Source organism: Carassius gibelio, chromosome B11 (genome assembly GCF_023724105.1).
Source record: "Carassius gibelio isolate Cgi1373 ecotype wild population from Czech Republic chromosome B11, carGib1.2-hapl.c, whole genome shotgun sequence".
In the NCBI taxonomy this organism is placed as follows: Eukaryota; Metazoa; Chordata; class Actinopteri; order Cypriniformes; family Cyprinidae; genus Carassius; species Carassius gibelio.
Genome location: NC_068406.1, coordinates 3,376,330 through 3,520,508, shown reverse-complemented (window position 1 = coordinate 3,520,508; position 144,179 = coordinate 3,376,330). Strand labels below are relative to the sequence as shown.

General features: G+C 38.6%; 2 protein-coding genes across 18 annotated transcripts; both read left to right on the top strand.

The window, feature by feature from the left end:
• Positions 1–30,323: 30,323 nt before the first annotated feature.
• Positions 30,324–33,998, top strand: LOC127967844 (CD27 antigen-like). Its single transcript, XM_052568576.1, has 7 exons — positions 30,324–30,468; positions 30,951–31,050; positions 31,129–31,209; positions 31,305–31,370; positions 32,176–32,191; positions 32,282–32,391; positions 32,552–33,998. The coding sequence occupies exons 1-7, from the start codon at positions 30,427–30,429 to the stop codon at positions 32,575–32,577; spliced, it is 441 nt and encodes a 146-aa protein (XP_052424536.1). The 5' UTR covers positions 30,324–30,426; the 3' UTR covers positions 32,578–33,998.
• Positions 33,999–89,098: 55,100 nt separating this feature from the next.
• Positions 89,099–140,713, top strand: lima1b (LIM domain and actin binding 1b). 17 transcript variants are annotated; one of them, XM_052569357.1, is made up of 21 exons: positions 89,099–89,278; positions 102,308–102,431; positions 106,154–106,199; positions 107,935–108,261; positions 113,107–113,164; positions 113,313–113,410; positions 119,662–119,745; positions 119,955–119,991; positions 120,499–120,575; positions 123,448–123,505; positions 123,650–123,747; positions 129,546–129,629; positions 129,831–129,867; positions 130,418–130,494; positions 133,749–133,806; positions 134,015–134,112; positions 136,176–136,259; positions 136,467–136,503; positions 137,023–137,099; positions 138,550–138,683; positions 139,109–140,713. In XM_052569357.1, the coding sequence occupies exons 2-21, from the start codon at positions 102,310–102,312 to the stop codon at positions 140,271–140,273; spliced, it is 2,856 nt and encodes a 951-aa protein (XP_052425317.1). In that variant the 5' UTR covers positions 89,099–89,278; positions 102,308–102,309; the 3' UTR covers positions 140,274–140,713. The 17 variants fall into 17 exon arrangements, with proteins under 17 accessions (XP_052425317.1, XP_052425319.1, XP_052425318.1 ...); XM_052569359.1 differs by having other exon boundaries at positions 89,126–89,278; positions 120,499–120,566; XM_052569358.1 differs by having other exon boundaries at positions 89,126–89,278; positions 137,023–137,090.
• The last annotated feature ends 3,466 nt before the right edge of the window (positions 140,714–144,179 follow it).

The window sequence follows — 144,179 nt, the reverse complement described above, 5'->3', positions numbered from 1 at the left end:
GCAATCACTCCGAGACCATCTCCTTTCACATCCTTGACTCTCCCCTGGCACCCATTGTCCTCGGACACCCTTGGCTCCTCCTCCATAACCCCAAAATAGACTGGTCCTCTAATTCCATTCTGTCCTGGTGTAAAAAGTGTCATGAGTCTTGTTTGGTGTCTGCCTGTCCGTCTGTGCCTGTGTCTGTGTTACAGGAGGAGGCGGTGGATTTGTCTAACGTGCCCGCTGAGTACCTCCATCTGAAGGAAGTGTTCAGTAAGTCTCGTGCTGCTTCTCTTCCTCCGCATCGTCCCTATGACTGTGCCATAGAATTACTGTCAGGTAAGTCTCCGCCTAAGGGCAAACTTTATTCACTTTCTGTTCCAGAGAGGGAGGCTATGGAGAAATATATTTCTGATTCTCTAGCTTCTAAATTCATCCGCCCTTCCTCCTCTCCTGCGGGGGCGGGGTTCTTTTTTGTGGGAAAGAAGGACGGATCACTGCGACCTTGCATTGATTACCGGGGACTGAACAACATCACGGTTAAGAATACTTATCCTTTTCCGTTGATGTCTTCAGCCTTCGAGAGGTTGCAGGGAGCGTCAATGTTCACAAAACTGGACTTATGCAATGAGTATCATTTGGTTCGGATCAGGGAGTGGGATGAATGGAAGACCGCTTTTAACACCCCCAGAGGGCACTTTGAATATTTGGTTATGCCCTTCGGGCTATCCAACTCCCCAGCGGTCTTCCAGGCACTCGTCAACGACGTGCTGCGAGATATGATTGATCAGTTAATTTATGTCTACCTGGACGACATATTGATTTTTTCTTCCTCTCTCCAGGAACATGTGCAGCACGTCCGACGAGTGCTTCAGAGGTTGCTAGAGAATGGGCTTTTTGTCAAGGCGGAGAAATGCGAGTTTCATGCACAGTCAATTCCATTTTTGGGGTATATCGTGTCGACTGAGGGAATACGCATGGATCCCGAGAAAGTTAAGGCTGTGGTAGAATGGCCAAGCCCAGATTCCCGTAAGGCCCTACAGAGGTTTCTGGGGTTCGCTAACTTCTACCGGCGTTTCATTCGCAACTTCAGCCAACTAGCCGCACCTCTGACCGCCTTGACCTCCGCCAAGACTGTGTTCGGGTGGTCAGACACAGCTGAGGCTATGTTTGCCAAACTGAAGAGCCGTTTCATTTCAGCCCCTATTCTGATTACCCCTGACCCTACACGTCAGTTCGTGGTGGAGGTCGATGCGTCAGAGGTGGGGGTAGGAGCGGTGTTATCTCAACGTTCTCCCTTAGACGACAAGGTCCACCCTTGCGCGTATTTTTCACATCGTTTATCTCCTGCAGAACGAAATTACGATATTGGTAACCGAGAATTGTTGGCAGTTAAGATGGCATTGGAGGAATGGCGACACTGGTTAGAAGGATCGGGGGTTCTTTTTATAGTATGGACTGACCACAAGAATTTAGAGTACATTAGCACCGCCAAAAGGTTGAACTCCAGGCAGGCTCGATGGGCACTTTTTTTCAGACGTTTTGACTTTACTATTTCGTACTGCCCGGGTTCCAAAAATATCAAACCCGATTCTTTATCACGTATTTTTGACCATTCCGAACGCCCGTCTACTCCCGAGTGTATTTTTCCTGAGACATTAGTGGTCTCCACTCTCACATGGGAGATCAAATCGAAGGTCAGAACGGCCTTAGAAGGGGTAACGCCTCCGCCCGGGTGCCCACCGAACCGCTTATTTGTGCCGGAGGGATTAAGGTCCAACGTTATCTAGTGGGGACATTGCTCTAATGTAGCTTGCCATCCAGGGGTTAACCGTACTAGATTTTTAGTCAAGCAACGATTCTGGTGGCCACTTATGGCTCGCGACATTCACAGTTTTGTTTTGGCTTGCTCGGTTTGTGCCACTGGTAAGGCTTCCAATCGGCCTCCTGATGGGTTACTCCAACCGCTGCCGGTTCCTTCGAGACCCTGGTCCCACATCGCTCTAGATTTTATTACCGCCCTCCCGCCCTCCCAGGGCAACACGGCCCACTTTATTCCCTTGGCCAAGTTGCCCTCAGCCAAGGAGACAGCGTTGACCGTCATAGACCACGTCTTTCGTTTACATGGCCTCCCGATAGACGTGGTTTCTGACAGGGGACCCCAATTTGTGTCTAAATTTTGGCGAGAATTCTGTAAATTACTGGGAGCGACTGTAAGTCTGTCCTCAGGGTTTCACCCCCAGAGCAAGGGTCAAACCGAGAGAGCCAACCAAGATTTGGAAAGGGTGTTGCGATGTTTGGTCTCCAAGAATCCTTCCTCCTGGAGCCAACAACTGTCAATGGTGGAGTACGCCCACAATACCTTACCAGTATCAGCTACGGGCCTATCTCCTTTTGAGTGTAGTGTAGGTTACCAGCCACCTATTTTTCCCAGTATGGAATCTGAGGTTGCGGTCCCCTCCGTTCACGCCTTCGTCCAGAGGTGCCACCGCACTTGGACCAGAGCCAAGTGGGGGCGCGCACCAAGGCCAAGGCCAATCGCCACCGGTCTAGGCCTCCCGTATACGTCGTGGGTCAAAAGGTGTGGCTTTCTACCAAGAACATTCCTCTCCGTTCCGTATCTAATAAATTGGCCCGTTTACTGTCACCAAGATCATTAGTCCGGTGACAGTCCGCCTTGAACTCCCTACTACGTACAGGAGAATTCATCCCGCCTTTCATGTATCCAAAATCAAGCCCGTATTTCATTCTCCCATTAATCCGCCTACCCCGGTCCCTCCCCCACCGCGTCTCATAGATGGGAAAACCACCTATTTGGTTAATCGCATTCTGGACTCTAGAAGGAGGGGACGCGGATTTCAGTACTTGGTGGACTGGGAGGGTTACGGTCCGGAGGAGAGAAGTTGGGTACCTGCTAGGGACATCCTGGATCATTCCCTTATCGATGATTACAATCGACAGGTAAGAGATTCTGGGGACGCCAGGAGGCATCCTTAGGAGGAGGGGTACTGTCACGGTTCGTGAATGCACCGTCTCCAGCTGTATTCATGTTACGTCATGTTGATTGTTTCATGTGGGTGTTGCCACTGATCGTCTGATCAGCGGCAGGTGCTACTCATTCCAACAGCCTATTTAACACCCTGTCTTTCGTCTCCTGTTTGTCAGATCGTTGTTTGTAGATCCGTGGCTGATGTCTTGTTCGTGTGTTCCTGCCTTGATTTGTTTCCTGTCTGGTTTCTGTTGGACCTTTGCCTTCACCCACGGATTATATTCACCGCACTTGGATTTACCACCACTGTCATCGTCATCAGCGCACTCAACCCATCTACTCACCAGTCTGTGCTGCCATCAATGTTCCTGCGTCACTCTCCAACCTTCCATCATCACATCTTGTACAATAAACTCTGTTTACTCGCTTTTGCCTCCTGTCTCATTTACCGAACGTCACAATTACCCCCTCCTCCACGAAGCAGCAACCAGATGCTCCACCCGAACACATGAACAGACCAAGGAACACAGAGACCAGGAGGGAGGTGGAGTGGCGGAGGACCAGGGGGAGGGACGGAGGGCCAGGTAATATAAGGAAACAGAGAGAAAACAAAAAATATATAAAACAAAACAACAACAAGGCACAAGTCCCGGAGAGAACACAAAGTTCAGTGGCCCAGGGCCGAACCGACAGGGCAGGACTCCAGGGTGGAGCAAGGTGGAATTGGAGCCATGCGATCGAGACAGAAGCCCACCAGGGTGGCGCAGAAGACCACCACATCCATGCGGTCGAGACAGAAGCCAACCAGGGCAGCACCGAAGACCATCACGCCCGTGCGGTCAAGACAGAAGCCACCAGGGTGGCGCAGAAGACCACCACAGCCGTGCAGTCGAGACAGGAGCCCACCAGGGTGGCACCGAAGACCACCACAGTGGGATAGATGACACAGGAGAGCAAGTCTGGTTAGGCAATTCTGAAACAGAGAACATGAACAAGTTAAGGGTGGCCTCTGTGGCCACGACAGGATCAGTCAAGCACTCAGAGAGTTTGGCTGAGACGTGACGAGGCTCTGGAAGATCCACAGAGATGTGGAGAGGCTCTGGTAGTTCAGCAGAGACGTGGAGAGACTCTGGTAGTTCAGCAGAGGTGTGGAGAGGCTCTGGTAGTTCAGCAGAGGTGTGGAGAGGCTCTGGTAGTTCAGCAGAGATGTGGAGAGGCTCTGGTAGTTCAGCAGAGACGTGGAGAGGCTCTGGTAGTTCAGCAGAGGCGTGGAGAGGCTCTGGTAGTTCAGCAGAGACGTGGAGAGGCTCTGGTAGTTCGGCAGAGACGTGGAGAGACTCTGGTAGTTCCGCAGAGACGTTTAGAGACTCTGGTATTTCTGTGGTGTTTAGACTGGATTCAGGAAGATCAATGATGACTTGACTCTGCTCATGAAGATCATTGGTGACTTGAACCTGCTCATGAAGATCATTGGTGACCTGACTCTGCTCATGAAGATCAATGGTGACTTGCCTTTGCCCATGAAGATAGTCGGTGACTTGACTTTACCCATGAAGAACACTGGTGTCTTGACTTTGCCTATGAAGATCATTATTGACTTGCCCTTGCCCATGAAGATCAATGGTGACTTGCTTTAAGGTTCTATAATTTTGGAGTTTCGTTTACTTGCCGCTGTCGCCTCAGGCTTGCTTAGTTGGGGTCACTTCATCTACAGCGATATCGTTGACTTGATTGCAAATAAATGCACAGACACCATTTTAACTGTACAGAGATGACATCACTGAATTCAATGATGAACTGCCTTTAACTGCCATTTTGCATTATTGACACACTGTTTTGCTAATGAACGTTGTTCAGCTGCTTTGACGCAATGTATTTTGTTTAAAGACCCAAAGTCTGTACTCTCTATATTGAACCCCCTCTTTTTTGTCCTTATCCTGTTTCTTGGGATGATATTAAACCCATTCCTTACAATCCCTCAAAAGCCCTATTTGGACGGGACTAGTTTTCTAAAGTACATTTGAGTTTCGATTCTTACCACCTGACGTCTGCGATTTTCATGTACCAATTCAGATGGGACAAACATTTCCATGTTTAGTACAGAGGTGGGAGGGTCTGATTTGTGCATCTGGGCATCACAGAGATCATGCGCTCCGTATGCATGCATTGCATTCATTCAGAATGATTGCCATTAGTATTATTACACAATAAATACTAAATGGCTAGTATAGCAAAACCATGTTAATGTGTGGTTCCTTTAGTTTAACTTGTTTTCCTTTTTTGTGTGTGTGTATTGTAGGCTAAACCTACCGTATGTTTAATTTTCATGAAGGTACATATGTAATTAAAACATTGTAACTGAGTGCATAAATGAACGTGAGTAATCTTACCTAATGCTGATATTACAATAGCCGGTATTAACAGTTTATGTGATTTTGCTCTTGATTTTATTATTATTATTATTATTATTATTTTTAATTAATATTTCTTTGCCGGTAAGCAAATATATCAAACATGCGCACGGTAAGAGCATCTACGGTAATTCACGTTGGCCAAAACACACAAGGAAACGCGTTGTGAAATAAAATATCACGGGCAATCACAGACATTCTTATTCGGACGAGATTAATTTCCTCACAGGATCACTGAGTTTACTGATAGACAGTAGGTAATTTGCTCTGGAATAATCACAGAGGTTGTCGTGTGAGAAAAACACAAAAAAACAGATGTGGAAGATTCGGATGGGATTAAAATTACACGTCTGTGAAACACATATTTCTCTAACGACCCCCTGTAAAACTAGTCCCGTCCGAATAGGGCTAAAGACATCATTGCTTATATTAAATCATATTTTTTGTCCTCATGAAATTATTTACATATTTAGCTATGGCTTGATCAGGTTATAATGACTATAATGAGTATAATGAGTCGAGCGGGATGTTAAAGGCTAAGGAGTTTGTCCGTTTCTTTTGATGATTATTTTCGGGTTAAATCAGTGCTTTAAGTGGCCCAAAAGAGGTGCCAGTACTCTATTATAGCCAAAAAATATATATATTTTCTGTTTGTTTGTTTTTTGTTGTTTTTTTTATGACTCCCCTCATCCCCTGAGGTAACAACAACTATACTGAAGGGGTTTTATATACAGCAGTCAACAGGCGACCTTAATAATAAATCCTTTTATTAGTTTGTGGATTTGCTTGAGCTATAAAGAACTACTGAACATAAATAAAATGTGCAAAAGGATTTTGAAAAAATACCCTTAGAAAGAGCTACTGCATTCAAACTGACTCAAATGATTCGCGAACCCGCTACGAACTCCCGAACTGATTCAAATGATTCACGATCCCCAAACTGACTCAAATGATTCGCGAACCCGCTACGAACTCTCGAATTGATTCAAATGATCCGCGAAGCCGCTCCGAACTCCCGAACTGATTCAAATGATTTGCGATCCCCAAATTGACTCAATGATTCGCGAACCCGCTCCGAACTCCCGAACTGACTCAAATGATTCGCGATCCCGCTCCGAACTCCCAAACTGACTCAAATGATTCGCGATCCCCAAACTTACTCAAATGATTCGCGAACCCGCTCCGAACTCTCCCGAACTGGTTCAAATGATTCACGCTCCATACTCCGAACTAGGTAGAATTAGGAAGCGTGCATAGTGAAGGGTGTTCTGTAAAGCGGCAGCGCAGGCAAAGGATTAAAACCTCTATTAAAGCAGATGTCCAAATAAGCGTACAGGTATGTTCGCTAAAAGCACGTTCTGGGCGACTGGAGAGGTGGTGGTACGCTCAAGAGCTATATTTGGAAGTGCTGGTACTGAGTACCAGTGCGTACTGGCCCACATAAAGCACTGGGTTAAATAATGATGTAAACAGGTGTAGACACATACAGTGTCTGCTCTATTTACAAATAAGTTATATAAGAAAAAAAAAGAGAAAAAAACAACCTAAACCAGCGGCATAATGAGATGGAAATATAGACTAGAAAATTTATTTCCACTTGCTCTGTCCTCCATCCATGACCCTGACTCACTGCGGAGCTGCAGTTTGAATCTGAACAGCTCTTAACGCTGAGTGGATGGTTAGATGCATGATCGGCTAGTATAAACAAAGAAAAAAATAATAATAATAAAATAAAGGTCTTTCCAGCATTAAGGTAATAACATTACTGTTTTTTATCATCTTGTCTCAGTTATAAATTTATAAATATATTAAAACTTGTTTTGAAAAATTTCTTTGTCATTTGAATAGTGATTTTAAAATCGATTTAAATCATAAATCAGATTTTATTTTTTTAGGCCATATGCTTTCGCCCAGCACTAAAAGTAAGTAAAGAAGGCTCCCTTTTAAATCACTTAAGTTGTCAGTTAATAAAGCTCTTTTTTACATTGTGTGCATTTGGTTGATTATAATGAGATAACTTGAGTTTAACCATGAGGATGGTTTATTAATCCGTCCATTCTTTAGAGTTTCAAAGATTTAGCCAAATCATGAAGGTTTAATTTATTTGTTTCTTGTTTTAGATTAGTTAGGCATAAATAATGAGAACGAAATTGTACAGTGCTTAACGTTTAAGCTTGCAACAATTTCTTAATCAGTTTACAGACAAATGTCTTTTTCCCAAGAAGTTATCTGCAAAATAAAAGGCATGTAACGAATAACAAAAATGCATGTTGTTTTATTAAAGGAATTTTAAAATATAAATTAAAATATAGGCATTGTCACGTACGGTGATACAAGAAGCACGGGAGAGATCCAAATGCAGGTAAAATGTTTATTGAGGGGCAATCCAAAGAGTAAACAGTCCAGGCAGGGTCAAAACCAGAAAATCCAAAAACATTAAAAAAAAAAAAAAAAAAAAAACACGGGAAGAGCAGACTCTGGAAAGTATCATACATACTACAAGGACTCTGTGACAAAGACTCAGACAGACCGGGTATTTATACACAGAAGGATAATGGGGAAACAGGAGACAGGTGGGGGAACAATCAATTAACTAAAACAAGGAGGAAGGTGACCAAATAAGGGAACAGGAAGTTATAAGATGACAGACACCGTGGGAACGGAGGACACCTAGTGGACACCCAGGGAACACAACCCAGATACTGTGACAGGCATAATATATGAAAATAATGACATTGCATATTCATCCATGTAGCCTACCACCCTGAAATAGGCTACCGCTTTTAATGCTCCGATGCAAAGTAAACCACAATTTCTTTTGAATAATATAACACATAATTCATATAATATAAATAATACTGCACACCTTTTAAATATATCAAATCTAAAATATGGTTTTATACCATGTAGCTTAGAGAAAATATAGGCACAGGCTCAGGCACAGGCTTGACATTTATCCTGCCTGAATTCGTTCTAAGAAATGCACATAACTTCATAAGTACCAAACTTTCATCTGTAAATATTACATATTAAATATGTTAAATATTTTAACTATAGTGTTTTTCTTTCATTTTCCGTGAGTGTAGCCGTCAAATGTAACACATCAGCAAAGCAAAACTGACATCTATTTGCGAAAATGTGATTTGATGCGCTTGTTTGATAACTTGTGATTAAAGCGCCACTCAGCAGTCAAAAGCTGCAAATGCACTTTACAAACGCTGCGGCGGTACGTGCGGTGGTAAAATAGGTGTTTTCGATGTCTACCTACTGTACATCCTATTTTTTTTCATTCATTGTTGACTCTGTTGTTCCAGGTTTGGTGTTTTTTTTTTAAATAAGTGCCTTTTAACTGGCTCTGTTCCTGCTTCTCTTCAAAGTCAAAGTCTGCTTTTTTGTCAATTCTGCCACATGTACAGCACATATATACAGAGAATTGAAATTGCATTACTCTCAGACTGTTGGTGGTGTTGGAAACTCAGAAACGAAGACCAGGAGACTCTTGGGTAATCTTTAGAATAATTCTAATAACAGTCATCAAAAGTCTAACTAGTCATTAATACATTGTAGTTTATATACATTTAAAGAAGGTGGGATACACAGAACCTAAACAAAGCATGCAAATGCAATACAGGGATAGGCTCAACATTGGAAAACTCCCAGCTTTGATCTCATCAGCATAACAGTGTCATTCAAATAGAGAAGCCCCTTTCACACTGCACGTCGGACCCGGCAAATTGCCGGAACATTGCCGGGTCGCCTTCTGTGTGAAAGCAAATACGTCCCAGGATTGATTCTGGCATTGACCTAGTAACATTGCCGGGTTCAATCCTGGGACAAGCGCTGTGTGAACAAAGCCAGATATAATGCCGTGTCGTAGTGAAGGAAGGAAGGAAGATCAACGTTCGCGCCAAAAAAATATGTGCAAATTATAATAAAGCGAAGATCAGTTAGTTATTCACTTTCAGCGCTGTTGCCGAGATCGTTCGCCAGCTTCAGTGAAAGTATAACGTGCCTAACGTTTTCGACTCGTACATTAGACATCACGCCCTGATGTCACGTGTCATTACGGGACCCTTACGGGTTGTGTGTGAAACCATGCACATATCCCGGGTAATCACTTGCAGTGTGAAAGTGCAAAATCTAGTGACCCGGAAACAATTGCTGGTGTCAAATATGGAAATTACATGGCATTGCACACATACCTGCAACACAAGAAAACAAAGAAACAGCAGACCAGCAGTATTCATGCATTTTTAGACTTCTGTCAATTGTATAGTGGTTTTAAGTCTGGTGATCGTATAGTGTTTTTCTCAATCTAGTTTTAAGTAATTTGAAACCTATGGACCAGTGAGGTGGGGATAAAACTACGGATAGGAGAAACCTATCAGGAAGTCTTCGCCACAGGGTTGGCCCCCAAGGCCTGTGGCACTTCGGTTCTTCCCTGGGCTCCTCACTGGTCTGTGTGTGTCCTAGTCTGTCCCCATAGTTGGTGTGCAAACTTTACTGTACAACATCTCCATCCTCTAATGGAACATCAGTCATGACAAACATCATTACCCAAAAAGAATAGGTTAGTGACTGTAGTATAGCTTTGAAGGCTGTGAGTGTACTTAACTTTCTCTCAATGAAAGGAAGTGATAGTCACCTTCCTGTAGTTTTATTTACAAATGATATTTCATCTTTGTTGTACATTACTGAGGTCGTTAAGCACTCACAGCCCTTACAGTTAACACCTGAGCAGCTTCAGAGTGGTAATTAGACTGAGTAGGAGAATTACAGAACCATCACTAGTCCCATAACCAATCTCCTCCGTAACTAACCCAAATCTCTGTCCAGCCATCATCGAAGCCTTCGCAACCCTGAAACATGCTTTCACCACTGCTCCCCTCCTAGTACATCCGGATCCCGAACTCCACTTCGTGGTTGAAGTGGATGCCTCCACCACCGGAGTGGGAGCGGTCCTCTCCCAGCGGCAGGGCTCTCCTCCTCGACTCCATCCATGTGCCTTCTTCTCTAAGAAGCTCTGCCCAGCAGAGAGAAACTACTACATTGGAAACCGTGAGGTACTGGCCATCAAATTAGCACTAGAAGAGTGGTGACACTGGCTAGAGGGCGCGGCTCATCCATTCACTGTCCTCAAAGACCATAAGAATTTACAATACCTTAGAGAAGCCAAATCTAAATCCCTGCCGAGTTAGATGGGTACTTCTCTTCACCCTATTCAATTTCTCGATTTCTCGAGAGGGAGACCACCACATTGTCGGGGTGTTGGGCCCTCAGAAGCAGGCCCTGGAGGAAGGGGTATTGTCACAAGTTGGTCAGGCTCATCAATCAGCCAATTACCGTGCTCACCTATATACAACTGTCAATAAATCTAACCCATTCTTACCTCTGTCTCAGAGTCCATTTCTTACATATATAAATAAGGACATTGTTTAAAAAATAAAAAAGTTAAAGTGGTTTACTTGCTTCTCAAAAAAACCTTCACTAGATTATTTTATTCTGAATAACTTCCATCCCATTCATGTTTTTAAAATTTATTTCAAAGGTTTTAGAAAGAAATGTGTTTGACCAGCTGCAGCTCTTTCTAAATCTCAACTGTATTACTGAATTTTCAATCTGGTTTTAAAACTGCTCATAGAACTGAAGCGGTCCTTCTCTGAGTGTTAAAAAATATTCTTTCAGCTACCGGTGAATCTGTGGTCCTCGTTCTCTTAGATTTATCAGCAACATTTGACACTCTATCTTGATATGTAGATTAGAGTCGTAAGTGGCCCTAATATGGTCCTTAAGTGGTTTCAGTCATTTTTATCAGACAGAATTTTTATTTGTCAAACAAGGTGACTTCTCTTCCTCTGTTGCTCCCTGTACGTTTAAGATCTAACATAAGATTCTCTACATAGAGCTTCTAAAACATTAAAAACTGTCTTAATAAGACAGAACCATCTTTCAAGTTGGCAAGTTTGCACTCAACATTGTATAAAGCAACTTTCTTTCTCTGAGAGAGTACCTTTTTAGCATATTTGGGCCTGTTTCCACTCCATTTGACCAGAAGCACTAACTGAGCATTAGTTTTCTCATAGCTCTAAACTGAACAGCCTGTGTGTTTAAGCTCTAACATTAGATTCTGTGCATAGCGCTTCTAAAACATAAAAAAAAAAATTCATGGGTCAGAAACATATTTCATGTTGGCAAGCAGCAAGCTGCTGCATTTTTATATTCCCACTAGAAGTCTAAGATCCAGTGACCAGAATCTCCTTTTAGTTCCTCAGTCCAGACTAAAACAAGCTTTTTTTGTGATTGGCCCCTTAATTATGGAACAATCTGCCATTTGAGATTAGAGTGGCACCTTCTGATCTGGCCTATTATTATCACAATCCTATTACATTGTATTATGGTCTTGTTTATCTGTCATCCCTTGGGTTTTAAATGCATATGTTTTATATGTATATGGTTTGATTTTAATGTTCAGCACTTTGGTCAGTCTTGTGGCTGTTTTTAAATGTGCTTTATAAATAAATGTACTTCAACTTGAATTTATTTTTGTTTTCTTTGTGCACAAAATGCCTACTTTTATTTTTGTACACTCACAATATCAGAAAACGTGCTTTTGTAAAATAAATAAAATAAATAGGGTGTACTTTCAGTTATCTTGCTCTCTGTGAATATCTATTTGAAATGCATAACAAAAAAGAACCAAAATTCAGCAATTACTTGACACACAGACAGGATAAATATATCTATAGAAAGTTTGAAGTGTCTACTTTTAGATGCAGTAAGCCTTATCGAAAGCAAATATTCTCTGGTAAATTAATTAGTATGAAACCAACACAATGTCCTATATTTCCCATCTGACCTCATTATCTCTAATGTGATCATTAGCCGAGCGTGGCTCTTTATATTATTATTAGCAACGTGAGATGCACAAACATGTCCAGTCTGGATCACGACCCACCTTTTTTTCGTATTTCAAGAGTATTAATTATGTGTAAGTGATTAAAAGTGTGGATTTCCTACTTTAATAAAAGCATGTTAAACCTGTAAATCATTTGTTTAGGTTTTGATATGTCATTTTGGAGATGGTCTGAAACGATTAAAAAGTTTCCTGCATGACATTTTTTTCATGACATCCAGTTAGCGTATGACATTTGACTTAATCAGGCTAAGAAATCAGGTGGCACTTAAGCTTGACCACAGTAAGCGTTTGGTTGCATGAGCATGTCAGTTTAAAAGAAAAGGAAAGTTGATGAAGAAAATTGTTTTCATAGATGATTGGACTGAGAGGTATACATTAATTTTGCCCAAGCCATTATTTTTGATTTGTAACAAATAGAGTTGGAGTCGAAATGTCAAACACCACTATGAAACAAGACACAGAAATTTTGAATGGCAGCATCCAAAAAATACAGAGGTAAGGACAGAAAAACTACTCAAATATGGTTAAAAAAGGCTTCATGAGTAAATTTTTTCCACATTGGAAAGTACCATGTATGGTTTACTTGTTTCAAAAGTTGAACATGATCTGTTTCAGCAAGGTCATAAAAGTGTGTTACTGTTCAAGTATCAGTGTGTAGATCAGTGTGGTTAATACGGTGTCTTTTTCCTTCACTGTCTATATATATATATATATATATATATATATATATATATATATATATATATATATATATATATATATGTATATATATATATATATATATATATATATGAAGAGTTCAGATGCAAATGCCTCTAAGTACCATCAGAAATTGTCATCTAAAATTTGGATTTTTATCAAGCTTCTTAGGTTGAGTCATTTTACTTTAATTGCAATGTGCAAGTCCTTTTCCAGTCTATTAAAGTGAAATAACTGAACATACATATAGGGGCCTGATAAAAATACTAATTTTAGATGAAAATTACAATATGCCTTACAAAAGTTAAATCAATATATTGTTTTCTGTGAATGAGTGAACAGGATGATTTTCACATCATTTTGTAGTCTACCACATCCTGTTATCAAAAGTCTCATGAAAACATTTTCTGTATATGTTTTATGGCCCTATTTCATTCACTTTCAGTGAAGAAGAAAAAAAAGAACATTCATGCAGCGTACATATTATTGTAGCCCAGTTCGTGCTGATTATAGTGTAATCTGACTTTATCCATTAATATGTTTTAAGATAATTAAAAAGCACAACTGTCTGGGCATGTCAAAACTTTTCCAGCCCCACCCCCCCCCACCAGAAAAAAACCCCTCAGACACTATAGGGTTAAAAATGTTCTGCCTCTTCCAAGCTTTATATTGGTAGTGAATAGTGCTTGACATTTTTAAGAAAAATAAATTGTATAAATGCATCATAAAAAGTACTCCACACTGCTCCATGAAATGAATAAAGGCCTTCAAAAGTGAATCGGTGCATTTGTGTAAGAATAATATCTATATTTAACACTATTTAAAACTTTTAACAATCACACGTGAATACACAAAAGTGGGCATAGGCTTATCATTTTTGTTGTTTCGTTATTTTGGCCTTGTTTGCTCCCAAAGCCAAAACTATTATGTTCATTATAACATTGATCATTTGCCTTTTTAAAAGAACTCTACCATGACGTACTCTCTTCCATGAAAAGCCTTTACTCAAGAAGTGGGGTGTAACAATATGCTAATCTCGATAGAACCAAGTTCCAAGCGAAGGAAAACCAGTCTCCTCTTGGCTTTTAAAGTTAGGTCCATATATATTTGGACACAAACACAATTTTCATAATTTTGGCTTTGTATTCCACCAGAATATAATTTAAATAAAACAATCTTTAGTTTTGTCTTCAGCAAGTGAAATGTACACTTTAAAACATGTACTGTAGAATTTACAGGATTTTACTGGCAAAAAAGTTGCCAATAAAATCCCTTAAAAATGATGTTAAATGCTGTAAAATGGATTACAGGACATTACTGCAAAGCAAATTACAGTTAATTGCTGTATGTGAAATACAGTAGTTTGTAGTATTTTTTACAGTAACATTGAATTTTACTTGTATTTTAATTTACAGCAATATATTGTAAATTCACTAAAATACAGTATTTACCTGGCAAAAAAGTTGCCAATAAAGTCCTGTAAATATATTTTACAGCATTTTTTTTGTAATTTCATTAAATTACAGTATTTATCTGGCAACAAAAGTTGCCAATAAAATCATGTAAATACCCCTAAATACAATATGATGTTGTAAAAATGTAACAATGAAACTGCTTTAAAGAATAATTTTACCAGTAAACTATAAAATACTGATATTAATGCATTATCATGAGCTCTATCTTAATACATTTACAAATAAATAAAAACCAAGTCAATGATTTTGCAAATAAGTATTTATTAAAACTGGCAGAAAGACATTGCAAGGCTTTTACTGGTAAAAATACAATTTTCAGTCTTTCAATAGTTAAACCTTATCATAAAAATAGCATAGCTGAGCATAGCATCACAAATAACTGTTTAAAAAAAAGCCATATTCTGAGTAGAACATTAATTTTCTATAAAAAATGAAGGTCAATCAACAGAATTTGTATAATTTTGGTAAAACAAATATGTTTTAAAGAAAAGGATTAAAATAAAATGCTGGAATCAACATTAAATCACAAATTCTGTTGTTTGACCTTATGTTCTATAAAATTAAGAATATTCCTGCAAAAGACAATTTAATACATACTGAAAGTCCATCAACTTTCTGAGATGAGCACACACATGAGGTTTGTCCCTCTTCTCTGAGACTTTTCCACTTGTTTTGCCTCCATGTGTCCCTCTTGTATCCAGTGAGTGTTGTGATTCCAAGAAAACATCTGCACATAAAAACAAGCAAAAGCATCAGGATAAAGTTAAGTATTGAATGAAACTAGCTCAATAAAATAAATGTCAAAATGCCACTTATACAATACAATCAGCATTTACCAGTACTTAAAAGGTTACTCCACCCCAAAATGAAAATCTTACCCTCATGTCGATCCAAACCCGTAAAAGCTTTGTTCGTCTTCGGAACACAATTTAAGATATTTTGGATGCAAACGGGAAGATTGTGACCGTCCCATAGACTCTCCAGTAAATACCACTGTCAAGGCCCAGAAAAGTATGAAAGACATCATCAGAATAGTCCATCTGTGGTTCAACAGTAACGTTATGAAGCGACGATAATACTTTTTGTATGCAAAGAAAACAAAAATAAGGATTTATTCAACAATTAGTCTCCTCTGAGACAGTGAAGTGCCATTTTTGGAGAATATCTGTTGGCCACACACTACATACGCTGTTCTGTGTCAGCTGGGTCACATGGACACGCTTTCTTTGTTTATTTACGCTTTGATTTGAACAAAAACAGTGTATCCGTGTGGTGCGGCTGACATAAAAAATAAATAAATAATGACTTTATTAAATAAAGTTGTTCTTTTTGTTTTCTTTGCATACAAAAAGTATTCCTGTAGCTTCGTAAAATTATATTTTAAATTGTGTTCAGAAGACGAACAAATCTTTTACGGGTTTGGAACGACATTAAGAACTGTTAACAGTTAACAGTGATGAATGACTACATTTTCATTATGGGGTGGAGTAACCCTTTAAATAAGTAACCTTTTTCACAAATGAAATTACTTAAGTAAAACTTGTTACCTTTGAAAAAATGTATGTGTACAAAAGATGCCTGCTCCCGGGACGCACAATGTTGTGGTATGAATTCACAACCATCTGACCCTCAAATAGTCAAAAGCCACTGGGTGGACCTGAAATGAATAAATATAAGCAATAATGTAACCTACTATGCAGCATTTCAATATAAAATGTAATCTAAATTACAAGTTTATCAAATTATTTAAATAATTAATACATTACCTAATAAAATCAGCTTCAGAGTCTTGAAGCATCGAACATTTCTCCACATCAGCTGCTATTCTTTGCACCTACAAGACATAAAGAAAATAATCTTGTGATTTCTTTAAAGCATTATGTACTGTAAATGAGACCAAAATTAACACTGAGAAAGGCATATATTTTAGAATAAATAAACTATTACAAATTATATAATTTATAATTATAAATTGTAATATTAAATTGTAGAACTGTACCACCAATCAAATTAAATAATTAACAGTGCAAAATTACAACTGTGTAATGACATGAAATTTGAAAATACAATTAATAAATGTTGGAAAAATGCAATCCTACTTATTAAACCTGAAACTAATCCGGCATAGATACAGACGGTTGGTCTGGGAACGCCCCCGGGAACGCCCCGTCACGTGATGTGAATTTAGCCCGTGGGGGAAAACATTGCCTTGGCGACAATTGAAATAAACAGGACAATCACGCCGAAGAGTTGCTGTGTCGTTTTCTGTACCTCCAATAAACTAACAAATTATGAATTGAAGTTCTACATCCTTCCTAATAAACATACAGAGCCGGAAAGAATTACAAAATGGCTACAAGCAATAATTTGTGAGGATGATCAAGGGAAGTTATGGAATCCCAAGACTAAGCATGTGTGTGTGCAGTCGGCATTTCATCACAGGCAGGATATATTAACATCGTGTTCATTATTAACGTTATCAAAACTGTGTAAGGTTGTTTCAGAAAGTGGAATGCATATATAATTAGCCTTATCATTCTACCTGAAGCAAAAATTTAACGTTAGCCTAGTGTCGAACATAAACCCAAGCATGTGGACACGTAACAACTTAGTTTTGTGTCAGAACTTTTACACTTTCATTCATAAATTCACCCCGTCTGTGTTTGCGAAGCGATTGAATCGCGGAATCCAGTCAAAAAGAGAGTTTGCTGTATAAAGCAGAACGTCACGGGACTTGGCTATTTTTGAATGAATAGATCTATATTAGGGCTGTAAAATGACTAGATGCCGACTGTATCTATTAGGTGGCAGTAAATAACTTAATGAGGGAATAAACTGAGTCATTCACCGATGACCGATCACCGGTGAACCGATCCGTTCAAAAAGATGAATCATTCAGCAAAAACACCGCTTAGTTTTGTCATGGTTCATGAATGCACCATCTCCAGCTGTATTCATGTTACGTCATGTTGATTGTTTCATGTGGGTGTTGCCGCTGATCACCTGATCAGCGGCAGGTGCATCTCATTCCAACTGCCTATTAAACACACTGTCTTTCGTCTCTTGTTTGTCAGATCGTTGTCTGAGGTCCTCCGTGTTAGATGTCTGTCCTGATTCTCATGTTCCTGCTCTTGCTTGTCTCTTGTTCGGTCGTCTCTGGATTGTTCCTCTCTCACACGGATTATCTTCACCTCTCACGGATTTACCACCACCGTCATCTCTACCAGCGCACTCAACCCACCTACTCACCAGTCTGTGTTGTCATCGAGATCCCTGCGTCACTCTCCAACCTTCATCCACCTCATCTCATTACAATAAACCTTGTCAACTTGCATTTGCCTCCTGTCTTCCATACCAAACCGTTACAGAATGATCTGACCATTATGGAGCGAGTATTCACCATTCCACCCCCGAGGAGTTTCTCAGCGCCAGTGCTCAGAGGATGGATTCCCAGGAGAGGAGTCTCTTAACGACACTGGTCGCGCGGTTCAAGCACTGGTGACGCAGGTGTCCGAGCTCACCCAACAATTCCATCTTCTTCGAGCTCCCACTGCGCCACCCACACCGCCTGTTCTCCCAATACCACCAGTGGCCGCCTCCCAGCCAGAACCACGCCTTCCTATCCCGGAGACGTATTCGGGTGAGCCTAACTTCTGTAGAGCATTTACTAAACCATTGTGACATGCACTTTTCCCTTCAGCCCAGAACATTTTCCAATGAAAGAACCAAGGTGGCCTTCGTACTGACGCTGCTCTCTGGGAGGGCGGTACAGTGGGGTACAGCGGTGTGGGAGAACCAGGACCCATGCTGCGCCTCGTTTCAGGCACTCTCCACCGAGATGAGGCGGGTCATTGATTGGGCCGTCGCAGGACGGGAGGCGGCCAGGATGCTGGCGGAGTTACGCCAGCACGAGAGATCCGTCTCTGACTTCTCTATCGAGTTCCGGACCCTGGCGGCGTAGTGCCATTGGAACGAGGAGGCCCAGTGGGACATGTTCCTGCATGGGCTGGCTGAGGGAAATCTACGCCCTGGATCTTCCCCCCTCCCTCAATGGACTTATTGAGCTGGCGTTATGGGTCAATGCACGTCTGACATGGATGGAGAGGAGGGGTCTACTCAGCATCCCATCCAGGGGACCGGCAGACGTGCGATTCAGCGGCGGGGACGCGGCCAGCCCCGTCTACGATCACGAGCCCATGCAGGTAGGGCGAGCTCGGCTTTCCCGGGAGGAGAAGGAGAGACGGAGTTCCCTTGGCCTGTGCCTCTACTGCAGGGGAGCTGGACATCAAGCTCACTCCTGTCCGGTAAAAGGGCCAGGCCCGGTAGTACGTATGGGGCTACTATCAGGTGGGATCTCCGCCGAGAAGACCTCATCACCATCATCATCATCCTCTACGCTCCTCCCGGTAAGACTGAGGTGGTCAGCACAGACCCACCACTGTCAAGCACTACTGGACTCAGGGGCAGAGGGTAATTTCATGGACAGCACATTGGCACATAAGCTCCACATTCCCCTCAGACCCCTTCCGCACCACATCACGGTTCACGCCCTCTCTGGACAGCAACTCCCTACCATCTCATACACCACTGAAGACATCACACTCATCACATCTGGCAATCACTCCGAGACCATCTCCTTTCACATCCTTGACTCTCCCCTGGCACCCATTGTCCTCGGGCACCCTTGGCTCCTCCTCCATAACCGCAAAATAGACTGGTCCTCTAATTCCATTCTGTCCTGGTGTAAATAGTGTCATGAGTCTTGTTTAGTGTCTGCCTGTCCGTCTGTGTCTGTATCTGTGTTACAGGAGGAGGCGGTGGATTTGTCTAACGTGCGCGCTGAGTACCTCCATCTGAAGGAAGTGTTCAGTAAGTCTCGTGCTGCTTCTCTTCCTCCACATCGTCCCTACGACTGTGCCATAGATTTACTGTCAGGTAAGTCTCCGCCTAAGGGCAAACTTTATTCACTTTCTGTTCCGGAGAGGGAGGCTATGGAGAAATATATTTCTGATTCTCTAGCTTCCAAATTCATCCGCCCTTCCTCTTCTCCTGCGGGGGCGGGGTTCTTTTTTGTGGGAAAGAAGGACGGATCTCTGCGACCTTGCATTGATTACCGGGGACTGAACAACATCATGGTTAAGAGTACTTATCCTTTGCCGTTGATGTCTTCAGCCTTCGAGAGGTTGCAGGGAGCGTCAATTTTCACAAAACTGGACTTACGCAATGCGTATCATTTGGTTCGGATCAGGGAGGGGGATGAATGGAAGACCACTTTTAACACCCCCAGAGGGCACTTTTTTCAATATTTGGTTATGCCCTTCGGGCTTTCCAACTCCCCAGCGGTCTTCCAGGCACTCGTCAACGACGTGCTGCGAGATATGATTGATCAGTTAATTTATGTCTACCTGGACGACATATTGATTTTTTCTTCCTCTCTCCAGGAACATGTGCAGCACGTCCGGCGAGTGCTTCAGAGGTTGCTAGAGAATGGGCTTTCTGTCAAGGCGGAGAAATGCTAGTTTCATGCACAGTCAATTCCATTTTTGGGGTATATCGTGTCGACTGAGGGAATATTCATGGATCCCGAGAAAGTTAAGGCTGTGGTAGAGTGGCCAAGCCCAGATTCCCGCAAGGCCCTACAGAGGTTTCTGGGGTTCGCTAACTTCTACCGGCGTTTCATTCGCAACTTCAGCCACCTCTGACCGCCTTGACCTCAGTCAAGACTGCGTTCAGGTGGTCAGACACAGCTGAGGCTGTGTTTGCCAAACTGAAGAGCCGATTCATTTCAGCCCCTATTCTGATTACCCCTGACCCTACACGTCAGTTCGTGGTGGAGGTCGATGCGTCAGAGGTGGGGGTAGGAGCGGTGTTATCACAACGTTCTCCCTTAGACGACAAGGTCCATCCTTGCGCATATTTTTCATATCATTTATCTCCTGCAGAACGAAATTACGATATTGGTAACCGAGAATTGTTGGCAGTTAAGATGGCATTGGAGGAATGGCGACACTGGTTAGAAGGATCGGGGGTTCCTTTTATAGTATGGACTGACCACAAGAATTTAGAGTACATTAGCACCGACAAAAGGTTGATCTCCAGGCAGGCTCAATGGGCACTTTTTTTCAGACGTTTTGACTTTACTATCTCGTACCGCCCGGGTTCCAAAAATATCAAACCCGATTCTTTGTCACAAATTTTTGACCATTCCGAACGCCCCTCCACTCCGGAGTGTATTTTTCCTGAGACATTAGTGGTCTCCACTCTCACATGGGAGATCGAATCGAAGTTCAGAACGGCTATAGAAGGGGTAACGCCTCCGCCCGGGTGCCCACCGAACCGCTTATTTGTGCCGGAGGGATTAAGGTCCAACGTTATCCAGTGGGGACATTGCTCTAATGTAGCTTGCCATCCAGGGGTTAACCGTACTAGATTTTTAGTCAAGCAACGATTCTGGTGGCCACTTATGGCTCGCGACATTCACAGTTTTGTTTTGGCTTGCTCGGTTTGTGCCACTGGTAAGACTTCCAATGGGCCCCCTGATGGGTTAATACAACCGCTGCCGGTCCCTTCGAGACCCTGGTCCCACATCGCACTAGATTTTATTACCGCCCTCCCAGGACAACACGGTAGTTTTAACCGTGGTGGACCGGTTGTCAAAGGCAGCCCACTTTATTCCCTTGCCCAAATTACCCTCAGCCAAGGAGACAGCGTTGACCGTCGTAGACCATGTCTTTCGTTTACATGGCCTCCAGATAGACGTGGTTTCCGACAGGGGACCCCAATTTGTGTCTAAATTTTGGTGAGAATTCTGTAAATTAGAGAATTCTGGGAGCTACTGTAAGTCTGTCCTCAGGGCTTCACCCCCAGAGCAATGGTCAAACCAAGAGAGCCAACCAAGATTTGGAAAGGGTGTTGCGATATTTGGTCTCCAAGAATCCTTCCTCCTGGAGCCAACAATTGTCTATGGTGGAGTACGCCCACAATACCTTACCAGTATCAGCTATGGGCCTATCTCCTTTTGAGTGTAGTGTAGGTTACCAGCCACCTATTTTTCCCAGTATGGAATCCGAAGTTGCGGTCCCCTCCGTTCACGCCTTCGTCCAGAGGTGTCACCGCACTTGGACCAGAGCCCGCGAGACTCTAATCCAAGTGGGGCCGTGCACCAAGGCCAAAGCCGATCGCCACCGGTCTAGGCCTCCCATATACGTCGTGGGTCAAAAAGTGTGGCTTTTTACCAAGAATATTCCTCTCCGTTCCATATCTAATAAATTGGCTCCCAAATTTATTGGCCCGTTTACTGTCACCAAGATCATTAGTCCGGTGGCAGTCCGCCTTAAACTCCCTCCTGCGTACAGGAGAATTCATCCCGCCTTTCACGTATCCAAGATCAAGCCCGTATTTCATTCTCCCATTAATCCGCCTACCCCGGTTCCTCCCCCGCCGCGACTCGTAGATGGGGAGACCACCTATTCGGTCAATCGCATTCTGGACTCTAGATGGAGGGGATGCGGATTTCAGTGCTTGGTGGACTGGGAGGGTTATGGTCCGGAGGAGAGAAGTTGGGTACCTGCTAGGGACATACTGGATCACTCCCTTATCGATGATTACAATCGACAGGTAAGAGATTCTGGGGACGCCAGGAGGCGTCCTTAGGAGGAGGGGTACTGTCACGGTTCATGAATGCACCGTCTCCAGTTGTATTCATGTTACGTCATGTTGATTGTTTCATGTGGGTGTTGCCACTGATCGCCTGATTTAACACCCTGTCTTTCGTCTCTTGTTTGTCAGATCGTTGTCTTTTTACAATCAACTGTGCTACATTTGGCTGAATCTGGGCAGAGAGTATATCCCTATACACTTCAGAATTCATCTGGCTGCTTCTGTCTTCTGTCTTGTCCTCACTAAACACTAGTAACCCAGTACCACTGGAAGCCATGCATGCTCATGCCATCACACGGCTCCACAATGTTTCAGAGATGATGCTGAATGTTCTGCCCTCTTATCAAATGCCCTGCTTGATTTGGCAGACAGATAAAGCCTTCAAATAACAACAGAAGAAAGGAATCTTTTAAAACTGTAAAACTGTAAACATACAAAAATTAAATGTCCTTGTAGAGCAGCACATTGTATGCTTTGGAAAATGAGCCCTTCCAAGCCTTCTCCCTACTTTTTTTCTTCCTATCATTTTGGTACAGTGTGTGTGCGTGTGTGTTTGTGTGTGTGTGTATATATATATATATATATATATATATATATATATATATATATATATATATATATATATATATATATATATATTGTGGCGAGGTGGGCGTGGGAAGCCGAAAATACTACAGCGGGAGAAAGAATGTGGGGACGAGCGGTAATAAGGAGGTCAAATGATTAATGATTAACACCTGTTTGTAATTCCAGTGATTGGGGAGAGAGGATTTATAAGCGCCGAGCAGACCGGCGAGGGGAGGCTGGATCTATGAGAGAGCAGAGCTGAGCAGTGTGTGTGTGCGCGGAAATATATGTTTAAAGGCAGAGAGCCGAGCCGCAGTTTACTTTTGTTTATCCTGTTTTATTTTGATTTAATAAAGAGCATTTTTCGCCACCCCTGTCTTCCTTGTCCATTATCTAACGAACTGTTTTACACTGGTGCCGAAACCCGGGACAAGGAAGCCGGCATGCCGCCATGCAGCCAGTGACAGCAACGCCACTTGCGGAGCTGGTGAAGTCACTCGCCAGTCTTCACCAAACCCAACATCAGGCGCTGATGGACCTCAAGTTGGAGCAGGAGGATCGCTTCCGGCTGTTGGTCCAAGCCCAGGATGAAGACCGGCGAGTCCTTCGGAGCTTCCTGGGCCGGGAGGGTGCCCCAGCAGCAGTCTCCTCCTTAGCGCACGTCCCGCTGATGAAGATGGGTCCACAAGACGATCCGGAGGCGTTTGTGGATCTCTTTGAGAGAACAGCGGAGGCGTGTGGCTGGGAGCGCAACCAATGGCCGGTGCGCCTCATCCCGCTGCTGACTGGGGAGGCACAGGTGGCGGCCCAACAGTTGCCTGTACTTTGGTGGATTCAGGCTGTAACCAAACCTCCATTCATCAAAGCCTGATGCAACAGAGGGCATTGGATACAAGCCGCAAGGTTAAAGTGAGGTGTGTGCACGGGGATGTGGTGGACTACCCTCTAGTGCCGATTAGTATTCAGTTTCGGGGGAAAACGCATAGAATGATGGGTGGCGGTTAATTCCCACCTTAGGCATCCGCTGATTTTGGGGACAGATTGGCCAGCTTTTACACAATTATTGGGGGTTTTGTGTGCGGATGCTTCTTGGGGGACAGGGCAGGGAAATGGAGAAGCGGTGGCGCAGGCTGGCGATGCAGTTGCGGGACCTTCACAGGCTGACTCAGAGGAAACGAGAGCGAGGGCGGACTTCATGTCCCCTGAGCTAGATGACTTTCCACTGGAGCAGTCTTGTGATGAGACGCTTAAAAACGCGTATGACCGGGTCCACACCATCGACGGACGGCTTCTCCAGCCTGATAAGCCGCTCTCTTTTCCTTATTTTTCCATAATAAAAGATAGGTTGTATCGGGTGACCCAAGATACCCAGTCAAAAAGGAATATAACCCAATTATTAGTCCCAAAAAGCCGTCGGGAAATGCTTTTCCAGGCGGCTCACTGTAGTCCCATGGCCGGCCACTTGGGGGAAGCAAAGAAACGTGAGTGGCTCATGGCCCGTTTTTTTTGGCCGGGCATTCACGAGCACATCCGCCGGTGGTGTGCGGGGTGTCGGGAATGTCAGCTGGTAAATCCGCCGGCCACTTCTAAAGCGCCATTGCGTCCCTTACCACTGATGGAGGTCCCCTTCGAGAGAATTGGTATGGACCTCATCGGGCCATTAGAACTCTCAGCACGCGGGCATCGTTTTGCATTAGTTCTCGTGGACTATGCAACACGATACCCAGAAGCAGTGCCGCTACGCACAATCTCCGCAAAGAGTGTGGCGGACGCACTGTTTCGGGTGATCTCCCGAGTGGGGATCCCCAAAGAGATCCTCACAGACCAGGGCACGGCGTTTATGTCATGTACGGTAAGCGAGCTATACGAACTACTGGGCATTAAATCGTTTCGCACCAGCGTCTATCACCCACAAACAGATGGCTTGGTGGAACGATTTAATCGCACATTGAAATCCATGGTTCGTAAGTTCGTTAAGGAGGACGCCAAAAATTGGGATAAATGGCTCGAGCCCCTGTTGTTCGCAGTGCGGGAGTTTCCACAAGCCTCCACAGGGTTTTCCCCATTCAAGCTTCTCTATGGCCGTCAGCCCCGCGGGGTGCTTGACGTCATTAGGGAGGCTTGGGAGGAGGGGCCGTCAAACAGCCGTAGTGAAATTCAGTATGTCATGGACCTTAGAGCAAAACTTCACACTCTGGGGCGGCTGTCTATGGAGAATTTGCTCCAGGCTCAAGACAAACAGAGTCGGCTGTACAACAGGGGTACGCGAGCGCGTCAATTTACACCGGGAGAGAAAGTGCTTGTGTTACTTCCAACATCCAGTTCTAAATTACTCGCGAAGTGGCAAGGACCGTTTGTGGTTACACGGCGAGTGGGGGATCTCGATTATGAGGTGGTGCGTTCGGATAGAGGGAATTCACGTCAAATTTATCTTCTCAACCTCCTAAAACGGTGGAATGAGGTGACCTCGGTTGAGTAAGCCGTGACAATTTCAGCAGAGGATGATCTCGGACCAGAAGCAGCTGTCAAAACCAACCCGCTCGCTCTGGTCCCGGGGGGAGATCACCTCTCGCCACGGCAGCTTGCCGAGGTAGCCAAGTTGTAAGCAGATTTTGCGGACGTGTTTTCACCCCTGCCGGGTCGCACGAATCTCATACAGCACCATATCGAAACGGTCCCCGGGGAAGTGGCGCGCAGCCGTCCCTATCGTTAACCGGAACACAAAAAAAAGGTGGTTCAAGATGAATTAACGGCCATGCTAGAGTTGGGAGTAATAGAAGAATCGCATAGCGACTGGGCGAGCCCGATAGTTTTAGTCCCTAAAACAGACGGCTCGGTCCGTTTCTGTGTTGATTACCGAAAGGTGAATGCAGTGTCGAAATTCGACGCTTATCCAATGCCCCGAGTTGACGAGCTGCTTGATCGGTTAGGTTCGGCTCGCTTTTATTCGACACTGGATTTAACAAAAGGGTATTGGCAGATCCCCTTGTCGCCATTATCCAAAGAAAAAACGGCCTTCACCACGCCGTTTGGGTTGCACCAATTTGTCACCCTTCCGTTTGGGTTATTCGGGGCTCCCGCCACCTTTCAGCGTCTTATGGACAAGATTCTCCGGCCCCATTGCGCGTACGCCACTGCCTATCTCGACGACATCATTATACACAGTAATGATAGGCAGCGGCATATGGAACATCTGCGTGCGGTCCTGAGATCTTTAAGGGTGGCTGGACTCACGGCGAACCCACGGAAGTGTGCAATTGGGCGGGTGGAGGTACGGTATCTGGGCTTCCACTTGGGTCATGGGCAGGTGCGTCCCCAAATTGACAAGACCGCAGCAATTGCAGCTTGCCCAAGCCCCAAGACCAAAAAGGAGGTGAGACAGTTCCTGGGGCTGGCGGGATATTATAGAAGGTTTATTCCTAATTATTCGGACCTCACCAGCCCGCTGACTGATCTCACCAAAAAGGAAGCACCAGATCCGGTCCAGTGGACGGAGCCGTGCCAACAGGCCCTAACCAAGGTAAAAGTTGCCCTGTGCGGCGGGCCGCTCTTGCACTCTCCTAACTTTAATCTCCCGTTTTTGTTGCAGACGGACGCGTCGGACAGGGGGTTGGGTGCGGTCCTGTCTCAGGTGGTCGCAGGAGAGGAGCGGCCGGTGCTGTATCTAAGTCGAAAGCTCTCAAAGAGAGAGACTAGATACAGCACCATTGAAAAAGAATGTTTAGCCATTCGATGGGCTGTCCTCACTCTGCGCTATTACCTTCTGGGACGGGAATTCACTCTCTGTTCGGACCACACGCCCCTCCAGTGGCTCCACCGCATGAAGGATACCAACGCGCGGATCACCCGTTGGTATCTCGCTTTACAGCCTTTTAAATTCAAGGTGATCCACAGGCCGGGGGCCCAGATGGCGGTGGCCGACTTCCTCTCCAGGAGTGGGGGGGGGGGCTGCTGCAGGCCGGAGTGCTTCCCGGCCTGAGTCGGGCGGTGGGGGTATGTGGCGAGGTGGGCGTGGGAAGCCGAAAATACTGCAGCGGGAGAAAGAATGTGGGGACGAGCGGTAATAAGGAGGTCAAATGATCAATGATTAACACCTGTTTGTAATTCCAGTGATTGGGGAGAGAGGATTTATAAGCGCAGAGCAGACCGGCGAGGGGAGGCTGGATCTATGAGAGAGCAGAGCTGAGCAGTGTGTGTGTACGTGGAAATATATGTTTAAAGGCAGAGAGCCGAGCCGCAGTTTACTTTTGTTTATCCTGTTTTATTTTGATTTAATAAAGAGCATTTTTCGCCACCCCTGTCTTCCTTGTCCATTATCTAACGAGCTGTTTTACATATATATATTATTATTATTATTATTATTATTATTATTATTATTGTTAGTAGTATGGTTGAATTTAATCATTTAATTTCAGAAAAATATACATTGGTTAATAAAATGGGATTAAATAAAATATATTCGTCTCATTTAACATATTTCATTATTGCAGGTTTGTATAATATTCTGAGTTTGCATTTGACTGTTTTTATTCATTTTAAAGAATACTGACTCTGTTTTAGGTGAGATGAGTAAATGCATGTTGACATTTAGAGCCCTATTTTAATGATTCTAAGCGCATGGTCTAAAGCGCAAGGCGCAGGTGAACTTAGGGTGTGTCCGAATCTACTTTTGCTAGTTTAACAACAGGAAAAATGGAGCTGCTTATTCTGATACATGCGATAACTATCCATTATGACATGTAGGGATTTTTATAGTTATATACAGTAGCCTAGACAATAATAATATTTTACCTTGTAATCCTTTAATTTTTAACATTTGGCATGTTTGTGTGCTGCTGTGCAACCCTGTGTATGTAATAAGAGTGTAATCGCATTGTGGAACTGCCAATATTACTGATGCACTCTTTAAATAGCAAAAAATACTGTGCCATTGACTTCAGACCAGGTTTTAGTTGGTCAATGACACAGTCTATTTCAGCTGCCTCAAAAAATGCACCTGAATACACCTCGTTTTCACACCAGCATGCCCATGGGTGCACAGACAAGCGCAAATGCATTTGATAGTTAAAAAATTTACCACGGGACGTGAAAATGAGAACTGCATCGGGCTGAAATCAAAAAAACTTGCAGCTCACCTGCCGCCGCATAGCGTAAGCATCATGTTCACACAGAACACACAACGCCTCTGCACTTACTCTCGATTTCTTTTCTTTTCTTGATTTTTTCCCTTCTTACATTAACAGTTACTCAAAAAAGTGATCTGATTTCCAATCTGACCCCAAACATTGAACTTGAACTACTGAAGGGCCACCCCTTGGACTCCAACATGGTGTTCAAGATGAGACAGAAGCACAATGTTTTCTCTTCATTGTGAGTTTACACAAATAATAGCAAATAATTTCTCCTTTTTTTCCAAACCGCAATAAATGCCAGTCTTCCTTCTTTGCAGAATGCAATATATCCACTCACTAATCAGAGTGCACCATTCCACTTTGAATTAAAGCTGCAGTAGGTAACTTTTGTAAAAATATGTTTTTTACATATTTGTTAAACCTGTCATTATGCCCTGACAGCAGATTATGAGACAAATAATCTGTGGAAAAATCAAGCTCCAAGCTTTAAACTGGCATTCCTGGTTTTCCTCATCTACTTTGTATTTTGTGATCAACAAACAAGGTCTGCACAATAAATCACATGCGATAGCCATGCACATCTCATCAGTAAAGCTGATTCTGTGATTAATAGTAGCCTACTGGTAAATCTACAGCATTTAATACACAAAGCTGTAGATCACCAACAAGCTACGCAATTTTGCGTTTATTAAATGAATCACATTCGATTATTAACACCATATATTGCGTAGCTGGTTGGTGTTAGTGTTTTTATTAATGCCATTGAATGTAAGGGAAATGTAATTTTAGAATTTCTGTGGTCAAATGTGATATTGTTCATGTTCTTGTTTATGATCAAATTTTATTTTATTGTTGTAATTCACAGCAAACAAGATTCATTTTGGGAGTGATGGCTGATGAATGTATTTTTAGTCCAGTGCCTAAAAACTACCTTCTCTAGAGAGTAAAGGCAGCAAATCTGTCTAAATCTCTAAGTCTGTATGATCCAAATTAGATCACTGAATTAGAGGCTGCACTATAGCATGTTTAAAATAAGATGGCACAGAGCCTGAAACCAAGCATCAGTTTATTAAAATCAAAATGCTAGCACCAATAAAATCAAAAACCTGTTTAAAAATACGAGTTGGAATAATGTTGTGGCTTCTAGTAGAAGTCTTCAAGTGTTCAACAATCTCTGCTGGGGTGGTAATAGAAAACAGATGAAAGACAGCAAAGAACGTTGATGGAGGAACCGATGGATCATGACCAAGTAAGAAGATCTGGTAGCAGCGATTTTGTCAATAAAATGTTTAAGAAAAAGTTTGCACAGAAATATCAATACAGTTAAAGACAGGAGGATTTATAGTAGCATTCAGTCTACTAAATGAAATTTAATGAAACTCTGGGATTAAAGCATTTTTTATTATTATTATTATTATTATTATTATTTTTTTTTTTTTAAATAAGTCCCAATTATCCATTTTTCTTATGAGTTTATTTAATAAAAAGGTTTTCATTGTCTACCCAGGTAAGTACAAGTTTAGTTTGATCAGACACTGGTTTTTCAGGTTTAAGAAAATGGCTTTAAGAGTTCATTGCCATGGTAAATGATAGGTTTTCATTTCATGTTTGAGAAACAGTTTGTTTTTTGTTTTTTGTTTTATCAATGGCTCTGATTCTACGTAAGTGATTACAAGCTGAAACTGGTCCATTCAGCCAATCAGGGCAAAGTGATATGTCATTCATCCATGATCAAATCACTCCCCAATATCTTGATTCATATCAAAGCAGTTCACAGTGAAAGCTTTTTAGAGATAAAATAACTTTCATTAAAGCATTTCACATCAAGGTGGATTCATGTAAATTGGGACAGTTTTTTATCCTAAATAAATGGATTAAATTTAATGTGATAGTTTTTTTTTGTTTGTTTTTTTTGTTCTCAGATGTTATGCTTTCAGTGCACTGGCTTCAAAGTTACATTTTAAACAAGCTTTAAACACTCTGCTAATATGTAACTTCAAATGGTGATAGTAACAGTCAAACCAGTATTAGTGCTGCTGCAACATATTTTATTGCTATGCAACTATCAACAAAAAGCTTGTCAAACAGGAATTATGTTGAAAGGCAATTGACCCTTCGCAAAACCCCACACTCCTTAGATACTGTTGCTATGTCCAAAAAGCAGTAAAAAAAAAAAAAATCCTTGTGGAGTGAAGAGGAAACTGATAACACACAGACAAACAGACAGACATTATATTTATTTAATTAGATATAGTTCACACACAAGACATAGCTACCTTTTAGTTAAAGACAATCAATCTCTGACTGCCTGAAATTATGAGAGATTTACATTTACATTTAGTCATTTAGCAGACGCTTTTATGCAAAGCGACTTACAAATGAGGACAATGGAAGCGATCAAAAACAACAAAAGAGCAATGATATACAAGTGGTATAGCAAGTCTCAGTTAGCTTAACCGCAGTACATGTAGTGAGGGCTTTTAATAAACATAACATGAGACAACATGAATATTTTACAGGATCTCCAGGAGGCCACTCCTTAAACACGTCAGTGCTCCATTTTAAAGCGGAGAGTTGAGGATTGTCAGTAAACAGAATGAAACCTACAATGAACCAGTCAGACACCAGACGTGTTTTGGTAAGAATACTTTGTTCTACTTTTTTCTTTCTCATTTTTTAAAAAATGTAATTGTCAACTATTTTGTGAATTTACAAATACTAAACTGTAAGTTTTAAAGATTCTTAAAAAAATATGATGCATTTATTAACTAGCATGTAAATACAACCTTTTCACATTGGAATGATTTTAAAGGATTTTGTTCCTGTTTTTGGTTTCCAAAGTGTTTTTCTTCTTCTTCTTCTTCTTCTTCTTCTTCTTCTTCTTCTTCTTCTTATTATTATTATTATTATATTTTCTTGTACTGTTCCAAATCCCTGAATTAGGCATATGTAATTTGAGATTTACACTGAAAAAAAAAAAAAAAAAAAAAAAAAAAAAAAAATATATATATATATATATATATATATATATATATATATATATATATATATATATATATATATATATATATATATATTTATATATATATATATATATATATATTCTCTTTAAATCTCCAGGCAATATTTGTGGCTGCATCGAGTACTCTATATGCAGCAGCATGTCCAGAGAACCATTTCCAAGTTCAAGAAACCCTGTGCTGCTTGAACTGCCAAAATGGTAAATTCTACAGAGATAACCTGAAAATGAAGGATACCGATGTGAATCAATAAATAATCATACATTTCAAATCTACAGGTGAGTATGTTGCTCGCAACTGCTCTGAAGGACCCAGAGGCCACATTGCTGTATTATGTAATCTATGCCGCAGATGTGAAGGTATGCAACAATTAATTTCATGAATGTTTACACAACTAATTTTAAAATAAGATATATTGCTCTAACAATAATAATCCCCCCTCCACTAACTATAGAAATTGGAGAGATTACTGTTTCCAATTGCACACGGTTTTCAGACACACAGTGTGCCCCCATACACAGTAAGTATTGCACTTACCTTGCAATTTTGTCAGTTTTTCAAACATTATATGACTGTGTTGAGTGGGGTGGGGTCAAGAGCCATGGGAATGGAGCGAGGCCGGGGGAGTAATGAGAATGTGCGATATCTGCCGCACTATTTTGTGTTTCTTTTATTATTAAAGTTTTATTTGAAAGTTCGCCGGTTCCTGCATCCTACTTCCTGTGACTATAAACTGTGTTACACTGGTGCCGAAATCCAGGAAGAACGAGGTAGAAACTGGCGAACATTTAAATAAAGTGTAATAATAAAATAAACACAAAAGAGCTCCATCGCACGATTCTTGGCCCTGCCCCACATTGACATGTATTGCCTTGTAACTTCTCTTGAAATGTTTCTTTAGTAGAAATTGTTATATTATTGTGTCTGCTCGCACAATATTTGCATTCATTCTAAAAACATTTGTCACTATTGTGTTACTCCAAGAAACTTTGAAATATATTTAATATAATAAGGTTTGCCCACTGTAGGCAACTAAAGTGAAAATAATTATTGCATGCCTTTCAATCAGCTTCCTGTAAACTGGTTTGCGGTGGGCTTATAAAATCATAAACCCTGATAATTTTTTTCATGGCAGCTATACACATCTCCTGATAGTAATTTTGGCAGAAATATGTTTGTCACTAGACCAATCTTTTAGAACTGAATTTCATAATCCTTAAAATCCCTGTAGATGAGGTTTCTTGACTATTTGTTAAATTGCATGTATTTGTGTACTATATACATTCTTTCTAATCATCACCCTCTCTCTTCTCCCTTATGAAAAGTGAAAGAGATAACCTTGTAAGTTTCTTTTTTATTATCATCTTTGCTTTGCATAAACTAAATTGATGGCAAGTTTAATTTCTAATAAAATATTAAACAAATCCTCAGGTATGGTTGCTCACCTGTGATAGCCGCTGTTGTCCTTCTGGCTGTGTTTCTGGCAGCCTGCTTATTTAGCAGAATCAGTAAATCAGGTGAATCTAATGGAGGCTCTGCAGGTAAACGAATAAATTACTCTTCATTCTGTACTTCTGTTTTTGTTACATTAAACAAACACTATTTAAACATTAATGAAATATTGAATGAATGAGTGTTGATGGTCTTTTTCTTTTCTTTTCTATTCTTTTCTTTTCCTCCATGTTCCACGTATCCTCCAAGGAGAGCCATTGAATATTTCCATATAAAAGATTCAGAGAGTCTGAAGAAAATTTTAAATCAGGAAAAAGGCCATCATCAAAAACTGTATATCATCATTCAAAGATTAATTAAAATGAGAAATACTGCAGTAATTTTTTTTATAATATACAATATTTGTAATATTTTATTTTAAGTATATATATATATATATATATATATATATATATATATATATATATATATATATATATATATTAAAGACCAATTCTAGCTGTTAACTAACTATTCAAGTCAAATTACCTTTTATTTATTTAGTGCTTTATACAACACAGATCTTGTCAAAATATCTTTACAGTTAAACAAGAAAATAGTGTAATGCAAACAAGATTCAATACTGCTATAAAGCAGTTCTAAAAAGAGGACAATAGTAAACAGTAAAAAACTATTGACTATTATTATTATTATTTTGTATTTTTATTTTGTTTTATTTATTTATTTATTTCTTTTGCCTCAATGTATTCCTAATTTGCTAGTTTAATAGTTAATAGTGTGAATTGGTCCTTAAATATATAGGTGTGTGCACATCTGTTTATTTCATATTTAGAAATGTATCTATGTTCAAAAATACCTGCTGCATGATGCTGCTCTTTTATTTTATATTATTTCTTTAAGAAGAAAAGGAGGGAAAAAAATGGAACATATCTATAGTATCTATAGTATTTTTGTATCAGATATTTTTAGTTTAACAACTTATATGTGACCCTGGACCATAAAACCAGTCTTAAGACGCTGGGGTATATTTGTACCAATAGCCAAAAAATACATTGTATGGGTCAAAATGATAGATTTTTCTTTTATGCCAAAACATAATTCGGATATTAAGTAAAGATCATGTCCCATGAAGATATTTTGTAAATTCCCTACCATAAATATATCAAAACTTAGTTTTTAATAAGTAATATGCATATCTAAGAACTTAATTTGGACAATTTTAAAGGTGATTTTCTCAGTATTTCGATTTTTTTTTTTTTTTGCACCCTTAGATTCCAGATATTCAAACAGTTCAAAAGAAATTCAAAACATACATCAATGGAAAGCTTATTTATTCAGCTTTTATGTGATGTATAAATCTCACTTTTGGAAAATTTACACTTAAAACTTTCTCTTGTAGCACTCTATATGTAAATTTTATTTGTACTAATTGGATGTTGGAAATTGCTCCTTGTATTAATTGTTGTCTCGAAATTACTAAAAGTTTTACCAGACTGTCTTTTGTTTAATTTGAACTTTTAATACAAGTGACTGTGAATCTACAATTGTTTAGCCCAACATCTTATGAACAAAATTTGTTCTGATGCAGTGTCATGTTTCTGACAATAGAATACCTTATCCAAATTGCCTTTTAAATGTTGATGACTGAATTTGATGACTGCCTAGACAAAAAATAAAATTGTACCGTTTTATGTCAGTCCTTGTGTGTTCATGTGTCTTTAATTGTATTGTTGAGTAAATACTGTAGTTAATAGTGCTATAGGGGACCTTAAATGCACATATGATAGCTCTATAGAAAGCATATATACACATAGAGGCAGGAAAAACAGGATGTACAGTTGTTTTCATTCCTGGTCCTGGAGACCCACCACACTGGACATTTTGCATCTCTCTCTCTGTGACACATTTAATTAACAGAGTTCTCTGCTAATGTTAAACACGTTTTAATTATGGATGACATACAAAATGTTCAGTGCTGTAGGTTCCCTGACAAGAATTGAAAAGTTCTGGTTTATTGTAGACAGAGACAGGTAGATGAGGAGGAATGAAGATCACTGGCAAAGGTGATTGACAAAAACAATAAGCACTGGCAGTCACAATTTAATCAAATATGATGATGATGATGATGATGTACTGACTAAGTATTCAACAGCCAATAGAGGAAGGCGTTTTGCAGCAAATCAAGGTATTGAAGGAATTATTAAATATTTACAGCCTTGAATGCATTAATGCAATACAAATTGCTATGACAAAAAGTGTCTGCTAAGTGTAAATTTCAAAGGTTAGAAATGATTTAAAATGTATGTAGCTGAATCAAATTTGTTTTATTTGATTTATTTATCTATTTAACCCTGAACAAGTAAATTACATATTAATTTTTTTAAGGTTACAATGAAATTAGAATGATCAAGCATTTCATTCCAGCAAGTCATGAACTGAAACCTAAATAGCACGTAGGTTATCATGTAGAGCTTGTACGAACATGTTGAGAGTATTCCTAGTAAACAGAAAAGGAATGAATATGTGTATATGTACTTTGCATAAATCACTTTGAATAGAATGTGTCATTGGATAGAATGTGTTCTTTTTTTAGACATTTTAGACAAAATACTTTTTATATTTTAACACCATTTTTACCTCCCACACCCCAAAGCATCCAAAATTTATATTACACAGATAAATAAATTATTATACAAAGGCTAAGACAGACATATCCTCATTATTTTCAAATACAAAAGCACAACATATATAAACATATCTATCAGCAGAGTGAGAGGCATTTAACATTGCCTATGCCAATATTTAGTTATTTTCCAGAAATTGTATAACCAGATGCCAAATGTTATGGTAGTCCTTTCGTTTACCCTTTATACTGCAGATTATTTTGTGCAAGATCTTTCGACCAATGATCAATGAATGGGGAATAGAATGTGTTCTACTATAAACAGCAGATATACTTGTAATATGCATGCTGGTATGCAAACAGTTAATAGTGCAAACTCGTCCCTACGCTGTAAAATCTAATTAGTTGGACTTACTTAAAGTCAAGTCAAATCAAGTCACCTTTATTTATATAGCGCTTTAAACAAAATACATTGCGTCAAAGCAACTGAACAACATTTATTAGGAAAACAGTGTGTCAATAATGCAAAATGATAGTTTTGCTTTAAATAAAGGGCACCTATTATGCAAAGTCCACTTTTAAATGGTATTTGGACATAAATGTGTGTTAGCAGTGTGTGAACATAACCACCCTAACAATGATAAACCGAACACCGGTTCTCTCGCTCTCAGTTAAGTTACTTTTACTGGCTGTTTATGTCAGGAGAAACAGGCTGGATTCAGATGCGGGTTTACACAGAGCTTTATTTAAGCAGAGGAGGCAGAGCAGATAAGTCACGTCCCATAGTTTCACTCGTAGTGAGAGGATGAGAAGTCGATGAGTCAAAGCAGATGAGTAACGTTCCACAGTAGTTCGTATGACTGCCGAGACCAGAGGGATGACAGCTGGAAGCTTCTAGGAGCTCTGCGCTCGTAAGAACAGGGGGCAGAGAAATCAGCTAAACACACTGGAGCCTGAGGACAAGACACGACAAGGTGAGCACAAAGACCAACTAGGAGATCGGAGCTATTGGCACGAGCAACAACAGTCTGACAATAGACAGAGAAACACAGTGAATAATAAAGGGAAAAAATAAGAAGAACATAGAGAACAGGTGGCGAGAAATTAAGGTTAACAACGGGGAAACAAGGAAGGCGGGGGAAACTCAAACAGGCAGACGCGGTGAGCTGTCAAACCATCCAAACAAACACAAATACACACACACACACCAAAAAGGCAGGTGATTAGCCCCGAGACCCGACAGTTTATTGCTGTAGATATGCACTGCAGAGAGACATGTACACGATGCCCTCTTCTGGAGACAGGGTGGGAATATTCAGTTTATTTGCATTTAAATCTATACACTCCAAAACAGCTCTTTTTTTTAGACAATACCCAAAAATTACATTTTCCAGCTGTTATAATGATTTATCTCTTGGTTATTCTGGGTTGAAACTTCAGACACATTCTGGGGACACTCAATACCAATATTATAAAAAGGGGCATTATAGGTGTCCTTTTAAAAAGCATGCAAACTGCCTTAAACAAAAATAAAAAATAAATTTAAAATAATAATTAAGTGAAATAGGAATAGTATTTTGTACTGACAAATGCTTAGTATAGTTTACTTACACAAGAGTTCTAGTTACTAAAAATAAATAAATGTAGGGGTACTTGGGGCATGAATAAATTATGCAATTGCTTTGTTTTACTGTTGCCTTTAATTTGTTTATTTAACTTATAAAATAAAATAATAAATACAATTGAATTATTAAATTTTTTGTGATTTACATGCTGAATGTTGAAGTCTGATTATCATATTTTATTTAGGGCCGGGACTCGATTAAAAAAAATGAATCTAATTAATTAGAGGCTTTGTAATTAATTAATCGAAATTAATCGCATTTTAATCGCAAATAAATATTTGACCTGAGAACAGTGAGAAGTAATTTTTTTTCACATGGATTTATAGTATACCATTGAATAATGACTGAATACATAAGCTTAAGCAACAAAATATTGTTTATTTTTGTTCAACCGAGTCTAGCAGACCAGTGCAATTTTTGCCATGAAGTGTAGCAATAGAATATTTAGAAACAATTTAGAAATAGTACATTTCAGAAATTCAGGAAGCTTATGGGTGCTGGAACCTTCTGTAAAGAGTTTTTTAAGTAAAACACAATACTGTCAATTACATTCAGAACATTGGAAACACTGACTATTAGAAAACATCTCTCTGTTGCTTCAGAGGCCATAACATACTAAGTCCAACTCTCAATAACCTTGGCCAAAACAATAAAGAGTTCAACATAAACTGTTGCCCCAACAAAATAATACATAGTTCAACATAACATGTAAAGTCCACGCTAGTTGCTATATGTTTTGCGTTGAGGTGATACTTGAGGCTCGATGTGCTGCATGTGATGGTGCTCCAGTATAATCGGTCCGGCGAAACAAATCCAGTGAGAAACGTTCCGCGGAGCAAAAATAAGTTATAAAAAATGCGGGAATTTTTTTTTTCTGTAATTAATTAATCTTAGTTAACACGTTATTTTTTGTGTAATTAATTAATCTCAATTAACACGTTAAAGTCCCGGCCCTAATTTTATTATATATTATATTCCACTACTTAAGAAACCCACCCTCAACCCATCTCTTTTAGAGAACTACAGACCAGTTTCCCTTATTCCTTTCATTGTAAAAACACTTGAACGAGCTGTGTTAAACCAAGTCTCTACATTTCTCACACACAACAACCTCCTTGACAGCAACCAATCTGGCTTCAGATGTGGACATTCAACTGACACTGCCTTGCTCTCAGTTGTTGAAGCTCTAAGACTGGCAAGAGCGGAATCCAAATCTTCAGTACTTATCCTGCTTAATCTGTCCGCTGCTTTTGAACCATACTAGCAAAAGGCATCTCAGGAACCACATTTCAATGGTTTCAGTCTTACCTATCAGATAGGTCCTTTAAAGTATCTTGGAGAGGTGAAGTGTCCAAGTCACAACATCTAACTACTGGGTTGCCTCAGGGGTCAGTTCTTGGAACACTTCTCTTCTCCATCTACATGGCATCATTAGGTTGTGTCATTCAGAAACATGGCTTTTCATACCACTGCTATGCTGATGACACTCAACTCTAACTCTCATTCCATCTTGATGATCCGACGGTAGCTATTCGCATCTCAGCTTGTCTAACAGACATTTCTTGCTGGATGATGGACTGTGACGATCGGAGACCCAGGGAAATACAGGAGACGAAAGATCCAATCGCAGTGTGGTTTATTAAGGATAATCCAAATCGTAATCCAACAAGCCGGGGCCAAAACCAGAATACATTCCAAACAAACAAACAAAGAAGGAACAGGAAAGGGAACAGGCACGGGAACATTAACTCGGTAGTGCCTATGGTGAGGTGCCTAAGGGGAAGTGAGACCACCAGTGGACACACAGGGAAACAGAGACCAGACAGCATGACATTACCCCCGCCTCCACGGAGCAGATGGCAGATGATCCACCCAAACCCAAGAAGAGACCAAGGAACACAGAGACCAGGAGGGAGGTGGAGCGGTAGAGGACCAGGGGGATGGACGGAGAGCCAGGTAAAATGGGGAAACAGAGACAAGAGGACCAGGTAAAATGGGGAAACAGAAACAAGAAGTGCAAACACAAAAACAAGGAGCCCAGGAGGGAGGTGGACAAAACAAAAACAAAACAACAACAAAACACAAGTCCCAGAAGGACATAACGTTCAGTCCCCAGGGCTGAACCGACAGGGCAGGAATCCAGAGAGGTGCAAGGTGGAATTGGAGCCCTGCGGTCGAGAAAGAAGCCCACCAGGGCAGCGCAGAAGACCACCGCATCCGTGCGGTCGAGACAGAAGCCCACCAGGGTGGCGCAGAAGACCACCACATCCATGTGGTCGAGACAGAATCCCACCAGGGTGGCGCAGAAGACCACCGCATTCATGCGGTCAAGACAGAAGCCCACCAGGGTGGTGCATAAGACCACCACATCCGTGCGGTCAAGACAGAAGCCCACCAAGGTGGCGCAGAAGACCACCACATCCATGCAGTCGAGACAGAAGCCCACCAAGGCAGCGCAGAAGACCACCACCTCCGTGCACTCGAGACAGAAGCCCACCAGGGCAGCGCAGAAGACCACCACATCCGTGCGGTCGAGACAGAAGCCCACCAGGGCAGTGCAGAAGACCACCGCATCCGTGCGGTCGAGACAGAAGCCCACCAGGGTGGCGCATAAGACCACCACATCCGTGCGGTCAAGACAGAAGCCTACCCGGGCGGTGTAGAAGACCACCACATCTGTGCGGTCGAGACAGAAGCCCACCCAGGTAGCACAGAAGACCACCACATCCATGCGGTCGAGACAGAAGCCCACCAAGGTGGTGCAGAAGACCACCACATCCGTGCGGTCGAGACAGAAGCCCACAAGGGCGGCGCAGAAGACCACCACATCCGTGCAGTGGAGGAAGAGGGCCACCTCTGCAGCGCAGAAGACCACCCTAGTGGAATCGATGACACAGAAGAGCAAGTCTGGTTAGGCAAGTCTGAAACAGCGAACATGAACAAGTTAAGGGTGGCCTCCGTGGCCACGACAGGATCAGTCGAGTGCTCAGAGAGTTCAGCTGAGACGTGACGAGGCTCTGGAAGTTCCGCAGAGGCGAGGAGAGACTCTGGTAGTTCAGCCGAGACAAGGAGAGGCTCTGGTAGTTCCACAGAGATGTGGAGAGACTCAGGTAATCCCATGGTGTTTAGACTGGATTCCAGAAGATCAATGCTGACTTGACTCAGCTCATGAAGATCATTGGTGGACTTGCATTTGTTCATGAAGATCAATGGTGACTTGCCCTTGCCCGTGAAGAACACTGGTGACTTGACTTTGCCCACGAAGATCAATGGTGACTTGACTTTGTTCATGAAGATCAATGGTGACTTGTCTTTGCCCATGAAAATAGTCGGTGACTTGACCTTGCTCATGAAGAATACTGGTGACTGGACTTTGCCCATGAAGATCATTGGTGACTTGCCCTTATCCATGAATTTCACCGGTGACTTGACTTGACTGGAGTGTCAACGGTAACTAGCCCTGACTCTGGAAGGTCAACGGTGATAGCCCTGACTCTGGAAGGTCAACGGTGACTAGCCTTGACTCTGGAAGGTCACTGAGCACCTGACTCGACTCTGGAGGGTCCACGAGCACCTGACTCGACTGTGGAGGGTCAATGGGAACCTGACTTGACTCTGCAGGGTCAACAGGAACCTGACTTGACTCTGGAGGGTCAATGGGAACCTGACTCGACTCTGGAGGGTCAACGGGAACCTGATTCGACTCTGGAGGGTCAACGGGAACTGGCTTGTGCTGGGCTGGCGGCCATCTTGCAACGTGGTACTGGACTGACGACCACCTTGTGCTGTGATGCTGGGCTGGCAGACATCTTGTGCAGTGGCGCCTGGCCGGCGGCCAACTTGTGCTGTGGCACTGTGCTGGCGACCATACTGTGCAGTGGTGCTGGGCTGGCGGTCCTCCTGTTTGCAGACCCCGGTTCAGAATCGGCCATCCCACCGGGAGAGACAGGAGTGGCTGGGGCATCCCACCGAAGCCGATGCTGCAAGTAGCACACGAATTCCCAGAAATCAAATGTGTCCAACTGATCCATTTCTATTTGAGGAACCGGGTCATCCAGCCCGGTATTGAAATAGTCCTTTAGGGCCGCATCATTATATCCCAAACCATATGCTAGGGTCCAGAACATTTGTGCCATGGCACCCACCTCATTGCCCTCTTGGTGCAGGGTGGTTAATTTTAAATAGTTTGCTCTCCGCTTCACCATACTGGGTGGGGAATGGAAATGAAGTCCCACACCGCTGGATCTCAACATGATGGAGTCCTTCTGTGACGATCGGAGACCCAGGGAAATACAGGAGATGGAAGATCCAATCGCAGTGTGGTTTAAGGATAATCCAAATCGTAATCCAACAAGCCAGGGTCAAAACCAGAATACAATCCAAACAAACAAACGAAGAAGGAACAGGAAAGGGAACAGGAATGGGAACAGGAACTCGGAGACAAGGAACTCAGAAGACAAGAAAACTGGGTAACGGAAGGAAAGGACTCCATGAAGACAAACAGGAAAAGACTGGTAAATATAGTGAGGATAATGACTAATAAGTGAAGACACCTGGTGCAATTAACAGGAGTGCAATAACTGTGATGAAGGGACAAAGCATTGTGGGAATTGTAGTGCCTACGGTGAGGTGCCTAAGGGGAAGTGAGACCACTAGTGGACACCCAGGGAAACAGAGACCAGACAGCGTGACACCATCACCTTCATCTCAACCTTGCCAAGACACGACTGCTTGTGATTCCAGCAAACCCATCATTTCATCACAATTTCACCATCAAGTTAGGCACATCAACCATAACTCCTTAAAAAACACCTAGAAGCTTTGGAGTTATGATTGATGATCTGCTGACTTTCTCAGACCACATTGCTAAAACTGTCCGATTGTCTTTAACACACAATTCTAATTCTTAAAAGAAAATCTAACTACACTGAAAAAAACGATTCGTTGTCTGAACAACCATTACTTATAAAAGTAAATATATTAAACTCAAAAAACTAAACGAGTAATGTTATACGCTTACCTCTTTTCAGCATCTACATCATGTTGCGTTTCAGAATGCGTTTCTTCACCCATTAACACACACACACATAAAAAACAGGGGTTCATTGATGGTAAATCAACAAAATCTAATATCATACTTAGTTTTCAAAAAATTTTAGTTTATCCCTTCTCACTGTCTTCACGTGTGCTTCACAAAATGGCTCCCTGGCAGGAAACAGCATATGACGTGGCTCACAGTCAAATACTTAAAATTTTATGCTAGATTTACTTAATTTTAACATAATCAGTTCACTTTGTAACTTATATTTTTGCATTACATTAACTATATATGTTAAGTAGACATTGAAAAGTTATAATGATCTAAAAAGGAACTTTTAAAGAGAATTTCTGAATTGCTTAAAATAATGCTTCAGTAGAAATGTGTTATGAATACTTATGAAAACATTGAGTTTGTACGTGTAAACCCATTCCAGAATAATAATAAAAGTTTGGTCACAATGTTCTCTATAAGTGGCAGTCCAGGCCTGGGCGCAGGTTAATTTTGAGGTTTGGTTTATATTACATTCTAAAATATATGCAACATGTCAATATGTATGCATGATAATTAAGTAATGGTGATCTCTATTTAGACACACACAAACTTATTTCTAAATGACAATGATTCCTCTGTCTAGTAAACCTTCGAATTTATGATCACAACTGTAAATTTAAACCTGCGTTCCCTCTGCCACTGATCCGAAGAGAACACTGTTAACGGATAAGATTGATACAAAATGTGCATAGCTGTGGCTCTTCAGGACCAGGATTGAAAATAACTTTCTGTTTATCTAAAGAAAGTCACTGATCAGGCACATTGTGAGGATGAGTAAATGATGAAAACATTTTGGGTAGATCAGCTGACTGACTTGGCCATTCTCCAATTAGCTTAAAAAAAAAAAAAAATTGTTGTGGTGTATAGAGTTTTATTTTCTCTTTCAAAATTAAATTTTCTTTCAACTTCATTTTCCATCAGCAGTTTCACTGTCATTATAGATGAGTTGGTCAAAAAATGTCTTCATTCACAAACTCTATGGAGTCACTGTATAGTTGTGATTTTGTCTATTTAAAAAAAAAAAAAAAAGTCTATTTCTAAATCTTTTTTGTTTGTGTGTGTGTGTGTTATTTCATTGCAATGTGTTTTTTTGCACTGAGATACAATCATAAAAAATATCAAGTGGTGTTGTAAGTAAACAATGCTTTTGTTTTGTTTTTGTTTTTTTAAAGATACTCCTGGAAATAAAGATAAACTGAAACTGCTCACACTTAAAATCATCACGAAAGGTGGTTCAACAGATGATCCATTACAGACTGGGATAGTGCTGGAAAGCATAGAGGTGATGACGGGATTGGCAGGTGTTGCAAAGGCTTGTGTTTTTCTGCTTGGCCTAATTTATGCAATTAATCTGAGTTACCCCAAAGAGCTCAATGTACAATGTTTGTCTGCAATTTTTTGATTCAATTATTGTTTTATTCTTAGGATGTTTGTCGCATGTTCCATGAGTAAATTTGAAAATTTGTTGCAAAGGGTGAAAAAAGTGATCTATTGTGAAGATTGCAATCTCTGTGTTACAAACAAAACAAAAAGAAAGAAAATGTATTTTTTTATATATATATATTTTTTTAGTTTTATTAGGAATTCTGTACAAAAGTAAATGTTGGAAAAAATTTAAATCCTTTAATAAGTGTTGCAAATGGTGAAAAATCGAGGAAATAACATGTTGGAAGTGAACTTGCTTTTGTATACTTGTCACATTTTGTTGTACATTCATGATGTGTGGTTTTAGGCTTCACCTTCGCATTGCAGTCTGTCAGAAATAAACTGAAATGCTTTATTTTGTGTAATTTGCTTGTTTTATTTAAGATATTAAATGTACTAAGCAGACCAATAGCTGAAGATCTAAAATCAGTTAAAATGTTAAGTTGGTTCAACTCAATTTTTAAATATAAATGAGCTTAAATGTTAAAGCTGCGGTAGGGAACTTTTGACGCTCTAGCGGTTAATAAACAGAACTGCTTGCCTCTTGCGGAAGAACATCGTAGCCGGAACTACTTCTCTCCGTTTATGTCTATGAAGAATCACAAAGGTACTGGGTTACTCCGCCGCGGTATCCCCGAAGCAGTCTAAAATAGTCCGAATATAAACACTTATTATAGGTGATTCAGGACAAGTCAAAAACACGGTTTGGAAAATGGATTCATGGTGTACTCGCTTATTATATACATTTTTTTACATTTTGAACACAAACAAAGTTACGGACCGCAGCTCTGATTGGTTATTTTTTACCGGGAGCGATGGAGTTTCTGCAAATGGCAATAGGACACTGGGAGGAGCCAGAGGAGCTTGATTTTTTTCACAGATTATCTGTCTCATATTCTACTGTCAGGACATAATGACAGGTTTAATAAATATGTAAAAAATATTTTTTTACAAAAGTTCCCTACAGCACCTTTAAGTTAACACAACTTGAAATCACTTGGTAGATTGCATAATGTTGAATATTTTAAGTAAAGAATGTTAAGTGCACTGAAATATTTAAGTTCGTATACTGTAACAAAGATGATCTTTTTTATTTTAAGTAAAATTGTTCCAAGTTGTGTGTGTGTGTGTGTGTGTGTGTGCGTGTGTGTGTGTGTGTGTGTGTGTCTGTGTGCAAAGACCTCTAGCTTGCTCTATTCTTTTTTCATTCTATCTGTTTTCTTTTTATTTATTATATTATTTAAAAGCTCTTGCTACGTGTATGTGTTAACCTATAGCACCTATATATTATTGCTCTTTTTGTTGTTTTGTCACTAAACTAGTATTCTATTCACAATTGAAAATTCAGTGTGGCACATGTATATCACATGATATGTTACCTGTTCTTTTTCTCTTTCCCCGTTTAGTAACATAGGTTTGACAACCAGGTTACAATAACGGTGAAAACCCCAAAGAGAAAGAAGATCAAAGAACACAGACGTTTCCATGAACAGTGTCCAAAAATCAAGACAGTACAGGGCAATTGAACAAATAAGCAAGCAAATACTATCATGACAGGACAATAGAATGTGTGTTTCAGTCCTGCTGAAAACCAAAGTAAAAACAGAGGAAAAGAAGGGAAGGGATAAAACACTGTACCCAAAACAAATCATAAATATAGCTGCAAGCAGCAATTATGGGGCCAAGCAAAGTCAAAATGTGATGCTAAGCATGGCATGTAGCATCAGACTGACTGCAACAATAATTCAAAGTTTTGCAGAGATATAGCCTCAAATGCAATTTGGCATCAACCCTCAAATTTGTTGTGGCGCTATACAAAAACAGTTTTGTGTATTGATACGCAGTCACCAGTTTTTTTTTTTTTTTTGTGAGCACAGTCTGAAGATCATCTGACTCAATTTTGGTGAAATTCGGACAAACCAGTTTAAAAAGTAGGTTTTCAACAAATCAAAATGGCCGACAGGAAGTTCTGCTTACTATCACATAATTGATATGAATGTTGTCTGCATGATCCAATGAATATTTTGAGTCCAGTTTTATTACAATAGGCTAATACAAATAAAAATTATTAGCATTTTTGTACATTTCATAATTAATAATTAATTAATAGTTTATTACTCTTGAGTTTATCACTCAGTGTGAGGTGATAATGGCACATATAAAGTTTGGTATCAATATGTCAAATATCTGCAGAAATACATCCTCAAATGCAGTTTGGCACTGTGCCTAAAATTTGTAGCATCACTATACGAAAACAGTTTCACTTACAGAATTGACACGACATCCATTAAATTTTGTCACCACAGTCGGAAAATCATCTGACTCGATTTTGGTGAAAATATTATTACAACTTAAAATAATAGTTTTCTATTTGAATATACTTAAAAATAATAATCTATTCCTGGGATGCAAAGCTGAATTTTCAGCATCATTACTCCAGCCTTCAGTGTCACATGTAACATCCAGTCTATCACATGATCATTTAGAAATCATTCTAATATTCTGATTTGTTATGAGTGTTGGAAACAGTTCTGCTGTCTAATATATTTGATGAATAAAAAGTTAAAAAGAACTGCATTTAAAAATATATATATATATAATATATATTATTATTCAATAATAATATTCAACAATAAATAATATTCAACAATAATATATATTCTAATAATATATTTGCTTTACTATCACATTTCAATATTTTAACACATCCTTGCTGAATAAAAGTATTGATTTTATAAAAAAAAAAAAAAAGAAAAATACTGACCCCAAATTACTGACCAGTAGTGTATATTGTTATTACAAAATATTTGTATTTTAAAAACATAGCTTCTTTTTTTTTGTCCCTTTATTCAAAGTATGCTAAAAAAGTATCACATGTTCTGAAAAAAATATTAAGCAGCAGAACTGTTTCCAACTTTGATAATGAAGCATCATATTAAAATGATTTCTAAAGGACCATGTGATAATGATCCTAAAAATTCAGCTTTGCATCACAGAAATAAATGATAATTTAAAGTATAATAAATTTAAAAACAATTATTTTAAATTTTTATAATATATCACAATATTATTTTTTTTTTTTCTGTATTTTTGATCAAATAAATGCAGGTTTGATGAGCGGAAGAAACTTCTTCCAAAAACATAAAAAATAGTAATGTTTCCAAACTTTTGGTCTGTACTGTATATATATATATATATATATAGCAGACACAATCATAATTGTATAACTACCTTTACAGAATTTTTTCTTTGCTGTTGGCCAGTGTTTTCTCTCCTTCCTGCTGGCCTTGCTGTAGCTAATCGTAGTGCCTTGTAGCTGTTTTTTTTTTTTTTCTAGAATCTATATCTTACTATCACTCTCTGTTTTTTAAAGTGATAAAATATAACTTCAGATTAATTTTGATCGTTCACTTTTATTTTATATCCGTGAGTGCAGTACACCTGCATTGCGTTAGCACCCGTTAGCCTGTCATTAGTGTTTTCATTTGAACCTATCAATGTTTTCTTTTCTCCTCTCCTCTCTCTCAACTTACCACAACTGTGGTAAGAATATTTCATCAAGCACGGTGAGTAATGGCTTCTCCTGCTATTGTTATTTGCACCTCTTGTCAAATGTACAGTTTATCTATCTCTGTCGCAGATGAGGGATTCAAGATACTGCTTTGGAGGCGTCTAGCTCAGGGATTCCTGTACATTGTTCGGTTCCAGCAACAGAGCCCCTGCAGCAGGGCAACTGGGTGACAGGGAGGCAGCATAGTCTTGGGTCAAAACACCGCTCTTCTGTTCCGATCAAAACATTAAACAGGTTCTCCCCACTCAGTGATGCACCCACTGAGAAACCTGATGAAAGTGCTCTAGTTTTTGGTGATTCTATTGTACGGAACATGAATATAGAGACACCAGCCACCATAGTCAAATGTTTATCGGGAGCCAGAGCGCCTGACATCTTGGCAAATTTAAAAGTGCTGGCTAATACTAAACATAAATACAGTAAGATTGTTATTCATGCCGGCGCAAATGATGTTCGACTTCGCCAGTCGGAGATGACTAAAAATAACATTAAAGAGGTGTGTGAACTTGCAAGCACGATGTCAGACACTGTAATATGCTCTGGTCCCCTCCCTGCTTACTGTGGTGACGAGATGCCTAGCTGATTGTCATCACTCAATGGCTGGATGTCTAAGTGGTGCCCACAGAATAACATAGGTTTCATAGACAATTGGACGAGCTTTTGGGGCAGACCTGACCTGTTGAAAAGAGATGGTCTTCATCCCTCCTGGGGTGGCGCCACTCTTCTCTCTAGGAATATGGCAAATAGTCTAAGTGTTTATACTTGACTAACTGGGGCCCAGGTCAGTAAGCTGACATACTGGCTAAACTGACCATCTGCTAGCTGCCTCCCGTCACAGAGGTCAGCTAATTCTCAGCACATAGAGACTCTTTCACCTAGATATCACATTATAGAGACTGTGTCTGTTCCCCGAACTAGAAGATACAAAAAATGTCCAAACCAAGCAGGGCCGGATTAACCATACGGGCAACTGGGCAATTGCCCAGGGGCCCAAGACCTCTAAAGGGCCCGGGGCAGCAAGGGCACGAGCAAAATACTGTATCTGGTAATCTTCCGCTTTATATTAAATAAACTGTAAACACGGGCTTTTGCGCACTGCACAGAAGAGACGCTGCGCTGCCTATGACTTTGAAGTTTGAACGTGAGTTGAGAGCGGTTGAGACTAGTCACTCTCATGCGGTCTGACCAATGAAGAGAGGGCCTCAAGTTAAGACCCTCTCCTCATAGGTCAGTCCGCATGAGTGGGTCAAATGTTATGCCGAGCGGGTTACGTCAGGCGTTGCTACAACAGAAAAAAATTTGACATGGAGAAGCTAAGTGGGAGAGCGAAGCGGAAATTAAAAAAAGAAAGACATCAGAAACGCAGAAAATTTTAAGGATATACCTAAAATAGGTAATTTCTTCACTCCTGTTAATGTTGCCAACAGTTCTGTTAAGTCAGCTTCCGTCAACGATGAGGACAACTCAGCTAGCCAGGACTTTTCTACACCGCCAGTTTACGTTTACAGCCCAGAGAGCGAAGAGCATTTCAAATTCAAACATGCACTTCGTCATTATTTAGGACTAAAATTGTGTGTTTTGCCAGATTATGTGGCATATATTTCTGTCTTGTCTTCTTCAGAGAAATTGACAGATTTCAAATTGTTATGTAGCACTAAAATGTTTAACTCGTTTATTGTGCTGTGAAATTTGTTGTTCTATTTTAAAACAAGTTCAAATGAGTTTAGGATAAAAATGTTTATCAGCAGATAATAGTGATACTGCATTTTATTTATTTATTTTTTCCTTGAGGTGCCAGCTTCATTAAAATGCTGTAAATTGTTGTGGAGGGATAACTGGCAGATTTCAAATTGTTTGTGTTGGACTAATAAATTGTTTGCATTGTTGAATTCTGAGGAAACAGGGTCACCCTGTCAGGGTGATTTCTGCTTAAAATGAGCTGAGGACCAAATTGTTTCTTGATGTGTTGTCTGTGGTCTTCTGTTATAGCTCTATCAATTCAATACATTTCTATTGGGAATAAATGTTGTTAAATAAACAATGGTTTGAAAGTGGTGCTTATTTATTCATTTTTGTGAAAATGGAGAATATTTCCCTCCCTCTCAATGTAGTGGTCAATTTTACCAGATTATACACATGCTGATGTGTTTTGTTTTCATAGCATCATATGTGAGTGAATGTCTGTTAGGGGACATAGTAGTGCATTTGTAGTTCTATGAGCATTTAAATATTTGTAAATCAAAATACACCTGATGACAGTTAGAATTTGAAGCATTGAGTATATTTACTGTATATTACAGTAATATATTCTGTATATGACCATATTATGGTGATCCTGGGGTCGTGATGATGGGGTCCTTGAATATTGTTGCCCAGGGTACAACAAAGTGTTAATCTGGCCCTGAAACCAAGTTAAGATCAACAATTTAATTGAAGTTCAACAAATAAAAAACAGATGCAATACAGATAAACAAATGATAAACCTTGGTTTATTGAATATTAGATCCCTTTCTACAAAAACAATTTTTGTAAATAATCTAGATGTGCTTTGTTTGACTGAAACCTGTCTAAAACCTGATTACATTATTTTAAATGAGTCCACCCCCCAAGATTACTGTTATAAACATGAGCCGCGTCTAAAATCCAAAAACTAAAAAATGTTGGGTTAAAAATAACCCAACCTGTAACCCAACTATGGGTTGGTATAGCACCTTCCCATCTATGTGTTATTTCAACCCAACCCAACAGTTGAGTTATTATTTATATTAATTAACATCAGTATTTTTATAAAAAATTACTTAATGCAACCATATTTTGAAACTACTTTTGTTGTAAATTACAGATTTTATTTTAATATGCAAATAACACATTTACAAATATATTTTAAAATATTTTATTTAAATGTACAATAATGTGTAAAAATACAATTTTCAAGATGTACAAATGTGTGAATTAATGTTCCTATCAAAACACTCAAATGTGCAAATACAGTTCACAGCTGTGGCCTTATGGTTAGAGAGTTGGACCTGTAACCTGAAAGTCGCAGGTTTGAGTCTCGGTTCTGGCAGGAGATGTGGGGGGTGAATGAACAGCGCTCTCCTCCACCCTCAATACCCATGACTGAAGTGCCCTTGAGCAAAGCACAGAACCCCCAGTGGCTCCCTGGGCACTGGATCTATAGCTGCCCACTGCTCTGTGGGGGTGTGTTCACTTCTCACTGCTGTGTGTGTGCACTTGGATGGGCTAAATGCAGAGCACCAATTCTGAGTATGGGTTACCACACTTGGCAAATGTTACGACTTTCAAATAAAATTAACATAACATATAATAATAGACAAAAAAATTATCATAAAATCAATATACTAGCTGCTGGACCTACTGATGATCAATACCATTTTTAACTAAACTAAAAATTTTACTAAACACAAAGTTTTAAAGGAAGAGACAGTGTGCAGAAGAAACTATTAAAGACTGTGTGTTCCAAAAACTCTCAAATGGGAGCAGAGGGCCTTAGGTAGTAGATTTCATATACAAAGAAAAGTTTGAAACACAGATTGACTGCTTGTAGTATCGTCTCCTGTTCCATCGCCTCCCCGTTTAAAATAATAAAAAACTTGGGAGGAGTTTTCCTTGTCACCAAGCACCAGGACATGTGGATGCTGGCTTGTCTCATGATTCAAGTGCAGCACTAATTAGTGTCAACCTTAAAAGAATAATAAAAAAAAAAAGTTCAGTTAGCATGCATTGTGATGATATTTCATTGATACACTCACTTTACAAATAAGTTAATTTAAATGAGTTAAAAACTATAGCGAATTTAAATGGGTTAGTGATAATTCACCCAAAATTTAAATTCTGTCATAATTTTTTTTTTTCAAAATATCTTCTTGGAATGATTTGTATTGTACAACGTGTGTCTTATACAAAATAAATAAAGGTGACTTGATTTCACAGGGCACTGTAATTTTAAGTGTTGCTTTTACTTACAGGTTGAATATCAATGAAGGACCGCTTCATTTCCGCACACCATTTTTCCATTTGTGTGGTATGGTGCAGATGGCAGGAAGAGTTTTAAAGACAATTTTGTCACGAAGGCCTTTAAATGAAAAAAGTAAAAAGTAAAAAAAAAAATTTATAAACCTAAGCTCACAGTTTTAATTTTTACAGTCTTTGTGGGGATATACTATAATTTGCACTAAGAGACAGACTACACCTGTTTTCACTCCCTCCAGAAAATTTGTGGCTAATGTGAGTAAATTTTACCACTCTTTACCCTTTGACTGATTTGGACTTGTAGGGAGGAACAAAAGTACACTGTAAATGAAAGGAAGCTTTGTTGCGACAATACACTTATTTCACCTCATTTGTCTTTTTTCATAATTTTTTGAAGTAATAGGTCTAAGTAAAATTGAAAACTTATGTATCATTAATTTAAATAGGTTACTTACCTTGAAATGTTTCAATTAACAGGCAGAAATTCTACTGTTGCAATTTTTCCTTCATGAAAACGTCCATTGTCTAAAACAGAAGTATAAACACATTTAATACAACACATTTAAAAACATGTCAATCAATCTAGCTTCATAAGAGAAATTGCTGTAATTATAGGGTATTCCAATAGATGCATAACAATATTCAATATGAATAACCATTAAAACACTTTTACTGTACAATTAATTAGTGCTGGTGCGCTAAGACGGATATGGCTTCAGTTTTACGCTCCCTTCTTAAAGGTTGGTTGTAGGAGTAACATTATGTAAATTTGGGGCACTTTTCGCTGAAAGAGGATTGCCTCACATCTGGGCGCTTTTCTTTCATCTGGGTTTTTAACTTTTAAAACAGAAAATTGCAGGTTCATTCAAACGATTCTCGCAGAGTCTGTTGTCTGTCGTATGACTGATGTGTGTGAACTCAGCTCGAGCAGCAGCTTCATTCACTGGTCAGATCCCATAAATGGTCAGTGCGGCTTTTCTAGCTTAATTTTAATGATTCAAACTTTCACATTTCACCAGACATTTTTATCAACTTTAAATAATACTTGTATGAAAAGTTTTGCAGCTAATCTTTTAATGTATTAAAGCTGGCGAACAAACAGGAATAGCATTAATTTACAATCAATCTGATTCTCTGGGGGAAACAAACGGACTAAAAGGAAAACAAACTTTTTTTAATGAATAATAAAAAAAAATGAACGTATCAGACACATTACTTAATGTTATAACAGTTATATACATCATACGATTATATTAACAGTTACTTTCCTTTCATAATCAGGCAGGCTGCCACTGATGTCCGCGCTGAGACTCTGACTGGACCGTTAAAATTTGAACCGGAGTGAAGCGGGAAACATATTTAACCCAATAGTTGGGTTATAACTAAAAATAACCCAACCAATTTTAAGATAACCCAACACATTGACCCAATAGGTGTAACCCAACAGTTGGGTTAAAAAAACAACCCAACGTTTTTTGCTGTGTAGACATTCTGAACTCTATTGGGGTTAGATAACACGTTTCAGGACCTACTCATTGTCGAAATCATACTCTAGATTTAATACTATCACATGGAATTAATGTTGATTGTGTTGAAATTATGCAGCCAAGTGATGATGTCTCAGATCATTATTTAGTTTTGTGTAAATTTTACTTCTTTTTACAAGTATGGAAGAACCATCACTTCTACCACAAAAGACCGCTTTTTAAGTTATCTTCCTGATGTATCCAAATTCCTTAGCATATCCAAAACCTCAGAACAACTTGATGATGTAACAGAAACTATTGACTCTCTCTTTTCTAGCATTTTAAATACAGTTGCTCCTTTACGCTTAAGGATTGTTAAGGAAACCAGTATGACACCATGGTATAATGAGCATACTCGCACCCTAAAGAGAGCAGCCTGAAAAATGGAGTGCAGCTGGAGGAAATCAAAACTAGAGTTATTTCGTATTGCTTGGCGGGAAAGTAACCTATCCTACAGAAAAGCATTAAAAACTGCTAGATCCGAATACTTTTCTTCTCTTTTAGAAGAAAACAAACATAACCCCAGGTATTTATTCAACACAGTGGCTAAATTAATGAAAAATAAAGCCTCAACAAGTGTTGACATTTCCCAACATCACAGCAGTAATGACTTTATGAACTACTTTACTTCTAAAATCGATACTATTAGAGATAAAATTGTAACCATTCAGCTGTCAGCTACAGTATCACATCAGACAGTGAACTATAGACCCCCTGAGGAACAGTTCCACTCATTCTCTACTATAGGAGAGGAAGAATTGTATAAACTTGTTAAATCATCTAAACCAACAACATGTATGTTAGACCCTATACCATCTAAGTTCCTAAAAGAGGTGCCTCCAGAAGTCATAGATTCTCTTCTGAATATTATTAATTCCTCATTGTCATTAGGATTTGCCCCGAAAACCTTAAAACTGGCTGTTATTAAGCCTCTCATCAAAAAACCACAACTTGACCCCAAAGAAGTAGTTAATTATAGACCAATCTCGAATCTCCCTTTTCTGTCTAAGATCCTAGAAAAGGTGCTATCCTATCAATTATATTCATTCTTAGAGAAAAATGGTATATGTGAGGATTTCCAGTCAGGATTTAGACCGTATCATAGTACTGAGACTGATCTCAGTGAATGAAGAAGTATCATATCGATCACAAGTGCAGTATGGAGTACCTCAAGGCTCAGTACTAGGGCCGCTACTCTTCATGCTTTATATGTTGCCCTTGGGAGATATCATCAGGAAACATGGTGTTAGCTTTCACTGTTATGCTGATGATACTCAGCTCTATATTTCTTTGCGGCCCAGTGAAACACACCAATTTGAATAACTAATAGAATGCATAGTCGATATAAAAAACTGGATGACGAGTAATTTCTTACTGCTAAATTCTGAAAAAAAAACATAGGTGTTAATTATAGGACCTAAAATCTCTGCAGGTAATAACCTGTCTAAGACTTGATTAGGGCTGTGCAATATGGACAAAAAAAAAAACTATCACGATTTTTTGATCAATTTTAACACACACATACATGTTTTACAGTCATAAGTACATTCAGTATAAATTTTAAACATATTTCCAAAAGGAAACCAATGAGAGCTTCATCAAATGTCTCTAGAACAGACATAAGTCAAAATAATCACTAAGTAAAGATGTCAAACAAAATGTCTAGACATATGGAAAAAAATAAAATAAAATAAAACCGTGTTCAAGGATTTTTTTCTTCTTTTTTTTTGTTGCCATGCATTGGTCATAGAGCTCACTGTAGCGAAATCTATCCACTCGCACCAGTGATGAGCGGGTCAATGTACGAAAAACCTGCACCCAACCAACGTTTTCAACTAACCTGCCCGCAACTCGGGCCGCAAAAAAATAAAAATAAAATATTTTACCCGACCCGCTTCCTGACCCGCATTTTTTAAAAGCAGTAAATGCTCATTGTAGCATCATTGGCCCATAGGAACGTAGGCAAAAAAATACTTAATATATTATAATTTTGTCAAGAATTATAAAAAATCGTCAGTAAGCTCATAATTTGTACTAAAATAGTCTAGTCTGGCTATGTATATTTGTATGTTTCTGCAAGGTCAGCAGACATTGAGGCTTCGGGTTTGTTCCGAACAGAGCTTGTGAGTGGAGAGCACATTTCTGAATATCCCGATCGGATTGCTCATTCCGTGGGGTCTCGCTCAACCCAGAATGGCCTGCTAATTCGAAAATATGCAAGGAGTCATTTTATTGTTTAGTAATAAACTGGTGTTTTCTATGTTGCTGCAAAGATGAAGTTGACGACGGAGACTCGCCATGAACGCCAGAGAGACATTACATTACATCATCAGAAAGTAGCCCATTTATTTTGGTTTGAATATTTTTGTTTAAAAGAAGACATTTCAAGCTATCTGTAATATAATAGCCTATATTTCTCTCTCTGTGCTCACACGCAAGATATAAAATCTTTTCACACCTTTCTATTTATAACCTTTTCTGTTCTTATCTTTTTACTGCGTGCAGTGTGAACGTTCTGTTCCGTTAACATGGGCTTGAGAAAAAAAAGGCTACGCATCACAGACAGTGTATGTGAACCTGGAGTTAGGCATATGCCCAGTCTGCTCTGTTCTCGCGCTCCACTTAGGCATGCTGCATCCTGATTGGTTCAGATAACATACTGCGGGAGGTCGGGGCTGCAGAAAATCGCGATAAAGCGATTTAGAAATCGCGCACACTCAAATCACGATTTTATCACAGCCCTAGACTTGATGGCTGCTCTGTCAATTCTTCGTCATCAGTTAGGTAACAATGTGTGTTATTTGATCGCAATATTTCCTTAGAAAGCCACGTTTCTAGCATTTGTAAAACTGCATTTTTCCATCTCAAAAATATATCTAAATTACAGCCTACGTTCTCAATGTCAAATGCAGGAATGTTAATCCATGCATTATGACCTCAAGGTTAGATTATTGTAATGCTTTATTAGGTGGTTGTTCTGCACGCTTAGTAAACAAAGTACAGCTAGTCCAAAATGCAGTAGCAAGAGTTCTTAATAGAACCAGGAAGTATGACCATATTAGCCTGGTCCTGGCTCCCTATCAAACATTGTATAGATTTTTATATATTGCTTATTACTTATAAACCCCTGAATGGTTTAGCACCTTAGTATTTGAATGAGCTCCTTTTACATTATAATCCTCTACGTCTGCTATGTTCTCAAAACTCAGGCAATTTGATAATACCTAGAATATCAAAATCAACTTCGGGCGGCAGATCCTTTTCCTATTTGGCACCTAAACTCTGGAATAACCTACCTAACATTGTTCGGGAGGCAGACACACTCTTGCAGTTTATATCTAGATTAAAGACCCATCTCTTTAACCTGGCTTACACATAACATACTAATATGCTTTTAATATCCAAATATTTTAAAGGATTTTTAGGCTGCATTAATTAGGTAAACTGGAACTGGGAACACTTCCCATAACACTGATGTACTTGCTACATAATTAGCAGAATTGCATCTACGCTAATATTTGTCTAATATTTATGAAGCGAAATTTCAGAGGCAATGGAGGCAGAAATAGAGGTTCTTGTGAGTGAGGTGGATGAAAGAAAAGCTATTTTGTTTGGTGGCCACAGCAGTGGAATTACCAATAAAAATATATATATATATATATTTAGAGTGACAACACATCACTGCTGCGGTCAACGCAGTTGCTTCGGCAAACAGGACGGTTCCAGATGAAAAAAAGAAGTGGTCCGATCTTAAGGTGGGAGCAAAGAAACGGCTTGCCACTCACCGACAGAGTGTGTGTGCGACTGGTGGGGGCAAAGGCGCCCCCGATTTGTCCCCAATGGAGACCCAAATGGCCTTGATTCTCAGCCAAACCAGTGTGTGTGGCATTGTGTCTGAGAGGGAGGGAGACACAGATGTGCTGGATACATGGGAACCAGGTAAGTAACTTTATTGCTTGTGTGCTCAATTAAACAAAATAAATTACACAATTGGTTTAGTCCTTATTCTTGCAGAGTCTGCGGGAGCCCAGTGTGACGAAACTCCCAGCGCAGAGTCTGCAGAGGCTATGGAGTTTCCCGAGGTGCCCAGCACAAGTGCATCCCGACCGTATGGCACGGCTGGAAGTGGCCGGGTGCTGACTGAGGCTGTTCTGCAGACACAGAGAGACTCCATTAATGCAATTACTGTAATCGCAGATGAGCTTAAGCAAATAAGAGTTGTGCTGGGTGACATTGCATCTACATTAAAAGATCTTGTTGGAAAATTAACCTTTGCATTGTTGTTCTTCACAAATGGCGCATTACTTCCTGACGGAGCCTTGCTCCCTGATGATGTCCTTCTTGTTGGGGAGGGGCGTGTGAGTCAGGCTCTTCATGCTGTACTGTGGTAGGTCGGGAGGAACAGGGATACCATTCATCAGTGTAATGGTGATCAAAATAGCGCACACCATGATGATCTGGCATACTTTTTTTGGTTGATATAAAAGTCCACCATCAGAAGCATCAAGGCAACGCCATCTACACTTGAGGAGGCCAATGGCTCTCTCAAATACTGAGCGTGCACGAACGTGGGTATCATTAAAGTGCACTTCTTCTGTATTCTGAGGGTTTGAGAATGGGGTGAGTAGCCAGCGCCTGAGTGGGTAACCGTTGTCACCTGTAAAGTATAACAGATTATTTGTATAATAGGCTTTAACTGTTATGTAAAAACAATTATATGCATTTACTTACCCAGAAGCCAGCCATCACGAACGGCACCTGCCCTAAGTCAATGCCCTACACTGCTGTGCGCTAGAATAAAAGAGTCCAGTGTAGAACCAGGCCATCCTTAGAGTCAAGTTGGCGTCACATATTATTTGCACATTTATTGAATGCACATGTTTGCGATTCACATAAATGAATTCATCTACATATGGAGCCCTTTTAGCAATATGAGTGCAGTCGATTTCGCCGATTACATTTGGGAAACCGGACATTGCTGTAAATTGCCTTTTGATATTGGCCTGTTCTCCAACAGTGTAAGGAAACTTCATGTATTGATTGGTCATTTGAATAATCCCTTTCAAAACTTCAGGCATTAATGAGCTTAGGGATGGCTGTGAAATCCCAGGCCTATGACAAATTAATAGGAATGTTAAAATCAATAAGGTTTTGCTTAAAAAAAGTACACTTAGCTACCTGCCGCCTATTTCCCGCTGATATGTCCTGTTGGCAAAAATCTTAAAACTGAAAGTACTTGGGTTGGTACTGGGATGGCGGAGTTCCGTGTTGTTGGTCTTTGTAATGCTGGGCCAAGTTCAGCACACAGATCCAAGAGCATGGCTCTAGGAAATCTAAAGCGGCTTATTAGCCACTCATCATCATGGGCTAGGAAATCCTCACAGTCCCTGAATACTCTTTCCCTCCGAAGTCTGCCATTGGCATAGTCTTCCAGCAGTGCCAGCGCATCCATCATACAATATGCACTTAAGTGTTGCTGCAGTAGGCTATTTATGTTTTCAGTGATCAGATTTAATCATTTACACCTTATCACATTAGTCACATAATGATTGATAGGCCTACATCCATTAAAGAATGGAAGTGAAAGAAATTAAATTTACGTACTTTCAGCATATAGTTTCTTTTATGTCTTTAAACTAAACATGCATGACTGTATGTTTAGGACCCATAATGGTGATTTAATGTTATTTATATTTTTGTTGTAACCGGGACCTATGGGCAACTTGTAAATATTGTAAATATTGAAATATGTCAAAGTAAATTTTGGCATTATGCAAAGGGTTAATTCCCTTTATCCGCAGTCAGTTCCTCAACTCACCATCAGTGTCGCCAAACTGCTTTGTCTTCAAAATGTGCGTATGCATGGGTCAGAGTTTGCGTGTATGTGCGCATATTTTCACGTCAAGTTTTTCTTTATAAATTCCACCTTTTGTGCAGGAACTGGCGTACGCATGTTTTCAGCCCCGTTTTTTGCGTACGCAAGCTTTATAAATGAGGCCCAAGGACAACTAGAGCCCCAGATACAGATCCCCTGTAAAGACCATGTCTCAGATGACCATCAGGACAAGACCACAGGAAACATGATTCTTCTGCACAATCTGACTTTGCTGCAGCCTGGAATTGAACTGCTGGCTTCGTCTGGTCAGAGGAGAACTGGCCCCTCAACTGAGCCTGGTTTCCCCCAAGGTTTTTTTCTCCATTCTGTCACAGACGGAGTTTCAGTTCCTTGCCGCTGTCGCCTCTGGCTTGCTTAGTTGGAGTCACTTCATCTACAGCGATATCGTCGACTTGATTGAAAATAAATGCACAGACACTATTTAACTGAACAGAGATGACATCAGTGAATTCAATGATGAACTGCCTTTAACTATCATTTTGCATTGACACACTGTTGTCCTAATGAATGTTGTTCAGTTGCTTTGATGCTATGTATTTTGTTTAAAGCGCTACATAAATAAAGGTGACTTGACTTGACTTGACTTGACCAGATCCAGTCTGTATCAAGATCAGAGGGTCATTGCAGTCACCCGGATCCAGTGCGTATCCAGATCGGATGGCAGATCAGCACCTAGAAAGCACCTCTACATCCCTGAAAGACAGCGGAGACCAGGACAACTAGAGCCCCAGATACGGATCCCCATCAGGTGTGCCCCATCACACACCACCAGCCTTGGCTCATCCAGCGCCCCTCCTCTCTCACATACCCACTCCTGTCGGGAGCCTGGTGAAGGGCGGCGATTAAAAATTAAAATTAGGGAGAGGGCAGCTGTTTCCTCACAGAACAGAAATTTTTCTTCTATATTGCACTCTACATCAAATGTCTATTTTACAATGATGATAGGTCATAATATAATAATGTCCCTTGGTTTCATAAAAAACACCAATCGAACAGAAAATTTATCCACTATGTTGTAGTGTGTTTATCATTTAGCAAACTGAATTCAACCTACTCTTTAAAGGTGTCATATGATGTTGCTAAATAGAACAATATTTTGTGGATTTGGTATGATGAAATGTGTTTATGCAGTTTAAGGTTAAAAAAAACACACATTGCATTCCAAATAATGTACAAGTAGATTTTTATAAGGTTCGAAAAATGAGGTGTGCTCTGATTGGCCTGCTATCCAGTGCGTTGTGATTGACCAAATGCTTCTCCACGAAATGGTGCTGGTGACAACAGTTTTGTTGTTATTATGTCTGTAAACAAAAAAAGTATACCCTTTACAGATTCGATTGATGTATTGCTCTTATCTGTATGATCAAAACTGAAAGTACGCGTTAATCGACTTCAGAGGGTTAAAGTATTCCATGTGACATCAGAGGGTCAGTTCGAATTTTTTGAGGCATCAAAAGTATATTTTGGTCTAAAAATAACAAAAACTACAACTTTATTCAGCATTGTCTTCTCTTCTCTGTCTGTTGTGAGGACGTTCACAAAACTGCAGTGTAGTGATGTCCAGTTCGCGAACAAATCATTTGATTTAACTGGTTCTTCTTGAACCAGTTCACCAAATCGAACTGAATCGTTTGAAATGGTTCACATCTCCAATAAGCATTAATCCAGAAATTTCTTAAGCTGTTAACTTTTTTAACGTGGCTGACACTCCCTCTGATTTAAAATATACCAATATACCGGCGTAATTAATTTACTCAAACAGTACACTGACTGAACTGCTTTGAAGAGAGAACTGAAGATGAACACAGAGCCAAGCCAGATAATGGACAAAAGATTGACTTGTTCTTGAGTCAAGAACTGGTTGCATTGGTTTTCGGATCAACAGTAGTGGTGAGAAGTTCAGTTCTTTTCTGCGAACCGGTTCTTTCGACAGTTGCGCTCAAAGTAATGTTGCCATTGGCGATGATGGCCCTTCATTCAAGCCTTCGGTTTACCCACGCTCATAACATTAGCACAGAATCAGTTCAGACTCAATCACCAAAAAAACAGTTCTGTGAACGCACTGTGTGTCACAGTCTGCTTCACGCTGAATCACGTATGCGCAGCATCATCAGCTCCTCGGACGCGTCCGACAGAAACGGTTCTCGGTTCAGTGTAATGGTTGAGTATATGAATTACTCTGGGATATTGGTTTATTTTAACTCAGATGGAGTGTCAGCCAAGTTCAAAAAGTTAGCAGCTTAAGTAATTTGTGTTGTAGTTTTTGTTATTTTTGGACCAAATTGTATTTTCGATGCTTCAACAAATTCTAATTGACCCTCCGATGTCACATGGACTACTTTGATGATGTTTTTATTACCTTTCTGGACATGGACAGTATACCGTACATACATTTTCAATGGAGGGACAGAAAACTCTCGGACTAAATCTAAAATACCTTAAACTGTGTTCCGAAGATGAAAGAAGCTCTTAAGGGTTTGAAGAACATGAGGGTCATTAATGAAATAATTTTTGGTTGAACTAACCCTTTAATTCATGAATAGCTTGTAGCTGCTCAAGCAACAGTTTCAGAGCTATTTCCCCAACACTGGCAGAATGTCTTGCTGCCCTTCAACCTGACATGATCTGTTATTAACTTTGCAGGAAACAATTGGATAAACTGGCTGTTAAGGATGGCACTCACGATCGGAGGCATAATAAGACCACAGCGACAGGAAATTCCAGTGGAGGTGAGTTTACTGGGCGGATAGTGTAGATCCCACAACAAAACAAAACAAAACAAAAAGAAATAAAGAAAACAATTTGTACAAGTCTCTTTGTTGGATCATAGACACAACAACAAAAGGTACTTTAACACAAGCTTCTATTGCTTTTTCCCTTAACACCAACCAACCTGACCCTGATCCGCAGCAAGTGATCAGCCACATGCACAACTCTGGCAGCCATTTTATAGTCTAAGTCACACCCCAGGATGTACCAATCTACAGGTAAGTAAACTTCCTTACATATGCACTTTTGGTCCTATTATGCATATAAAACAGCATCTATCCAAAATACAAACTCCACAAATTACAATATAAAAAACAACATATGAATGAGCAAATATAACCCTTGTTTTACAGGTCCATTGAAACACCCCCCAAGTGACGTCATACCCAACATGGTTTCTCCCAATCAGACAGTGTGTCCTCCATGTTTAAATAGTTTAGGTTTAAAACATTTTGGGTCTGGCCACTGGTGTATTACAATGAGGTAAGTTATATTCATTATACTGTGTGACTTAATCTTAAATAAAGACTTTAAATCAAATATGTGTATTGTGGTTCTTTATAATGAAAATGAATGAACACATCTCATAAACGCATCATACACAATACATTTGAACAATCACAGGTATTATACAAGTATGTGTATACTTGATGTCAGTGCCGGCTAACAGACCATGTTAATGATGAGTGCAGTGTATGTGTGTGTGCTAGATATGGTGTACATGCATACAGTCCATTTATGATCACGGGGTTGCTCCGTGACATTTCCTCCCCCTTCTCTTTGACACCTCCTGTGGTGTCCTAGAGATAAAATCAGCCCCACAATGCTCAATACCAGTCCGATATAGCACATCAAAGTCAAAGGGTTGTATAGCTAAAAATCAGTGTGTAATACGGGGATTTGTGTCCTTCATGCGGCTCAACCAAACCAAGGCCGATGATCAGTCTCTAGGGTAAACTTTCTACCCAACAGGTAATATCTGAAAGAGTCCAAAGCCCATTTTAGAGCTAAACATTCTTTCTCCACTGTGGAGTACCTTGTCTCTCTTGGAAGTAGTTTTTTGCTAATGTAGGCGATGGTGCTGCAACTCACCAGATTGACCTTGCAGAAGTACAGCTCCCAAACCACACTCTGAAGCATCAGTCTGTACTGTAAATGGCTGATCAAAATTTGGACTCTGCAAAACAGGTTCTTTGAACAACACATCTTTCAAATCCTTGAAAGCACTTTCACATTCTGCAGTCCAATCAATCTTATTAAGTTTATCCTTCTTTGTAAGGTTAGTAAGAACGACTGCTCTTGCAGAAAAGTGAGGGATGAAACGTCTATACCATCCAACTAGGCCCAGAAAAGAATGTACCTGCTTCTTTGAAGTTGGTCGCTCAGCATGCTTGATGGCTTCAATCTTCCCGACTTGAGGACGAATAACTCCATGTCCTAGTTTATATCCCAGGTAAATAGTTTCCGCTTTGGCTATAGCACCCTTGTCTGGAAGAATGGTAAGTCCTGCTGATTTTATTCTTTCCAGGACCTCTGTCAGATGCTGTAGATGCTCCTCCCAGGTCTTACTGTAGATAATAATATAATCTAGATATGCTGCTGCAAACTCCGCAGTGCCTTGGAGAATCTGGTTGATCATCCTTTGAAAGGTAGCAGGTGCTCCATGAAGCCCAAAGGGAAGGACCCGGAAGTTGTAGTGTCCAAAAGGAGTTTTAAAAGCTGTTAACTCCTTTCTATCTGGGCTTAATGGTATTTGCCAATAGCCTTTACATAAGTCCAGTGTTGTAAGAAACTTTGCGCTACCAAGTTTTTCTATTAAGTCATCTACTCTAGGCATGGGATATGGGTCATATTTACTCACTGCATTGAGTTTTCTGAAGTCCAAGCAGAATCGAAGCGTACCAAGTTTGCCAGTATAGGCATGTCTACACCTAGCAACACTGGATAAGGTAAGGTTGTAGCAACCCCTACTTTTATCAAGTAAGGCTGACCATTAATCTCAATGTACACCTCAGTAGTGGGCAACTCTGATTTGTCCCCATGTACACAACAGACTGTGACTGTACCCTCAGTCCATGAATCTCTTGGAACATACTCTGTCTGCACTAAAGTCTGTGCACAACCTGTGTCCACCAGGGCTGTTACAGGTCTACCATTTAACAAAACAGAAACAGTAGGCTCTTTGTCTACTTTGGACGCTACTGTAGGGGTTGGTATATAACACAGTCAAGCTGATTTTGGCTTTTTTAAAGGACAATGTGGAATAGTGTGACCTGGCTCTGCACAATTATAACAAACCACCTCATTTTTTACTGATGATTGATGTGCTACTTTAGTAGGTATGGATTTAGAGTGGGTGGGATGTACAATCTGGTTTTGCAATTGAGAGTATGAACTACCCCCTGACACCCCAGACCTACCTCTGTTAGCTTGCAGGCTTCCAGCATACCGAAATGTACCAGAGGAACCCTTCCTTGCTGTGATGTAGGCATCCACCAAGCTAGCTGCTTCTTCTGCAGTTAAAGGATTTCGCTCCTTCACCCAAGTCCTTACTTCAGGGTACAATACCCTCATGTACTGCTCTAGTACCAGTGTCTGCATCAAGTCCATTTTGCTACTTGTTTCCAGGTGCACCCATTTGGAAAATAGATCCCTCAGCCGAAAATATAATTCCATTGGGGATTCGTCAGCTGGAGTGTCTAGTGAACGAAATCTCAGTCGATATGTCTCTGAACTGATTTCATATTTCTTGAGAATCACCTCTTTGACTTTACCATAATCTAAAGACAGGGCTGGTGACATAGCGACGAATGCACTCCTTGCTTTCCCTGTGAGCAAAGGGATCAGATGAACAGCCCAATCCTCCTTTGGCCACAAGTAGACTTCAGCCATTCTCTCAAAAGTGGTTAAGTAATGCTCAATATCGTCATCCTCTTGTAGCTGAGGCAGTTGAGGCACCATAGCCGGTCCCCGCGTAGCTGATAGCTCTGCCGATGTACCTCCATACCTGGTCTGCTCCAAGTCCATCTGCATTTTCGTGACCTGATGAGTAAGTACTTTGAACTGTTGTTCTCATCTCGCCAAGTCTTTCTCTTGCCTCTCATCACTTTCCTTTTGGTACTGCAAGAAGCTCTGGAACATGCCTGCTAAAGCTGTGAGGGCTTAGGTTGTAGGGATTTCAGTACACTGTTGAACACTTCACTTGCTGAAGATTGTCCAACTTCACTATCCATGTTCGCCGTCTGCTGTCCTCTAGTCTTGGGTGGCATTTCAGTGTATTTAGGCCACTGGCTAGTACTTCTGACACCATATGTTAAGGATGGCACTCACGATCGGAGGCATAATAAGACCACAGCGACAGGAAATTCCAGTGGAGGTGAGTTTATTGGGCGGATAGTGTAGATCCCACAACAAAACAAAACAAAAAGAAATAAAGAAATCAATATGTACAAGTCTCTTTGTTGGATCATAGACACAACAACAAAAGTACTTTAACACAAGCTTCTATTGCTTTTTCCCTTAACACCAACCAACCTGACCCTGATCCGCAGCAAGTGATCAGCCACATGCACAACTCTGGCAGCCACTTTATAGTCTAAGCCACACCCCAGGATGTACCAATCTACAGGTAAGTTTACTTCCTTACATATGCACTTTTGGTCCTATTATGCATATAAAACAGCATCTATCCAAAATACAAACTCCACAAATTACAATATAAAAAACAACATATGAATAAATAGTTTAGGTTTAAAACATTTCGGGTTTGGCCACTGGTGTATTACAATGAGGTAAGTTATATTCATTATACTGTGTGACTTAATCTTAAATAAAGACTTTAAATCAAATATGTGTATTGTGGTTCTTTATAATGAAAATGAATGAACATACACATCGTACATCACATCTCTTAAACGCATCATACACAATACATTTGAACAATCACAGGTATTATACAAGTATGTGTATACTTGATGTCAGTGCCGGCTAACAGACCATGTTAATGATGAGTGCAGTGTATGTGTGTGTGCTAGATATGGTGTACATGCATACAGTCCATTTATGATCACGGGGGTGCTCCGTGACACTGGCATTAGATTAGTTTTATTCTTGTTCATGCACTAAAGGACAGACATTTCTGTTAGTTGGTGGAAGAATGTGAATGTACAGAACTGCTTATGATTCTAGTGCATGGGGAAGGAATAAATCAATGCTTAACATCTCTGCCCATTGTCTCTGCATGCTTCAACTCTCAATGCACTGCACAAATGTCAACCCTCTATGAACACTTGGGCAATTAAATCACCATTGGCTAGTAAATTGTTTAGTTTACTTGCAAGACTGATATACTGATATATATATATATATATATATATATATATATATATATATATATATATATATATATATATGTAAATGTAATATAATGTAAAATGCACAAAGGATTTTTATATATATATATATATATATATATGTATATATATATATATATATATATATATATATATATATATATATATATATATATATATATATATATATATATATGTATATGCTGAAATCAAAACAGGGATGATAGGTGAGCACCAGCCAATGAGATTGTCGTTTGTGTATTTGCCCCGCCCACTACTGAAAAAAACTGACAATTCTTAAAAGCTGTATAAAATCATAGGAACTTTGTTATTTTCACAGGAAAATACAACAAAGTATATCATTTAAATTTACAATGTAAATTCTGCATGTATGTAAGACTCTCTTGCTCTCTCAGCTCTCACCAAAGCGACAACGAGTGTTGCGCCTTTACAGTAGAGTTTACGGTAGTCAAATTCTACTGTACTGTGTACTGTCCATCCATTGAGATAAACTAAAAATATTGTTTGACGGAGAGAGTAAATCTGAAGCGTGAACACTCAGAGAGTATTCTATGGCAAGCCCTTTTAGCTTAAATTGTTCCCAGCGTTATTCGTCATAATTGCATTTTTACTAGTAAGAATTCAATTAGAGAGCTCTATAATTCAATTCTTACTAGTAACAATTATGATTAGAGAGCTCTGCAATAGCATGAGAGATATCTCTAATTCAGTCACTAATAGTAACAATTATTATTATTATAGCGCTCTCAAAATCATAAGCCAAAAATAAGGACTGTAATGGACATGTATGTGTTTTTTTTCTCTCCCCCCCAAACTTGTCTCAGTGGTTGTTTCCCATGAGGCAAGAGTATATTTTCAGCTTTGTTTGACAGTTTCTTGGCAGTTTTTTGCTACTTTTGTGCCCTTGTCGTATACGTATAGCCTACTGGCATTCACACATGAGTACTGTGTACTGTTCTCAATATTAAAAACAATATTTATAAACACAAATGTTGTAGCATTATCATAACTAGAAAGTTTGAAACAGCAAATATAAAAAATTCAAATGAACTTCAATAAAGCAATTCAGCACTAGGCAAGATTTAACTTGCTGAGCTGAAATGACTTTAAGGCAGCCACAAAGCTTACCGTTTTCATTTGAAACTGGTGGGTTTTTTTTTTTTTTTTTTTCAAGCAGCTTGTTCAGTCAAGCAGCTTTTAATGATGAATAGCAGAGCTGAGACTCTATTGATCTATTAAGAATATTATTATAGGCCAAATTTATTAAAATCATTACACAGTATTGTTAAATAATGTCACACAAGCAAGAGTGCAGTTTTCTGAATATCAGCGCACGAGCATGATCGTAAATGTGATGCTGATTTCACAGTTCAACAACCAAGAATTAATATAAGAAAAAGTATTGTCTGTTTTTGTTTAACAGACACAAATAGTTCCAAACAAAGCCAGAGAAGAACTGTTACAGGTCTTAGAGAAACATGTTTTGTACTTGAATCTGTGTTTTTAAATGAATCACTCAGTAAGACAGAGTCATGCTACCACATACTGGCCAAAACCAAACACGGTTCCAGCACAAAAACACACTCAGCAAAATATCGCCTACTTAAGCTTATCAAAAAAAAAAAAACAAACAAACAAAAAAAAAAAACATACACATTAAAATAATTTTGCTATTATTAATAATATTATTATTCATTGTTAATAATAATAATAATAATATAAAGGTGTGAATTAACAAAGTGATTAAATATTAAAACAAAACCTTTCCAAACTATCATCTCACTCTTACGGTCATTCTGACACAATGAAAACACACTATCAATTCATGCTCATGGGGCTTTTATTTTGAAGTGTATCACTATAGCAGGGATTTGGACAGGGAAATGGCTGTAGTCACAAATCTGTTTTGCATCTGCTGAATACAAGAATACTCTGTAACTATATTTCTTACTAGTAATATTTTAATTAGAGAGTAATTGGGTATATATCTAGTAACAATTCCATTAGAGATCTCTACAATTTAAATCTTACTAATAACAATGCCAATTAGAGAGCTCTCTAATTGAATTAGAGTGTTCTGCAATTGCATTCCTACTTATAAGAACTGAAGCACATAGCTCTTAAATTCAATTCTTACCATTAACAATTATGATTATAAAGCTCTCTAAACCAATTCTTAATAGTTATAATTAAATTAGAGAGCTCTCTAGTTGAATTAGAGATCTCTGCAATTACATTCTTACTTGTAAGAATTCAATAAGAGAGCTCTACAGTTAAATTCTTACTAGGAACAATACCAATTAGAGAGCTCTCTAATGCAGATCTTACTAGTCAAAAGCAATTACGAAAAGTAATGCTGGGAACAATTTAAGCTAAAAGGGCTTGCCATAGTGTTCGGAGAGTGAATGTATATCTGAAATAAACCTATTCGTAGCTTCCAACTCACATCCCGGCGAGTACAATTTGAGAATATATTACCCATTGGCTAATATTAGACATAATTTAGTCTGTAAAAGTGAAAATTTAGTGAGTGATTTATTTGCAATGTAGAGGGGTGAATGTTAATTGCAATTAAATGTTTTGGTTAGACCCTGCATACAGATAACACTAATATAAGAGCATAAAAATACAGATAGATACAGATTAAATATAAAATACAATTATACACATAAGGCAGTGGCGTAGCCACGGGTGTGCCAGGGTGTAAAATGTAAAAATAGATGCAGAATTATTTTTTATAGTCTCAATAAAAAATGTTTACTAAATTTGGGCCATTGTTGTTTACTTAGAAAAAAAAAATTGTTTTTAAATCAACCCTTTCATGCGTAAATTACAAATATTTTAACCGACCCCTTGTTTCCATGGTGACGTGTCATGATTGTCACGTGACACACCACAGCCACTAACAGATGCATCGGTATTCGTTTTATTTAGTTTTTAAATTTTTTATTAAAATACATACACAAACTTGCCTACCGTATCAAATATCTGATATTCCGATTCGTCGTTTAAAAACCTTTATAAATTATCTTGATCTATAACGAGATGAGCGCTGCAGTTCAGAGTCCTGTCAGCCGGATTTAACGTACAGCACTTGAATTCCCCAGTTTCTCCCGAAATACATGAATGTGTTGGCTGTTGAACTATGGAAGCAGTTTAGTCTCAAATATAATTCACGCAAAAAACATGATTCACACATGCGTAGACAATTTCACATGCATGAAACCTAATTCACGTACACACAAAAAAAATTCACGTACGTGAAAAAAATATATATTCACAAAAAGCAATTCACATGCGCAAAATAAAATTATAAATTTATAAAACACGTTTCACAAATGCAAAAAACAATTTGTAGATATACAACTGTGCACAAAAACCTTTGAATGTTTAAAATGTACGAGTGTCTGAATGTACGAATCGTCATTTACTACGAATCCACTCGGATTTGAGTGTGTGTGTTTTTGAGACTTTTCTGGCAGAGCTCTCTTCCCACTTGGGTCTGTCGTACTCTTTGGCCAATCAGATGCGAGCTTACCATTCAACCAATCATATCATAAGCCACTGAGTGCATTTAAGGAGCACGATTCTGTGGCACCTTTTGCGCAATATGGATTAATTAGAACGGAAATTAAGCCTTTACATCAGTAATCCAGCATGGCGAATGAAGAACGGGAAGCACGGGTAAGAGTTTAGTTTATTTCATAAAAGTCTGAGTTTACACATTTTATCGTTTACACATGCAATCAAAATACAGTTGTTACAGGACAGTTACAGTAATTATAAATTAAACTGCAATCAGGATAGTAAAAAGAAAGACCTGTAAAGACAAAAGTAACATTTTGAGAATTGTGAAATTATAATTCTAAATAATCTTGTTTTATAAATTGATGTCTGTTTGGTCAGTGTGTACTTTCTTACAGTAATACATTTTAAAACATATGTAGCCTAGTCATTGTTAACCACTACGTTGAAGCAATGTAGTTCGATCAAGATAAACAACCAGATATTTAGAAAACAATCAGATATTTAGAAAAGTTGTTTAATTTGTAAATATATTGTATGTACATTGAAATGCATCTTTCTCTTCTTATAATTTAGGAATATCTAAAGCAGTATATTCTTCAGCGACTTCATGATCGTTTAGTTCAGGGATTCTCAGTGTGGTGCGCGAGAGGAAAAATGTAATGGCGGTCTGTTTTTTTTTTAATTAAAATTTTTACAAAAAAAAAAAAAACATGAACACTAAACATTTCCTTTGTAATCGCTTTTATTAAAAAAAAACTATAATGTATTCGTTTTCGATGGAAACGTAGAAGACAGATGCTGTCTTCAACGCACTGTTCTTCTTTTATATACTGCAGGCTAATATGCATGCCAACTCGTTTCATTAATTCCATAATATATATTATAAATATGCTTAATGGCTGAAATCAGAGAAACTGTCAAGTCGGACATCTTATGATAAAGTTGTTAATCAGTAGGACAGGGGCCAAGAGAGAGTGAGGATTTGGAGGCAACAGAGACTAAGAGAATAGAGAAAGAAAATGAGCAAATAAAAAATCTTGAGGAAATCTCTCTCTCTCGCTGCAGGATGAGCGACTTTTGCGCTGCACTCGAAAAGTTCCAGATGCATCCTCTTTCATTTTATTTTATGTTTGAGCCTATGCTCTTTGCAACTTAGTTATGTTGTGGATCGTGTGTTATTTATTGTCGCACTTGAAAAGTTTCAGATTGATCCTCGTTTTTATTTATTTTAAATATTTCGGAGCTTATTCTCTTTAATGATGTGGATCGTTTGTAACTTCATTGCAATTTAATTAAATGTACTGTCGTTCTAATTTCCATAACCGTTATGTTATAATAGTGCAGCGGTTCCCAAACTTTTTTTTCTGTGCACCCCCTTCTATGCCCCAACCGGGTTGGCGCACCCCCAATTCCCACTTAAAAAAACGCAACAAAGCAGTCTTTTATCACCATAAAGTGTCATGAACAAAGAACATCAACAAAGTTTCAATATACTGCAACAAAGCTACGCACAAGCTTCCACTTTTAAGAGGACGAGTGACAGACACAGGCTCAGTAACATAAAGCACAGTTATTTTCAGCCGCGTTTAAGAAACAATATGCTAGGTCTATTAAATGACCATAGAGCTAGCAGCAGCATCATCTCAACCCGCGGCCTGTCACCAATTCAAATGCATCCCACCATGCTGAACACAATTACATTTTTTTTTTCAGTTTTACAATTATTATTATTTTTTTACATTCATTTAAACATTTACTTAAGAAATATAAGCTATAGCCTAATGTTTTTTAATGTTAAATTATTTTGTATATTATTTTCAGACATGATCAGACCTATTACTCTTTTAACGAACACATACAAGCGCCCACTTTGGCAGAATTCAATCAACAGCCATTAGTTCGGTAAAATTGAGCATCATAATGGGCAAATTAGTTTTTAAGGGAGAAAAAAAATGAAAGTGAAAAATGCCAGCGAATAAACACGTAGCCTAGAAAAAAATAATAGTTCAGTAGTGAAGGAGAGTGCTGGATTTTCATTTGCCCCACATTTTACTTGAAGTTCAGGCAAATAGGAACACCATATATTACATAGCAATCGTCCTTAATTGAAGAAATCCTTTAAACGTATGGATACACCATGGTACAGCATGACCAACGGCTTAACAAAGTATTGGAGAGAATTGAGACTGCTGGCTTAAAGCTAAACCGTGAAAAGTGTCTGCTGAGACAACAACAACTTCACTTTCTTGGTCACTTGATCGACAATTCAGGCGTGAGACCCGATCCTGAGAAAGTCAGAGCAATCCGTGAACTCTCACCACCACACAATGTTCAGGAACTAAAACGTATACTTGGAATGTTTAATTACCTAGGCAAATACATTCCAAATCTTTCGACTGAAGGCAGACCACTATATGAACTTTGAGGTCAACAGCGGTATGGACTTGGGCCCATCCTCAGGAAGCAGCATTCCAGCGCATAAAAGACATCCTTTCCACTTCTCCAGCTTTGTCATTCTACAGTGTGTCTCTACCCACTGCTGTTTCAGCTGACGCTAGCAGTTATGGCATAGGTGGTGTGTTACTGCAGCTGCACAATGGAAACTGGAAACCGGTGGCATATTGCTCACGCAGTTTGTCTGAGCCTGAGACCAGATATGCCCAGATTGAGAAAGAATGTCTGGCGGGCGTCTGGGCTTGTGAAAAATTTGAAAAGTACCTGATTGGCCTTGAAAACTTCAAATTAGTGACAGATCACAAACCATTAGTACCTCTTATGAATAAGAAGGACTTGGACAATGTTCCGCTGCGTTGTCAGAGACTACTCATGAGGCTGATGAGATTTAAACTGACTGCTGAATATGCTCCAGGGAAAACTTTGTTGGTGGCTGATACACTATCACGGAGCCCGTTAGCATATAAGGAAAATGACCTCAACACACACTCTGATGTGGTGTGTTACATTGATGCTGTTGCTGAAGGCATGCCCACAAGCCCTCCAAAACTTGAAGCCATTCAGGCTGCTACATTGGCCGACAACAACTTGCAAATTGTTCGGAAGTATATCCAGTCAGGATGGCCAGATTATGTTGACAACATCCCAGTGGCAGTTCGACAGTTTTTCCCTTTCAAGAATGAGCTGTCTGAGCACAATGGAATACTGACAAGAGGAAGCCGTATGTTAATTCCAGATGTCTTAAGAGCCAATATTCTAAACAGAATACATGATGGGCATCAAGGTCTGACGAAGTGTAGGGAGCGGGCCATTACATCTGTGTGGTGGCCGGGCATTTCATCTGAAATCAAACAAAAGGTACAGTCCTGTCAGATATGCATAGAGATGAACGGACAGAGCAAAAGGAGCCCCTCATCTCGACACCCCTTCCAGATAGGCCTTGGAAAAGGCTAGCTATTGATCTGTGTGAACACAACAAACACGCTTATCTGGTTGTGTCTGACTATGTTTCTCGATTTCTTCAGATTCTTCACATGCCAACAACTACCACCTCAGAAGTAGTGTTAAAACTGAAAGCACTTTTTGCCAGGTTTGGCTGCCCTGATGAAATATTTTCAGACAACGGTCGGTAGTTTGTGAGCAGTGAGTTCCAGGAATTTGCAAAAGAATTTGACTTTCTGCACATCACATCTAGTCCACACCATGCTCAAGGAAATGGACATGCAGAGAGAGCAGTGCAGATTGCAAAGAAAATTTTGCAACAGACAAATCCTCTTCTGGCTCTGATGAGCTACAGGGCAACACCTTGCATCTCTACAGGTGTTAGCCCGGCTGAACTACTTATGGGCAGGAAGATTAAAACAACACTTCCAATGCTTGAGACACATCTTCAGCCACGGTGGCCAAATCTGAAAGATGTAAAGAGAAAAGACTCCATGGAAAAGCAAAAGCAAGCTTTCTACTTTAATCGTCACCATGGAGCTAAACCCCTACCATTGTTGAGGACTGGTGATGCCGTACTCACTAAGTTAGACCATCAAAAGTCTTGGGGCACAGGCATGAGTACAACTCCTCGATCCTTCACTATTGAGACACATCAAGGGACGTAACCGTCGTCACTTGCAGCTCATCCCTGATTCAGCTGGAGGAACTCAAACTCTGGTCCAAAAAGAACAATCATGTGAACAGCAGCCTGAGTCTAATTTGAACACTGGGAAAACTTTCTCTCAGGCCCCAAACACAAAAACTGAACCGCTGATGACTAGATCTGGCAGAATAAGCAAACCAGTGAATAGATCAAATTTGTAAGAAAAAGGGAAAAAGATAGAAGGAATATATGCTAGTCATATTTTTTTTAATAAAGATTAGAAACAATTTCATTCAATGTGGTTGGAATAAGCAAAATTAGAAAATAAGTTTTGTTTTGTTTTGTTTAATGTTGTTGAAAATGTCATAATACTAAAGAGAAATATTTAAGGCTGTTCAGAAGAAAAAAAACTAAAAAGGGGAGATCTAATGTGTGTGTTGCTTTAAGAAAACGTGATTACGTTGTTGTTCCAAGAGGTAGTTTGGGCACATGTTGAGTTCATGACTCGAGAATAAAAGGATTCTGTCGTCCCGTTAAGACCAGTGTTACCATTAAAACCTTTACAATTACATTTAACAATTAACTACATTTTGACACGACCTGCAAATTACCACTAGGAGTATGGTTGGACGGAAGCAGTGCAACAAAAATACTAGCCCATAATTTTGCACAGTAATCTGACAATAAATGTGGCACACCCAGATTTTCATATGCACACCCAGAGTCTCTTTTCTGGCTACACTACTGATATAAGGGCATGCACATGGCAGATAGAGGGCATTTTAGGCTAGTGACAAATGGTCAAAAAGTGCTTTAGTTTTCGAGATACCCCTACCGGAGGTAGAACTAAACCCAACAATGTTTTTCCTCATCTCTAAGGTCTCCCATATATGAAATGGATTCTTGGCTAAAAATATTTTACTGCTAAGATTGTTAAATTAACAGATATTGTTATACACCACAAAACCAATAAAGGACTAAAATATAGCCTGTCCGTATGGGAGTTAAGGCATATAAACTAATGCAGATCAATCACACAAGCTCTGAGAGCTTTGAAACTTGACATGTTTGTAGTCAGGAAGTTGATTTAACTACTAGAAAAGACTGGATGTGAATATCTTGATGTATGGAATAAATAGACACATGTAAACACATATCTAAAATAAGCGGACATGCACAAATTCAATATCTATGCAGAATGTTTTCATTTACTTTGTGCTTGCTTTGCCTGGCATTATCATAGAAACACATATGATGGCTTGTTGGAAAGGTGGGGTTGTGCTGAATCCAGCAATACCAAATATGTAAATACATAATAAAAGAGAAGTGTTCTGTCACTCAATGTATGAGGTGTCCAAAATGAATGAAAATGGAACACTGACATAATTGAGTCCAAACCCATTCATTATCAGTGGTGAGAAGAATGTTGAGAAATTCAAATATAAGAGACATCAAAAAATATTTAATATGGCACCTTGTACTATATGGAAACAAAGATTGAAATCAAAAGATAACACCTTACCTTAGCACAAACAGGAGACCAGGAGTTTTAACTTAATGAACTTTTTAATAAAACTATAACTTAACTTCACACAATACAACTTAAATTATTAATATGTAAATATATAATAAAAGAGAAGTGTTCTGTCACTCAATGTATGAGGTGTCCAAAATGAAAGAACGCTGGATAAAATAGCCTCAAGTCCAAATCACATTATCAGTGGTGAGAAGAATGTTGACAAATTCATGTTTACTGCAAAGTAACTTACATTAGGTAAGTGCTGATCTATATTTATGATACATTTAATAATGATACATTTCATAAGGCACAGTATATTATACAATTCATATGAACCACAGATCCAATTGAATCAGGTTAACATTGGAACGGAACACCTTTATTAAAATATCATCACTGAATCCTCGCATGTCCAAACTTTGTCTATTTCATATTTTTTCACAATTCAATGCTATTGGTCAAACCCCACGTGGTAAACAATCTAAAGTGTTGAAAATAGATTGAGAGCAAATCTCTTAACTCCATTGGGCACTTCAACTGTCTTAGAATCCTCTTAACTCCACCTCTTCTTAACTCCGCGGCAGGAACTTCCACGGCATTTTGTGTCCTCAGGATTTAAAGTCGCAACGATTGAGAAATCCTTATCGAGCCACACATAAAGCAAGCCTTAACTCTGATTTTATCTGTTTTAAACTATGATATCAGTTATTGATGTATTTTAAATGTCTACTTATTACTAGGCAAGGCAAGGCAAGTTTATTTATATAGCACATTTCATACACAATGGTAATTCAAAGTGCTTTACATAAAATAAAGTAAAATAATCATGAAGAAATATAATAAAAATAAAGACAAGCAATTTTAAAACTTTTAAAATTATGAAAAAAAACTACTTAACTAAAATGAATTTAAAAACAGTTAGAAAATGATTTTACATAAAAAAAAGTGAAAATATAGTGCAATCAGTTCGGACATTGCACAGTGCTCATTTAATAAATGCACAGCTAAATAGATGAGTTTTGAGTCTAGATTTAAATGTGACTAGTGTTTTAGCACATCTGATCTCTTCTGGATGCTAATTCCAACTGCGGGCGACATAGTAACTAAAGGAGGACTCCCCTTGTTTTGTGTGAACCTTTGGTATTTCTAACTGACTCGATCCTAGTGATCTGAGTGCTCTTGTTAGGTTTATATTCAGTGAACATATCTGCAATATATTTCGGTCCTAGGTCATTTAGTGACTTAAATACGAGTAAAGGTACTTTAAAATCAATTCTAAATGTAACTGGAAGCCAGTGTAAGGACCTGAGGACTGGTGTGATATGCTCAGATTTTCTGGTTCTAGTCAGAATCCTGGCAGCAGTGTTCTGGATGAGCTGCAGCTGTCTAATGGTCTTTTTGGGAAGGCTGGTGAGGAGCCCATTACAATAGTCCACCCTGCTGGTGATAAAGGCATGAACAAGTTTCTCCAAGTCTTGGCTGGAAACAAAACCTCTAATTCTTGCAATGTTTTTGAGATGATAGTATGCTGATTTAGCTACTGCTTTGACATGACTACTGAACTAAGGTCTGTCTCCAGAATCACACCAAGATTCCTGACTTGATTTTTAGTTTTTTGACCCCTAGAGTCAAGGTATGCATTCACCTTGAACACTTCATCTTTGTTTCCAAATGCAATGACTTCAGTTTTTTCCTTGTTTAGCTGAAGAAAGCTCTGGCACATCCAACTATTAATTTTATCAATGCATTGGCAGAGGGAGTCAATAGGCGGATCTTTTGTGACGTCATTGTTTATGTTTGTCGCGTTGCATCATGGGAATCGTGTGGCAGGAAACACCGCTAGATACCTGTAATTTGATTGTTTTGCACGTTTGGAGGAGGATTTAGAGAAGAGGATGGTTCACTCTTGCTGTGTGGTCGATTGTACGGTTAGTTGAGGGCCTGATAAAAAGTTTTTTGAATTCCCTCCGAAAAGGATAGCGAAAATGAAAGAAATGGTTGCGTGCAATTAGGCGATTGAACATTGGGAGATGCGAATCATGCTGTGACTCTCCTTGGCCAGGTCTAACCTCTGCTTTTAGCACGATCACTGCTTTCTGTTTGGCAGAAAAGATTGGCCCAACTTTTCGAGATACAAAATAATCATAGGCCTTCAGACTTTTGAAAGCCTTTAATCTTTCATGAGTGAAGGGTCCAGGGGTTTCTATTAAATAAAAATAAATGTCTCCCCACCAGATTGGTGGCCAAGACACGGGCGAGTCGGACCAACGTTTTTTGTCATCCCAGATCTCATATGGGCTTTGAATAGCTTCGATTTTGTCACCAATACAAATTTTGAGCTTCTCTCCAAACCTCCTCCGGTCTTCAGATGTTAAAGTGCTTATATATTGAGGATTTTGCCCGCTAAAGGCCCGTTCACACCAAGGACGATATTTAGATAACGATAAAGATATAGTTCTAAAAATCGTTCTCAATATTAAAGAATAGCAGAGTCCACACCATAACTATAACGATAAAGAAACGATATCGTTAGAATCACTTTCAGAACGATTTTTCCCCCTGATGAACGACAAAACATTGCCAACCAATCAGAATCAATCCTGCTGTAATGAGCTCGAGAATTTAAAGCAGCAGACGTGCCGCGTCCGCTTAAAATACACAGACAATATCGTTCGCTGGTGTGGACGCTAATATCGTTATCTTTATAGTTATCTTTATAGTTATCTTTATAGTTATCGTGCTTGGTGTGAACGGGCCTTAACTCACTTGAAAGTGCTCCTTGCGTCTTTACAGCCCGCCATACTGTTTGTTTTGTTGCCACACAACCACTCGCGTATGCGTACAAAGATGTCATCAAAGATCCTCCTATTGGGCTGTAGTAATTTGGAGATAAGGTTAGGTAAATCTGGGTATCATCAGCATAGCTGTGATAGGCAATTTGGTTCTTTCTCATTATTTGACTTAGTGGAAGCATATACAGGCTAAACAAGAGCGGTGCAAGAATTGACCCTTGTGGCACTCCACATGTCATGGACGTCCACTTAGACTTATGCTCTAATAGACTCACATAATAGCCTCTCCCTTCTCAGTATGACCTGAACCATTTGAGTACCATCCCAGAAAGCCCAACCCAGTTTTCCAGTCTCTGTAGAAGTATGTTATGATCAATAGTACTAGGGTTATTATTACTAGGCTTATTATACATGTGCATTGAAGTTTTAAAATGTATCTAATTTCTAATTCTACTTGTATTGAATTAAATGTTTTGGATACCAGTATTAAATTATTGTTTTTATTATTATTTTACTGACTCAAAGTTGGCACTGTGCAAGTAGGCTAACAGGTTTTATTTATGGGAGAAAAAAGGTCTGTCTACTGGCGCCAAGTAAGCCTATCTTTGCATAACTCTTTTTCATTTCTTACAATAACGAATGAAAATCGTTAGGTTAGATACATTTGAGTAGGCTTGTTTTGTTAAAAATCCATAGCTGTAATGCTTCGGTAAATCTCCACACAGCTGTAATGCTCCACACAGCTCACGCTGAAAAGCGACGCAGTGCCTTACTCGGAGACTGGCCCCATTCTCTCTTGCACGGCTGCTTTGCTAGCATCATCGGATGCCTATCAGAATCCGGGAGTTAAGACCGCAGTTTGAGCCAGTGGCTTGAATTGATATGGCTCAGGCCCTGGCCTTGTGTCCTCAGATACCTCGACATCCTCCACTTCAGGTGAAGGTGGGGGAGAAAAGTCCTCTACTTCAAATGAACGCTCTGTTGCAAAACTACTTGTGTCACTAGAGTCACTCTCCATTTTAGCGACTCTAACAGCAGCTGTCAATTAATCTGTCACTGAGGGTCTCAGGTTCACGCCCCACCGGCTCAGCCCTGCCCTTGGTTTGTCCCCTCTATCTCCGCTGTGCTCTGCCCACTTTTCAGCATTTTTCAAATATTGCCAGTGGGTGGAGTCAGGCTCTGACCAGGGGTTTAGTTACCCCTTAAAGCCTTATCTCTTGTCAAAAGGCTCGACACGACCGCAGACTTTGATGAACACTGCTGGCAGCAGCGACGTCTGTGTCTGTATCATTCTTATCAATGAGTGCATAACCTCGTATCTCCCCACTCCCAAGTCATAAAAATCTCGTATCTCAGATTAAACATGATTTTGTCCCACCCTCTTTGTTTTTTGATGATGGAAGCATAAAGAAGACAACAGCAGCTGCCAAGTGTAAAAGAACCATCAGCATATATCATTGATGGCATGGATCTTCTTCAAATGCTCAATGATTCAGCCTTTCAAACGTACAATGACCTGGGTGAGTGTGTCTGGAAAAAGATCGCAACTTTAATGGGAAAGGAAGGTAACAGCTGTGTCGTTATAGTTTTTGATAGATATGACCACCAACACTCAATCAAAGATCTTGAAAGACAAAGAAGAGGCACCAAGATGGGCATCCTAGCACCAACCTGGATGAGCTGAGGTGTCAGCAGCAAATCTACCCCCAACAGAAGATGGCTTCCAGCAACATGTGCTGAGAGCCGTGTACAAAACAGCAGTGTGGCATCACAGCCACCTGGCCAAACCTCTTCTCTGGAACCCAGTTGGTAGAGGATGGAGGCTCAGAGAAGGTGGCTGCATTTAATCTGTGATGTTCCAGAAGGCACCAGCACCTAAAGGAGTTAGAGACCTCACCCACCTCTACTGTAAATGCGGAAACTGCACCGATGCCACCGAATGCCAGTGTCTTTCCGTGGGCTTGACCTGCACAGGGTTTTGCTCTTGCCCTGACTGTCCAAATATGACCCACTCTGTCACTGATGACAATGTGGATGAGTGGTGTGTTGCAGTTGTAACATCATGGGGGGTTGACCCCAAAATGTTTCAAGAGGGTCTGGCTGCAGGCTTGTACTTGCACTCTCAGACTTGCACACTCAGACATTTGCACTTCCGCTAGTGACATCACTTGCAGTCTTTATTTTTTATTTTGTTTATTTTTTTTATTACTTTTTGTTTGAATTTCCCAACATTTTATAAAGCCAGGTTGTGAAGACAAGAAAAAAGAAACTAAATTACAATGTCACTTGCAATTGCTACTTGAACTCTCCGCTACCTGTGACTTCACTTGCAATCAACACAAATCGTGCAAGTTGCCAATGGAGACAAGACGCTGTGGTGGTGATTAAATTATTAAAAATAATTTAGTACTATAACGTACAGGGTCCTGCAAGAAAAAGACAAGATCGGCAAATCCATGGCCAGAACACCAGAATATGAACGTTTGCGCAAAGTCTCTAGCTAAGCGTAGAAAAAAAACATTTAACATGGCTTAATATATTAAGATGCTATTAAAATATCAAATTAAATGTACAGTTCATTAATATAAGGAATATGTATATAGTATTTTCCTCACATACCGCAAAATGTGGCATAATGGACATAGATGAGAAAGGCCAAACTCATGCTTCTCTACTTTATTAAAATACATAACTAATATGTACAGGCAAGCAGGTGAGCCCAGAATAAACGCAACACACAAAGTTTCACATTAAGCATTTTTCCATATAGAATAAACTGTCTACAACTTGTTTATTTCACTGTCTTTGTCCATTAACCTACATTATGTGTTTTATTTATAATGATTTTCTATAGGAGGAAAACGTTTAATGTACAATTAAACAATCACTTAATGCATAATGCACGTTCATATTTGCTGGTCTGTATATACTTAGAGTCAACAACAAGACATATAGGCTAGCCTAGGCCTACTAAATTGTCTTTATTATCTTAGTCTGTTATTAGGCCACATTAAGTGTTATGTTGTATGGGAGGACAAAGTTTGCACATTGTGTTCATAGCCATCTGCTTGACTTGCAGTACATTGAATAATAACTATATATCGAATTTGATCTTTTAATTGAACTTAATGTGTCTGAATACATTATGCCATATTAAGTGTTAGTTTTTAACGAAAAGCTTAATGAAAGACTTTGTGCATTGCGTTCATATTCTGCTGTTCTGTGGCCAAGGTCTGTGCTTGTCTTTTTCTTGCAGGACACTGTACGTTAAAGTACTAAATTAGTTTTAATCGTTTAATCACAACCACAGCGTCTCGTCTCCATTGGCAACATGCACGATTTGTGTTGATTGCAAGTGAAGTCACAGGTAGCGGAGAGTGCAAGTAGCGATTGCAATTGACATTGTAATTTAGTTTATTTTTTCTTGTCTTCGCCACATGGCAACTGTTATAAAATGTTGGGAAAATCAAACAAAAAGTTATCAATAAATAGAACAAAATAAAAAATAAAGACTGCAAGTGACGTCGCTAGCAGAAGCAGTGTCTGAGAGTGCAAGTGCAAGTCTGCGGCCAGACCCTTCTCCAATGGTTACCAAAAGCAGTTGATGTTCCAAATGGTTGCTGCTAGAAAATAAACTAAACAGCCTGAGAAGACAGGGCTCATTTCCCTGAAGAGTGTTTGTTTCTTTAGTTAGATTGCCATTTGTTTTATTTAAGACAGTAATTTAAGTTGTATTGTGTGAAGTTAAGTTATAGTTTTATTAAAAAGTTCATTAAGTTAAAACTCCTGGTCTCCTGTTTGTGCTATGGTAAGGTGTTATCTTTTGATTTCAATCTTTGTTTCCATATAGTACAAGGTGCCATATTAAATATTTTTTGATGTCTCTTATATTTGAATTTCTCAACATTCTTCTCACCACTGATAATGAATGGGTTTGGACTCAATTATGTCAGTGTTCCATTTTCATTCATTTTGGACACCTCATACATTGAGTGACAGAACACTTCTCTTTTATTATATATTTACATATTTGGTATTGCTGGATTCAGCACAACCCCACCTTTCCAACAAGCCATCATATGTGTTTCTATGATAATGCCAGGCAAAGCAAGCACAAAGTAAATGAAAACATTCTGCATAGATATTGAATTTGTGCATGTCCGCTTATTTTAGATATGTGTTTACATGTGTCTATTTATTCCATACATCAAGATATTCACATCCAGTCTTTTCTAGTAGTTAAATCAACTTCCTGACTACAAACATGTCAAGTTTCAAAGCTCTCAGAGCTTGTGTGATTGATCTGCATTAGTTTATATGCCTTAACTCCCATACGGACAGGCTATATTTTAGTCCTTTATTGGTTTTGTGGTGTATAACAATATCTGTTAATTTAACAATCTTAGCAGTAAAAATTTTTTAGCCAAGAATCCATTTCATATATGGGAGACCTTAGAGATGAGGAAAAACATTGTTGGGTTTAGTTCTACCTCCGGTAGGGGTATCTCGAAAATTCAGGGGCATTGTCACTAGCCTATTTATATGTAATGTATGAATTTAAATTATTTTAATACATTTTGTCACTTTTCATGCAGTTAAAGGGGGGGGGGGGGGTGAAATGCTCGTTTTCACTCAATATCCTGTTAATCTTAAGTACCTATAGAGTAGTACTGCATCCTTCATAACTCCAAAAAGTCTTTAGTTTTATTATATTCATAAGAGAAAGATAGTCTGTACCGATTTTTCCCGGAAAAACACGACCGACTGGAGGCGTGACGTGTGGGCGGAGCTAAAGAATCACGAACGCCAGTAGGCTTTTGCGTTGAAAGCGTTTGGAAGCTGTGACATTACCTTGAGGAAAAAAACATCATCCAAAACAAACCATGGCTATCAGTCGGATTCAGCCGTTTATTTATGATCCAGAATCAGATCCCGAGGCTGAAACTGAACGAGAGCAGCTGCAGCAACGACTCGCTCCGAGCGGGGCTCGAACTCGATCTCCGGCATGGGAGGCGGACGCACTAACAAGGAGGCAGAGATATTTTAAGCAGTTTTACTCACCGCCTGCGGTTCCAACACACGATCGTGACCCTTTTTCGTTGGGATTGCATCATCCTTAAGAAATAAATGATACGCAAATCCGTCGTCAAACTGGGCCTTGTTTGTAAAACAAGCATCTTCGAAATGCATGGAACAAACACAAACACTTGCACAACTCCGTTGATGCTCTGTAAAAATAAACTCCATCCACTGGTCCCTTAATGCTGTTTTTTCTTTGGTAATCTGTGCAGGGTTGTCTTGCACTGGCAACCAAAAACACACTTCTTTTGTGACATTTCGCGACGCTCTCGCTCTGATCAGTGATTGTCTGTGCTCAGCCTCTCTGTGCTCTGCTATACAGGAGCGCGCGCCCTTCCGGCAGACGTGCCCTTAGCACCCATATAAGGAAATTCCGCTCCATCTAACGTCACACAGAGCCATACTCGAAAAAAAACTTTCCGAAACTTGTGACAAACTAGAAGGAGTATTTTTGGAACAGAAATACTTCTTCAAACGTACAACTTAATTTTTGAAACTTTGTCCATGTTTAGCATGGGAATCCAACTCTTTAACAGAGTAAAAAACTCACCCCCCCCCCCCCCCCCTTAACATCTCTTAATTTATTTGACATTTTAACTTTTTGTTTAATTTTGAGTGCTGGTCAGAATAATTTTAAGAATTAATTTAATAATTCATAATATTGTGACATCCCAAAGGGCTGTAGTCCACATTTCCAAGTGCAATGTTGTCGTTGTTTACACGGCACAATAAAGACAGATCTTTAAATGTGACTCGGGAAAAACGAGTCGTCTCGGGGAGTGATTTGTTAAGTTGCGTTCTGTACTAGAATTAGTCTAGTAGTTCACCTGCTTCAGTCAGAGCATTCTTGAGCCAGAAAGAGAGTTGATTAGTTCATCTCATGAGTCTTCGGTTTTTTGAGTTGTTCATTCATCACATGACAGACCCATAAGCTAAACCTGCCTGTATGCAGTCTGATTTTTTTCCTGATTAATTCAAGGAAAAATATCTTAGCTGAGTGTGTGATATTGTTGAGATCTCTTTTAAAGCTTTAAAGGATACAATTGTAAGACAAGTTTGAGAAGCAGGAGACTAAAGGGCTATGCTCTCTGTCTAAATTCAGTCAAATGGAGAAAAGTTGATTTGGCGGAACTTCATAGAACAATGGACGATTACCCAAAAAAGTACAGTAAAAGTAACCCAGGAGTTTTTTAAGGTGAAACGTGGAATACCCTTCTGAAAAATCCAGCATAAACCAGCATGGATTCCAAGTAGTGTTTAGGCTGGTATAGTGTAGAACTGATTTTGAAGTTAAAAAAGTTTTGTGTGTGTGTGTGTGTGTGTGTATGTGTGTGTGTGCGTGTGTGTGTGTGTGTGTGAGTGTGTGTGTGCAGACCATGAAATATTGAAAATGATGATAGTGAGCACTTTTTTCAAAATTGCTGAGACAGAGTTAATTCAACCAAAGTAAATGGTCAAGTGCCCAACTTAAGGCAACAGTAATCACCATATTTTTACTCTCTATAGATCAGGATCATATGAAAACTGAGCATTTAACACTGGGGATTTTATAGTGTAAACATGTAAGCACTAACCTGTTTTTATTTATTAAATTAATTACATTTATTTTGAATATTGTCTTGGTCTTAAGCTACAAACACTAACCAGTTTTCAAAAGTTTAGATATGGTCTTGCCAGTATTATGCCAGCTCTCAAATGCTGGTCCACAAGCACACCAGCATCCCAAGCTGGTCTCAGCACACAAAACATACCTTATGCTGGTCCACAAGCACACCAGATTACCATCCTGGAATCCAGCAAACCAGCAACAAGCATCCGATGCTGGGGACCAGCAAACCGGCAACCAGCATCCCATGCTGGTCCCAGCATGCAAAACATGCCTTACGCAGGTGATAAGAAATTAAATAGTGGGGTTTTCAGCAGGGTATTCCGCAATGGCCAAGTCAATCTTCTAATTTTTCAATTGAGCATGTATTTCGCTTGCTGCAGACAAAACTAAAGGCAGAAAGACCCAAAAACTGAAGTCAGGTGCAGTAAAGACTGGCAAAGAATTACAAAGGAAGAACTCAAGTCTCTGATGATGTCCATGAGTTCCAGACTTAAGGCAGACATTAACTAACGTAACCTCGATTACCTGAAATACGGGAACGAGTACTGCGTCAAAGACGCTTATGGGAAAAACTCATTTTTTCTCCTGAACTGAAGCCTTATTCAATCACGCAGTGAAACTGCACAGCCATTGGTTCGTGCAGTGCTATTAAAACAAACCAATGGTTCGTCAGCGGTGCTGCAGGAACCTATGGCACGGAGCCCGCCAAAGCCCGCCAAAATGGGCAGGGAATCTGGCTATACATTGCCCGCTTCGCCACAGGAATTCAGATTTCTTCGACTGAAACGAAGACTGAGTCGTGCAGCCTTTTAGCATGGCAAGGAACGCAGTACTCTTTCCCATATTTCAGGGAACCGAGGTTATGTTAGTAACCGAGTACGTTCCCTTTCAATACTTCACTCATACTGCGTCGAAGACGCTTATGGGAACCCAGTTCAATCACGTCATGCTAAGAAGGGGGGACGACCAAAGCAATCCTACTTGATATGTGATACCAAGATATGACTGTGGCGAGTGGGGCGGGGCCGAGAGGCGTGGGAACGAGGAGTGAGGCCAGGTGTAGTGATTTGAGATGAGCTACACCTGAGCCCCACCGCTAGTATCGAGTCCCACGTAGGAGATGGAAGGATATAAAACTGGAGTGACGACCGTGAAGGACGAGAGAGGACCAGGCCTGGGACATTACTTTATGTTTTGGTTTTTATTTATGCGCACCAGTCATCCGTGAGGGGCTGGTGCGCCGTTTTGTATTTACTTTTGAATATTAAAATGAGTTTTGATTGTGCGCCGGTTCCCGCCTCCTTCTTCCCGATGAATATGGAGATTTGTTTGTTACAGTGGTGCCGAAGCCCGGGAGAAGGAGGGACGCGCTGCTGAAGATCCCTCGCCGCTGTGGTGAATCCGCGGTGCCCTCGAGCTGGCGAGGTACGTGCCGCCATTGACGCTCGAGGCGGTGGGCTGGAGCGAGTTGCCGGGGACGGGCGAGCTCCCTGCCGACCGCCCACGACAAGGAGGGGCGGCTGCCGTCCGTGAGGGAGCGGAGGAGTCGGCGCCGTTCGCCAGGGGGCCGGAGCCTGCCGCCTCCGTGACGGAATCCGGAGGGGCAGGGAACGGGGGACTCCTGCCGCTGCCCAAAATCGGAGGAGCCGTCGCCGTCCACCGGGCGGCGGAGGAGTGTCGTGCCGTCCGCCGAGGGCCGTCCAGTGCCACCGCCGGGCACCGCGGAGGAGATCACCCAGCCGGTGGAGGGCCGAGCAGCAGTGCGTCTGGGAACCGGATTTTTTTTTTTTTTTTTTTTTTTTTTTTTTTCTCTCTCCCCTCTCTCGTCCCTGTCGCTCCTCCTTCCATCTCCTTTTCTCTCGCCTCGTCTGTCCTACCCCCAGGTTCCCGCAGGTCCCCGTGAGCGGTCTCCCCCGGAGGGAAGGGGGGGGGGGGGGAGTAGAGCGCAGTCTCGGGAGTACCCCCCGGCCTGCGAGGGGCGATGGGGGTATGTGGCGAGTGGGGCGGGGCCGAGAGGCGTGGGAACGAGGAGTGAGGCCAGGTGTAGTGATTTGAGATGAGCTACACCTGAGCCCCACCGCTAGTATCGAGTCCCACGTAGGAGATGGAAGGATATAAAACTGGAGTGACGACCGTGAAGGACGAGAGAGGACCAGGCCTGGGACATTACTTTATGTTTTGGTTTTTATTTATGCGCACCAGTCGTCCGTGAGGGGCTGGTGCGCCGTTTTGTATTTACTTTTGAATATTAAAATGAGTTTTGATTGTGCGCCGGTTCCCGCCTCCTTCTTCCCGATGAATATGGAGATTTGTTTGTTACAATGACAATAACAATTAGGAGCACCATAAGATCAATGAGGATACGTCTGGCCTAGCCTGATCATCCCGTGTTCGTATCGCCTCAGTACCAAAGGGACCGGGTGCATATTAGCAGAGTTTGAGTCTTGGGCAAAGAATGGCCAAGATAATGCAAATGAGGAACAAAAAGGTGACCTTTACACAGAAAGTACCCTAGCATGAAGTGCCGGGACATCTAGATTATAAAATCTTGCAAATGTGGATGGCGACAGCCACCGCACACATTTCTGTGATAGTCACACCACTAGACAATGCCCACGATGTAGACACTGCTCTCGTTGAATGGGCTCTTACTCAAATTGGGCTTTGCAGGCCCAAAGAAGAGTAGGCTAGCTGGATTGCATCCACAATCCACTTCGAAAGCCTTTGTTTGAGACCGGTAAACTGAGCATCTGTGACAGGTCGGCTATCCAGTGCTGATTTTCCCAGAGTGGAACCCAAAACCCAACATGAAGTAAGTTATTTTTAATTTCTTGTATGATTTTTGTGCTGTTTTTGCCATTTCAACTCCTACTACAGTTTTAATTGGATTGTCTTCAAATTTATTGAGGGTCATCATAAGACCTTTGTCCTAGGAACATATTAAAGTTTCAACAAGTGTTAAATAAGCTGGCATCATGCTAGATACATATTAATACATGCTAGCAACACTTGGCTAAGTGCTAAAGCATGCTACTAATGTAGTGAAAAATGTAGTAGGTAACAGCTAACAGGAAGTGTCATGTGTAACACTGTTATGGACTCCTAGTAACATATTAAAAAGTGCCAGCAAGTGAAAAAGCAATGGCAGCATGCTAGAAACAACACTTAGCTAAATGTTAAAGCATCATATTACTGCAGTGAACTAGGAAGTTACCGTAATTCAGGCATACAGTGTGCAATCTGCCCCAAATTGAACGAGTTTGATGAGAGTCCTGTCCTGAACACATAAACATGCCCGTATTCGATTCTAGTCATAGCACCATCTGTTGGTAACAGGAAGTGGTATTTTTAAAACTGTTATTCACTATTTGCAACACAGTAAAATATGCCATTGTGTGCTAATCATGCTAGAAATATTTTCAAACATTCTAGCAACACTTACTATGTGCTAAATGATGCTATTAATACTATGAAACAGGAAGTTGTTGTAACTCATGCATACAATTCCCAATCTGACCCAAACATCAAATGTTTTATAAGAGTACTGGCCTGAACACAACTAAAGGCCAATATTCAATTATAAGTATAGCGCCGCCTGCTGCCAACAGGAAATGATATATCTAAGTATACTAAGTATACCAAGCAAATTAAGTTATATTTTCATTTATATATATATATATATATATATATATATATATATATATATATATATATATATATATATATATATATATACTGTATCACCTGTAAAATTATTATGAATGAATTTTGCTCTGAATTTAAACAATTTTGGCAAATAGAGCAGGACAAGAACCAAAAGAAGCATACCAGGATTGTTCAGAGACTGTTATCACTAACTGCCCTGATAAGCACATCATATCCCCCTGGATTCATTTATCGTAGAGATGCATGGAATATTGTAGCATTAGTTTATTTCACCAGTTCTCTCATAACACCAAGGATATATTTGCAGAGTTCAGATTAATTCAATTTCTTTACCCTTTTGTAGGTTCAATCTCATGGAGGGGTGGCTAAAAGGAATAGTGAAGGTCTGGAACAGACAGGCAGGAGGAGGTTCTGGAGGTGGAAGGATGACTGGGAGAAGGATGACTAGATTCCCAGGGAATGATGGAGGGAGGAGCCATCTCTGGGTCAGGAGTGGGACAGGTGTGTTCGTCCAATGTTTTCATTGTAGTGGTCAGATATTCTGTCATGATTTACTGTTGTCGATGAACATGCAAAAAGATGATGAAGAAGGTTTAACATTCTTTAAGAAATCCATACAACGATAAATCCAACATACAGGATGGTTAGTGACACATGTTGCATCTGTAATTGACAGTGACAGTTACATCTGTAATTACACTGTTGATTCTACCTCTATCCTTTAAACCTAACCAGACCACCAGACCTGTCCCTAAATTGACACATAATTTACACATAAGATACGTAATATGAAGTAGGACCGAATTTTGTAACTTTACATCAGATTATTCCTCAAACTTCATCTTTAATTAACCAGCAGGGAATTACATATTCATAAGTGTCCATCCCTGACAGATGGCCTGAGACACATGCACAGTACTGAGGTTCTGTTTTTAAATCTTTCTTATGTAACACACCTGATTCAGATCATCACCTCATTAGGAGTGAGATCCATGAACTTAACCAAGAGTGTCAGATAAGAGAGACATAAAAAATGTTCAGAACATTGGTACCCCAGGACTGGAAGTGAAATCTGGAAGTGAGTTAAGTACCTCTGTGAAATTTCTAGTGTCTCGGAACAGAACACAATTAAGCACTCAGTATAGTAGTGACATTCATATTTAGTTGCTGTATGTGTGTGTGTGTGTGTGTGTGTGTGTGTGTGTAGCCCATGACATTTTTTGTTTGACATGTTTTTTTAACACTCTAATTAAAGGTTTTAGAGGTCCTGCTTTTACAATAAAAGGAAGGGAAAAGGCAATGGATACTGTACTGAAACATGGATTTGTGTATCTGTCTTTTTTTCTTGGTAAGCTTAATATATTGAATTGAAAGCAAAAAAAAGAAAAAAGGCCACAGTGCATTTCAACCCTCAGTTGAAAGCTTACACTTTACATATAGAAAGTCTCAGTCATCTCCGTTACTGTTTGACTTGACTTGTTCAGTTACCTCATTTGCAAAGAAAGTAGATACTCCAGGAATAATAGAAGTGCACACACACACCCATTCAAAACACACCTGCCAGGTGACATGCAATGCCTGGGTGCACTGGTGCATATTGTCACATGATAACAGCTCCACCATTACTGGTGGACCTTTCTCCAGACTCCACCCCTTGTAAAGTCACATGGGACAAACTCCTGCACAAGCACAAGGAGTGTCAGATATCACATAGTTTTCTCTAGAATCAGGTGACACATTGAAAGTCTGTTGTGAGTATTCATAATCGAAACTTGTTGGCTAGATTAAGAAAAGACATTAATGTCCAAAACCTTTGAAGACAGGAGGGACTACATTTGAATTATAGAGGTGGGTCTGTATTCATTGATCTGTGAAGAATGTAGATGATCGTCTAAAATGTGTTTTTCATTGACAAAAGAGGCAGCTGTTAAATTGACAAATTAATGAGATTATACTTTTGTTTTAAACACTGCATTTGTCAGACGTAAATGTAAAATGTACAGTAGTGTTTGAAGAGGGAGTTAAAAAGCTCTTTTGTCTGCCGGTGCTCACCAGTTGGCTGAAGATCCAGTTTGACTACCTGACCTTTCTAGGAAGAAGGAAGTCTTTGTGACATGTCATATCTTAGTGTCGTTGAATGTCGCAAAACTTGATAGACTAACATGCAAATAATAAAAATAAAAAAAAATAATTATAATCAATTGTTTTATAAATAAAGTTTAGATTTTTTTTTTTTTTTTTTTTATTAAGTTAGTTACTATATTTAATTAAGAAAAACTATGAGGTCCTATTAATCTTATAAAGATTATTCCACTTGCACATTCTTTCACCTGCCAAGTGCTAAAACACTTTTGTTTTATTATAGACATTTATTTATTTTTACTTTAATTATTATTGGTATTTTAATCAAATGTCATAAATGTATGGTTTAGAATTTCTAATTGTGTTGGCTAGATGGTTTTTTGTGCATATTCCAGTATAAACTTTAATAATTTTCGATTGTTTAATAATCTTATAATCCACCCAAATATGAAAAACCTGTCAACGTTTACTTACCGTATTACTATTCCAAAAGCATATGACTATTAAGATTAAGATAAAAAAAAAAAAAAAAAGATATTTCTACTTTAAAATATTCCTTCATCTTTTTTCGATCATACATTTAATTAACACAAACCCTTTGTGCATATTAATTACATAGTAGCTAAATATAATCCATTTGAACCAAGTTGTTTAATCCAAGTCTTCCAAAGAAACAAAATTTATGAACAGATTTAATTTAGGCTTTTATTTATATATAAACGCTGATCAATATATATATATATATATATATATATATATATATATATATATATATATATATATATATGTATATATATACACACACACATACACATACATTTAATATGGTAAAAATGGAAGCCTAACTGTACTTAATTAAAATACGTAAACATATAAAGTGATTGTGCTTCTTTAGAAGAGATTAAAGAGATGAACTACAACATTAATAGCATGTATGTACATAAATTTAGCATGTACATGTACTGTATATACATGAAACATTAAAGGGTTAGTTCACCCAAAATTTAAATTAGCCATTCTAATCCAGCATCCAGGTCATCCTAGATGTATATGACTTTCTTCTTTCTACCAGTCGGAGTTATATTAAATATAGATTTTGATCTTTCAAGCGGTTTAATGCCACTCAGCGGGTGTTGCAGTGCTTCAGTCCAAAATAAGTTAAATAAAAAGCACACATCCTTTATAAAAAGTGTCTCACACAGCTCAGGGGGGTGAACAAAGTCCTCCTTTAGTTAATCGATGCATTTTTGTTAGAAAAATATCCATATTCTAAGTGTAATAATCACTTTAATCCCTAAACTAACCTTTTAAGTCTATTAATGGCAATACTGTCTGGAGGAGTTATTTGGACACTCTCTGAGAAGAAGGAAAAAAAAGTACAATAGATGCCACTGGACCAGTAACCTTTCAAAAGATATGTCTTTGTGCATTATTTATTCCTAATCACTGACAGCTGATGGTTTTTGTACTTTTGGGAGCATCTGAATATTTTGTATGCTCCATCCTGGTTACTATTTGATGCATATGACATCATATACTGGTATTCAGGTTGTTGTGTTTTTGATGATTCAGTTTTTAGTTATTTGCTGTGGTTATGTCAATCATTGCTAAGGAAGTTTATCAAAGTGTACGATCAAAGGTCATTATTTGCAGTACTAAAGGAAATGTGTCATCTGATATGCAAAATATGAATTAGACAAAAAGTAATCCATCATTTCCTTTTAAAAGTTGTGATGAATATGTTTATCATTCTCAATTGAATTATTATTTAATAATAATCCAATCTGTTTACTAAATCACCCCTCCCCCATTATTATTTTTTGAGGATATTGTTATTCACTGTTCATTATTTGCCAAATTGTAGACTTTTATTTGATGTCTTTTATTGGCCATTGCTTTAGACTGGGCAAGTATGTGAGTGAGACTGGAAAGTATTTTCACTGCTTTGAAGCCAGGAAAGTCAGACATAAAATCACACAGAAAAAGTGCAAACTACAGAATATTAGGACACTGTGTATATGAAAGGTAAACTGGATAAATCACTTTCATGTTAGTATAATAAATATAATAAGGAACGGATAATGTACATCTAGGCGGTTGTTCTCGCAGAATAAACCCTGAGAGGGTGATCAGGACCCCGACACGAAGTGGCTTATAACATGGCTACTTGCCACATAAATAATTAGACACGAAATATTCATTTGAATTCAAATATTTGAATGCAAAGCTTCCGTGATGACAGCAGCTGTGAGACTAGCAAACTAAACAGATATTTAAGGCAAACGGTGCAGGCAAACCACGTATTACATAACATTTCACCACAAAATAATTAAGGCAATAAAATAATTAAGACGAAAAAAAAAATTAAAACCTTACCAGTTTGTTAGTTCTCTTATACTCCATTACAGCATACAAAATAATTGTAGCAAAATGGCAGCAGCTGGGTTTGTATAAAACGAGAGCTAGTCCACGATACCAGGATGATATAATGAAACAATTGTACACCATTTTAAATCAAGTTTTAGTATTTTATTAGCTAAACAAACGCAAAGCTTCCACCAAGAAAAAAAAATAGTTCAAGCAAGAGTACAGAGCCGACTGCTGTGTTATTCGCTTTTACAGGTTGTTATCCAGGGATAACATACCTTGGAATGTCACGACTGACCAATCAGAATCAAGTATTCCATAGAGCTGTGTAATAATGATAAATAACAACAACAACAATTTTTGCATGCACATATTAAATTTTTCAAATGCATTAATCCTGTTTTATAATTTGTACTATCTTGAAACTATATCATTCAGCAAGTAGCTTTTTATAGTTTTACTATATGATGTGTGTTTTAAATCTATGTTGATATGTAGCGTAAGGTTTACTCAAATGTTCACTCCAAAGGTCCCACCTCTCAAGTCAAAGTCCTCTGTGTCTCACTGTTAATAACTACTGTTCTTGTTGGTCTGGCTATGATTTTGTAATCCACCCAATGATGGCTTTAGATCAGTTGCTCTATTGGTTAAAATCTTCAAACTGTATACCCAAACAATAGCTTTATGTGCTTTACAGATGAATTTGAAGTCTTTATTTATTCAAGATAATCTTTGACTTGGTAATACAAGTTAATGATCCGATTCGTGAACAGATGATTCTTTTGAGACAATCTTTTAAAATAATCATTTATTTTGTTGAACGCAACCAGTGTGGAAACCAATGGTTCACAAACTTTATAGATCTGAGGTGCAGGGCTCGTAAAATAACTAGCCAGATGTCCTGGGGCTATTGTGTTTTCCAGTCGGGTTCCAAAACATATCACCGCTCTGCCCGATGGGCTATCGTGAATAGTGATGTAAAATTCCTAACTTGATTTGCGTTGTTCATTTGCTTGAAGTTGTGAAATTGATCGTATTTGCACTTGTTGCACTTGTTTCTAAATCTTGTAGATAGCGTTTTAAACAATTCGCGCACGTTCGGAGCTTATCGTAACTTCTGAATGAACACATACACACACAATTATCTCAAAATAATTGTCTCTGCAAGTATTCTCGTACACACGGTTATGTTTTAAGTGAACATATACAGAGGCCTGCTGCTCAGAGAAATTTGCTGTGCCTGGATAAACCTGTCCCTCTCTCTCTTTAAATTAGATGACGTGTAAGGGGAAGTGTTTCAAGATATCCAATGGAGTAGACCAAACTAATCAGGGAGGGAGGGCAAAACATTCATGCAAACAAAACACACTCCTTGTCGGCTGTGCCATCGACTCACCATTTGCATAGAAAAGAGGTATAATATAAGGATTTCCGTCATCATATATATATATATATATATATATATATATATATATATATATATATATATATATATATATATATATATATATATAGTGACGGGGTGAATAATAATTTAAAAACGTATTTAAAAATCATATACAAATGCTGTGTAGTCCATAACAGCCAGTTTTACTCACTGAAATATTTATTCGTCATAAAATTATTACTTCATAATTGTATTAGAGTCTTACACACATGCTATTCAGTTAATAGAGTCATGCATAATTTAGAGTGATGACTGTTATTATAAGAGTTGCTTGAAGGAGCACAGGAGATGTACATAACATGATCTTGACCCTTAAGAAACTTTCATTAATGCTGTCACGTAACAAATCTGTCCAAATATAAAATTAAATGAATAGCTAATTGCTACATTGAAATAAAAATGTAAAGACTGCACAGCTATTATTACTAAATAATTGGGAATTATGTAAAAATATAAAAACTGTGCACATTTCATTTATCTATTATAACATTTATGTAGTTTTGTTTGCTTGGCTGTTGCCTTAAAAAAGTCCAGAAATTTGGCAAGTTGTCCGTCAGGTATAATTTTTAATTATATGATGTCATTACCATGTCGTCAGCCAGTTACTGCACTGCTGATCATGGTTTTGAGTATCGATACATAACCCCTTTTAAACCACACCATGAATGCACAATTATCTTAGATAACTCAATCCAGCCTTACTAATCATCAACAACAGGTACGTTCGAGAAAACTAATTAGCCAGATCCTGATTAGCGCAATGATATCATCTTTGATGTGTCATTTGATCTCGGATGTAATAAGAGACGTACGAAGAATGGGCCCCAGGTCTGCTGTTGCCATCTCCACAATCATCTCGCCTTGTGATTGCTGTCTGAACTCCTCACACGGGGTCCCCCTGGTGGTGGGGGGTCCTATGCAGGTGCTTATATTGCTTATAGGGCTTGGGCATTGCGTTGCATTCTGGGACAAGTCGACAAGAAGAAGCAGAGTTGGGAGAAAGGGATATGCTAAATAGGGATGCCACGGACCGGTATGTGGACAATATCGGCACTATTAACATTTTGGATCCATATAAAATTTCCAAAGAAAAAGTGGAGCACCGACGACGACTTGCTGCCGCACTTTTGCATTACAGATATCTTCAGCTACCTTGTTTGTTTTGTGAGCGCCTACACTTCAGAACAGTTCTGATGCTACACATCATTGGAGTCTCATGTGTGGTTCACAAACAGATGGGTTTAGGAGCTGCAGATCATAAAAAAAAAAAAAACAGTACAGTAATCCGGACAAAGGTGAGCTGTGGTCCACCTAGCTGCTAGTTTAGTAACCATTTGTTCTAAGAACCATCCACACATCGACTTTTAACTATGTGTTTAAAAATTGTAGTTAGTAGCTGTCAACCCTCCCATTTTTTTTTCAGGGTTCTCACGTATTTGAGCTCTTTTCCCGCTGTCTTCCCGTTTTAGTATTTTCCTCTAAAATATCCCGTTAGCCCTTCCATCGGACCTGTCAGTCTATGTACTGTTGTCCTGTTACAACCCTCTTGCCCTTCTAGCGAAACTTAGCGTGGCGTTGGGCTTTTTAAGATAGCATGGTTGTTGTGAGAGCACGATCTCATGCCAATCTGTAAGCAAAGTCATGTCAGACCTAGCATCACAACTAGCTTAACTAGCTTAACGTTAATGATTTTTTGATGTCAGCAGAGGGATAACAACAGAAAGATTAATGTTAAAATTTCCCCATATTTTGGATGAGTAACCATGGAAATGTCCCTTATGTTCAATGTTGACTTAAGCTATATAAAGTAAATATTCAGATGTTATGGTCTCCGTGGTCGCGCCTCCAAGCAGGAAAGCGGTGGAAAGTTAATCCATTCAAATTTTTTCCCCCATGGTGATTATGTGTTGCGCTATTACACCCCACAGTACAGCAATGGTTGACCATGGTTGAAATAGATTTTTAATGAATCAAATTAAGACACACGGCTGAGAGGGAGTACGTCTTAACACTGCGCAGTAGTCCGAGTAGCAATAGAGGAGGCCATCAACATGGCAGGGCCTGCACAGTACACAGGTTAAATGTGCCGTATGAATGGGCACAGAAAGACAGAAAGATGCATGCTCACAAACACATGAATGCAATACACAGGAGCTATTCAGACTTGTAATGTTAGCTATCAGTATATATGTTTGTTTGTCCGTGTGTGTCTATATTTGGCACATGTGAACATTGTCACATTCCTTAGAGTAGATCTAATTTTCTGAATTGTAATTCAAAGAAATTTGAATTTGAAAAACAGTTAATGCATCCTGGCTGTTCTTCTACCCTGGTCAACAAACCCCTCTGTACTTAAGTCCTATTAACCTTTAGATGTAAAATCTTTTAAAACGTTTATTCAGAACTTATAAAGTAGGCTTTCTCAACATATAAAGACTAACTTTGCTGTTTTAGGTGTTCTGTTTTCAATCTTTGCTCTGTTTAAAATTCAAGAATAAAACTGTAATGTAAACATTTATACAGCTTCAGACACTTCAGATGTTTCCGTGTAGCAACAAAAACCCTTTTTACTGTTCGATAATAACACATATCACTCTTACTGTACTCATACTGTGGCATATTTCACAGTGATGTAATGTTTGTGCATCTCATGTTTCAAGTCAGGTAAAGCTGAAATGCTCTTCTAACTGATGTAACCTCAGTTTCCTGAGATATTGAACAAGTGTTGTGTTGATATGCTTATCAGTGATGCGCAGGTCAATGTATAAACAGCCCGCACCCGACCAATGGTTTCAATTAACCCGCCCGCAACTCGGACCGCAAAAAAATAAAAATAAAATATTGTACACAACCTGCTTCCTGACCTACATTTTTTTACAAAGTAGTACAATGGGTTGCCCCTTTATATTAATTTAATTACTTAAATATGCTATAGACTACAGGATAATAAGCGTTATGACCGCACACATAAGGCTTGCCACAAAGAACCGGTAATGATTATGAATGTGTCTAAATTAGCAAGGAGACATTTAATTGTTTAGTAATAAACTGGTGTTTTCTGTGTCCCTGCTAAGATGAAGTTGACATTGCGGACTCGCCATGAACGCCATAGAGAAATGCACATTTCATATGGATTACATAATAAGAGAGTAGCCTATTTAATTTGATTTGAATATATTTGTTTAAAACTTACTTGGACTTACTTACTTTAGACATTTCAAGCTTTCTGTAATATATTGCCTATATTTCTTTTTAAACCCACCGACTAAAAGATTAAGGCACTACCCGATCCAAAATATCACCCAAAGTTTCTACAGCTTTTTTCTTAGCTATTTCAGAATCTGGAAAAATTACTGGGTCAAACTTGTTACTGCAGTCGGTAGAGAGATATGCAGCCATGTCGCTTCACGTCGTATTCTTCACCATGTCCCATAGAAAAACTGCTTTTGCATAAAATGCAAAAAGCTCTCTCTGCTTCGCCATCTACAGGTCTTAACCAAGAGTAAATTGTGGTCCATTCGCTATTAAAAGTGCATCTTCTCTTTTTCGTGGCCACACTGGCCATGACTGCTTAACCTGACCTAACAGCGCGCACGCACTCCTATTTGAGATTGTTGACAATGTTGAGGAGACATTCGTACACCAGTCAACAGTTTGATTGACGTACGACTGAGCCTATCGGCTAACTCTTTTATTGCTCTCCTCTGAACTATTGGACATAAGTTAACACTACACCTAAGGATGTTTCCGTGTATTTATTAGGCAGGGTTGAATGAAAAAGCAGGACAGATGCTGAATTTGCGTGAGGCGGGACAAAGGGTAAAATTGCTGTACAGTACAATGTAAAGTGAGACAGGTGGTCACTCTATAATCGCACCAGTTATTCAGCCAATAAAGTGTAGGCCTATGTATTTCAAAATTGTGTCTAGTACTATATAAATTACAAAGGTTTAATTGGCATCTTTATTTCAAACGACTCGACTGACCGCAACCCGAATATCATTAAAAATATTTTTGGTTAACTCGTAACCGTGGGTAACCACGGTGACTGCAGTGACCGCAGGCGTCTGCTCATTTCGGATCAACCCGCGCATCACTGATGCTTATGGAGAAACTCATGTTTACTCTGATACTGACGCCTGATTTTTTCACGCCCGTGTAGATGCATTTCATCAGAATTGTTCAAATGATAGCGACTGTCATCAACTCACATGCAGCCTTATAGCACAGCAGCCTACAAAATGCTGGTTCACTTATCTCTGGGAACCAAGATTATTTCAGTAACCAGGTCTCTCCCATTGATATGCTTATAGGAAACACATTCAATAGTGTCATGCTATAAGCAAGTTTAGAGAAGCCATCCTGGCAGCTGCGCAAATATCACCTACAGAAACTCCACTGGACCATGCTCAGGAGAAAGCCATTCCTCTGGTGGAATGGGCCCTCACTCCAATAGGATACTGTAAGCTCACTGAGATGTAAACCAAGGCTGCAGTGTCAACTATTCAGCAGGATGGTCTCTGCTTCATATCCTTTATAGTGGCTTCTGAAGCATACTAGAGCTGCTCTAAATGCCAGAAGTGGCTAGAGCACTCTACTTATATTCTAAGAGCCTGAACCAGGCAAAGTAAATTGCTTTTGGTTAGCAAGAGCTAGAGGGGTGATGACTTGTGCTCTGGACAGAGTGGAGAACACTTTAGACAGATAGCTGTGTCTTGGTTTGAAGGCCCAAACTAACATGGATGGCATAATAATAATAATAATAATAATAATAATAATAATAATAATAATAATAATAACTTACATTTAAATAGTGCATTTAAATAGTGCTTTACATAGAGGGGGGGGGGGGTCTCCTCAACCACCACCAGCGTGCAGCATCCGTGTGGTATACTAGTTAGAAATTATTAACCACTTGATGGTAAAGAGGTATTTTTTAGGTATTGTAGACTCCAAAATATTATTAATCACCCTTACAGACAGCTGTAAAGACTCCCAAGAAGGAGTCAAAAATGAAGGATCATGCCCCTTGCTTGAGGGAGGCAGTTTTCATCTTTTCCACTTCTTGGTTCAGTCTGCCTGGCACATGAAAAAGTTTTTAGGGCTAGAAAATATGTCATCATCTCAAGAAGCTGATGTTACGCCATTGCTCCAGGCTGGACCAAGAGCCCTTCTACAGTTGGATGCATCTATCATGGCAACCTTCCTTCTGGAGCTCAGTCCCAATGGGAAGCCTGTCTGAAACAGGTGAAATGCCTTCCAAAGAACCACAGCGGTGGGTTACCTTGAAGCAAAGTTGTCCCAGGCACAATGGATGGGCCACATGTAAAGCAGGCCCATCAGAATCACAGAGGAGGCAGCTGACACGAGGCAGATCGTCCTCTGGAAGACTCTGGGGGGTATGTGTGAGACATCCTGAATCTGATGCTGATGGCCACTGAATTGTTAGTGAACTTTTCAGCGTAATTCAGGGCTGCATCTGGGCTGAGTCAAACTCATTGATGCAACATTTGAAACAATGGCAAGCATGGACATTTGCTCTTAGGAAATGCTCTTCGAGATCACTGGATGGCCTTATGGGAAGCACTGATGAGAGGCATTCTTCCGCTGCCAAGGCTTGCCAGTAGTGAGTTCAGGAATTTGGGGATGGAGAGGATGACATAGAATACATCTTGAGATGCAATTGAGATACTGCAACATTGTAACATTCATTGTAAAATCAGCTTAAAATTCTGAGCTTGGCTTGGCTTAAGTCATCCTTTGTCAAAGAACCACAGTATACAAAGGGAAATATGGGAAATCATTCAACAAGACACTCACAGTACATAATGATTATTTTCTAGTCATTGAATGTACAGTACAATATCCGTACACTTGTTATTTGAATGAATGCAACTGATGATGTCTACTAAGGTTACAGACATGAATACAAATGGTTGTTCCCTCAAAAAGTGCATTATATAATGATGTGGGTGACACATCTGGGGAATTTTACACTAGTAGGTCAGCTACATACTTTAGTTCGGTTTTAATGACAACATTGAACTGTGTTCTTAGAGCAAGAGTGTCATGGGGCAAGTTGTTCAATTCAATTCAAGCTTATTTGTATAGCGCTTTTTACAAAACAAATCGTTACAAAGCAACTTTAGAGAAAATTATGATTCTACAATATTTAGTAGTAGCTAGTAGTTTGTGCACATTTGACAAGATTTTAGAAAAAATAAAAATAATAATAATAATACAAGACGTAGTCAGCTAGACGATGAACTATCAATATTATTAATTAAGTTATTATATGATGCAGTCACACATTTAGAAATAATTGTTAGTTCTGTTTGTTGATTCAGGGTTAGCATCATCTGAGGTCCTCTGAGGGTCAGCATCATCTCTTCTCAGGTGTTCTGGATCCAGACTGGAGCTTGTGTAAATTCTAGTTACCACGGGATGTAAATCCCGGGGCGAAACATAGAAACAAAATAGAGACATCATTAGCATAGCTGCTGATCCAACAAAGTAAAATTAGTTTAACCCAAGCTAATGAATAAAAATGCACCTTTGATCAGATGCAACTACACTCACAATTTAAAAGATACATTATTCGAATGCTTGGCGAAAGAGATGTGTTTTTAATCTAGATTTAAACAGAGAGAGTGTGTCTGAACCCCGAACATTATCAGGAAGGCTATTCCAGAGTTTGGGAGCCAAATGTGAGAAAGCTCTACCTCCTTTAGTGGACTTTGCTATCCTAGGAACTACCAAAAGTCCAGCGTATTGTGACCTTAGGGTGCGTGATGGGTTGTAGCGTGGTAGACGGCTAGTTAGGTACGCAGTAGCTAAACCATTTAGGGCCTTATAGGTAAGTAATGATAATTTGTAACTGATACGGAACTTAATAGGTAGCCAGTGCAGAGACTGTAAAATTGGGGTAATATGATCATATTTTCTTGACCTCGTAAGGACTCTAGCTGCTGCATTTTGGACTACATGTAGCTTGTTTATTGACGAAGCAGGACAACCACCTAGAAGTGCATTACAATAGTCCAGTCTAGAGGTCATGAATGCATGAACTAGCTTTTCTGCATCAGAAACAGATAACATGTTTCGTAGCTTGGCAATGTTTCTAAGATGGAAGAATGCAGTTTTTGTAACATTGGAAATATGATTTTCAAAAGACAAATTGCTGTCTAATATAACACCCAGATTTCTGACTGTAGAGGAAGTAACAGTACATCTGTCTAGTTGCAGATTGTAATCTACAAGATTCTGTGTAGTGTTTTTTTGTCCAATAATTAGTATCTCTGTCTTATCCGAATTTAATTGGAGAAAATTATTTGTCATCCATTCTTTTACATTTTTAACACACTCTGTTAGCTTAGATAATTGGGAAGTTTCATCTGGTCTCGTTGAGATATATAGCTGAGTATCATCAGCATAACAGTGGAAGCTAATTCCATATTTTCTAATAATATTACCAAGGGGCAACATGTATATTGAAAATAGAAGGGGACCTAGGACGGATCCTTGTGGCACTCCATATTTTACTGATGATAAATGAGATGACTCCCCATTTAAATAAACAAAATGGTAGCGATCGGACAGGTAGGATCTAAACCATCTTAGAGCCTGCCCTTGAATACCTGTATAGTTTTGTAATCTATCTATGAGTATGTCATGATCTATGGTGTCGAACGCAGCACTAAGATCAAGTAAGACTAGAAATGAGATGCAGCCTTGATCTGACGCAAGGAGCAGGTCATTTGTAATTTTAACAAGTGCAGTTTCTGTGCTATGGTGGGGCCTAAAACCTGACTGAAATTCTTCATACAGATCATTCTTATGCAGCTTTCTCTAAAATTTTAGACATAAATGGAAGATTTGAAATAGGCCTATAATTTGCCAGTACACTAGGATCTAGTTTTGGTTTCTTAATAAGAGGCTTGATAACAGCCAGCTTGAATGGTTTTGGGATGTGACCTAAAGATAACGACGAGTTAATGATATTGAGAAGCGGTTCTTCGGCTACAGGTAACAGCTCTTTCAGTAATTTAGTGGGTACAGGATCTAATAAACATGTTGTTGGTTTAGATACAGTGATAAGTTTATTTAGCTCTTCCTGTCCTAGTTGTAGAGCACTGCAGTTTATCTTTGGGTGCGATGGATGAAATTGAAGTGTTAGACGCTGTAGAATCTACATTCGCTATTGTTTTTCTAATGTTATCTATTTTATCAGTGAAAAAATTCATAAAGTCATTACTATTTAACGTTGGTGGAATATTTGAATCAGGTGGCGTCTGGTAATTTGTTAACTTAGCCACTGTGCTAAATAAAAACCTTGGATTGTTTTGGTTATTTTCAATGAGTTTGTGTATATGCTCTGCTCTAGCAGTTTTTAGAGCCTGTCTATAGCTGGACATACTGTTTTTCCATGCAATTCTAAAAATTTCTAAGTTAGTTTTTCTCCATTTGCATTCAAGACTACGAGTTTCTTTCTTGAGTGAGTGAGTATTACTGTTATACATACATACAAGTTGTCACATATTTCAAATATTAAAACACTGTTCATTCATTAGAACGTTAGGTATTGTGTATTCTATTAATTACCTGTAATTCGATCTAACTTTGCTATTTCTATACAGTGACTTTGTTGGAAGCAATCTCTATCTCGTTGCGTTTACAACTCATGTAATTGTGAATTGTAATTATGTATGCATATTATGGTTCTATTCTGTAGCCCAGGAGGGTTTGTCTTGCTGCTCTCCCAGCTCTGTCCAAGCATGGCTGCATGGACAGGCATGTTGAGTATTGTCCAAAACATAACCATACCGCCAACACTAACTGTATTCAATATAATTGTCATTAATATACTTGACGGAAGTGGTCCTGATTGAACAAAATTTTCTAATTTCTAAATGTTACCTTTTTCATATGTTTGCTATTCCAATAACTGTTTTGTGTTTCATATTTGATTTTCTTTTTGGCAGAGATGGATGTGGGGCCATTTAGCAGGAAACAGTGGGCTTCACAGTCTTTACGGATCACAGCCAAAGAGATCTCATTGGTTGGGAGCCGTGGCAAGAACAATGCCATCACTGAGCGCTTTTCCAAGTAAGTGATAATCATTTTTCTCTTCATATTATCAGTGCTTATCACATGACTATGGTAAAAGAAAAAAAAAGGCCTTTATTTGTAAAGAAAATTTTGATGGTCATGTGAATTTTTGATGGTCACACAGTAGGGACGCATGATTAATTGGATGTGATTGTCATGCCCATTTTGTCAGTAAATGCGGTTCTGTAATCAGCAGTATATCATCATCAAGTGCATTCAGGTGAAGCAGCATTTACTACACAGAGCCGTAGTTCAGTGACAAGTTATGAAAAAAACAAAAAAAAAAACAATTGCAGATGGTTTTATTTCACGATTAGGAATTCAAAGAATTGATTAGTTCATCTTTCGAGTCTTCGGGTTTGAGTCATTCCTTCATCACGTCACAGCTCAATAAACTAATTCTATGCTGTCTGAGCCAGAAAGAGAATTGATTATTTCACCATTCAAGTCCTCGGGTTTGAGTCGTTTGTTCATCACATGACAGCCCCATAAGCTAAACATATGATGTCTGAGACAGAAAGAGAATTGATTATTTCATCTTTCATTCTTTTGTCATGAGAAATTAATTTCCTTACAAATGGGTGCATAGTTATTATTATCATTATTATTTACTCTTACAGTAACATGATGCGTTTCTGGTCTCAAATTGTAGCTTTTTATTTCTTACAGCTTATAAATGTGTGAATTTCTGTCATGATGGTTATTCTCCATAACACTGAATGTAGTAACAAAGTTAATAACAATTTCTGGCTCAAACTGCATTGGTTAAGTATGGGGTTGTCACGTGATGAACGAATGACTCGAAAAATCCGAAGATTCAAATGAGGTGAACTAATTTCAGTACGGAACAGAAGGAAGTTGTGCATATGCGACTGAAAAAGGTATGCAACATGTTTTAAGCAATGATAAAGGCATTGCATTATAAATATACTTTATTATAATGAAAATAAAAGGGGCAAAATATATGTTGTCACAGTCCTCTGTTTATAAGTCACATTGAATCAATGAAAGCAGTTAAATCTTCTATTTATCCAGCTACCGCTATAGGCATTTCCATATAGGCATATTTGGGGAGCACCCTCTGGTTTTTGGTAGGGATGCACGATCATGATTTTTCATGGCCGATTCCAATATCGATTTTTTTTTTTACAAGCAAACTGGCCGATTCCGATAATGATTTCCAATTTTTTTATTTTATTTTAAGCAACAAACAAGAAAGAAGGAAAGTATGCATAAACAAGATGTTTATTTGGTATTTAATAGGCCAAACTGGCTTTTGGCTATTGAAAACAATAACCATAACCATATGAAATTAATGGCAGTAACTGCACAGTAAGTAGACTACATTCAGTACAAACATAGATGGTACAGACATCAGCCTTCAGCTTATGTTTTTGAATTGGGTTAAAACTACAGAGAACTGGCCTTAAATATAAAGATTAACTGTAACTATGTGATATTAAAGGCAACAAATGCATAGTTCTACAATCCAAACAACACAATCAACACACATTCAATGAGAGGTTTCTTAATCAGCATTCAGTATTTTAGTTTTTAAATTTGGTTTTAAATTTAAAAAAGGTTTTACCAGTGAGACTAATAAAAAGGATGCTATATAAATACATTTTCCAAAATGTTAAAATCAAATGGTAACACTTTAGAATAAGGTTCCATTAGCTAATGTTAGTAAATGTATTAATTAACATGAACAAACAATGAATAATACATTTATTACTGTATTTATTCATCTTGGTTCATGTTAGTTAATGAAAATACAGTTATTCATTGTTAGTTCATGGTAATTCACAGTGCATTAACTCATGTTAACAAGCACAACTTTTGATTTAAATAATGCATTAGTAAATGTTGAAATTAACATGAACTAAGACTTATAAATGCTGTAGAAGGATTGTTCTTGCTTAGTTCATGTTAACGAACGTAGTTAACTAACATTAACTAATGGAACCTTATTCTAAAGTGTTACCAATCAAATAATGTTGGTGCGAATAAAACAAAGATGCAAAGTGTTTCATTCATCCAATTAAACAAATAAAATAAAAATAGGGTAATGATTCACATCTATATTTTTTTACTTGATTCAATGAAAAATAAATAACTATTGTCTCAAGTTAAAAAATATAGATGTGAATCATTACCCTAAAAATTTTTAATTGGATGAATGAAACTTTTTTTCAGTGTGCTAAAGCAGGTGATTTTTAAATCAAATTAAGTCTATGTAATGTTAAGGTAAAATAAAAATAATCATCCTATACAGAACTGACGTTTACTTCAAAACTTTTCAAATTTTTCTAATGAAGCTTTACTGCTGATCACAAAACCATGCTTCACTGAAAGATACGCATGACAATCCCAGTTTCTGTCGAATAGCCATTTCGATTCCATTTCGATTAATCGTGCATCCCTATTGTGCAGCTTATCAGAAAAGCCACTGAAAAATCCTTTTGACGTTTTGTTTAACGAGGCTGATGCTAATTAAAAACAAACACAAAAGAATGACAACCTGGATTGCTAGTAGAATTGTAATTGATTAGCAATATGATGGAAATGGTCCAATCCAGTTTGAAAATGGTCATAACAGTAAAATACCAACACAACCACTGAATCTGGAATTAATAGATTTTTTTTTTTTTTTTTGTCAAAAATGGTCAGCCCAAGCATGATTTTTCTCATTTTAATGTGAATCCTATAACAATTGTTTAAAAAATAACAGCCAAAGGACTGGGAAATGGTTAAAATAGACAAACTTCCTATTTCATTTATAAATTTATGATTAAATAGTTAATACACTAAACTGACTTAATCACTTCAACAATTACTATTATTTTTTCAAAAGAAAATAAAGTTAATGGAGCGTCAGCTGCAGCAGCGGGTGTAAAACCAGCATCTGTACCATAAATTTGTCCACCAGATGGCCACAAAGTAAACTGTCCTGAAAAGCTTCAAGTGGGAAAATATTTTAACCAAACAGTGTAGAGGAAAGCTTTGCTTCTTCACAAAGCTTTTATTTGCCATCACTAGAGAACACAGTTATATATATATATATATATATATATATATATATATACACACACACACACACACACACACACACACACACACACACATATTCAGTTTTGCTGACACCATTCTAATGGCCTTCAAGTGAAAGCTGAAAGAAAGGAAAAATGAAAATGCTTGCTGCTAGTGCCAGTAGGGGGCAGCAATTTACCATATAAATTTAAATGAGCAACCATTATTTGTTCTTTCTTTGTTTTCAGCTCAGGGCAGTAAGCTTTGAATAACTAAGCAATGTCAATAGTCTGTTCCATTAAATGTATTGGTTTTTAATTATCTTGTATTGATATCAATATCCCCTGAGAATGACTTGATGCCACCACTTAGGCAGTTCTTCTTTTACTCAGGTGTGTGTTTAGTTTTACCTTAAGTGTAATCAAAGTGTTTTCAAAGAGGTTTCCAGCTTTCCCACATCTGATATTGATCAGACAAATATCAGATGTGTCAGATGGGTCAGGATACTACAACAGAGAAGTGTTTTGATTGAGAAATAGTGTCTATAGTTTTTGTCCATATTAAACCAAAAAAGAAAAGTGTATTCTGATGTCAATCATTTTTGTTTTAGTGATTGTAATTATGATACTTCACATTTACTCATACTTTTTTCTTTTTCTCCCCCCCCCCCCCTTTTCTTCTTTTTTCAGATATCAGAAAGCTGCTGAGGAGGCAAGTGCAGAGAAGAAAAAATCTGTAAGTTATACTGGTTTTACTATAATTGAATATGATGGAAACTGTTTGAAAAACTGTACTCTCCTTTACCTCATACAGTCTCTAGGTTGTATTTTGTTATATTAAAAAATATTTATGATAAATTAATTAACATTTCTATGTTTGTGTTTTACATGAAATGACATGAGGTGACATTAGATTTTTCATTTTTGGTTTAACTAATTCTTTGCACGTTTAAAACATCAGAATCAGTGCAAGACGTTATCTGTTTCAGTTCCTTAAGAAGGTTTGTCAGTTTAATGATAGGTGGTTTACTGTTAACTCCCAGTAGTAAATCATCAAATCACATCCGTTTAAAGGTCTCTATGTCCTGGTTGAAATATTTTCCTGTTTTTCCTCTTCCTCCCTCTCTCTCTCTCTCTCTCTCTCTCTCTCCTATGTGTGTGTGTTTATTTATTTATTTGTCTTCTTGAATTTTACAGCCTCATGTATCCTTATGAAATAGACAGGAAAGAGTAAACTTTCATCACATGTATCATTTCCTGTATGCAGGTTTCACTACAGGCGCCTTTTAATCACCCCCCCCCACACACACACACACACACATTCCTTTCACTTCTCTCTTTCCTTTCTTCATTTGGGCTGTTCAGTTGGGCGGGACTACTTCTTACAAGTTTCTTGCCTGCTGCACATCTGGTAAAGCTTTATCACTGATGTCCAACGCTCAAGGAACTCGGAGAAAGCAGAGCTGAGAAAAAACATAAAGAGTGTCCTGTCTACCAGGTCTTTTCTCGCATCTCCTACAACTTCTTTTTCTGGCATCTTGTTTCAGCATGGTTTCACAATGACTGTTGCATGAATGTAGTCCTCTGTCTATTGAGCCGTATTGACATGGAGTTGTGACGTTATGCAAAAGAAAAAAGTCATTCTATGTTTGAATTTTCTATTGGACAGCTGTAACTCTTATTAAACCCATCAGTATTGGTATTCTGCTTGACATTATGTCAGCGATTTAATACATTTCTAAATAAAAGTAAAAACAACAACTATCAAAAAAAAATTATTTGTGGATTATTGTACTAAAACAATGATTGATGAAATGATAGTTTTTTGGGTCAGCGTGTCATTATTGGATGTTATTTGGTGTTCTAGTAGTGATTCAATCTTGACTGTGTTTATGAGATGTTTTAAACAGCTGTTTTGAGTTTTCCTGGATTGTTGTAGTAGCCTCGTGTGGAGGTATTGTCCAATGTCTCGTCATGTTCAAACATTTGCCTGTTGCTATGGAGTTGCATTACACTGACACTTCTGTTCCAAACTAAATCGACTAAAATATTTCCATTCAGTAATTTTAATGCTTTAACAAACTTATTTCAGTTAGTTGTCAAGGAAACATTTTATTTATGTCAAGTTTTTAATCTTATATTTATATTTATTTCCGCTATATTTCAATAAACTAACTATTTATTTATTTGGATTAGTTTGATTTTACAACATAAAATATGAATGATATATGTAGTGAAGGAGAGGAGTATGCAATTGATAGCCCTTGAAGTAACACTTTGTCCATACCCTAGCCTAGCAACCACATAGCAACACCCTAACATTGTGACAAGCCCCACTTATTTTCTTATAGAACATGTAAAAGTAGTTGGAATTCACCACAGGTGTTTTGTTTATTTATTTATTTATTTAACTGTATGTTTGTAATTGTTGTAATGATCTCTACGTGATAATAATTTTAGCTCCTTCTCAGTCTGTTGACAGTGCACCTTTGTCCCTGCGATCAGGAAACCTGAGTGTACTGAAGAAACGCTGGGAACAGACACATCAGGAGAAATCTGCTCCCCAGCTGAGTGTGGCACCAATGAGACTGACGCCTCGGCCTGCTTCCTGCAAACCCAGCAATCCTCCAGAACCATCTGCTTCCTCCAGCAAGCTCACGCGACTGCCCAGCCTGACTCAAGAGTCAACCTCCCATGAAAGACCTAATGCGACTTCATCTGATCTATGTTCCCCTGCAGAGAAACCAGCCCTGCCCCTCAAAAACCTTAAAATGATGTTTGAAAAGGACAAAAGCAAGGTGAGATAGTCACATATGAATGTCATCAGGCTACCTCTCTCTGTACTCTCTATAGTTTACTTCTGGTTCGTTGTGGTAGGAAAAAAAAAACATTAAGTTGCATTTTTCACTCTTACATGGCCAGGCATAATATGGTTTTAAACGAATTATGATTATGATGGTATGATTCATTGAATTTACTAAAAAAAAAATATGGTAAGTGGTTGCAATCAAGGGCAATAACCAGGGCCAGTTCTAGGGTGAGTGGAGATCCGGGGCTTAGCCCAGAAAAATCCATTAAATATAAAATTTGGAATACAGAAATATGAAATTATGAAGAAAATTAGAATGATACTTTGCCACTAGGTGGCGGCATGCCACTGCCTTAATGATTGAGTCGGTCAGTCATTTAATCAATGGATTCGTTAGAAACGGATGATTCATTCAGAAAAAAAGTAAGCAACTGTTTTTATGAATGGGTCAGCGAATCATTTACTCAAGCAAATTTATTCAGTAAACACCGCTGTGTGGGCAGAGCACAACAACATGCTTTGTTTGGAACCATTTCCTTTGCGAAATATGTCTTTTTTTATTATCTTGTTTATTGCATTGTTGCCCTGACACGAAAATTATGCTGTAATATACTGTGCTAATCAAACATTATAACCGCTCTATGTGTGTGTGTGTGTGTGTGTGTGTGTGTCCTAAAGTGCTGCGCAACCGTTAACTGTTAATTGTTCAAAATGTAACGTTAAATCAGACACAATTTAAAACCGAAAAAGAAATATAATACTATGATTAAAATTTACAGATACCTGAAGCTGATGTATCTTGGCGTTCAAGTGTTACCTGTGGGTGTTTAACTTGCTCTTTTTGAAGAATTTTGAAATCTCTATTTTAATTTTCAAATAAATTGATCTAGTAAAATACTATATACCAACAAACCGCCTGCCTCCAAAAGATCTCATTTCATTGGCTGATCGTAAAGACGCTCATCGATGGTTGGCCAGTTTCCATGTCAGTCAGAAGCACTGACTCAGTGGGCGGTTTTCGTCGGGTGTGAATGAGAACGCGTAAATTGACAGACAATGTAGACCTGAAAGTCCAGAGATATTTATTTATTTATTTAAATGCTAATATAAATTACTTTATTGGGCATGAAAACTCATTGATGGCATGGTGGTAATAACAACATTCGGGGCTTTACTGAAAACATTCGGGGCTCGAGCCCCCTTAGCCCACCCCTAACGCCGCCCTTGGCAATAACTAAGGCGAAGCTTGATGACGCTATGAAGCAGGTGACGATGGGAGATGTCGTTTTTAATGCGTTTGCATTAGTTTTGCAAAGTTTTTTAATAAACTTTGCTTATAAGTGCTATTATTGAAACTGAAACAGTCCATTTGCCACGTTATGTTATTTTCTCACAGGTAACGTTATTGATAAAAAAATGCTAAAGTGACAGAATGTACAGGCATGTGGTGTAATTCATATCTATTAAAATCATCTTTACTGTAATTATTACGTTACTTGTACAATAACAAAATAAATAATTGATTTGCTTACCTGTCAAGTCCAAGATTTTCGCGCAGCTCTCTCCATCTCGTAAACGCCTGGCCGATATTTATCCTGGTTTTATTCCTCCGTTTGTCACACATGTCTGCGTGTATCCAAATATGGACGCTTACGGTTTACTGGCACTTCAATACTCGCCAAAGAGTAATTGTGATCCATAACAACGACAACCAAACCATACGCGCGGCTAAAACATAACCACCACTTCTGCATTTGACCATGTGATATTCCGGTGTGGTGGAACATCACATGGTCTACACCAGAAACAAAGTATAGAGTGGACATTGCATCACTGAGAGGTGACATTTCTTTTCCGGGACGGCCAGTTATTTAAAGGGGGGGTGAAATGCTCGTTTTCACTCAATATCCTGTTAATCTTGAGTACCTATAGAGTAGTACTGCATCCTTCATAACTCCAAAAAGTCTTTAGTTTTATTATATTCATAAGAGAAAGATAGTCTGTACCGATTTTTCCCGGAAAAACACAACCGACTGGAGGCGTGACGTGTGGGCGGAGCAAAAGAATCACAAGCGCGAGTAGGCTTTTGCGTAGAGAGCGTTTGGAAGCTGACATTACCTTGAGGAAAAAACCATCATCCAAAACAAACCATGACTAACAGTCAGATTCAGCCGTTTATTTATGATCCAGAATCAGATCCAGAGGCTGAAACTGAACGAGAGCAGCAGCAGCAACGACTCGCTCCGAGCGGGGCTCGAATCTGGGTCTTCGATGGGAGGCGGACGCACTAACAAGGAGGCAGAGATATTTTAAGCAGTTTTACTCACCGCCTGCGGTTCCAACACACGATCGTGACCCTTTTTCGTTGGGACTGCATCATCCTTAAGAAATAAACGATACGCAAATCCGGCGTCAAATTGGGCCTTGTTTGTAAAACAAGCATTTTCGAAATGCAGGGAACAAACACAAACACTTGCGCAACTCCGTTGATGCTTTGTAAAAATAAACTCCATCCACTGGTCCCTTAATGCTGTTTTTTCTTTGGTAATCTGTGCAGGGTTGTCTTGCCCTGGCAACCAAAAACACACTCCTTTTGTGACGTTTCGCGACGCTCTCGCTCTGATCAGTGAATGTCTGTGCTCTCAGTGCTCTGCTATATGGGAGCGCGCGCTCTTCCGGCAGAAGTGCCCTTAGGACCCATATAAGGAAATTCCGCTCCATTTAACGTCACACAGAGCCATACTCGAAAAAAACTTTCCGAAACTTGTGACAAACTGGAAGTATTTTTGGAACAGAAATACTCCTTCAAATGTACAACTTAATTTTTGAAACTTTGTCCATGTTTAGAATGGGAATCCAACTCTTTAACAGTGTAAAAAACTCAGTATGCATGAAATAGCATTTCTCTGAAATAAAAAAATCTTTGGAGACTTTTGAGATATTGTAAGTACACAACTGGAGGAAATATATCACACTATGCAAGTTATTTTCGGAAATTTAATTACAAAATTCCTCCATATTGGAGCTTTAAATGTAAATGTAATAAATACATATAATCCCAAATGCATTTATAATCAAGCATTTCAACTAAATCAGCTTATAATGGCACATTTCCCATCAATCACTAAAAGGTGCATTGTATAATATATATTCAAATATATTCAACCAGACTTACCATTTGCAGGGCATTAGCAGTAGTTTCTGTGTTAATACTTGTGTGCAGTATGTTTTTAAGTACTAGATCTTTAATTGGTTAGCCTTATATTAACACAATTATATTAACTATAATTGTGATGTTTTATAAACTGGGGTATCAGTCTGAATTTTAACTTGTAATGAATTAATGGACATTTTCCAGATGAAGGGCTGCTGATATAAGCTTTACAAAAATGTTTTTAGTAATGCGGTCTTACTCACCTAACAAAACATGTTTTCCCACACTCAGTTATACCACATATGTTTGCTTCTTGCTGGTGTTGCATGCTGTTGATGTCATACCACTGGTATGCACATACTCTTTAAACCCCACCAGATCTCTGGAGCACTACAAAACCTTCCAGACTGCACACAGTTTGTTTCTCCATATGTCTCCTTGCCTTTTTCCCTGATGTAACCTGGTTTATTTAAGCATGTTCATGTCTTCGTAAAACCATCTTGTTGCATTAATGGTGAGGGAAAAAAGTGAGTTAAACTTTGTAAAAATAAATTTTGTCTAATTTTTTTTTGGTTTTATAAAAAAAAAAAAAAAAAGTACTTAGATATATGTCTCACAAATGCGAGCACAGACTCAAGACAAACAAGTGAATAATGTTCCAACACAATCATTAATAGAATATATAATAGAAATAACGTTAACACAAAGTAGCAGCATACACACACTTTATACATGCAAACATTGAATTAATGTAGAATATATGAATAATTTTCTTTTTAAAATAAAAATAACATCAGTTAAAATCAGATGTTTATATAAAACACTAATTCATATTGCATTTTCCATTCCATTTTGCAACACGTTATTTACTTACAGGTGTTAAATTTCTTTTTCTATCTTTTTCTTTCTTTCTTTCTTTCTTTCTTTCTTTCTTTCTTTCTTTCTTTCTTTCTTTCTTTCTTATTCTTAAATTCAAAAAATGTAAATAATTATTTTTTTAATTATTAAATACATTTTAAATCTTGATATGTAAAATACAATGTTAACAAAAATATATATTTCAATTAATTTAAAGGAAAAATTGAATATAAAATAAAAAAAATATAATAAATAAAAATTAACCAGTATAATAAATAAATATATATATATATATATATATATATATATATATATATATATATATATAAGTGAAAATGTCAAAATTATATCAAAACAGTTCATCTTGAACAAATGTGTGTAAGCCCCCATTACTAAGTGATGGGAAGTCCAAATCCTTTCTTTGAAACAGTTTAATAATCTGCAGAAAAGGAGCAAAATACATCCAACAATAAACTAAATCACAAAACAATTTCTCCAAATGCACTAGACATACAATGTTTTAACTGGTCTGATTCTCAATTCTACTTCAAACTCTATTTATTGTCATAAATATTTATTGCTGTCTTGGTGGATTTATTTTTGCTTTTGTGTTTTCTGAGGTTTTGTTAAGATAATTTTCATAGTCTGTATTCCAGTAGATAGCATGGTTAGAGAAAGGTTGATGTCAGCTTTGTGCTATTTCCTTATTATGCTCACATGCAAATGTCATTGTTGTATGTGCACTACAAATTTCTTTCAAATTTTATTGGCAGATGCTTTCAGTCTGTGGCTGGTTTACATGGTTTGTACTTAATTCCTTAGGTGCAAAAAGAAGTGAACACCAGCTCAGAAGATGTGGATACACAAATGGGAAACAAAGGTTAATACAAAATAAATCTCTTTGTATGATGTCTAGTTGCAGGACGAAGATAGATAGATAGATAGATAGATAGATAGATATACCATGAATATATACAAATATATATTTATGACTGAATAAATGAACAAATAAATGAATTCTATCATAGGTACGTCCAGTCTGAAGCGCAGTGGCTCGATCAAGGACAGGATGGCGAAATATCAATTATCCGTCACCAGACAGGCTTCTTTTACTGTGCCACGCACTGTGAGTATGTTTGCTATGTGTATAGTCCACAGCATGTACAGATTCAAATAACATTTTATCTTATAGTTTGGTAAAATTAATTCATTTATTTAATTGCTAAAGAATGCTTCATGTTAGCCAGTGTCTGAAGGACTTGCATAAACACACCAATCTTGAAGAAGTGTGCCTACATAAAATTCATCCTATTTAAATCATCTGAAGGTAAATACGCAGCCTAATTTCCATCTTCCATCTAAAATATACATAACTGTATGATGTTGACTTTCGGATAGAACTTTGATTGCTGTGTCATGGTCTTGACATTATGGGAATGTTAATTACTACAATGCCATACTGAATAAATGCCTGTTCACCTGCTGTGAAATCAACTGAAGTGAACCAGGCTGTGCCTAGAGGCACAAATTAATTCCATATTTCATTGCCCTTTAGTTGGCACGCTCCTACAAACAGATTGGTTCGAGACCAAATCTGTAGACTAAAGCCTCTGGCAGATCTAACCAGGGAGGCTAAACCTACAGCTGCTGCTGCCAATGAGTTCTAATCAAGGGTGCGTTTCCCAAAACCATAGTTGCTAACTAAGTTAACAATTTCCCATTGCAAACCAACTAAGTTGCTAACAGGTTAGCAACTATGGTTTTGGGAAATGCACCCCTGGAAAGGGGAAACTGCCGACCCTACCTAATAAGCGATATAAGCGGCTGCATAGGGCCCCGTGGCCCCCAGGGGGCCCCGTGTCGGGAGCTCAGAGTGCAATCACGGGATAAGGTGAGAGCTCCGGTCCCAATCGCGAGATCAAAAGCGAAACAAAAAAGGATGTGTGCACATTCAAATGCAATTTCAATTCCAGCAGTTTGAGAGCGGTTGTGACTCCCTGATGCATGCAAATTACGCTGCATACAATATATACACTGTAATAAGTATACACATTTTAGTAGGATGTGTAGTTATAACCATCTTTTATCTCTGTATTAGAGACCTGCACAGGATGAATGTTTCAATCCTGCTCCCACAAGATTCTGTCCCACGCCCGCCCGCTCCCGCAAAAATATAGCCTGACTTATCTGGTCCCACTCCTGCCCACGACATTCACGTTTTGTCCTGCTCCTGCCCACAAAATCCCACATAAAAGTAATCTATATAGATTTTTTCCAGTACATCGAATACATTTACATTAAATTGTTCTGTAACATTTCCTAAGCTCCACAACATCCCAGAATAAACGCTCCCGATAAAAGATTAGAGTAGATTCTAACTTAATCACTTCTGATTGGCCATTGCGTTCCAGAAATCAACAACTGAGTCTGTGATTGGCTACAATGCGCAACCATTTAATACATGTTATAAACAGAAGCTTGTGCATGTCATTTTAATGTGTTTTTTTTTTTTTTTTTTTTTTTTTAGATTTCTTTTTTTTTTTTTTTTAACCGATAAATAACAATGTATATAAATCCTCTTTTAGTTTGTTTGTTTTCAATTATCAATTTGTGTAAAATAAAATCAGATAGGAGGTCAAACATTCTAAAAAATAAAAGATGGCATTTATTGCAAGATTAGTTAAAACATTCCAAATGCACCTGCATGTTTTTCATCAGTGAAGATTTCTTTAAACAGTGTAAAAATCTTGTCTCAAGGATGTTCAATAAATTACAACTTTTATAAATTTAAAAGAAAAGCATACTTTTACAAGATTATTTTTAATCCATATATTTCAAATTTCTAGCATTTGAAATTGATACGTTATGACTTTAAAATCTTTGTCCTCTAGTGTGACACCATATCATGTTATTAAACTCTATGGACAATTTTATTTAGGACCAGGAATATTGTTTTACAAAAAAAATATATATATATTTTTATTTGTCAACAACCCAAATCTAATTTCCTATCTATATCTTGAAAGATGGGGGCCCCCTTTTGGAAATCTGCTTAGGGCCCCCAAAATGCTAGGGCCGGCCCTGCTACTACACCTGTACCTAAGATGTCACCATTCCTCTGCCAATTAAAAAAGCTCTTAAAAGCAACCCAACCGAGGAGAGCATAAAATTTAACATCCAGTTTAACATCCAATTTAACATCCAGGGAGTTATCCTCTGGTCTGTCCACTGTCTACTCAACCCTCAGTCATCCTAAGAGGAAATCCCTGTTGAATCTGGTTCTTAGTTGGTCATAAGCTGGTTTAAGATGCTCCTGAGCTGCTACTATGCTGGTTATGAGCTGGTCCTGAGCAGGAGCTAGTTGCTTAGAACCAGCACATGACCAGTGTAAACTAGCTCAAACCAGCTGCCATGCCTCAAAACATACCTACCCGACATATGCTCTTTTTTTTTAACAGGGATGTCATAAGCATTCTCAGAAAATCATGGTTTGCAGGGGTCCACTAGCCTAGACCGCCACTTTGTAAGCCTTGCCCACAATCCACAATGTAGTTTTAAGATGGCTTAAGGCTGGCGTACACGGTGCGATTTTTGCAGTCGTACGAGTTTGCATGCGATTGTTTTCAATCGTGTGGAAATCGCGTATGCACGCATGGTCGCGGCTCGTATCAATTTGAGATGAATTACGAGCCTAGCAGAGTGGCTTACGAGCACTTCCCGACCTCCCGATCATTTTTAAACATGTCTGAAAAGTTTGTGAGTTATCGGTTTGAATTCGTTACATGTGTGCGGTTGAACGAGCCGATTTGTTGATTTATTTGAAGTTGACCAATCACGAACTAGGAAAACCACAGAAGAAGAAAGACGAAGACGGCAGTGCCACGGCAAATGTGGACTATTGACCAGGAGGATAAACTCGCTGAAGTCTGACAGGAACAGCGAGCGCTGTATGATGTTTCTAGCAACGTGTACCATGCTTTTTAGTTCTCTCTCTCTCTCGCTCTCTCTCTCTCACACACACATATGTAGTTTACTCTCCTTCGACGTAACGGTTTTCTATACTGTATATCCCCATACACTACCTCTATCCATCACGGAAAATGCATGTTTAAAATTTCTATTAAACACCGTATTTCTTTAAAGCCATTTGGTTTACGAGGGCACAGGAATTGTCCTCACCTATTGCTGAAAAATAACCTTTATGTGTAGGATCAGTATTTTATATGCAGTTATATTAGGCGCGTTCGACTTGAAGCAGCGCTGCACAGAATGATCACCTGTATGACATCAAAGTACCGCGAGAGCGAATGAAATGCATTGGATATGTGTGCTCTCTTATCCGTCTCGCTGTACTTTAATGTCTCACAGTGATCCTTCTGTGCGTGCAGCGGTGCTTCAAGTCGAACGTGTCTATCAACTTTGTGCGATTGCTTCTGGAATTTGCAGGTTGTAAAATTGTGTCGTATATCATCTGGTCCGTTCAATTTTCAGATAAATTCACTCGTGAGTAGGTAAACAAACTCGTGTCTTCTGGCTCTGGAATGTTTAAACTGGCAAATCTTAAATGAGTTTAGTTTTAGGTGTGCTGTTTAGGTCTCACCTGTGTGCGTGAGATATCAGCACCCGAGTGATGATGGAATAAATGACTACTCATATTCCAGCATTGAACAAGAGTAAATGGTTTGTCCACATGGTTCGATTTTTTTCCGAGAACTGTTCCACCCTACTTCTGACTGTCTCTGCCTCCTTCGCGATCGGTGCCACTTAATCCTCTCAAAACATATCAGAGGAAGCTGGGCCTCATGGTCTCAGCATTACCAGCACTACAGCTGGGTCTACTTTATGTGCAGCCCCTTCAGTGCTGGCTGAAACTGTTGGTTCCTTCCCATGTGTGGCGAAACAGATGCCAGGTTGTAACAGGTTGTAACAGCCCTGGACACTTGGAAGAAATATTGCTAGATGGAACATGGGAATGGTTTGCAGGAGAAAGGTTGTCATAACAGATCCCTCCAACATGGGTTGGGGGGCGCTGTGCGAGGGCAAACCAAATTTCAGCCATTGGTCGTAAAGTAAAAAATGGCTTCACATAAACTGCATGCAAATGCTAGCTTGTGTGTCAAGCCTGTCAGTTCTTCCTGCCAGACCTAAGGGGCTAATACACTTGGGCAACATATCAGCGGTGTCCTATATAAATCACCAAGGTGGCCTCTCCTCAAAGTGCCACTTTATTCTGTTAGAGTGCCTTCTGGAATGAGCTCAACTCATCCTGCACTCCCTGAGGGCAGCACATATACAGGGCAAATTTAACTGAGGAGCGGATGTCCCCACATAAGAGAAGATGTTCCATCAGAGATCAGAGAATTTCGGAGATCTTTGGCGAGGCCGAAGTAGACCTCTTTGACTCGGAAGACAACTCTCATTGCCACATTTATTATTTGAAGCACAGAGATGCATTGGACCACAACTGGCCCAACCTTACGCATTTCCCCCTATTGCCCTGATCCCGCATGTAATCAGGTGAACCAGGGAACAGGGACACATGGTTCTCTTAGTGGCCCCACTCTGGAAGAACGAACCTTGGTTGTCAGAGCTAACTCCGCTGCTTGTAGCAGCCCCCTGGCCCATTCCACTGAAATGAGATATTCTCTTTCAAATGAACAGGACAATGTGGCACCCTTAGGCCAAACAGTGGGCTCTGCACCTTGGACTGCTCGACGGGAGCCTGCAAGCTTCTCAGAGCGCATGTTAAACATGATTTCAAAGCTAGAGCCCTGTCTACAAGAGTGCAGGTCATCGCGCTCTTTTGCATCCTCCCTCCGAAGAGGACTGGGAGTTATCCTTGTTCTGTCCTATCAGAGCTCTTAGGATTTACATTAAGCATACTCTCTACATTAGCATACTATTCCTTTGGCCTGCAATGTCCCAACAGAGTACGAACCCATTCCACTAGAGACATCGCCTCATCTTGGACATGGTCTAGAGGTGTGTCCTTTACAGAGACCTGTGTAGCGGCCTGCTGGGCCTCGCCGTACACATTTGCTAGGTTGTATAACCTGGCCGTCCAGGCCTTGCAAGCCAGAATTCTTTCTGCTTAAGTGGGCACACACTTGCACTATGCAAAACAGTTCAGACCATAACATGTCTGTTAGTTTTCTGGAACAATTACCTCTGGAGCAATTACCCAGGCTGGGTGTGACCTCTGTGAGTTTAATCCCATTTTAGCCTTGGAGAATATTCTTATGCTCATTTTAAGGAGGTTATATTATGCAGTCATTCCTCTACCAGCATGGTGTGATTGTACTGGGTTCCCATAGCATCTTTTAAGTAAGATGCAGTACAAGTGAAGTATCGACAAGGAACATACTCTATTACTAATGTATTTACATCTTCTCTGTCATTGTGCTGTCAGTTTCTTCTTTGGAAATTTATTTTTCATTGAGTGGCATTGTTTGTTGGGGATAGCAACAGTAACTAAGTAGGGTGGGTCTTTGCGAACAGTCAATTGAAAGGTCCCCATAAAGGTTGTGTTCGTTAGTACAGTATAGTAACAGTAGACTTACAATGTAATATTTATACTGCACATGTTAAGGTCTTTATCCTGTGGTAATCAAGACTCTGGCCTGTGATGCAGTTAATTGCCTAATGATTCCAAATGTGTTTAAAAAATAATCAACACATTGAATCCACTAAACATGGTCATATAGATATAAAATCTAAAACATTATTCATTGGAACATAAATCTAGTTTTGTCATGAAATACTAGATGGTGAAGGCTGATAGGTCCTTAATGCAACATGATAGCGATCACATTATCAACACATGGCACAAGCTGATTGGTGTGTGTTGCATCTGTTGTCAGTTAGGCTGCTAATGAATATTTAAATTGTTTGGTTCTGCATTTGATGTAAGCAATTCTTGAAACCATCTCAAAAACCTTCCACCTCCCCCAATTCCACCTGTATAGGGGTATCTGCTAGGGGTAATTTCCTGTATGTTATTTGTGCAGCAGCAGAATTATATCTTATATGCCTACAGCAGTGTGTATGTTTAGGTGTAGGCAATAGCAAATCCTTTTACTTGTTTTGCAGTATCATCAATAATCAACAGAATCAACAGCAACCTATCAGATCTATTTCTCTAAGACCAAATAAATTAACATTGTCACATCCATTACCATGCTAAACTAAGTGTTTGCGTGACAGTTTCAAATAACGGTTTCATGAAAATTAACTGCATGATTGGAATGATGTAACTACAGAGTAAAGAATCCTCTTTCACAAATCCCTCATAATTTCCAGAACAACTAATGCCACAGCAAATTATTTGATTATTTTTAAAGTATGCTGAGTTGAAGTGATTGTAATTTTTTTTTTCAGGCAAGCCAGTCAGAAACGGAGGAAAGTGTTCCCTCCATGGATCATAAGGAGATTTTGCCAACTGCTGGTGATGGACAGATAGTGGTACATTCTGATTTCCTTCTAAATCTAATCTACATACACTAGACAAATATCACTCAATGATTTATGATCATTATTTTGACTGAATATTTCATAATGTTATCTATAATATATGTCTGCCAAAATATTACATTGTTTACCATGTGATTACCTTAACTTAGACTCCAGCTTAATTTATGGTCTGTTCCTTCTTTCTCTATGATTTGATACAGAGCCCACTCCCTGAGTCAAAATGCACAAAGAACAATGGTGAGTCCATTGTTTTATTATTCCGATTCTAAACTGAATCTATAAGATGATTTTATCCACAGCCAGTTATGGTTATATGCAGATATACCTTTAATCTTAAAAACTATGCAAGCTAAAAGAAAATAAAACCAACATGGTGAATGAGGAAGTAATTGTTTAACAAATAAACCTGTCTTGCAATTTTCTTTAATTTAACATGCTTGCAATGCTAAGATAGATATATCTTATAAAATTAATCATTGTCTCATGATATTACTCTCTAGTCCTGATATGTCAGTCCTCCCTCTACATTGTCTTACCGTATAAAGCTAACTTTTTGTAGTTTTCTTAATGAAGGGGTTTTGTTATTGATTGATTGATTGATTGACTGATTGATTGATTGTCAAATGGAAATTACCAGAGGAAAAAAAACTATATAGAAAATGGTAGGTTAAAGGTGGGTACAGTAAATAGTGTACAGTAGTATGGAGTATGTAGTGATCTGTCATTTATTTGTGTTTCCTTTAGGTGAACAAGTACACTTATCGAGTCCTAATGTGGCAACTCCTGTATCAGAGAACAAAGAGCCTCCTAAGGTGTCCAGGGTCTGTGGCCTACTAACTCATTCTATTTATCTAAAACACAAAAGCTTACTTCTACCTCTACTCGGTCAATGACTGAGTTTTTGTTATTTTGCTTTCATACACCTTTATACATAAGGGGTCCACAAAATTATATGACATCTACCATTAAGGAGTTACAGCCATTTTAAGCTAACTACTTCCATTTTGAGGGGCTTACCAGTATTTGGACAAAGTGACATAATTGCAAATATATGCACAATTTTAATACTTGGATGAAAATAATTTTCACTCAATAGGCATTTCTCAATGTCAAGGATACTTCCTTGGCAGGACTGGCCGGTGATGCAACCAAGCTAACAATTGTTAAATGACAGGTCCGGTTCAGTTAGCCATCAATAACGTAATTTGTATTTGTATAATTTACAATATCAATATGGTAGTAATTTGTACTGGCATTTAAACGTTAAACTTTACTTATATTTACTACAGTTATAACAAATGATTGGCAACGTAAATAAAAACTGTTAATGCTCCGAGTCCGCTAACGTTCGACATTTTCGAATTTTTAGAACAAGATAGCAAAGTTGTGCGCATATGATTGTGGATGATTTGAGAGCGCGAAGAGTGCCAAGGCTACACATATGCATCCTTTCCTGTGTATGGGATATTTTTCGAACGAAGGACTCAGTCCTTGGTTGAAATTCCGAGGATCCTCAACATTGGAACAGTCTTTAGACGGATGTAGATGACGTAGTATTCTCAAAATTTTGGCTTCCAAGGATCCTTCCTTGACATTGAGAAACGCCTAATGACTGCCTGTAGTCTGGAGCCCATGGACATCAACAAATTCTGAGTTTCCCCCCTTAAGATGCTTTTCCAGGTCTTCACTGCAGCCACCTTGAGTTGTTGTTTGTTCTCAGGGCATGGCCAAATCCACTTTTGCTATTTTAATGACTGAAAAATGATTTGCATGCTTGGACACATCTAAACGTGTTGTCTCTATTCTCTTAATGAGTAATGGGTGTTTTTTGGGCATAACCAATCAGAGTCTCATCTTTCATTCCCCTTAAGAGCCAATTGTGCTCATGCCATGACGGATTTGCTATTTACAGGGCAGAATTTGGCAAGCGCTAAAACAGAACCCGTCTCCGAGATGAAACGGAGCTGCTCGTGTGCTAGCAAATAGCCTAATTCTGATACACGTGATGACTATCCATTATGACATGGAGGCATATATATATATATATATATATATATATATATATATATATTTAGCATACAAAAAATTGTTTAATAAGCAGTGTGTATGCATGTTGTGGACCCGCCTATACTAACACGCTCTTTAAACAACAAAGAACAAACAAAGTCTATTTTCAGCTCCTTAAAATAGCATTGCCCCATCAGTGCACCTGAACACACCTCGTTTTTAGGCCAGCACGCCCATGGCCACACAAATGAGTGCAAATGCATTTGCTAATTAAACAATGTGGCACTGGACGGAAACTAGCAAACACACTTGCGCTGCGCCTTGCATCGCATTGCACCAGGTGTATTACAGGGCCCTAGGTCTTTCTGCCTTTAGTCTTGTCTTTAGTAACTGAAAGGCAGGCGATCAGGCAACTTACTTGACCATTGAAGAATTGTCAATTTGTTTGTCCCACAAGAAGCCTCGAGTTGCTTTCGTAGTATATGTAGGGTCATTATCCATCTGCACTGTTTAACTTTCATCAGTCATTAATCATTAATAGAATTCCACAGGATAAACTTTAACACAAAGTAGCAGCATACAGACACTTTACGCAAACATGACAAGACCCAGAACTGATGGAAAACAGGATTTTAAGTATAGAATGTAAGAGGTGATTAAGTTAACACATCTGAACTGAAGGAACAAATCATATTATTAACCATAGAAACAAAGGAAATTCAGGAAATCAAACAAAAGAATATGGGGGGAAAATTTGTAAGTTAATGAAGCTGAAAGAAAATTTAAATACTGGTGACAATTTAGTGCAGTACATTAAGAATAAGCTTAAAATTAGTGGTTTGAATTAATGTAGAATATATGAATTCTTTTCTTATAAAATACAAAGAACATCAGTTAAAGCTGCAGTAGGTCACTTTTGTAAATATATATTTTTTTACATATTTGTTAAACCTGTCATTATGTCCTGACAGTAGAATATGAGACAGATAATCTGTGAAAAAAATCAAGCTCCTCTGGTTCCTCCCAGTGGTCCTATTGCCATTTGCAGTTACGGACCGCTCCCGGTAAGAAATCAACCAATCAGAGCTGCGGTGTTCAAAATGTAGAAAAATGTATAAAATAAGTGAATACACCATGAATAAATTTTCCAAACTGTGTTTTTGGCTTGTCCTGAATCACTAGGGTGCACCTATAATAAGTGTTTATATTCGGACTATTTTAGATTGCTTCGGGGGTACCGCGGCGGAGTAACCCAGTACCTTTGTGATTCTTCATAGACATAAACAGAGAGAAGTAGTTCCGGCTACAATGTTCTTCCGCAAGACGCAAGCAGTTCTGTTTATAAACCGCTAGAGCGTCAAAAGTTCCCTACAGCAGCTTTAAAATCAGATGTTTGTTTATATAAAGCACTGATTCATATTGCATTTTCCATTCCATTTTGCAACTTGTTATTTGCTTTAAGGTGTTACATTTCTTTTTCTTTCTTTCTTTCTTTGTCTTTTTCTTAAATTCTTACATTGTTTAATAATTTTAATTTTAAATCTTGAAATGTAAAATACAATGTTAACAAAAAATATATATTTTAAATGAATTTAAAGGAAATTCTTAAAAATTGTCCAGTATATATATGTGCACTACAAATTTATGCCTGTGGCTGGTTTACATGGTTTGTACTTAATTCCTTAGGTGCAAAAAGAAGTGAACACCAGCTCAGAAGATCTGGATACACAAATGGGAAACAAAGGTTAATAGAAAATACATCTCTTTGTATGATGTCTAGTTGCAGGAGGAAGATAGATAGATAGATAGATAGATAGATATACCATGAATATATACAAATATATATTTATGACTGAATAAATGAACAAATAAATGAATTCTATCATAGGTACGTCCAGTCTGAAGCGCAGTGGCTCGATCAAGGACAGGATGGCGAAATATCAATTATCCGTCACCAGACAGGCTTCTTTTACTGTGCCACGCACTGTGAGTATGTTTGCTATGTGTATAGTCTACAGCATGTACAGATACAAATAACATTTTATCTGATAGTTTGGTAAAATTAATTCATTTATTTAATTGCTAAAGAATGCTTCATGTTAGCCAGTGTCTGTAGGACTTGACATAAACACACCAATCTTTTAGAAGTGTGCCTATGTAAAATTCATCCCATTTAAATTATCTGAAGGTAAATTCGCAGTCTAATTTCCATCTTCCATCTAAAATATACATAACTGTATGATGTTGACTTTCGGATAGAAATTTGATTGCTGTGTCATGGTCTTGACATTATGGGAATATTAATTACTACTGTGCCATACTGAATAAATGCCTGTTCACCTGCTGTGAAATCAACTGAAGTGAACCAGGCTATAGCCAGATTGATGAAAACTACATGTAAGTGACCAACTTAGTGCCCAGAGGCAAAGATTAATTCCATAGTTCATTACCCTTTAGTTGAGACACTCCTAACAGTGAAGCACAAGCTGATCCACAATGAGCGGGTGCCTGCGGTCACCAGCGGTTACCAACGGTTAAGAGTCATCCAAAAATATTTTTAATGATATTCGCGTCGCGTTTAGTCGGGTCGTTTGAAATAAAGATGCCAATTAAACCTTTGTAATTAGACAATTTTTAAATACATAGGCCTACACTTTATTGGCTGAATAACTGGCGCGAAGATGACGCACAAGCTCAGTCTGCAGGTAGAGATGGAGGCGGCAAGAGAAAAGGTGAAGACTGGGGAGGAATGCGCTGTTTTTGGTAAAACATGATTTTGACATGTTTTATAGAAAACTCTTTTAAAAAGATTTTCGTTTTGTATAAATTGTACCTTAATTTTTTATCAGTGTTTTATCAATGAATTGCCTGTATTTAATAAATAAGAAGCAAATATATAGCAGACAATGTATTGAGGCGCCGGGACAATCACTTGTATTGCATGTGAACTGGAGGGCTCCGAAACTCAGCTTGTGACTCACAGATTTGAGAAATATAGGCTATATATTACAGAAAGCTTGAAATGTCTTCTTTTAAATGAAAATATTCAATCCAAAATAAGTAGGCTACTCTCTGATTTTGTAATCTATATGAAATTTGCATTTCTCTCTGGAGTTCATAGCGAGTCCACATCGTCAACTTCATCTTTGAAGCAACACAGAAAACACCAGTTTATTAGGCTACTTAACAATTACTAAACAATCCTAGCTTATCTAGAGAGATTCACAATCGAATTGAATTTGTGGCAAGCTTTATGCGTGCGGTCATAACACTTATTATCATGTAGGCTATAGCCTATTTAAAGGAACACTCCGACTTTTTGGGACTTTAGCTTATTCACAGTATCCCCCAGAGTTAGAGAATATCCATACATACCTTATTCATTTGTGTGCGTTCTCTAAGTGTTATTTGACGCACCCACCGCTAGCTTAGCTTAGCACAAAGACTGGATGTAAATGGATACTGTTAGCATAGTAATCCCAATAAGTGACAAAATAATGAAAACATTTTCTTATTTACATGTTGTGATCTGTATAGTCACAGCGTGTACAAATAACAAGGCTATATGAGACAGAGACCATTTTTAATTGTATAAATACTGGGAACTATATTCTCACTAGGCGTAGGAGCACAGCTAACGTTACTTGGGCGGAGTGGCTACTTGGGCGGAGTGATTAACGCAGCACACGAGACACCTTGTTGATGGTTCCGTAAACAAAAGAAGTGACTCGCTAGACGTGACTGATCATGGCTGACTTTGAGGAATTGTCAGACTCAGAGGAATTTTACTGTGTATCAAACCAAGATCCAGAACCATATAGTTTTGAGCCAGAATACACACACGAGGAGATACAAACTTTGGAAGCTGTAAGACAAGATGTCGAAGGGAGAATCAGAACGAACACAGACTGGTGCTGTAAATGTGGAACATGCCTGCCAACCTATGCCGACAGAAACCGAGTGCCTTTGTTGTAATGAATGGGATCGGGTATTGCCATCAATGTCAAGGCTTGATGACAATCAAAATATTTGCGTCACTACCACGGAAGATTTCTCTGCCCTAATACACCCGGCAGTTGTCGCTTTTTTTCCCCATTGTGACAAGATCAACTGGAAGAAACGCCCCATGCCGAGTGAACCTAATGGTCAGCTGTCCACCAAGTAAGTGATTTTGATCACGAGCAGTGTGTTCATGACAACACAATAATAACAATAAAGGGGATACACGGAGCCCCTATTCACGTAATAGTGTCACTACTAAGGTTATATTACATTAGCATGGCACTGGTACAGTATGGCTAATGTTAGTCATCTCAAAAGATAACGGAACACTTACCGCAGCAACAGGTGATCCAATTTGTCCTGTCTTTATTATCGATGGGATGGCTGTATCCTTTAGCACACGTTTCATGGTCCGTGTGGCAACTTGTATTTTTTCAAAATAGTCGTCTACAGTAAAATGTTCAGAGCAAACGAAATACTTTGTGATGGTGTTTACAGGTGTTTTTGGATCTATTTCCAGAGCAAGTAGCCATCGATTCATCAGTTCAGCATTTTGGGTTGGATCACGAGTCACGTCTAGCTAGTCACTTGTTTTGTTTACGGAACCATCAACAGCGCGTCTCGTGTGCTGCACTAATCACTCCGCCCAAGTAGCCACTCCGCCCAAGTAACGTTAGCTGTGCTCCTACGCCTAGTGAGAATACAGTTCCCAGTATTTATACGATTAAAAATGGTCTCTGTCTTATATAGCCTTGTTATTTGTACACGCTGTGACTAAACAGATCACAATATGTAAATAGGAAAATATTTGCATTATTTTGTCACTTATTGGGATTACTATGCTAACAGTATCCATTTACATCCAGTCTTTGTGCTAAGCTAGGCTAGCGGTGGGTGGGTCAAATAACACTTACAGAACGCACAGAAATGAAAAAGGTATGTATGGACTTATCTAACTCTGGGAGATACTGTGAATAAGCTAAAGTCCCAAAAAGTCAGAGTGTTCCTTTAAGTATGCTTATTAAATTAATATAAAAGGGGCGATTTGTCCATGAAAAAACTACCAGTCGACAAAAAAAAAAAAAAATGTTGAAGCAAGCCATTATTGGTTGAGCGAGCGACCCCACGGAATGAGTGAGCGCTGCGGAATATTCAGAACTGCGCTCTCCGCTCCCTCAAATATGCCCCCTCCCCCGGCACCCCTACGTCTATGGCCCAATGACGCTATGTTGAGCATTTACTACTTTAAAAAAAAGTGGGTCAAGAAGCGGGTCGTGTATAATAATTTATTTTTCTTTTTTTGCGGTTTCTTTTTTAGTTGGTCATAAGCTGATTTAAGATGCTCCTGAGCCGCTACTATGCTGGTTATGAGCTGGTCCTGAGCAGGAGCTAGATGCTTAGAATGAGCACGACCAAATTCAAACCAGCTGCCATGCTTCAAAACATACCTACCCAACATATGCAGTTTTTTTCAACAGGGATGTCATAAGCATTCTCAGGAAATCATGGTTTGCAGGAGTTCCACCAGCCTAGATTACCACTTTGTAAGCCTTGCCCACCATCCAATATGTAGTTTTATAATAGCTTAGAGGGCACACAAGGGGAGAGATTGCTCACAACCAACTCTTCAACACAAGGCATCTTCTCATACCCATTCTCACAAGTTAGAATATTTCCCCCTCACATTAGAATAATTTAAACATCAGAAGTTACTGTGGAAGCTGGGGTATGATTTCCCCACTATCTCAACTCTTTCTGGTGGAGATCAGAGAAAAATGAGGGAACAATTACCATCCTAGTTGGGCATGGCTGCAGCATTACCAGCACTACAGTTGGGCCTACTTTATATTCAGACCCTACAGGGCTGGCTGAAACTGCTGGTTCCATCCCAAGTGTGGCATCATGGATGCCTACTTATCAGGTTGAGCCAGGCCTGTGTAACAGCCCTGGCCCCTTGGAAGAATTATCGCTGGATGGAACAGGGCCATATAAATCACCAAGGTTGGCCTCTCCTCGAAGCGCCTCTTTATTCTGTTAGAGTGGCTTCTGGAATGGGCTCAACTCATCCTGGACTCACTGAGGGCAGTGCATATACTGGGCAAATTTAACTAAGGAGCGGACTTGTTATCTCTGAGCAATGTCCCCTCATAAGAGTAGATGCTCCATCCGCAGATGGTTCAGCGAATTTAAGAGGTCTTTGGCGAAGGCAGAGGTAGACCTCTTTGACTCAGGAGACAACTCTCACTGCCCGATTTATTAATTAAACCACAGAGATGCGTTGGCCCACAAATGGCCCAACCTAACGCATTTCCGATTGCCGAATCCCGCATGTAATCAGGCGAATCAGGGAACAGGTACACATGTTTCTCTTGGTGGCCCCACTCTGGACAAACCTTGGTTGTCAGAGCTAACTCCGCTGCTTGTAGCAGCCCCCTGGCCCATTCCACTGAAATGAGATCTCCTCTCACAAGAGAGCAGGACAATGTGGCACCCCGCGCCCAAGCTGTGGGCTCTGCACCTTTATCAGCTCAACAGGAGACTACAAGCCTCTCAGAGCGTGTTTTTCAGCACATGTTTTTCTTTCATTTTCCCCGATGTCAGCGTCAAATGTAACACATCGGAGAGGCAAAGCTGAAGGCTATTTGTGAAAATGTGCTTGGATGCGCTTGCTTGATAAATTGTGGATAAAGTGCCACTCAGCGGTCAAAAGCTGCAAATGCACATTGCAGACGTGGCGGCAATGCTTGTGGCGGCAGAACGATCATTTTGTTTGGCCACCTACATCAAATGACTGACATATATTTTTATACTGCACATTAAGGTCTTTATCCTGTGGTAATCAAGACTCTGGCCTGTAATGCAGTTAATTGCTTAATGATTCCCAATGTGTTTAAAAAAAATTATCTAAACCTGGAATTTACCTAACACGTTCATATAGATTTAAACCTCCTTTTTTGTAACATAAATCTAGTTTTGTCATGAAACACTAGATGGTGAAGGATGATAAGTCCTTAATGCAACTTGCTAGGTATCACATTATCACCATATGGCACAATCTGATTGGTGTGTTGCATCTGTAGTCAATTAAATTGTTTGGTTCTGCATTTGCTGTGAGCAATTCTTGAAACCCATTCAAAAACCTTCCACTTCCCCCAGCTCCACCCATATGTAGGGGTATCTGCTATGGGTAATTTCATGTATGTTATTTGTGCAGCAGCAGTATATGCCCACAGCAGTGTGTATGTGTAGGTATTGGCAATAGCAAGTCTTTTTGTTTTGCAGTAGCAGCAATAATCAACAGAAGCAGCATCTGTCTAGCAGATATGTTTCTCTAAGACCAAATAAATTAACATTGTCTTATCCATTACCATGCTAAACTAAGTGTTTGCGTGACAGTTTCAAATAATGGTTTCATGAAAATTAACTGTATAATTGGAATGATGTAACTGCAGAGTTAAGAATTCTCTCCACAAATTATTATTATTACTATTATTATTATCATTATTTCCAGAACAACCAATGCCACAGCAAATAATAAATAATAATAATAATAATAATAATAATAAACTTCCAATAATCAAGAGCACATACATTCAATTATTAGGGGATAATAAGTGTGGCGGTACTGTAAATGCCTTAGGGTGACAAAATGTATGGTATAGACACATTTAACTTGCATTATGATGATTTATTTATAAATTGTATGATTATTTTTAAAGTATGCTGATTTGGTATGAGCTGAATTGATATGCTGATATGCTGAATTGATTAATTTGTTTCAGGCAAGCCAGTCAGAAACGGAGGAAAGTGTTCCCTCCATGGATCATAAGGAGATTTCGCCACCTGCTGGTGATGGACAGATAGTGGTACATTCTGATTTCCGTCTAAATCTAATCTAAATAAACTACATAGACAAACATCACTCAATGATTTCATAATATTTCATAATGTTATCTATAATATATGTCTTCCAAAATATTACATTGTTTACCGTGTGATTACCTTAACTTACCTTAACTCCTGCTTAATTTATGGTCTGTTCCTTCTTTCTCTATGATTTGATACAGAGCCCACTCCCTGAGTCAAAATGCACTAAGAACAATGGTGAGTCCATTGTTTTATTATTCCGATTCTAAACTGAATCTATAAGATGATTTTATAAATAGCGAGTTATGGTTATATGCAGACATAACTTTAACCTTAAAAACTATGCCAGCTAAGAGAAAATAAAACCGAGACCAACTTGCAATTTTCTTTAATTTAACATGCTTGCAATGCTAAGATAGATAGATCTCATAAAATGAATCATTGTCTCATGATATTACTCTCTAGTCATGACACATCAGTCCTCCCTCTAGATTGTCTTACCATATATGAAGCTAAATTTTTTATTGAAATTTCTAATATTAAGTAAATTTCTATATTAAGGGGTTTTGTTATTGATTAATTGATGTATTGATTGATTGATTGATTCATTGATGGATTGATTGATTCATTAATTGATTGTTTGATTGATTCATTGTCATAAATGGAAATTACCAGAGGGGAAAAAAAAAAACTACATAGAAAATGGTAGGTTAAAGGTGGGTACAGTAAATAGTGTACAGTAGTATGGAGTATGTAGTGAACTGTCATTTATTTGTGTTTCCTTTAGGTGAACAAGTAAACTTATCGAGTCCTAGTGTGGCAACTCCTGTATCAGAGAACAAAGAGCCTCCTAAAGTGTCCAAGGTCTGTGGCCTACTGGTGTTTGTAGGGGCTCTATTTTGACGATCTAAACACGAAGTGTAAAGTGCACGGCTAATTATATATATATATATATATATATATATATATTAATATATATATATATATATATATATATATATATATATATATATATATATATTAATATGCATTGCAATCCTTTAATTTGTAATATTTGGCATGTTTGTGTGTTGCCGTACATCCCTGTGTTTAATAAGCAGCATGTATGCATGTTGCGGACCCACCTATACTAACACGCTCTTTAAATAACAGAAAAAACATTGCGCCAGACTTTAGATCACGTTTTGAGTTGGTCTATGGCGTGTCTATTTTCAGCTCCTTAAAATAGCATTGTGCTATCAATGCGCCTGAACACACCTCTTTTTAAGCCAGCACGCACGGGCACACAAATGAATCTTATTCTTAAATTCTAAAAAATAACAATAATTAGAATTTTAAATATTTGTATACATGTATATTAAAATGTGTAAAATACAATGTTAACAAAAAAAAAATATATATATATATATATATATTTTAAATGAATATAAAGGAGAAAATCTTTAAAAAAATAACAGTATATATATATATATATATATATATATATATATAACATTACTATGAATGTTACTTTAATAAGGGAATAATTAGGGGAAAAATTATGCACAAAAATGTCAAAATTATATCAAAACAGTTCATCTTGAACAAATGTGTCTAAGCCCCCATTACTAAGTGATGGGAAGTCCAAATCCTTTCTTTGAATCAGTTTAATAATCAGCAGAAAAGGAGCAAAACACATGCCAAACAATAAACTAAATCACAAAACAATTTCTCCAAATGCACTAGACATAAAATGTTTTAACTGGTCTGATTCTTCATTCTACTTCAAACTCTATTTATTGTCATAAATATTTATTGCTGTCTTGGTGGATTTATTTTTGGTTTTGTGTTTTCTGAGGTTTTGTCAAGATAATTTTCACAGTCTGTATTCCAGTGGATAGCATGGTTAGAGAAAAGATGATGTGCTATTTCCTACGGTGGCCGAGAGAGCTCAACACGCTGCAACTAAAGAAAACTCCAGCAAATGAAGAAAACATCTTCATCAGTTTGACAACACAAGTGTTGCAAATCATCACAACACATGCATTAATGAAACGCGCTGCAAATCCTCATAATACATGCACAATAAGAAACAATTAATGACGCATTGCAAATTTATTTTCATTAACCTTGAAATTATATTCAGCTGAGGATATTAAAGTTAGTCATCTTAAGTAACGTTTTACATTTAATAATGTAATTATCCAGCTTATTTAGGCTAATAATATCCAAAAGATAAAGTAATCATGTCATCAGGGTGTTTAAAAAAACAACAACAAAAAAACTCACCTTTCAGTTCAACAAGGCAAGGCAAGGCAAGGCAAGTTTATTTATATAGCACATTTCGTACACAATGTTAATTCAAAGGGCTTTACATAAAAAAAGTAAAATAATCATGAAGAAAAAAATAACAAAAATAAAACAAGCAATTTTAAAACTTTTAAAATGATTAAAACATTTAAAAACTTAGAAAATTATTAAAACAAAATAAAATAAAAAATAAAACAGTGAAAATATAGTGCAATCAGTTCGGACATTGAACAGTGCTCATTCAATAAATGCACAACTAAACAGATGAGTTTTGAGTCAAGATTTAAATGTGACTAGTGTTTTAGCACATCTGATCTCTTCTGGAAGCTGATTCCAACTGCGGGCAGCATAGTAACTAAAGGCAGACTCCCCTTGTTTTGTGTGAACCCTTGGTATTTCTAACTGACTCGATCCTAGTGATCTGAGTGGTCTGTTATGTTTATATTAAGTGAACATATCTGCAATATATTTCGGTCCTAGGTCTTTTAGTGACTTATATACGAGTAAAAGTATTTTAAAATCAATCCTAAATGTAACTGGAAGCCAGTGTAAGGACCTGAGGACTGGTGTGATATGCTCAGATTTTCTGGTTCTAGTCAGAATCCTGGCAGCAGCGTTCTGGATGAGCTGCAGCTGTCTAATGGTCTTTTTGGGAAGAACGGTGAGGAGCCCATTACAATAGTCCACCCTGCTGGTGATAAAGGGATGAACAAGTTTCTCCAAGTCTTGGCTGGAAACAAAACATCTAATTCTTGCGATGTTTTTTTTAAATGATAGTATGCTGATTTAGTTACTGCTTTGACATGACTACTGAAACTAAGGTCTGTCTCCAGAATCACACCAAGATTCCTGACTTGATTTTTAGTTGTTTGACCCCTAGAGTCAAGGTATGCATTCACCTTGAACACTTCATCTTTGTTTCCAAATGCAATGACTTTTTTCCTTATTTAACTGAAGATAGTTCTGGCACATCCAACTCTAAATTTCTTCAATGCATTGGCTGAGGGAGTCAATGGGGCTGTAATCATTTGGAGATAAGGCTATGTAAATCTGGTTATCATCAGCATAGCTGTGGTAGGCAATTTGGCTCTTTCTCATTATTTGACTCAGTGGAAGCATATACAGGCTAAACAAGAGCGGTGCAAGAATTGACCCTTGTGGGACTCCGCATGTCATGGACGTCCACTTAGACTTATGCTCTCCTAGACTCACATAATAGCCTCTCCCTTCTAAGTATGAGCTGAACCATTTGAGTACCATCCCAGAAAGCCCGACCCAGTTTTCCAGTCTCTCTAGTAGTATGTTATGACAACAACTCCACTGACCAGTAACCACAGCAAGATAAGCAAATCCCAGCCGGGTCTGACACTTTTTGGGGTCTCATTGAAACATTTCCATTGTGGTCAGTGCTATTTGCAGCGCGTTTGTTAATTTGCATGTGTTGTGAAGATTTGCAGCACATTTCGTTAATGCATGTATTGTGAGGATTTGCAGCGTTTCTTAATTTGCATGTGTTGTGAAGGATTTGCAACGCGTTTCGTTATATGCATGTGTTGTGATATTTTGCAGCGTGTTTCGTTATATGCATGTGCTGTGAGGATTTGCAACACTTGTCAAAGTGATGAAGATGGGTTTTTTTTTTTGCTGGTGTTTTTTTAATTTGCAAAAGGTTTTTTTTTTTTATTATTTTTTTTTTTTTTTTTTGCAGCGAGTTGAGCTCTCTCCGCCACCGTAATTTGTTGTATGTGCACTACAAATTTCTGTCAAATTTTATTGGCAGATGCTTTCAGTCTGTGGCTGGTTTACATGGTTTGTACTTAATTCCTTAGGTGCAAAAAGAAGTGAACAGCAGCTCAGAGGATGTGGATACACAAATGGGAAACAAAGGTTAATACAAAATAAATCTCTTTGTATGATGTCTAGTTGCAGGAGGAAGATAGATAGATAGATAGATAGATAGATAGATAGATAGATAGATAGATAGATAGATAGATAGATAGATAGATAGATAGATAGATAGATAGATATACCATGAATATATACAAATATATATTTATGAATGAATAAATGAACAAATAAATGAATTCTATCATAGGTACGTCCAGTCTGAAGCGCAGTGGCTCGATCAAGGACAGGATGGCGAAATATCAATTATCCGTCACCAGACAGGCTTCTTTTACTGTGCCACGCACTGTGAGTATGTTTGCTATGTGTATAGTCCACAGCATGTACAGATACAAATAACATTTTATCTGATAGTTTGGTAAAATTAATTCATTTATTTAATTGCTAAAGAATGCTTCATGTTAGCCAGTGTCTGTAGGACTTGACATAAACACACCAATCTTTTAGAAGTGTGCCTATGTAAAATTAATCATGTTTAAATTGTCTGAAGGTAAATACGCAGTCTCATTTCCATCTTCCATCTAAAATATGATGTTGACTTTCGGATAGAACTTTGATTGCTGTGTCATGGTCTTGACATTATGGGAATGTTAATTACTACTGTGCCATACTGAATAAATGCCTGTTCACCTGCTGTGAAATCAACTGAAGTGAACCAGGCTATAGCCAGATTGATGAAAACTAAGTGACCAACTTAGTGCCTAGAGGCACAGATTCATTCCATAGTTCATAACCCTTTAGTTGGGACACTCCTACAAACAGACTGGTTTGAGACCAAATCTGTAGACTAAATCATCTAGATGCAGACCTAACCAGGGAGTCTGAACCTACAGCTGCTGCTGCCAATGACTTCTAATCTGGAAGGGGCAGACTACTACACCTGTACCTAAGATCATCTGCCAATTAAAAAAAGCTCTTAAAAGCAACCCAACCGAGGAGAGCATACAATTTAACATCCAGTTTAAAGAACCGGATAGGATGCAGGACAAAGGGAGTTATCCCCTGGTCTGTCCACTGTCTACTCAACCCTCAGTCATCCTAAGAGGAAATCCCTGTTGAATCTGGTCCTTAGTTGTTCATAAGCTGATTTAAGATGCTCCTGAGCCACTACTATGCTGGTTATGAGCTGGTCCTGAGCAGGAGCTAGTTGCTTAGAACCAGCACGACCAAACTCAAACCAGCTGTCATGCTTCAAAACATACCTACCCAACATTTGCAGTTTTTTTTCCAACAAGGATGTCATAAGCATTCTCTGAAAATCATTGCTTGCAGGAGTCCACCAGCCTAGAATACCACTTTGTAAGCCTTGCCCATCATCCACAATTAGTTTTATGATGGCTTAGAGCAGTGTTTCCCAACCTTTTTTAGCACTTTGCAGACGTGGCGGCAATACTCGCGGTGGCAGAACGAAAGTTTTATACTGCACATTAAGGTCTTTATCCTGTGGTAATCAAGAATCTGGCCTGTAATGCAGTTAATTGCCTAATGATTGCCAATGTGTTTAAAAAATAATCTACACCTGGAATTCACTTAACACGATCGTATAGATTTAAAATCTTAAACCTCTTTTTTTGTAATATAAATCTAGTTTTGTCATGAAACACTAGATGGTGAAGGCTGATTGGTCCTTAATGCAACTTGCTAGCTATCACATGATCACCACATGGCACAATCTGATTGGTGTATTGCATCTGTGTTCAATTAGCATGCTAATGAATATTTAAATTGTTTGGTTCTGCATTTGCTGTAAGCAATTCTTGAAACCCTCTCAAAACCTTCCACTTCCCCCAGCTCCACCCATATGTAGGGGTATCTGCTATGGGTAATTTCATGTTTGTCATTTGTGCAGCAGCAGTATATGCCCACAGCAGTGTGTATGTGTAGGTATTGGCAATAGCAAGTCTTTTTGTTTTGCAGTAGCAGCAATAATCAACAGAAGCAGCATCTGTCTAGCAGATATGTTTCTCTAAGACCAAATAAATTAACATTGTCTTATCCATTACCATGCTAAACTAAGTGTTTGCGTGACAGTTTCAAAAAACGGTTTCATGAAAATTAACTGTATAATTGGAATGATGTAACTGCAGAGTTAAGAATTCTCTCCACAAATTATTATTATTACTATTATTATTATCATTATTTCCAGAACAACTGATGCCACAGCAAATAATAATAATAATAAACTTCCAATAATCAAGAGCATATACAGTACATTCAAGAATTAGAAGATAATAAGTGTGGCGGTACTGTAAATCCCTTAGGTTGAGAAAATGTATGGTATAGACAGATTTAACTTGCTTTATGATTATTTTTAAAGTATGCTGATTTGAAGTGATTGTAATTTGTTTCAGGCAAGCCAGTCAGAAACGGAGGAAAGTGTTCCCTCCATGGATCATAAGGAGATTTTGCCACCTGCTGGTGATGAACAGATAGTGGTACATTCTGATTTCCTTCTAAATCTAATCTAAATAAACTACTTAGACAAACATCACTCAATGATTTATTAAGAATGAATATTTAATGATTTTATGTATAATATATTTCCAAAATATTATATTGTTTACCTTGTGATTACCTTAAAATTTAATGAGACTCCTGCTTGCTTTATGGTCTGTTCCTTCTTTCTCTATGATTTGATACAGAGCCCACTCCCTGAGTCAAAATGCACTAAGAACAATGGTGAGTCCATTGTTTTATTATTCCGATTCTAAACTGAATCTATAAGATGATTTTATAAATAGCGAGTTATGGTTATATGCAGACATACCTTTAACCTTAAAAACTATGCATGCTAAAAGAAAATAAAACCCAGACCAACTTGGTGAATGTGGAAGTAATTGTTTAACAAATAAACCTGTCTTGCACTTCTCTTTTATTTAACATGCTTGCAATGCTAAGATAGATAGATCTCATAAAATTAATCATTGTCTCATGATATTACTCTCTAGTCCTGATACGTCAGCCCTCCCTCTACATTGTCTTACTGTATATGAAGATAACTTTATTGTAAATTTCTAAATTAAGGGGTTTTATTTTTTATTAATTGATTGATTGATTGATTGATTGATTGTCTTAAATGGAAATTACCAGAGGAAAAAAAAACTATATAGAAAATGGTAGGTTAAAGGTGGGTACAGTAAATAGTGTACAGTAGTATGGAGTATGTAGTGATCTGTCATTTATTTGTGTTTCCTTTAGGTGAACAAGTACACTTATCGAGTCCTAATGTGTCAACTCCTGTATCAAAGAACAAAGAGCCTCCTAAGGTGTCCAGGGTCTGTGGCCTACTAACTCATTCTATTTATCTAAAACACAAAAGCTTACTTCTATCTCTACTCGGTCAATGACTGAGTTTTTGTTATTTTGCCTTCATACACCTTTATACATAAGGGGTCCACAAAATTATATGACACCTACCATTTAGGAGTTACAGCCATTTTAAGCAAACTACTTCCATTTTCAGGGGCTTAGTAGTATTTGGACAAAGTGACATAATTGTAAATATATGCACAATTTTAATACTTGAAAATACTTTGAAGTCAATGACTGCCTGTTGTATGTAGCCCATGGACCACCAAATTTCCTTCCTGGATACGTTTTTCCAGGTTTTCACTGTAGCGACCTTGAGTTGCTGCTTGTTTGTAGGTCTTTCTGCCTTCAGTCTTGTCTTTAGTAACTGAAATAACTTTAATTCAGGCCCTTACGAAAAAGTAGTATACTTCAAGTTTATTTTACGAAGTACTTAAATAAAGTTCAAGTATTTTTAAGTATACTTCATGTAGCAAGTATACAAATATCAGTGTTCTTCTACTTGAAAGTGTGCTGTTTCAATACTCCAATACTCATAAGTTTTCATCAAGTGAACTTAACATCATACTTTAAGTGTACTACTATATCCTTATTTAGGTTTTAATGTGTACATATTTTGTTGTATGAATATCTGAACATACAAAACATCCAAAAGAAAGAACAGGTGTGTGCTTGTAACCAAAGATATATTATTTTAGCTTCATGCATCATTTTTTTAAACACTTCAACGTGTTTTATAAAGAAAAAACAAGATGAAAAAATAAAATATGAATTGGATTCATAATAGTAATCAAAACGTAGATTAAGTGTTTTTTTTCAAATTAATGATGGTTTCATCAAGATCTCTTTGTACTTCATATTGGAAGCTCCAGTCAAACAGCTTCCAAATGGCAATTTTATACCTTATTTCAACTTCAGATCTTTTATCTTTTTTTTTTTTCTTGATGTAACGAGGGAATGGACAGCACCTTGTTACTTTACCTCTTCTTAGTCCACTGTCCAAATTATATTGAGCCCCTGAAAATGGATGTACTTTTCCTTAAATTAGTTGTAACTCCTAAATGGTAAATTACATATTTTTTGTGGAATCTTTTAAAATAATGCTGAAAGTCTACACTTCATGATTGTTTTATTTCAAATCCATTGTATTTGTATATAAAGGCAAAAGGACAAAAACTCTGTGTGTCCGAATACTTCCATACCTGAGTGTGATAGTCAAATACAAAGTCAAAAACAATACAGTTTGTCTGTGGTAGAGAATAGAATATGAACATTTATTTATTTTAAAGATATTGGGACAATCTATTAACTGCTGGTATGGAATATGAGATGCTATACCATAAAAGTCTGATATTCATACTAAATACTGAAATTCATTGCTGATAAGATGGTTATAACTTGTGTTTCTCTGGGCAGAAATTTAATCTGCCTGTCCAAGAAAAATGTGTTTCCTGCCAAACTACTGTTTACCCATTGGAGAAACTTGTGGCCAATCAGCAGATTTACCACAAGACTTGCTTCCGCTGTATCTTTTGTAGTACCAAACTCAGGTCAGTTTTTGTTTTAAATTATTATTATCCCTTAAAGAATATTCCGTGGTTTCAATGTACAAAGGTTTATATAGAGATGTTTTAAAGCTGAAAAGTGAAGCAGACATTGTTTTAAATTAATTATTTTCATTATGTATAACCTGTTGTTGCTACTGTTATGTTTATGTTGTGTGAGGTTGGATTTGCCATTAAACAAGATTATGAATGAAAAAAAAAAAAAAAAAAACTTAAATAGTCCAAACTAAAGCAAACTCAATGTGTTAGCAATGTTAATTAACTAGTTGTATCATTCATCATTTTGACAGCCTCAGTCTATGTATTAAAATAATTTGTGAATATTAGTCAATTTCAAATAGTAAAGGTCAGATTTTAGATATCCTTCATATGGAAATAATATGTCTTCTTTCGTGTCCCGTTTATTTCAGTCTGGTGACTTATGCTTCCCTGCATGGTGATATCTACTGTAAACCTCACTTCAGCCAGCTATTTAAGTCTAAGGGCAACTATGATGAGGGATTTGGCCATCGACCACACAAGGAAATGTGGACACCACGAACAAACGAGGAGGAACCTGAGAGAGATGAAAACTCAAAGCAGTCTGTGGTACACTCTGTGTTAGTGAAACCTACAGAACAGTTGAGCCCTAAAGTGGAGGAATCACAACTGGTCAAATTCACTGACCTCACTGCAGCTCCAGAGGCAATAAGTCAAACCAGCTCAGTGGAAAAACCACAAACCCCTTCTGTGGAAACAAGAAAAATTAGAGTTGCGTGGCCACCTCCTGCAGACAGTGATGGAAGCTCCAAAGCCTCCAGTCCAGTCACTGAAGTTGGAAAGGGTCCATCCAAACTTTTCAAAGCGAAGTGGCCTCCAGAGGAGGAAGCCCCACCTGCTCAGCGGAGCCCTGAAAGAGCAGAACTGAAAAGTCTTCGACGTAGTTCCTCACTTAAAGAGCGGAGCCGTCCCTTTTCTGTGGCACCAAGGTTGGCATTATCCAATGATACCAAACAATTGTCTAACAAGGTTGCTTTGGTCAGACGAGGCTCATTGGAGGAGCTTCATTCACAGTCAAAAGTGAAAACAGACAAAACTGAAGTGCAAGAAGAGGCAAGAATGCCAGATGAAAAGACAAAGGACAGTGAAAGCCAATCCAAGAAGAATGTTGAGAGTCCTGCCGAACTTGATAGGACAGAAAAGATGCCATCCGCTATTCTCAAGCAGAAACAACAAACAAAAAAGGAGGCTGAGCCACAGCAAACAAAAAATGAAGCTGGTCTACAACAAACAAATAAAGAATCTCTGACTCAACTAACAAGAAAGGAGCCTAAGATACAACAACATGAGGTTCTGACAGGCCATGTGGAAGATGAGGAAAAACCGGTGAAATGCTTAAGCAATTCTCCTGAGCTCCAGTCTTCCCAAGACAAATGCTCTCCAACTGTGGAAGAAAAAGCCCATAGGAAATCCCAGGATGTGGGCTTCTGGGATGGTGAGGAGGCTGAGGAGTCCCTAACTGTAGAGGAGATGATCAAGAGGAATCGCTATTATGACGATGAAGACGACGAGGAAGAAGAGGTGGCAATAGTTTGACAATATATAAATATTGTCATCAATCCCTTCCATTTATTTACTATGAAATTACAACTGGTATAAATTAAACATAATAAAAAAACAAGTACTTTGTTATATTTTAATCAAGTAATATGGTACTGTACATCTTTTTCTGCTTTCTTGGAACTTGGAGCTATCGCTATTTTTTGTATTTTGTTCTTTCCCATTCATGATATATTTTGGTTGCTGTAAAAAAATACTTGTTTATTAATCTAAGAATATTTTGTGTTGATCCAAATTAACATTTTTTTTCTCTTATTCTCAGCCTTTGACATTTTAATCAATAAGGATAGCAGACAAACACAGTTTTGGTTACTCTCCTGGTCTGTGTTTTAAAACATTTTATTTTCTTTTTTGAATGATTATTGAGCATATTGAGATTATTGAGTAAGTACACAATAAACATTATTTCACCGAAATTGGGGACATAAAGGTGCATAATTTCAGTAATATGTTGAATGATGAATGGTATTGTAATGTAATTTTTTCACAGTGTACCTTAAACTCTAAATCCAAACATAATGGTAATATTTTAGATTAAGGTTTCATGTGTAAAAACTTGTAAAACTGTTCATTAATGACCAATAAATTTACAAATGCATTAAAACTCATTTGTAGGGAGTAATAGCTGCATAGATTAGAAGTGTAACTTTTATGCAAATACGTGTAAAATAAAATGTCATTCATTTTAAGTCACAACCTTTATAAAATACTTAATTTATAGTTATTTGAATTAAATTGTGAATCATTATTTATACCATGTGTTCTGCCCTCTTATCAAATGCCCTGCTTGATCTGGCAGACAAAATAACGCCTTCCAACAACAACAGAAGCAAGTAATCTTTTCCCCAGCTTTAATATCAATCTTGGAATTACGTAAACATACAAAAGATCTACAATAAATTGCACAATTTGCATGATAAAAGTAATAAGGTTAACATATGCCATATAAAGTATAAAGAATTAACTAAACATACTTTGCATAGAATCACAATATATAAATGTTTTCATACCGAATGTGCCTTCGGATCAACTTAAATCGGGGAATGATAGAAGCCAAAACCTCTGTTGCCGCTGGAGATCTGGCTCATAATTATAACATCGTCATATAATGACTCTACAACCTGACATGCAGTACCCAATTTTGAAGAATGGAGGGCAACTAAATGTCAAACGTTCTTGTAGAACAGCACACTTCCCGTCTGGTATTCAGGGAATGCCAAACATATACTCCAGTTTAACTGAATATTCTATTCAGAGTCTTCCTGAAGGAGAAGTACTATCTCGTTGATTGGCCTCAGGAACATTTTAGGTCCCTCTTTTCCAATGATTTTTACCTGAACCTTTCAAGCTCTTCCATCTTGGAAGTTTCTATCTTAAGTTTCTGTTATGATGCCCAAGGGACAGTCATTCCATGTGGATTTGGAGTCTTTGAGCAGAACTATGCATCCTTTAGAAATGTTGGGTTGTTGATGTTGCCATTTTCGTCTACACTGTTGCGTTGCAAGGTACTGTTTACGCCATCTGACCCAGATGGTACTTGATAGGCTTTGCACCATATGCCACTGTTGTTTGTACAGGTCATGCTTTCCAAAGTCCCCAGGAGGAATTGAGCAAGTACCGGTCTTTTGGTAAGTAGTGTGGCAGGTGTTGGATGAAAGGATCTGCTGGATCGGTTGACACAGGACTCAATGGTCTGTTGTTTATAATGGCAGTGATTTCAGCCATAAAGGTGATGAGTACCTTGTGCGTGAGTTTGGAGGATGTCATCGGAAGAACCATAGAATCCAAGATCCTGCGGGTAAGCCCAATCATCCTTTCCCACGCACCGCCCATGTGCGACGAATGCGGTGGATTGAATGTCCATATAGAGCCATGATTGGACAGGAATTGTTATACCACCTTTTCATTAACATTAGAAGGAATTTGCAAGTCTTTATAAGCTCCAATTAAATTGGTGCCTCTATCGGAGCTAATTTGCTTCACAGGACCCCGGATAACCAAAAACCTCCTTAAGGCATTAATGAAGCTGGAGGTAAGAGACTCAATGACTTCTATATGAATGGCTCTGATATTTAGACATGTGAATAGCACTGCCCATCTTTTGCTTTCTGCATGTCCGCCTCTTGTCTTACGAACAGATACTGACCAGGGGCCAAACACATCCAGTCCCACATGTGTGAAGGGAGGCTCTGCGCTGAGTCTGTCAGCAGGCAGATTCGACATTTTATGCGTCTCACAGCCCCTCCTGAGCTTGCGACATAACGGATGGATGAGACTGCTCACACGTCTTTTGCCTCCTATTATCCAATAGCCGGCACATCTAATTGCTCCCTCTGTAAAGTGACGACCCTGATGATGTGTTTGCTCATGAAAATGTCGAATTAGCAGTGATGCCACATGACTTTTACCAGGTATAATAAGTGGTCTCTTCTCTTCAGACCTTAGATCCGCTTTAATCAGACGACCTCCAACTCTTAACAGTCCACTTTGATCAATGAAAGGGTCTAATTTCCAAAGCGTACTAGCTTTTGGAAGTGACTTGCTTTGTCGAAGACACTGTAGTTCATCTGCGTATGTCTCCTGCTGTGTTGCTCGTACGATAATTTCCTTACTCTGAAGTATTATGTCAGCACTCAGAGACAATTTACAACAGTGCCATCCCTTGCATGTGGTAAGGTTGTCATTTTGATCTCGCTTGAAAGAGAGCACAATGTGCTATCGGCTTGCCAATAGCTCTGATCAAACAATTCCAGTCAGAGAAGAGTTGAAAGCATTTTGAGACAGCAGTATGCAACACTGTAACTAATGGGCGAACTTCTGCATCTTGATCGGGATAAACAAGTATGTAGGGTGTTTTAGCGGGAGTCTGTCTTCTTGGGTGATACAAAAATGCAGGTCCACTGAACCAGATGGTGTCTTGCAATTTATTTGGAGCTATAAGTCGTGGTGTCGCAACATCTGCAGGGTTATGCTCCGAGCTCACATAATGTCATAGTTCTGGATTAGTGCTTCTCTGAATTCTCTGTATGTGGTTGCTTACTTAGACATGAAATCTACATTTCTCATTGTAGATATAACCAAGAAACACACGGCTATCTGTATAGAAGGTTATATAGTCTAATTTGACAGCAATTTCTGCAGTGATGGATTCCTTTATGTTGACAGCCAACACAGCAGCACAGAGTTCTAGACGAGGTATAGTGAGCTCTGGTTGTGGTGCTAACCTCACTTTGCTAATGATAATCCCTGTATGACTATTACCATATTCGTCAATCATCTTAAGGTAACCGACTGCTGCAATTACTCTCTCAAAAGCATCAGAGAATACAGAGAGCTCTATGAACTTGGCACCTAACAAGGATGTAGGTCCATAGCTTCTTGGGACTTGAACATGTTGTAAATCTCTCAAGGAATCTCTCCATATTTCCCACAGCTTTCGCTTGTTGGCAGGTAAGGGTGCATCCCAATCAGTAGTATCCTCAGTTAACTCCCTTAGCAGTGTTTTGCCTTGAACTGTGATTGGAGCCACAAATCCTAGTGGGTTGTACATGCTGTTTATCACTGCTAGCAGTCCACACCTAGTGTATGCCTTCTCTCATTTTGAATTTGGAAATTGAAGCAGTCTGTCCAAATTCCAAAGTAGTATTTTTAATTTTGCATTATTATATAATTATTATTCGGTATTTTACTGTATTACTTTATTTATTTTATTTCCCAACTAATGATTCATCTGCGATTTCCAATAGGTTGCACGTAAGGGGGAAAAAAGTAGCGTCCTTACACTTAAGAAGAGTTGTGCACTTTTTAATATATTTTTAATATATCTTTTTACATAAATATTTCTTTTTTCTTCTTAAAATCTATGATTTCGTCATCCGGGCT

Coding starts and splice junctions, on each gene's coding strand:
- lima1b (XM_052569357.1), top strand. CDS start 102,310: ATGGATGTGGGGCCATTTAGCAGGAAACAGTGGGCTTCACAGTCTTTA. Junction 106,200..107,934: donor GTGCAGAGAAGAAAAAATCT/GTAAGTTATACT, acceptor GCTCCTTCTCAG/TCTGTTGACAGTGCACCTTT. Junction 130,495..133,748: donor AGCCTCCTAAAGTGTCCAAG/GTCTGTGGCCTA, acceptor TTAATTCCTTAG/GTGCAAAAAGAAGTGAACAG.
- LOC127967844 (XM_052568576.1), top strand. CDS start 30,427: ATGAAACCTACAATGAACCAGTCAGACACCAGACGTGTTTTG. Junction 30,469..30,950: donor CAGACACCAGACGTGTTTTG/GTAAGAATACTT, acceptor TTAAATCTCCAG/GCAATATTTGTGGCTGCATC. Junction 31,051..31,128: donor CTGCTTGAACTGCCAAAATG/GTAAATTCTACA, acceptor TCAAATCTACAG/GTGAGTATGTTGCTCGCAAC.